Source organism: Halichoeres trimaculatus, unplaced genomic scaffold (genome assembly GCF_033239565.1).
Source record: "Halichoeres trimaculatus isolate MK-OKI-2021-1 unplaced genomic scaffold, fHalTri1.1 fHalTri1_scaffold_6, whole genome shotgun sequence".
NCBI lineage: Eukaryota > Metazoa > Chordata > Actinopteri > Labriformes > Labridae > Halichoeres > Halichoeres trimaculatus.
In genome coordinates, this window is record NW_027437184.1 from 235,080 (window position 1) to 363,128 (window position 128,049).

A 128,049-nucleotide genomic window follows, 5' to 3' on the forward strand; every position below is an offset into this window, starting at 1 on the left:
TAGAATGCAAATGTCTCTGAAATATATTTCCCTCTGAAGTTTCTCCCTGAGCCGAGCAGGCAACCAGGCAGTTTGTTCCTGTGGTCACAGACTCAAGGACAAAACAAAGACTCAACATCTGCGTAGGACAACCAACTGAGTGTTTGCTGTTTATATACATAAAGATAAATACATCCACACACAGACGCAGTATTCATTTCCATCAGAGTTCAGCTCAGTTTGTCTCTGTACAGCTCGCATCTTGTGTCGTTTCCTTTGACTAAAACCAGGACAGGTCCCAGATCACCGACCCGTACTGTCCCACTTTCTGTTCCCCTTCTGCTGGAGTCCCAGACCAAACCAATCTGACCCAGAAGGTGGAGCTAGAAACTCTGCAGTCTGCTGATTGGCTGAAAGAATGGTCACTTCCTGTGTGACGGCTCACAGTCTTCTCTGAAACAAAGCTTGGTTGATCTTTGTAACAAAGAGACACATGATGATCACAGAGAAGATGAACCGCTGGATGTCTTCATCTCTGCTCTCTGGTTACTGTGTCACATTTTTCTTCTTCATTGGATTTATTAGTAGGGTACACTTAGTCGCCCTGCGATGGCGTCACGCTATTACGTAGCTGAGGTGGCTATCAACATCCAGCTTACACGCCGCCCACCAAGAAGGACATGGTCGGCTGTGGAAACACAAACAGGATCAGGTTTTACTGATCCAACCTGGACCGAATTGATCTGATCCAAACCGAAGCGCTTGGTGGAAACAGGACTTAAGAAAGACAGGAATTAAAAATACTTGTAGCACTGAAGAAAAAAAACATGGTTGACCCAACAGCTCCTCAGAAATGAGGCCAAAAGACTCCTCTAGTGTCTGGCTCTAATGGAGGTAACACAGTCGCCCTCCTTACAGTTTAACAGCTTGGACATGGATCAAACTTTGAAATACGATGACATATTGGAAATCCTTTAGTTGGTTCCTGCTGTTACCATTAGCTAACTGCTAGCTGATTTATGTCCCTACATTCGTTTAAAGGTCTACCATTGTAAACTGACCCTAACCCTACACTGGAGGATCTGCCCCTAAACAGCAGGTCATGTTACTTCATATCTATAGTTTGGTCTTTTATCAAACAAAGGGACAAACGTTCAGTTCAAATGGTTTTCCAGTTGTTATATCGGCAGCTGTTATCAAAAAGAAACTGACTAGCATCATGATTCCTCTGAGTGTTTGTGTTTCTGTCACTGAAATAATTCATTACCCTGTTAATGAGTGAGTTCAATTAATGTTGTGATCAGTCTCTCCCTTATTTGAGTGACTAAAAAAAAATGAAACATTTTCTTTGTGCTTGTCATTGGCGTCGGTGAGGTTCTGCTGTTAAAGGGACAGTGTGTTGCTCTGTAAGTCCTCACAGAAACACACAGGCCTGAATGTGACAGATCCCATTATACCCACAGACCCCTTCAGGAGTTACCTGAACACAGTATGACCAACACATTATCACCAACACAGTATGACCAACACAGTATGACCAACACAGTATGACCAACACAGTACCACCAACACAGTATGACTAACACAGTATCAACAACACAGTATGACCAACACAGTATGACCAACACAGTATGACCAACACAGTATGATCAACACAGTATGACCAACACAGTATGACCAACACAGTATGACCAACACAGTATGATCAACACAGTATGACCAACACAGTATGACCAACACAGTAACAGTAACATCTTGGAGCTAGTTCATGTGTTTTATGTTGCTGTATGTATATTTATGCTGCAGATTCCCATTTTGTCTTTCCATATGTGTCTGTAACAACATATTTCTGATGTTAACGTAAATCTGTCTCTGCACATCAAGTCGATCATAGGAACAGGTTTGATTTGATTTTCTAGCACCTTCATGTGTTCAGGGTGACGTGGCTCAGCCTGAAAGGCTCAAACATCCAGTGTCTCAGTGTTTCCAGATTGTCACACACACGTTTCCCACAGCGGCCAACATAACCCTCCTCTCCCGTCTCCAGAGTACAGTTTACCTGTGACGTTAGGAGCATGCATAACGAGTCGTTTCAGCCCAGGTAACGGACAGACCCCTCTTTAAGGCGCCGTGCCATATGCTGGCTACGGGTTTTCCTGATGGTTCATTAAAAACACCTGGCTCCTGATTAACTGGACCTGCTGTTTCACTGGAAACACCTGTTAGTTTCTTCTTATCTCTAAAGATTTAACGTTTAAAGCCGAGGAGAGCTGAGAGTCGTTGAGTTAAATTCACAAAAGAAGGAAAAATCACATTTTATTCCTTGGTTTTTAAATCCAAAGTTGTTCCTAAGCTATAGTTTCAGACAGAAGAGGAGATTTTTAGGCTCCTGTTGATGTAGTGTTCACATCTAACTGAGACATTTCTAACTGACAGCTGCTGAGTCTGGATCTGTGTCGTAGCTAAAGCAGACCGTCCTTCAGCAGGAGGAGGCCTGAATGTTCCCCATCAAACTCAGAAAATAAACCAGTCCCTCCCAGTTCATCCTGACTGACAGGAAGTGTTTGATGAAGTTCACCTCCTGTCTGACGCCGTGGCTGATGTTTCTTCATCTTCGTCCCTGTCAGACCTGATTGCTCTCCCTTTAATCCATCAGGCTCTGAAACCCCCGAGCTTAATCAGATCAACCCCAGTGCTTCACTTTCCTGTGACACACTGATCCATTCAAGGGTTCAAGGTCAAAATCACCTGTGACCATCTGATGCTGCGTGGAGACAGGAGACAGTGGACGGCTCAGCTCAGGCCTCGACGTCATGCACAGGAAGTGTATCCAGCAAAGATTGAATGAGTTTTAATAAATGTAAAAATGTGACAGAGATATTTTCAGGCTGCAGATGAACAAACAGGAAGGTCAGAGTGACTCAGTGTTCCTGATGTTTATGACGGCGTGCTCCGCCCCCTGGCCCAGACCTAACGGTCTGTATACAAAGACAATAACTGGTCATCAAACCCTGCATAACGGCCACATTCAGCTGGAGCTGGGACGCTGTGACGGACTGCAGACGCCGTGGCTGGCGTGGGCCAGCTGCCACTGATGGGGAGGGAGGAGCCACTCAGCAGGAACCGTCTGAGCCGCGGCATCAACGCAGCAGCAGCGGATGGTTAAATGTCCGAGCATCCAGTGACCAAATGGGCTTGAGGAGGAGCCAGGAGACGCCTGGCTGATGGAGCGGTGAACGAGCCGTCCCACACAGCCTCATGGTTTAATCAGAGAGCACACAAACATGAGGCCAGCGCTGCGGGCCGCGCAGAGAGCATCCAGACTCTCATCGTTCGTCTCAGACCAGACTCAGCTCGTCACAGTGAACACGGCGCCCAGAAACTCTGCAGAGCGGCGAGCAGCAGCATCAGGCTGTGACAGACTCAGCATTTCCATCAGAAAATCAAACTTTCTGAACGTGGGATCACAGCTTTCGACTAGTGGACGATACCAGGAATTTTGGTATCGATCCTATACCAAGTACATACAGAGCCAGTATCGCAATACCGATACTTTTTACATGAAGTGTAATGATCTTTGAATAATTTTGTGATTTTGCCTTGAGTTGGTTGTTTATGATTATTATGATGGTAAAACACAGCACAAAGATTTTAGGCAATAAAAATGTTATTTTTTTAACCAACTTCAACAATAGAATAAAATTTTGACAGTATAAAAGTAATAAAATAATTATTCTACCGCCACAATTGTTTAGGAAAAAACAATCACAAGAGCAAAATAACAAAAAGTTTCTTCCCATCTCCCCCAGAGAAGCAGCAGACGGAGGAAAGTAAAGTAAATTACTGGTCGACATAAGAGAAACTGCAGTATCAATCTCATCAGGCTAGTATTGATCGGATACCAATACTCAAAGCATAGAGACATGTTTAACCTTCACCACAGGGAGGAGCTCACAACCAGTTCACACAGACTGAAACAAACTGCTCTACCTTCATAGTCCAGTATTTTAAAACCTGAACCAAGTTCTTGGTCTGGAAGAGAAACGAGGTCACGTTTTTAACTGGACCTGAAATATTTATCATCACAGCTTCGTAAACCTTTGATTTCTGGCACTACATCTTTTCTATTTCCTAAACTAAACGTATCGCTGTGTTTCACCGTGGAGTCATGGACAGAAAATGTGTGGAAACAAAAAAAAATCTGAATAAATACAGAAATAAATCTGAGGATTTCAAGACTTAAAAACACACACAGAGAAAATCTGCTTCATAACTGACAAAGTGAATGAGGTGGTTTTCACGTCCCTCCAAATCAAATGAATGAATGAATGAATGAATGAAGACGTTAAGATGAGGAATGCTCTGTTAATACCAAACAGCTTCTGTCATAATAACGTAGAAAAATAACGAGCAGTGTGTGTGTCGTTATGTCACAGGGAAATCTATTTCAGTCCAGCTGAAAGGAAAGGGTTAGAGAAAGGTTTAAGAAGAGTAAACAGACATTCATCCTGTTCCAGCTTTAACCTGTTTTTATGAGCCTGGCATGATGACTGTCAGAGCTAACTGAGCTAACACTGATGTCTTATTACTGCACATAAACGCTAACACAGCTCAGGTGGAGACTCTGCCTCCATTAAACTGTCAGTGATGTTTTCTCAGTGATTGGACTGACTCAGTTTGTTACAGGACGTCAGCAGCTTTTCATCATAAACATGTCAGGGAGGAAGCTCCGCCATAACGGACGACTCGTTACATGAAACGAGGAGCCCGGCGTGTTTGACGGGCCTGTCCGAGTCGACACAATTTACACAAGACCCCGCGGAGGAGAGAGTGTGTGACGCTCTCTGAATAAGACAGAAGCTCTTAAAACAGACGATAAATTCACAGTGTGTCCACTCTGAGTGTCTGTGTGTGGCTGTGTCACAGAGTCCACTTTCATTATCAGCTGTTTACAGTAGCAGCTGAGGTCATGTTAGCAAATAGCCACGCTGTGCCTGAAAGCAAATCAGTTTAACCCCAGCACAGCGCCCTGAGAGTCACAGCAGGCGTGGAAACAGCAGCAGATCAATGTTAATATGAAACGTGGAGTTATGGAGCTCACTTCACATGAAATATATCATCATTACATGGACCATATGGAGCTTAAACAAATTAAAACAACCACTCAGAGCTTTTTCTTCTTTTCACCTCGTCTTTTACGGTTTGTGTTTGAGAGGAAAAAATAAGAAGAAAACCTGAAAAGAGCTTTTGTGTCTTAAAGGTAGGGTCTGCAGGAGTTCTGGTTTCTTATTGGTAAACACAACATCCAAACTAAGCTCCTCCTCCTTGGCTCAGTGCCAGCTGCAGCACACACCCACAGCCTCAGTCTGCGTGACTACATGAACACACTCACTAACCCAGCAACCACCTGTAGCATCACGCTTCAGCGTGGGGGAGACTCAAGAGCCATGCACTTGGCTTAGCATGTTAGCCCAAGCTAATCACGGGTATCCGACACACACCTGGTTAGCAGAAAGCTAACTCACGTCACTTTTTGTCCTGTGCTGCTCTCCAATTTCCTCAAAGAGAGTGAAAGTCGAGCCAAGCTTCACCCTCGTTTAGGAAAAAGTTTGATCTGTTCGGAGTTTTGTTTCACTTTGGTTGTTTTTCTTCCTCCGTGCTACGTCTGCTAGCGTAGCTGCTCTGATTAGCTTCTTCCATTTGCTTTGATCAACATGCAGTCAGTTGTGCACTGGGTGCTCGGTGATTGGCTGATGTAACCACACTTATTCTCCACCCAGAAACATCCTGACACAAACAAAACATCAGCACCCAGGCAGAGGAGGGGGTTGAGGCAGACACTGACACACGTGTGGAGAGACCCAGAGGAGACGACTGAGCAGGATTATTCCTGAAAATGTTGTTTTATTTTGTGAAAACTCTGCAGACTGTACCTTTAAAGTCTGGGCAGCTGCTGCACTGAGTGAGAAAGTTTCTCTGTTTCAGAAATCTCACAGCACTACTGGCAAAACTCCACAGGCTGTTTTTCTTCCTTACTGTTCAGTTCAGTCACAAATCCTCTCCTGTTGAATGAGATGCAGTTTGCAAAAAGCTGTAGGAAGCTGTAATTTCAAACTGACTGATTAACTTTTCAGATATTTTAGCGCACATCGATGAACTCTGTTTCTCAGCTCTCACACTGTCAACATGACTGCTCTGTTCCAGCCTGTGTGTTGGATAAACTGAGTGTTTCTGCATCAGAACTGAAGCTGCTGACAGGACGTGTGTCTTTGTATCAGAGGTGTCAGTGTTTCATCATGTTTGATCACTCTGAGCTCTCTGAGCTTTCTCTGACAGATTAGTGACTGTGTCAATCAGTGAAACAGGAACCTGTGTGATCTGCTCTCCTTCCTGTTTCCTGGATGCTCCTGTTCCTGATCTCCTCAGTGTGAGCGTGTCGCAGCCAGAGGGAGACAAAACTTCACATGTGAGTAAAGAAATCAGTCTGTGTAGCCTCCGTCTTACGCGCTTTTATCACGTCTCCTTTCATAACGAGTGATTTACACATGCAGCGGTCTGAAGTCTCTTCCTGTTTCATCTCAGTGATGTAACTCTGCTCATAACTCACGTCCAGGTGGACTGACAGGGGCTGCTACACGCTAACGTCTGTACTCTGCTCACGCACGTGACCAGTGTCCAGATCTGCCGCTGCGGCGCAGATCAAACGCTCAGTTTTGTTCCTCATGCTTCAGCCGAGCTCCGACAGGCGCCATGCATTATGCAAAACTCCATATGATCCGCTGGATGAAAGGAAAGCAGTACGCTGTGACATGCTAACGCTAAGGCATGCATGGGTGGGTTTTAATAATGGAGCAGCTGTGCTTTAAAGGGACAAACCGCAGACTGTGTTTCTGTGTTACCATCAGCACGCTGCTTTCAGCGGCTTCAGAGGAGCCAGCGTCTAAAGAGACGTCTGTTTGCTGAAGGCTCGCCTGTTACTGCGTCCATGAGCAACCAGGGGGCGCACTGCAGAAAAACTGAGATCTCATCCAGTGTTTTTGTCTTATTTTCAGTAAAAACTGTTTTTATATACTCGATAGGAGCCACATTCACCTGACCAGTCCAGAAAAATGTCTGATTTCAGGTAATTTGGAGACAAAATGAGGTCCACGTTGTTTGTAACAAGTGAAAAAAAAAAAAATGCCAATGGAACAAGAAATTAGCAGGAGAAACACGTGAGGAGCACGCAGGGCGTCTCTGGACTCTCAGAGCCGTGTTGTTCAGAGCTCAAACAGCTGATGTGTGGTTTTCAGTGCGGCCTCCTCCTCCTCACGTCCTCCTGACCACGCAGGCAGATTAACACGTAATTAAGCAACATTTGTGCACGGCGAGGGCGCCCTGTGGGATCCACCTGGCCCTGGCAGCCCGCGGCGAGGCCTTCACAGCGCCGCTCTTCCTCTGCACATGCTACTCACAGGAAGTGGAGGTCACTTTAAACCATGACCTCACTCTCACTGTACTTCTGTAGACTGCACACGAGCGGTGGTTACGTCACCGTGACGTGGTTACGATCAGCGGAGCCAGGCGGGCTTTGGAAGGTTGGAAGCTGTTTCCATTTTTCCACCACGGCGTTGCTTCTCTGGAGTTTATTTTTGGTCCTGGATCAGTCAGAGCGGGTCCATCTGCTGTGCATCATGTCACCATGTGTCACCATGTGTCACCATGAGGCTCCTCGCTGTATCAGGCTCGTCATGACGACACTCAGAGACAGGAAGGAGGAGGAAAGGCTCTGTGGAGCAGCTCCAAACCTGTTTCTCCTCCTCTGAGGCTGAACAGAGCGGGGGATTGACGGCGCCGTATTGACGAACGTGTTCTGCAGCCTCTCAATCATCACCGCTGAAAGGCTGGCATCAAACGATGACGTCTGTCAGCTGTCAGATCCTTTCTCTGCCCGCAGACTGACAGGTTAACTCCTGTTATTGTGATTTCACTGCAGGAGCAAAACAAACACAGATTTCTCTGAGAGTTTCTCTGAGTGGAGAAACCACGCCTCACATTTTAACAAACGCCTCGCGTTCAGGCTGCTTTGCATTTTGGGACTTTCACATATTTTACATTTCCTTTAAAAAACGTGCGTTTCTTACAGAGTGAGTGTTGTTTGAGGAGACCTTGGAGGCTGTTTCAGCCGGAGCCTGAAGAGAATATAAACGACTGAGTTTGTTTCACTTCAGTCAGAGAGTGGAGCTGGTGGAGAGGCTTGTTTACAGGAAACACACGTCTGTGTCTGAGCTACACCTTTTTACAGGGATGGTCTACGACGGTCTGAGTGGGACTCTCATTCAGACCCTGAGACTCAGACTCAGACTGGTCCACGTCAGACTTATAACATTAAACCACCTTATATGTAAAGTTTGTTATGTAACCCCTTTTGATTATTATATTAAATTAAATAATGTGATTAAATGCATCATTTTAAACAGTTAAATGTTAGTGTTATATGTCAGAATTTAACCCCTTCTGTCCAGATGATATTGTTTTAATTTTTTAATTTATTTCTCTTCTCAGATCTAATCTCCCCTCTTCACACAGCTTTAATCCAGTTTCATTACCATGTTTTTTAGGCTGTGGTTGTTTTTAAAGTGCTCTATGAATAAAGCCAAGTTGAGTCCGACCAATGAGGTTTGGGCCCACAGACGCTCACAGACCGTCTATCTGACAGAGCGTTGACGCCCTGTTTCTTAGATCTGATCAAACCTGGAACAGAACATGTGCTGCATGAAGTTATTATCTGAGTAAACTTAGGTTTTACTAAATTAGAGATTAAAAGAAGAGGATTATAACAGATTCATTTATCTGCTAACACAATAAAAACATCAAAAACAGATTTTTACGTCTCTACACATCGACTGTTGGTCTGCTCCCCTCAGTTCCCAGTACAGACTGGTTTCAGGGTTTACTTCCTGCCTTGACGTGCAGGTGGCTCTTCCTGGCAAACACAGTGGAAAGTGTGTGTGTGTGTGTGTCAGTGTGTGTGCAGTGATCCTGAAGGTGTGTGTCAGTGTGGCTGAGCTCGGCAGATGGTGGAGTGATGTCAGAAACCACCTTTCCCAGTCTGTGTGGTTGTTTCCTGTCAGTAAAGGTCAGAGTCAGTGCAGAGATCCTTCCTGTGGATTCTCAGAAACTGTTTGTTTCTTCATGTGACGACGAACCTTAAACTGACGGAGAGGAGACTGGGTGGAGACCTGACGTATGACAGGAAAAAAGAAAGGGACTCTGAAATAATGACGACAGTGTGTGTTTAGCTCTGATGTTGAAGCATGTTTTACAGTATGATGAAACATTCACTTAAATATAAACTCAGCAGAAAATAAATAAAAACAAACTGTCTGTTACACCACAAACAGAGGATGATTTTAGTCAGATCAGGATCTCCATCACTGACTGATCAAACGGAGGAGTCCTGTCATCTGTCACTGACGCTCTGAGTGAACAGACAGAGAGACTTCCTGCTTCACTGCTTCACTGCTTCACTGACATGAATTCATCACATCTGTGCAGTTCAGCTCCCAACTCACACATCAACAACGAGAGACCGTCCTACAGCAGCATCTCCTACAGCAGCATCTCCTACAGCAGCATCTCCTACAGCAGCATCTCTCCTACAGCAGCATTTCCTACAGCAGCATCTTTCCTACAGCAGCATCTCCTACAGCAGCATCTCCTACAGCAGCATCTCCTACAGCAGCATTTCCTACAGCAGCATCTCCTACAACAGCATCTCCTACAGCAGCATTTCCTACAGCAGTATTCCTACAGCAGCATCTCTTACAGCAGCATCTCCTACAGCAGCATCTCCTACAGCAGCATCTTCTACAGCATTTCCTACAGCAGCATTTCCTACAGCAGCATCTCCTACAGCGGCATCTCCTACAGCGGCAATTCCTACAGCAGCATCTCCTACAGCAGCATCTCCTACAGCAGCATCTTCTACAGCATCTCCTACAGCAGCATCTCCTACAGCAGCATTTCCTACAGCAGCATCTCCTACAGCAGCATTTCCTACAGCAGCATCTCCTACAGCAGCATCTCCTACAGCAGCATTTCCTACAGCAGCATCTCCTACAGCAGCATCTCCTACAGCAGCATTTCCTACAGCAGCATCTCCTACAGCATCTCTCCTACAGCAGCATCTCCTACAGCAGCATCTCTTGCAGCAGCATCTCCTACAGCACACAGACACAGAGTCTTCTCTGTCATCTCTCCACACGGCGCAGCACGAGAGCCAAGCTGCAGGAGAGAAATCACAACAAGGAGAAGAAAGGAAGAAAGGAGGAAAAGATGAAGAGAGAGTGTTACAGAAAGATAATCAGAGGAAGGAGGGAGGACGCAGCGTGAGTCAGACTAGGAGACGAGGAAGGAAAGACACAGGAAAGGAAGGACTCCTTTTTTGGCTCCTGTCAGTACACTGTTGCTCTGGCAGATCAACAACATGGGAAAACAGAAACTCCCTGATGGAAAAAACAAAACACAATTAACAAAGAAGAAGAAGAAGAAGAAGAAGAAGAAGAAGAAGAAGAAGAAGAAGAAGAGGAATAAGAATAATAATAATAATAAGAAGGAGAAGTCTGCTGATGATCCATCATCACACACTCAGGCTGAGGGTTGGTAAAGATGCTGTTTTTTGTTTGTTTCATTTTTAACAGAGAACAAACAATAACACACACTGTGTAATCTGCTCCTCCAGCTGAAGTCAGTGTGAGGATGATCTCCTTAACAAGAGAGGAACACACACACACACACACACACACACAGAGGCTGACAGTATCTTTGCTTTAATCAGAATCTTAATTAGTCTGTTAGCAGCGTCCCATTAACATACATTCCTCCTAATTAACTGGGGACACACACACTCACACACACACACACACACACACACACACACAAACACACACACACACACACACACACACACACACACACACACACACACACACAGGCTGAGGAGCTGAAGAGGTTTCTTGTGGTGGTGTTAATGTGAGGGATAAAATCAGCAGCCTGTGAGGAGTGAAGCTGGACCCCGTCAGCGCCGTGCGTCCGTCCTCAGAGACTCGTCTGTGTCCGGCTCAGACGCTCCACAAAGACTTCAACAACCAGAATCAGCACAGACTCAGTGGATTTTGGCTCTTTCTTCAGAATCACATGACCCAGAGTCTCTGTGTCACACTCTGAGTGAACGAGTGAACACATGAACACAGCCTCAGACTCAAACACCCTGACAGACAGAGCGCCACGCTAACGTCAGGTCACCACGCCTCTGTGGACGCTGTGACGGTGAACCCTTTATTATAAAGTTTCTCCTCTTCTGGATTAATTCAGCATCTCAACACGTTCTCCTCTGATCTGAGCCACGGTTAAACACAGACACAGCTAAAGCTACAAAGTCCTGCTGTGCTGAACCTCAATCATGGAAATCAGGTTGTTTTTTAATCATCAACGTTACGTCCATCTTCAAAAAGAGATCTCAGCCAGCACCACACTGATCCAAAAACAATAAATATCCTGCTTCATGCTGTAAGTTAAACCTGACTGTACAGCTCTGATCCAGGAGCTCTGCCTGCTCCAGAGGAAGACAGAGCACACCTCCTCTCTCTGCTTCATCTGCATTTTTAAGAAGCCAAAGCAGGGAGAGCATCAGCAAAGACCCAAAGAGGTACTACTACTACTACTACTACTACTACTACTAACAACAACATCATCAACAACAATAATGATAATAATAATTTATCACTTTTCAAAACAAAGGTACACAGAGCTTCACAGGCAGATAAAACAACAAACTGATTCATGTTCCAGTGAAACCAGGCAGCAAAACAAGATCAGATCAACAGAAGGAAATATAAATCTACGTAATTAGACAATAACATTAAAAAAAATAGTGGAGAATCAAAACTATAGTAAAATCAGAGAGCTCTCTTTAAAGAGGAGACTGACTGGTCAGACTGGACTTCATCAGGCAGACTGTTGGTCAGTGTGTCCTGTGCTGTGTCAACATCAGGTGAAAGGAGGGAAATCCACAGGAAATAATGATAAGGATTCAATCAATAAACACTATTGATAATGTGGTGATAAAGATAATGATAATGATAATAAAGGCTGTGGAACAGAAGTTATATTAAAAGGTTAAAAAGTGTTTCAATGATGCTTCATGGTGCTTTCTTTTTCTGTTGTGTTAGCGTCACAGCTCCAGTAAATGTAGCGTTCACAAACACAGAAACAGGTTTGTACGAGCTCATCGTGGTAAAATGTGTTCAGGTTTGATCGTCTGAAGACAGCAGGTTAAAGACAGGAAGTTAAACTCACATCATAAGAAGATACCAGGCTTTCTCACTCTGCAGCATCTGACATCAGTCACTAACCCTCACATCCATTCTCCTGCTCTGACATCAACAACCTGTCACTTCAGACTTCCTGCAGCATGCAGCGTGCAGCGTGCAGCGTGCAGCGTGCAGCGTGCAGCGTGCAGCCTGCAGCGTGCAGCGTGCAGCGTGCAGCGTGCAGCCTGCAGCGTGCAGCGTGCAGCGTGCAGCGTGCAGCCTGCAGCCTGCAGCCTGCAGTGCGCAGCGTGCAGCGTGCAGTGCGCAGCGTGCAGCCTGCAGAGCGCAGCGTGCAGCGCGCAGCGTGCAGCCTGCAGCGTGCTGACAGTGAGTGACACAGATGGATTCTCAGTAGCTGAACTTCTTTAAAGCCACTGAGAGGCTGGAAAAACAGAAAAACACAGAGTGGACAAAAAGGTTTGAGGAGAAGGAACAGACATGAAGGCTGCACGCCATCACTCTTTCTACACGCCACATGTTAGCCAGCTAGCATGCTACTGTTAGCTTGGTGCTGTTTCCTTCAGTCTGACAGAAACACCAACAAACACACTGACCTGGTTTGGAGTTAACTTCCTGGTTCAGAGATGGTTTATCAGGGCCTTCTCTATCTAACGTTGTTTCCTCAGCTCACCTCAGTGCCTCCTGGAGCTGGGCAGTGAAAGGACCCCAGCATAGTGTCAGACTGTCTCTAATAGTGCCTGAGTGAAATGGTCTCAGCTGTAACTTCATTTTCAGCTCAGAAAGTTTGTAGATGGTTTGAAGACTCCCTGAGTGTGTGTTTAATCACTGTAAATAAACTGGGTGATGGTTCCTGGTTTGAAATAACTTGTTGGTAGCTTTGATTACTCCACTGATACCAGCTGGAGGTGGTGTGGTCCAGTGGGAGGGGCTTAGCTTTTAAATGGAGTCAGTTTGTTTTGCTGTCTGTAAGAGGAGTAAAAACACTTCCTTCTGAACCAAGTGGACTTTATCTCGCTTCCTTTTTCTTTGTTTTGGGAGTTAAACTGAACTTTTTCCAGTCGGCCTTTCGCCCTGTTTCTCTCGCTGTGGATCTGAGTGTGACGGACGTGTTTCTGCGCTCACAGCCTCTTCATCCTGCTGTTTCATGGCGTGGACCTGCTCTGAGTTTACAGGAAGTCTGGCTGCTTCAGACCGGATTAAATCTGAAAACTCTCAGTCACAGTTTTTACAGAAACCCTCACAGGTGAGTCATCGCTCACAGAAACACACACTCATGAAATCTGTGCTTTCCTTTGTCAGACACACACACACACACACACACACACACACACACACACACACACACACACACACACACACACACACACACACACTCTCCACAGGGTGCTGTGGGTGAGGACCAAACTGGGTGCTGTGGGTGATAGCTGAATAGCAGCATTTAGCGTTAGCCTCCTGGTGTCTTTGTTGCGTTGCCAGGCCTGCCTACAGCTCTGTGTCATGACTCACGGCCCATCCACGGCTCCGTCTCCACGCCGCCGTGGCTCGATTTCACGTCTTAGCGCCACGCTGAGCCTGTGTGCAAAGCTGAGAGATGGCGGTGCCACGGGGAGCAGATCCTTTTGATCAGTCGAGCTCACGCTGTGTCAAATATGCATCTCCAGCACGCATCACAGGCTTGAAATGGCTCGGCGTTTGCCAGAAGACGGCTGCCTCCAGAAACTCCTGGCTCTGTCTGTCCCTGGTGTTTGTTTCTGGCGTCTCTCTCATGGAGGTTCGCTCACTTTGGAAGAGGAGGAGACGCTGAACTTTCAACAGCTCCATGTTTCCCCTCCTCAGCTCCTCAACTTTAAAATGAAAACTAATCACAGTTTAATCTGCGTTCAGATCCACATCCTCACCTTTAACACAAAGAGCTCTGTGGTGTTTCATGTTTCCTCCTCTCCTCTAAAAAACACACAGATAGCTCTGCAGAGAGAGGATGTGGGATTAATGGTCAGCTGATTACATATTTTCTTTATGAGGACGTGTCTCCCCCTCCACACGGGGGAGTCAGGCTCTGTGGGTCTGGGTCTAACAAGCTCCAGTGTGGTTTCTGACAGGATAAGGATTTAAGGATGAGGATAAGAGGAGGCATTGTGCAGAAAATGGAACGCTTAGACTGAGATACATGTCAGGAGATCAGCCCACGTCAATTTAGGACGGTTACACAAGAGACCAACCTCACAGACCTACATTCACTCACAGGGAGCAGGGAGCAGGGAGCAGGGAGCAGGGAGCAGGGAGGAGGGAGCAGGGAGCAGGGAGCAGGGAGCAGGGAGGAGGGAGGAGGGAGGAGGGAGCAGGGAGCAGGGAGCAGGGAGCAGGGAGGAGGGAGCAGGGAGCAGGGAGCAGGGAGGAGGGAGCAGAGAGCAGAGAGCAGGGAGCAGGGAGCAGGGAGCAGGGAGCAGGGAGCAGAGAGCAGGGAGCAGAGAGCAGAGAGCAGGGAGCAGGGAGCAGGGAGGAGGGAGCAGGGAGCAGGGAGCAGGGAGCAGAGAGCAGGGAGCAGGGAGGAGGGAGGAGGGAGGAGGGCGCAGAGAGTAGGAAGCAGGGAGCAGGGAGCAGGGAGCAGGGAGCAGAGAGAAGGGAGCAGAGAGCAGAGAGCAGGGAGGAGGGAGGAGGGCGCAGAGAGTAGGAAGCAGGGAGCAGGGAGCAGGGAGCAGGGAGTAGGAAGCAGGGAGCAGGAAACAGGGGGCAGGGAGCAGGGAGCAGGAAGCAGGGAGCAGAGAGCAGGGAGCAGGAAGCAGGGAGCAGGGAGCAGGGAGCAGGGAGCAGGAAGCAGGGAGCAGGGAGTAGGAAGCAGGGAGCAGGAAACAGGAAACAGGGAGCAGGGAGCAGGAAGCAGGGAGCAGAGAGCAGGGAGTAGGAAGCAGGGAGCAGGAAACAGGGAGCAGGGAGCAGGAAGCAGGGAGAAGGGAACAGGGAGCAGGGAGCAGGAAGCAGGGAGCAGGGAGCAGAGAGCAGGGAGCAGGGAGCAGGGAGTAGGAAGCAGGGAGCAGGGAGCAGAGAGCAGGGAGCAGAGAGCAGGGAGCAGAGAGCAGGGAGCAGAGAGCAGGGAGCAGAGAGCAGGGAGCAGGGAGCAGAGAGCAGGGAGCAGGGATCAGGGAGCAGGAAGCAGGGAGTAGGGAGCAGGGAGCAGGAAGCAGGGAGCAGAGAGCAGGGAGCAGGGAGGAGGGAGCAGGGATCAGGGAGCAGGAAGCAGGGAGTAGGGAGCAGGAAGCAGGGAGTAGGGAGCAGGGAGTAGGGAGTAGGGAGCAGGGAGCATGGAGCAGCGAGCAGGGAGCAGGGAGCAGGGAGCAGGGAGCAGGGAGCAGGGAGCAGGGAGCATGGAGCAGCGAGTATGGAGCAGGGAGCAGGGAGCAGGGAGGAGGGAGGAGGGAGCAGGGAGCAGGGAGCAGGGAGGAGGGAGGAGGGAGCAGGGAGCAGGGAGCAGGGAGCAGGAAGCAGGGAGTAGGAAGCAGGGAGCAGGGAGCAGGAAGCAGGGAGCAGGGAGCAGGGAGCAGGGAGCAGGAAGCAGGGAGTAGGGAGCAGGGAGTAGGGAGTAGGGAGCAGGAAGTAGGGAGCAGGGAGGAGGGAGGAGGGAGTAGGAAGCAGGGAGCAGAGAGTAGAGAGCAGGGAGCAGGGAGTAGGGAGTAGGAAGTAGGGAGTAGAGAGTAGAGAGCAGGGAGTAGGGAGTAGGGAGCAGGGAGCAGGGAGCAGGGAGTAGAGAGCAGGGAGTAGGGAGCAGGGAGCAGGGAGCAGGGAGCAGGAAGCAGGGAGCAGGGAGCAGGGAGTAGAGAGCAGGGAGTAGGGAGCAGGGAGCAGGGAGCAGGGAGCAGGGAGCAGGGAGCAGCGAGTAGGGAGTAGGGAGCAGGGAGCAGGGAGCAGGGAGCAGGGAGCAGCGAGTAGGGAGTAGGGAGCAGGGAGCAGGGAGCAGGAAGCAGGGAGCAGGGAGCAGGGAGCAGCGAGTAGGGAGCAGGGAGCAGGGAGCAGGAAGCAGGGAGCAGGGAGCAGGGAGCAGGGAGTAGGGAGCAGGGAGCAGGGAGCAGGGAGCAGGGAGTAGGGAGTAGGGAGTAGGGAGCAGGGAGCAGGGAGCAGGGAGTAGGGAGCAGTGAGTAGGGAGTAGGGAGCAGGGAGTAGGGAGTAGGGAGCAGCGAGTAGGGAGCAGGGAGCAGGGAGCAGGGAGCAGGGAGCAGGGAGCAGGGAGCAGGGAGCAGGAAGTAGAGAGCAGGTTCTGCTCCAGAGACAGAGGAACAGACTGACTGACATAAATTAAACCTGATAATTGAACAGTTAAATGATCTGAGTGTGACACTCAAGCAAATAATCTGTGTTCACTGTAAAGTCTTCAGCAACAGACATGATTTATATTTAAAGTTTAGACAGGGAGGATATTTCTCCTCTTTTTAAATTGTCTGACTTGTTTTTGATGATCTTTGAGTCTGCAGAGTAACTTTGAATGGAGCATGATCAGTCTTTAATAAGTCCAGGATCTTCAGAGTCAGTTAAAAATGATTCATGACTTTATTTGAATCAGGAAAATTTGAGAAAAAAACTGATTCAGGGTGTTTGGTGTTTATCTCATGACTCACACTCTGAGTGTGGTTTTCATCAAAGCTAAGCTATTCATAGATTTCTGTCACGTCCACACCAGCAGGATCCACACCACCCTCCTCTGCAAGTTGGAGCAAAGGAGAGCATTAAAATGCTAAGAAAAAAACCCAAAAACCTTCAGATGTTGATATCACTGAAACATGTTGTCTATTGTCAGTGTTAACCATCAGGCTAATTCATACATTTTAAGCTAAAACGCACATGGTTAGCTAACCTGCTCCTCCTTCTTCTTAAGGTGTTTCTGTTTCCACGGGATGGGCTGCTGTACTGTGAGTATCTCTGCTTCTTCTCTTTTAATAATAACAACAACAACAATAATAATAATAATAATAATATAGTGGAAGTCTACAGTAAACAGTTGACATTATAACAGAACAGAATATAATAAAATTAATTTATTGATCCCAAATTGGGAAATTGTTGTGTTGACAGCTACCGTTAATGGTGTAAGTAGAAAAATACAAAAATCGAAAAAAAATAATAATAATAATAAAAAAATAAATAAAATAAAATAAAATAAAATAAGATGAAATAAAATAAAATGAAATAAGATGAAATAAAATAAAATAATGCACACTAAAAATTTTAAATAATGGAGACAGTGAACCATTTTTTCGTAGATGGACTCTTGATGGACTCTTTTTTTATTTTTATTTTTAATCCATCGTGGAAAGCTCTGGGCTCAGAGTGCGTCTGCTCCATTTCTCCTCCAAGTTTGATCAAATAAATAACGAGAACACAGATAAATGTAGAACTGTATACAATATTTATTGACATTGTATGAATTTCCATAGTTTGTTGATAGTAAAGACAGACACTGACTGCTTCAGGGCGTATCTCTGAAACGGGTCCAGCTCGGGGCTCTGGGGGTTCTGTGGGTTCTGGGGGTTCTGGGGGCTCTGGTGAGGGGCACATCCAGGGTTTGTCAGGGGGTCTGGGGGGTCGGAGGACTGAGGCTGCTTGGAGTGAAGTCAGGGCAGCAGGGCTAAGGCTTCGTCTGTGAGTGTGTGCAAACAAACTGTCACCGCGGTGTGTCTGTAGGCTTTCAGGACGTGGTTTCTGTCCCAGCTCCTCAGAGGAGGCTCTGCTCTCTGATGGGAACGCTTCGACTCTGAAAGCCTGAACTCTCCACGGTCAAAGAGGAACACGGTTTGACTCTGAAAGCCTGAACTCTCCACGGTCAAAGAGGAAAAAGCCGTTTTCAAACCATCCACTGTGTCTAACACCTGATAGGAGGATTATGACAGGGTTTACAGGTTTACATTGCTTTCCCAGAACCCCTACAGGATCATCATCTGTTCAGTATAAATGTGAAAACTCTTTCATGTACAGCAAAGTGTTGGTATTTTTTGTCTTTTCCCCCACAGGAGTTTACGAGTATAAAAATATATGAAACAAAAAGCGCTGTGAAGTACAAACACGTTTTCAGAGTGAAGGATTCATGAAGCAGACCCTTCCTGACGGTTCCCGCTGCGCTTTATTACACACGGCGTTCAGCTGACCAGCATCCAGTACACACTCTCACACACTCACACACACACCGTGTCCCGTCACACACAGCGTGTCCCGTCACACACAGGAGAAGAGTGCAGACGGAGAAAGATCCTCAAACAGGGTACAGGGGGACTGGTCTATGGCTGAGGAGGATCAGGAACCTTCATGACTTTAAAAGATGGATTGATTAGAGGAGTATCACACTGTTTCTGATGATCTGTGACAAACAGGAAGCTGGAAGGATCAAAATTATAAATCTGACAAACTCACTAAGGTACTTCTCCATAAATACAATTCTGACTGTGAACGTCGTCTGTGTGTGTGTGTGTGTGTGTGTGTGTGTTAGAGTGACGTGTGCTGACCTGAGACGGCTGACTGTAGGCCTTTATACCACTGACCCTGTGTGTGTGTGTGTGTGTGTGTGTGTGTGTGTGTGTGTGTGTGTGTGTGTGTGTGTGTGTGTGTGTGTGTGTGTGTGTGTGTGTTAAACGTGTTGTACATTGCGCTGTATTTCGCTGATCATTGGTTCAGGTAAGAGTTGTCCTCTCGCTGACACACCACAGCAGACACATGCTGTATCAGATAAAATCTACATTCATGGATATATGTTACATTTTGGCAAATCCAAAGAAAATGTGCTTTTTTTTTTAAATAGAGCAAAAACCAACCAAAAAGTGAACAAGTGACACTAGAAAATAGATTATTTACACGGTTTCACGTCAGCGTTTCGTTCTCTTAATTTAAACTAATCTGGAAAATGTGCTGATCTGTGACAAGCTCATGGGTGTTATTTACAGAGATAACGCACACATCCTACATTTGAGTAAATCTGTAGTAATGGATAGAAAAACTGACATTTCCAGTCATGGGGTTCCTGTACAAAATAAACACAGTATTTTTAAATAAATAAATAAATAGATATATATGTATATAAAAACAAGATAAATGTGCAGAAACTTCTCAAAATAATCACCAGACATTTAGAAAATAAAAGCATATCACTGACTGTGTGAAACCTTGTTAGAGCCTGAAATGTAACAATGACCTGAAATGAAATAAAAAATGTTGGAAGCCTGAAAAGTCACAGCTGGTCGACAATTTAACAAAATTTTCCGAGCCCCAAATGTAATTACAAAAAAAAAAAAAAAAAAAAAAAAAAATGCGAGCAGCAATAAGAGGGCCCTCACCATGCGTGTCTGCCTGGGCATGTCGTGGTCTTGGCATGTGAAGCAAGATCTGCCTCAGCAAAAAGTCACGTACGACCATGAGGTCTGGCTGTAGGTGTGGCTTTGCTTAACTAAAAGTGTTATTGGAGTAAATATCACTTATCTCCGATAGGTGGCGCTGTTCCTATCACTCTAAAGTATCTGTATATGAGCTCAGAGTGGGACTGTGATCTTGTGTGTTAAATCTGGTAAAGATCACACAATGTGTGTACAAGATACAGCCATGTGTAGCCTGGCTTCCTGGTTCATGGCGTGACATCAGAGTGTGACGCGGCGCCGTGGACACTGATCAGTGACGCTGTATGACGGCCTGTCATTTCTGAGCACAACTGAAAATAATGTGTTTTTAAAAAAGAGTCTTAAAGGTCCCATATTGTGCAAAAATCTCTTTATTAAGTCTTTTAGTGAAATGTGTGGGTCTTTGTCTTTCCTCCCAGCCCACAAAATGTGATATTTAATGACCAAACCTGTTCTTAGTAGAGCTTGTTAATGTAAAATCCTGACCTAAAACCAGCTGTTTGGATTTTGGGGATTTGCCGATGTCAGGGATTCCCTTTTTTGACCAATCAGGAGCAAGTCTGACCTGATTGGTCCACCAGGGCAGAGTTGAAGAGCCATCACTGCTCTGTTTTTGGCTGTAAACAGCCACATAGCTCCATGCTCGAGCTTCCCATCTCAGAAGAAGACAGACTAAGTGTCTAGAGTTCATTTATCAGGAAATGTTCCAGCTACACTCAGTAAAACTGAGCATGTGTGTGCTAGTCACTTCACGGCCGACTGCTTTTCCAACTTTGGACAGTCCAACAGAGGGCTAGCCAATAGACTGGTCCTGAATCCAGGCGCATTACCAACCATCCTCCAACAAACCTGGGACCCTGGAAATGTGAGTATTTTAAATGCTGTGTGCTGTGGAGCAGATGGAAGAGCTTTTCCTCAGTGTCCCCCCTGTCTCTGTGTTAGCTTCAGGATGCTAACTTTAGCTGCAGTTAGCCTGTTGTTTTAGCCTGTAATGTTACGGTAAACCAGCTTCTCTGTTTTCTAAACATTGTGCACTCGGAGCTCGTGGCGCCGCTCTCAGTGACGTGGAAGAGCGGGGCGGTATCAGCGGTGGCTCATTTACATATGAAGGCCACGCCCACTAAATCAGAGCGTTCTGAACAGAGGGGCTATGAGAGCCTGGAAACAATGCTGCTGTGCTTGATTTATTGGCTTTTTGGACCAAAACATGTTCCTACCATTTCATGAAGACATCAATGATCAGATTAAACTGCAGAGAAGGAGCAGGAGATGGCAGCTTTAATCACACAGTAAAACAGGTGACTTCCAGGTGACAGTAGGGGGCGCTGTTGTAACTTTTTCTCAGGTCGTTGTGACAAATCAGGCTCTAACACGTCTTTTTTTTTTTTTTTTTTCAGTGACTTTGAAGACATAAAACTCGTTGTAGGTAAGATATAAACACCTGTCAGGTAAAGTCCTTTGTTTGTCGGGCAGTGTTTGTTAGAAAGTCACTTTGCTCTCCTCGTTAATGTTGTATAAAAATTCTACATATGTCAAAAGATCATCATCCTCTATATATATATAAACTTTTATAAGCTGTAAACACAGACTTCAGTATAAGCGTCTGTGAGGTGAGACGAACACAATAAAAGCACAGATGAAAGAAAGCTGAGTGATAAAAAGTGATAAAAAGTTAGGACTGTACAGAGCATGCAGAGACGTTACTGTGTGAAGCTACATCTGAAGGAAACGATATGAATGTTTGATCACACACGGCTTAACGAACAGAGCAGACGAAGACACAGAGTCCCTTTAGAAACCAGATCTTTGTTCTTTGTAGGTGAACGTGAAAGGAGCACTTGAGATGAAGGAGACAAAGCTCCAGCTACTTGTTCCCGTTTTAGAGTAAAAACTTTGTCTCCCTTTCTGTGTCGGCTGTTAAAGTTTGGTCCCCTGACTTTTCATGGTCTGTGGTTTAGTTTCATTCATACGGACAGTGTGGCGAGTCTGCGCTGAGAGGGAGGCGACAGTCCTGTGTGTCGCAGCCCTAATGGATTTTGCATTTTCACGTCACTGGAACGAACCGTAAAGAATCATCAGAGTCATTTCAGCGAACAGCTCCCAGAAGCACCAGGTATCAGCAGGAGTACAGCCTCTATGGCTTTTAATACGACGTGTGCAAACGTTTTATAAAACCTGCTCCGTGAACATACAGTCACACGCATCGTCAGGTAATCTGAGAGTAAACGTCCAAATCTGGATTCCCTGATCGATCCACTGTGACCAGTCTGAGAACAAAGCCTGTCTGAAACGTTTCGTTAAAGAGTTGGATAATCCAGCGTGGGAGGAAGAGGAGGATGAAGGTGATACTTAAAGAAACTGTATCAAAATGAATCTGCCAAAAACTCAGGTTGCTGATCTTGTGCTTTTTTTCCCACTGGCTCCCTCCTCTCTTTCACTCTGTGTTGGTTTCAGGTCTGATAGAGAGATTTTTCAGCTCAGGGTAACGTCTGTTTTGATCAGGGTTGTACAGATTATCACCAAAGTTTAGACAGAGTTTCCTTAGTCAGATTATTCCAATAAATTTATGATAAATAACTTCTACTTAGATCTATATCTATATATCTATATGTATAACAATACCTTCACCTACATCTACACCTACGTCTATATCTCCTGTATGCCTGACTCCACCGTGTCTGAAGTCTGAGTAAACACTTGACCGTTTAGGAATGATCTGAGTCGCTTTAACACAACGCCGTCCGATAAACAGGGACGTAAAATAGTTTTAAGAAATGACTAATTAAAAAAGCTAATTTTAATCTTTTCACTGATGATTATAAACTGTGCAGACTGAGGCCCTTACATGAATAATATCTGTATGAAATATTCTCTGGACCAATAAACTGACAGAAATAAAAACCTCGTGGACCTGCTGCAGCACTTCCTCTAAACGTCAGTGAAAGTCGTCGGATGGTGATTGATTCATTTCTAACTGATATTTGTTTGGCAAAATAATTTGTACGGTGTACATGAAACATAAAAAATCAAACATCTTAAAGAAACACAAGCCACAAAACACATAAATCTCCATGAACCGCTCAGGAAGAGGCACCGTATATGTTAGTAATCTCTCTTCTGTAAGGTTTGTTCGTGTTAGCCAGCAGGTGGTGATTTCAGAGATATGATGGATCCAGTCCTGGACATGCTCAGTCCACTTTCACCAGATCGCTCCGAGTGAAACGGACACAAACCAGACGTGAGCACCGCGTCGTGCTGTTCGTGCTCGTCCTCTGCGGCGTGCTCTCTAGTTGATGTAGTAAAGCCAGTAGACCACGTTGAAGAAGGAGAAGACGGTGGGGAAGATCATCCTCGACCACCTGTCGATGACGTTCACGTCAGTCAAGTCTGGGATGTTGATCTTCAGCTGCGAGGTGCGCCGCCGTAGCCGGCTCTTCTTCTGGGCCGACATGTGACACTCCAGCGTGTTCCTGCCGAAGTTGTGTCTGGTCAGGCCCGCTTTGCGGTACTGCAGCGTGCTGTCGTAGGTCAGCATGGTGTTTCTGGGGTCGTTGAGACCCAGAGCCAGCTCCGACACGCCCATGTCGTTCTTGATGTCCAGCGTGCCCAGCAGGATGTTCTCATGAGCCTCCATCTGAGGAAAGGACGGAGGAGAGGAAATAAGCGTCAGTGATCACCTGAGTAACCTCCACCACCTCCACCTCCTCCACTGCCTCCACCCTCTCCATCACCTCACAGTACCTTGTTCTTCTGATCGCTCAGTCCCAGCGCTGAATCGTCCACAAAGATCGGTTCCCATATGGAGTCGTGACCATCCAGATCTCGCTGCTTCATCCTGGCGTACAGAGTGTCATCTCGGCCGACTACATTACCCACAAGCCACTGCAAGGACAAAGATTCTGCATGGTAGAGCAACAAGGTGACTGCGGATGTGTAGAGCTGTGTGTGTGTGTGTCACATGGGGTCCCTGGTCTGAAAATCGCTGTAGATCCCTGCTCTATCGCCACCTACAGGCCTGGCATGTGTACTACAGTATTTTCTCTGTGTCTGTAAAAACAGATTTTTTTCACTGCATGTTTTCGTGTTTTCTGGTGAAATGCCTGCAAACATATGAAATCTTTCCTCCTCTACCTGCTGTGCTCCTCTCAAACACACACCTGTCTGACTTCACCTGAGCTGTTTTCACTTTACTCTGAGCTGTGTTACAGCAGCCATCCGGCCTCGCAGCTCGCAGCATTTAGTCCACGTCAGCTGGGAGCAGGAAATCAAAACTCAGCTTTTTCTATCAGAGACAGGAAGCTGCTCAGAGGCCGTCTCTCCCTGATCCAGCTGGCGTGGCGTCCGTTTGGAGCGCAGACAGAGAAAGTTTATCAGGACTCGCTGAAGTTGGAAGCAGAAAACATTGGGTCAACTCTTCATTTGAAGTGGTGACTTTTCTTTTCTTTGCTCCTCAAATAACTTCATGAATAATTAAACTTTCAATGCAGAGTTAAGGAAATCTGAATCTGGAGCAAACTGAACTTCTTCCTCTTTGAAACGTTGGCGTGGGAGAGCTGGGGCGGCGTCTGCAGACTGAGCTGCTCTCAGAGCGTCTGACTAACACCGCCTGTGGAGGTCAGCTCACCTTGTTGGGGTCCATCCTCATCTTCTCGTTGTTGGCTATGGCCGACTTCTCCGCTGCCTTTTTCTGGCGCTGGGGGCCCCGTCCGAAGAAGATGTAGTTGACCAGCGCGTACTCCAGCAGGGCCATGAAGACGAAGACGAAGCAGCCCATCAGGTACATGTCGATGGCTTTGACGTAGGGGATTTTAGGGAGGGTTTCTCTCAGGTGGGTGTTGATGGTGGTCATGGTGAGCACGGTGGTGATACCTGTCGAAAAAAAACCCCCCATAAAATAAACATTTAACAAGCAGGGAGCAGTAAAGACTGCACTGACAAAAACAAAACACGAAACAAAATGGATAAAAACACTTTGAGCAGAACAGTGTGACCACAGAGATGAGGTTTCAGCAGAAAGATAAAAAAGCTTTAAGAGGAAGAAAAAGATCTTCTGATGAAGACAAAGAAGACGTAGACGACATCAAAGGAAAAAAAAAAAAGACTTTAATGATTTGGGGCATAAGACCAAATAAATCAATCAATGGGTAAATAATAATAAAAATAATAATAATAAAAAAATAGATTAAGAGCAGAGATTAAAAAAAAAAAAAAAGGAAAAAGTCAGATTAATTACATTTAAAACAAAGTGCAATTAATCTAACCCCAGGTCCAATTTCAGTTTTGATTTTTGTTTTTTTTTAATGGGGGGTGTTTTTGTCTGTCGCCCAGGGCGCATGCTGAGCTAGGGCCGGCCCTGCTCGTTAGGAGCTGGACTCTGTGTCTGAGCTTCATCAGGTCTGTCAGGACCAGTCAAACCAGAGGCTCCTTCCTTCACAGCTCCAGTCCACACACTGGGACCAACCAGAGCACGGTCACCTGGAGCCTCGTGGGATCTAAAATCCAGAGGTCGGCCTTGGTCCGGTTCGTTAGAGAAGAGGATCTTCTGAGAAGAGTCTGGGAGACTTTAACGTCTGATGCAGCGAGCTTTGGAGGGTTTCTCTGAGCCTGACTGTGCGTGTCAGTGTGGAGAGTTCAGCTTATTATGAGTGACACAGTGACGGTAGCTAACAGTAATTACATTTCATATCCACGCTGGTTTTATTAACGCTCTGAAAGTGGAATCCCATTAACGCAGACGTTAGAAGCTCACGTGTGATTGAGTTATTGTCTCAGCGCCTGCGTGAATCCTCCAGAGCAAACCTATATCTGACTCTAAATGCAGCTCGATTATTAACGGTAACTTCTATTAACAGTCTCTGTAAACACTCAGTGAATGATTAAACAGCTGTCACACAGCCGTCAGGTGACCACTGCTAAAAACAGGATTCAGGAAATTTCCCCGAGCTGCTGCAGCCAAGCTTAACAACCACAGCAGAGGATTTCTGCAGCACGGCGCCATGTGATTCAGCCATGACAGGCCCCGCTCTAATGCCCAAAAGCAGGTCACCAAGTGGCTCCTGGACCCGGTGTGGACTGGAGGGGTGACCAAACATTTCACCAACTCTGCTGACCCCCTCCATTACAGAGCGTGACCTCTTTTCTCTTAGTAAATCCCAAACATGCCTTTCCCCCATCACTAAATGCAGCTCAGTCGTCAATCAGCCAAATTGCCTCGTCCACTAAAGCCAGGGATGGTGGGAGGACGGAGCTGGAGCTGAAATGATAAACACAATGAAGTGGAAACAGGAAAAAAAAACCTCAGAGGCTACGAGAGGTTTATGTAATCGAGGATGACGTGGAGGAAAAACTGTGACTCTCAGTGAAGCGAACGCAGCAACAAAAGGAAGAATCAGAGATGACTGACTCTACCATGAGTGAACAGGAAGTAGATCCTCTTATTTAACCTCTAACACGGCGCAGACGTCGAATCATGAAGATGTAAAGAGGTAAATGTTTCTGGATAAATGAGAAATGGAGACGCAGGCTCTGTCCACGTCGTGTTTGTTGATCTTTAAACTCTCAGGACGTTTTCTGCCTCGGGGACAGGAAGCTGTTAGTCCTTCTTCTTCTTCTTCTTCTTCTTACAGATGTCTTACTCTTTCCTTTCCTGTCTCCTCCGTCCCCCTGCAGGCAGATGTAACTGAGTCTGCGACGGATCACTAACCTCAGATCAGGGATCACTGTTGGGATCACTTTTTGGATCAGCAAAGTAAAGAAGGAATAAATTGTTCCTCTCCTGGCTGAGCCGCGGCCCTGACGCTGCATTTCAAGGAACAACAGATCAAAATGCACCTCCACGCACCTCCCCAGGAGGACTTTACACCACCCTGATTCAACATAAGCCTCCAAAGCCTGACTCGACAGAGCAGAGGAGAGCTGATAATGTTGCTTTTACATTAAATTATATTAAAAACACACAAAACAGTCAGGATCAGCTCAGCTCTGAGGGGATCTGTGTGTCAGAGCTCCAGCTAATGTGTGTGAAGTGTTCCTGCGCCCACTCTGCTGACGTCTCCCTTTTCAGACTCTGCTCTCATTTTTACAGAGCGCCATCATCACAGAGCTCTCTGTCAGAGGTGTTAGTGTGAGGGACCAGCAGCTAAAGAACATCCAGTAACTTCTCATAAACTCCATGTGGACTGTGTACAGGCTAAAGCTAACGCTAACGCTCTGTGCATTCTGCAGAAACTCAACAACTTTTCCAGCTGACGTCTGTAGATAAATGATTCACACGAGAAACAGCTCAAAAACAAAAAACAACAAAGAAAGAAATGGTAAAATGTCTGAAATCAGCAGTAAACAGAAAGAAGAATAAGGACCAGCGTGCTGTGACTGTGACATTGTTTTTCCCGACTCTCTGTCTATTATAGGCAGTCTGTCTTTATCTGTCACAGCATTCAAGTCAATCTGTCAACTTACACAGTCTGAAATGTGTAAAACAGTCCTGATCAAATCCTGATCCTGATCCTGATCCTGCCATTAAATCATTCTGACACATTTTGCCCTTAAAGTGATACTCCAGGATGGAACAAGTTTGGTCCTATCACAAGGTTTAGGGCAGAAATTACCCCTACAGCAGTGTTTTTGTGCAGCAGAAGCCCAGAGCGCTCGCACCAAACACCCCCTCCCTGCTCCTCTGCAGGTTTCCTCTGCACTCAGACGGGGCCAAATTTTACTTGACCAAAAACACAAATAAACAGACTCCCACCAAAAACTCTGATATGGGTCTGCATTCACGCTTTATTTAGAGAATTTTCAGCGCGTTACTTTCACACAAAAACACCGCTAAATAAGGCTCTAGTTCTCATCGTGTCTCTTCGTCCTGGCAGACTACCTGCGTTTGTTTATATCCAGCACGCCACACACGTGGACTGATACACTAAGCGGCGAGCGCCTCATAGCCAGCTGTGGCTCTGCAGCGGAGGTAGCACCGTTTTACGACACGATGAGAACTAGAGCCTTTGCTGTGGAAGCCCATTTCCATCAGTCTGAATAATTAAATGAATAAATAAAATAGTAAATACATTAATTGATTAAATAATTTATTTAAAAGTTGAAATAATGAGACGATAAAGTCATAATTATGCGACGGACAGGAAGAAACTTTACCAAAGACAAAGCAGCAGCTCTAAGTTTGCTCCAGCGTCTGATCAATATGAGAGAGAAATGGATTGTGGGTAGATTGAGACGCTGTGCCATTAAGAAATTAATATTAATGACTTTTTATCTCATAATTTAAACTTTTTTTCTTATAATTATGAATTGGTGTCACATTAGTGAGACTTTATAATCTCATTATTTCTCCTTTTTTTAAATTTCATTTTTATTATTTAACTGACAGGAATGGGCTTTCAGTGTTTGCTGATGTTTATGCAGCATGTTAAAAAAAAAAAAAAAAAAAAAAAAAAAAAAAAGATAGAAAGAATCAAATACTTTTTGGAAAAAGTATGGACCCCCATGCCATAACTTGTTTTAACACTGCTAGTATCAAAAAATAAAATAAAGAACATATATTTATATAGGGATTAAGTCAATATTTGTCCTCTCAGATTTCCTTGTGGCTCTGTCAGTGTCGTCCCTGTTTCAACACCCCCCCCCCCCCCCCCCCCCCCCCCCCCCCCCGTGTCTGTGTTTGTCCTGGGAGCCTCACCTAGAGCCACTCTGGCAGCCGAGGCGTCGTAGTTGATCCAGAAGGAGACCCAGGAGAGGATGGTGATCAGTATGGACGGCATGTACGTCTGCAGGATGAAGTATCCGATGTTTCTCTTCAGCTTGAAGCTCAGCGAGAGGCGAGGGTACGCACCTGCAGGGTGGAGGAAACAAGGAAGGAAAGGCAGAGAGGAAACAAGGAAGGGTTAGATGATCTGGAGGACGTCTAATCGCACGTTTCATCGCTGATTAGTTTCCTGCAGACTGAGTTCTTCATCAAGCAGCTACTCTTCCTCGTCTGTCGTTTGATTGGACGCTTGTAAAACAGTCAGCTGTGACCCTCAGAGGACAGCACTCCTTCAGCTGTTTCCCTTTCAGATCACACAGGTCCATACCTCACCTCTCCTCATGTGGAGGGAGCGTGAAGAGCCTGAGTGCCACCTGCTATCTCCAGAGCTCTGATGGTCGCTCTTATCTCTGCTCCACCCGAACAGACTCAGGTGTATCAGCACACATATTTCTCTCCTCGGGGAATTGGCTGTGGTTTGGTCTGAGCTGTGTTACAGCAGAGAGGAGGAAGAGGAGGAAGAGGAGGAAGATGAGGAAGAGGAGCTGTAATATACAGCTTATTGGACAGTCATGCAGAGACAGATGAGGGGCCGTAGAGGAAGATTAAGTCTTTAATGAAAGCACCAACAACCCAGCAGCCACTTAGCTCTGCCTTTACAGTCAGCTAATGTCAGCCTGAGTCACACAGACAATGCCTGAGCTACTCCTTTATGCAGAGGGAACCACTTGGGCAGAAAATGACAGGAAGGAGGTGCAGCCCTGGATATTTCTTATTCATAAAGACAAGCCTGACATTGCCTATCCTTGGAGTGGAAGATGACACTTGTATTGGATCAGCGCCCGGGTACTTGTGCTGATGTTTGCATCTGAGCGTGACCCCCGGGTCGCTGCTTCAGTATCAGCTCAGACATCACGTTAAGAGGGAATCCCCGGCCTGCAGCCCGGCCTGCAGCCCGGCCTCTGGCTCGGCCTCTGGCTCGGCCCACATCTCTCCATAAAGATAATGAAACCAGACGCCCTGCGGGGGAACACTGGACCTCCTGCCGTGCATGCTGATGGACGCTGCATACACTGATGCACACAAACATTGTGCATCCATCAGGAAGCGTTGTGTTATTAACAGGCGTGTTTAGACCGTGGGACCTTCACGGACAACACGAGTCGTCTCATTGGTCCGTTCTCCTCCTTCCTTTCGCTTTAATGCTCTGCTCTCATTCAGCACACTTCTCAGAAACTGTTTTCAGCAGAACTGCTACCCTGCTCACATTTGCTTTCCTGCTTGCATGACAAATTCATGAATATGAAGATGCAGAAGAGTGTGGATGAATATTTCATTGTATCAGACAGCCGTCTTTTTGTTTATTGCTGTTAAATAAGTCATGGTGTCTTCTGTGTCTCCAGGACGACACTTCATCTGATGGCTGCTCGCTGCATTTGCATAACACTTTGCATAGCTGCAAATTAGCTGATGCTGTTTTCACATCAATACAAGCAAACAGTGAAATGAGTCAATATTTATGGATTGCTTCAGTGCCCACGTCTCAGCACAGTAACACTTATTAAACATAAGAGCCCCATGCAAACCAAACAAAGACAAGTTAGCAGCAAAGAGTGCAAAAGGAAAGATAAAAAAAAGATGCATTGTTAAGGCTTGTGTTATTAAATTGCACATTATTGCTTAAGCAGTGTGTTTTTTTTGTTTGTTTTGCCCTGCACATGTAAAACAACATAAATGTGTGTGTCATTATTGGTCCTTATCCTTTAAACCTGCTGTGCAGACAGACTCATCTGTGCAGCACCGAGGTCCAAGACACCGTTTCAGGAAAAGCAGCTGTTTGATCACAAAACATCCAACTGCACTGAACTGTGTTAAATAGATTCATGTCACAATGTGCCGTACCATACTGTGCCATAGCATACTGTACCGTACCATACTGTGCCGTACCATACTGTACCGTATCATACTATACCGTACCATACTGTACCGTACCAAACTATACCGTACCATACTGTACCGTACCATACTGTACCGTACCATACTGTACCGTACCATACTATACCGTACCATACTGTACTGAACCATACTATACCGTACCATAGTGTACTGCACCATACTGTACTGCACCATACTATACCGTACCATACTGTACCGTACCATACTGTACCGTACCATACTGTACCGTACCATACTATACCGTACCATACTGTACCGTACCATACTGTACCGTACCATACTATACCGTACCATACTGTACCATACCATACTGTACTGCACCATAGTGTACTGCACCATACTGTACCGTACCATACTGTACCATACCATACTGTACTGCACCATAGTGTACTGCACCATACTGTACCGTACCATACTGTACCGTACCATACTGTACTGCACCATACTGTACTGCACCTTACTGTACTGCACCATACTGTGCCTACCATACTTTGCCGTACTATACTGTACTGCACCATACTTTGCTGTAGGATACTGTGCCGCACCATACTGTGCCTACACTACTTTACTGTACTATACTGTACTGTACCATACTTTCCAGTACCATACTGTACTGCACCATACTGTGCCTAACCATATTGTGCTATACCATACTGTGCCGTAGCAGACTGTGCCGTACCATACTGTGCCATACCATACTGTACTGTACTGTACTGTGCTGTACCATACTGTGCGGTAGCATAATGTGCCGTACCATACTATGCTGCACCATACTGTACTCCACCATACTGTTTTGTAGCATACTGTGCCGTACCATATTGTACCGTAGAACACTGTGCTGTACCATACTGTGCAGAACCATACTGTGTCGTACCATACTGTTCAGTACCGTACTGTGCTGTACCATACTGTGCAGTACCATACTGTGCTGTACCGTACTGTGCTGTACCTTATGGTGCCGTACCATACTGTATTGTCTTGTGTTAATGTTACTGTAAATGCTGAGATCCATGTCACGGTACTCTACCTGTGGAGAAGACCACGTTCTTGGAGATGAGCTTGTGATCCACGATGGAGAACTGGGGCAGCTCGATCCTGTCCACGCCCGTCACCGCGTTGTCCCCTCCTCGCCAGTAGAACTCAATGTCGTCCGTGGTGTATCCGTCTGAGGGAGGGCACAGAGAGGAGGAATTAGCGTGGGTCGTTAATGGCCTGTCTTTATGCTCATAATCATGTCCCATCTGGATCTCATACAGTCCAGTTAGTTCATCACGTAGCATGACTGGGTTTGAGTTCATTACTGCTTCACCATCTGCTAACAGCGGCTACGCTAATTGGTCCTTAGATCACTGACGGGAAACACGAGGTTATGCTTTAGGAAACAACGCCAGTTACATCATCTTTACATTTTTATACGCTTTCAGAGGAGCTATAGATTTTCTCTTTAAACTAACTGACCTGGATGACTCATATATCCCACAATCCTTTTCAAAGGGAAAAATGGTTCCTCCAAGAATTAACATGAGCATGTAAACATCTCAGCACCATGACGCTGATGAGAGGGAACAACAGATCCAGCTCAATGTGATGTCCCAAACTGTCAGGATGAATAACTGGTTTAAAGAAAGATGATTATTCATGTTTTCAACAAAATGTTACAAGTGTGGTATAAAAAATCAAAGTACAACGAGTGCTTTGCTGTTTTTCTCCTTCTTATTTATAAAGTTTAACAGTTAAATCTTTTAAAAACACAGACCAGCCTCTGAAGAGCTCTGAGCTGCTGAACCTCAGCATCAACTTTTGATGTTCCCCGTTTTCCTGACAATAACTAAATAATGAAAAACGCCAGCCAACGATAAATTATGAAGTCATGCAGCGCAGCGTATACCATCCACACAGGAGCTGAGGGAATCCCTTATACGTAGGACTACACGTATATGAGTCAACTTTATTTCTGTGTTCGGTGCCATGAGAAATTAAATTATTAAATACAAGGCCAAGAATGATTAAATAAGCAGGCTTTGCTTCCACTTTCTCCACTCAAACCCATTAAAATGTGCAGAGGGACGACACCCAGAGAGCATCAATATTAATCTGAAGCAAAGCCACTTCTGCGCTCACTTTGGCCCAATCAGCGGAGACACGGACGGCAGAGCGGCCAGTGGGCAGGGGATAAATGATTGAGATGCTCTGTAGCTGAAGACAAGCGCTGAAGAAGAAGAAGAAGAAGAGAGGAGCGTCTGCATTCGACCATGAAACTGGGGTCTTGCGTAACCCCCAGCGTGCTGTCTGCTCGGTGCATGTCATGTCTGCTGACTCCAGGCCAGCTGAGCTTCAGTCAGAGAGAGGAAGAGGAGGGACAGCAGACAGCTGGGTGAGAGCGGTGTTTTTAGAAGAGTGGAGATCTGAAACTCACCAACATGATGAAAAAGGCTGTTTCAGACCTTCCTGAACCGGAGCAGACATCCTTAGAGTTCAGTAAAAACATCCCATAAAGCAACATTTACAGGAGACGACTTTCTGATCCGTGAGGAGGAAACTGACGCTTCGTTTTCAGGTGTTTTTCATTTCCCAGTGTTTCATCGTATACTGCAGCATCTTACAGCTTCATATACTAATCAGAGTACTGCTTTCATACCGTACCGCACTGTGTGATGTCACAGTGTACCGTATCCTGCCCATCTGTGTGTTATGTGCTGTATCCTATCAGAAAGTGCTGTATCCCCTTGTTTTCCTGCATCCTATCCTATCGAGGATACCGTGATACCGGGTCACACCATCATCCCCATAGACCGGATGAAGTACGGTTGTGGTCTCTGTGGCGCCCCCTGTCTGTTCCTGATGCAGATTAATGGAGCTGATCGTTGGCGGGGGCCATATTGGATGTGACGCAGGCTGTGAGCTTCCTGTCTAACAACTATAGGGCGTCGTCAGTCACATGAGCTGAGCTGTGTCTCTGATTGGACAAACTCCTAATATCTTCTAAACAGCCCAGTCAGGAAGAAACTGGACTCGATGAGTCTTTATCTGATTGAATAAAGGTGAAAAACTCAGAGACCAGCAGGTTAAATGTCCCAGAAGATCAGCCCAGATAGAAACTGATGGTTTATAATCTGGTGTCACACACGTCGTACTATTATCTTAAAAATGCACATCTTGTTCATGGTCATGGTGGACCGTACTTTGAGAAACTCTGGGATAGGATACTGAACCGTACTGGACTGTACTACATCCTGTTGTACTGGATCATGTGTTCAAGGTTCAAGGTGTCTTGATTGTCCCCGTGGGGCAAAGTGTTTGTCCTGTGTCGTGTTGTATTGCCTCTTTTTGCTCATGTCGTTTTGTTTTTTGGCCTTTGTTCATATCTTGTGGTTCATGTCTGGTTTCCTCAGTGATGGAGAGCACAGCTTGTTTCAAGATATGCTGCTAATCCATGATCCACATGTGTTGTGTTTGTGACCGTTATAATATTTACAACAGATTGATGTTCTCAAACGTATGGAGGAAATGATCAACCCCCGTCCTGATGTTTTAGAGACCAACCAAAGACTGAGGACCCATAACAAGGCCAGGTTTCTCTGTTTGACACCGTCAGCGCTGGATGGTCTGTCAGTGATAAATCTCATTTTGCTGTTAGCATTAGGTCAGGCTAGCCCCGAGCTACAGCGCTAATGTTCTAACAGTTTCTGAGGCTGAGATCCTCAGAGCCACAGGTGACTGTGGTAACTGCTGTGGTTCCCGGTCAAAGCTTTTCTTTAACCCTTTTATAAAACATCATTTCCCTTTTTTCTTTAATATTTAAGCTAACAGCAGTTTCATCTGTGACCACTGATGTGTCTCTGAATGAGAAATGCTGAGTAAACTCTGCACACGTCACCACAGTAACAGGTCTGATCATTGTTAACGTGTTCACACACGGTCACGCTCAGAGCCCAGAGCCCAGACGTGGAGGCTGAGAGAGTCACCGTTAGTCCACTTCAGTGATCTGGCTCCAGGAGCCACAGATCAGGATCGACCTGCCCTCCATCAGCGCCCAAACTAAAACTTCCATCATGCTCTGTCTGCTGCCACAGAAACAGCTGAGCAGTCTTACATCATCACCACGGTGAAGTCACTCTGAGCGTGCACGTGAGGCGGGAACAGCAGGACGTGGATTAAACAACAATCGAGAAAGTGTTCCCTAACTTAACATGCAACATAATCATTGTTGTGGTGGTCGCAGCGCTCGTAACAAGTTCTGATCTGCGGCGGTGGCAGTGGCGGTGGCGGTGGCGGTGGCGGTGGCGGTGGCGGTGGCGGCGGCGGTGGCGAAGGATTTACATGAAGGTTTGCAGAGTTTCCTGAGTGAATGATGCTTCGACTTTTCTCCTGCTGCTTCATCTGCTGCTCCAACATTTGGCCGAGCAGCAACACACACAAGACAAGTGTGTGTGTGTGTGTGTGTGTGTGTGTGTGTGTGTGTGTGTGTGTGTGTGTGTGTGTGTGTGTGTGTGTGTGTGTGTGTGTGTGTGTGTGTGTGTGTGGATGAGCTGAATGAGGATTGAAAGATGGAGCTCCCACGCTCTTTCATTGATTAGTGCACACATTACAGCCCATTATTCCTCCTCCTCCTCCTCCTCCTCTGCTCTCTCCTTCTCTCCTCCTCTCTTCTTACACTTCTCCTCTTGTCATCCTCTCTCCTTCTCATCCCTCTTTCCATGTGATTACACCCCTCTCCTCCTCTCCTCCTCTCCTCTTCTCCTCTTCTCCTCTCTGTTATTTCTCTGTCATAGCTGCTGTTATGAGTCCATCCAGCTTCTACTCCATCTCCTCTGCTCTGCTCCATCCTCTGCTCCATCCTCTGCTCCTCTCTGCTCCATCCTCTGCTCCTCTCTGCTCCATCCTCTGCTCCATCCTCTGCTCCTCTCTGCTCCATCCTCTGCTCCATCCTCTGCTCCATCCTCTGCTCCTCTCTGCTCCTCTCTGCTCCATCCTCTGCTCCATCCTCTGCTCCACCCTCTGCTCCTCTCTGCTCCTCTCTGCTCCATCCTCTGCTCCATCCTCTGCTCCTCTCTGCTCCATCCTCTGCTCCATCCTCTGCTCCACCCTCTGCTCCATCCTCTGCTCCTCTCTGCTCCTCTCTGCTCCATCCTCTGCTCCTCTCTGCTCCTCTCTGCTCCTCTCTGCTCCATCCTCTGCTCCATCCTCTGCTCCATCCTCTTCTCCACCCTCTGCTCCTCTCTGCTCCTCTCTGCTCCATCCTCTGCTCCTCTCTGCTCCACCCTCTGCTCCATCCTCTGCTCCATCCTCTTCTCCACCCTCTGCTCCTCTCTGCTCCTCTCTGCTCCATCCTCTGCTCCATCCTCTGCTCCATCCTCTGCTCCATCCTCTGCTCCATCCTCTTCTCCACCCTCTGCTCCTCTCTGCTCCTCTCTGCTCCATCCTCTGCTCCTCTCTGCTCCATCCTCTGCTCCATCCTCTGCTCCTCTCTGCTCCATCCTCTGCTCCATCCTCTGCTCCATCCTCTGCTCCTCTCTGCTCCTCTCTGCTCCATCCTCTGCTCCATCCTCTGCTCCACCCTCTGCTCCTCTCTGCTCCTCTCTGCTCCATCCTCTGCTCCATCCTCTGCTCCTCTCTGCTCCATCCTCTGCTCCATCCTCTGCTCCACCCTCTGCTCCATCCTCTGCTCCTCTCTGCTCCTCTCTGCTCCATCCTCTGCTCCTCTCTGCTCCTCTCTGCTCCTCTCTGCTCCATCCTCTGCTCCATCCTCTGCTCCATCCTCTTCTCCACCCTCTGCTCCTCTCTGCTCCTCTCTGCTCCATCCTCTGCTCCTCTCTGCTCCACCCTCTGCTCCATCCTCTGCTCCATCCTCTTCTCCACCCTCTGCTCCTCTCTGCTCCTCTCTGCTCCATCCTCTGCTCCTCTCTGCTCCATCCTCTGCTCCATCCTCTGCTCCATCCTCTTCTCCACCCTCTGCTCCTCTCTGCTCCTCTCTGCTCCTCTCTGCTCCACCCTCTGCTCCATCCTCTGCTTAAATAATACTCTGACCTATTTATTGCTCTGAATTATTGAAGTGGACTCTCCAGCTCCTGCGTGCGCTCCTCTCACACTCTGACACCTCCTCTTCTCCTCGGAGAAGGAGGACTTGACACAGATTGTTTCCCGGTGAGGAGCAGCAGATCTGCTCCTGGTGAACGTTCAGTACAGATCGTCACTTCGTCCCTCTTTCATAATCAGTAAAGCCCTAAAGGCGTCCTGAAGGCAGCGAGCGGCTGGAGGAGAGAGGCTGAGATCAGATTAACACGCTCTCTTCTCCCCGTCGCAGTAAAAAGCTGCGTTTGAACCAGACGACGAGCTCCTCCGCTGAGTGCAGTGAGGAGGGAAATCGTGTTAGTCCAGATGAGATGGAGTAAAGGCGGCTCAGGTCAGGGCCACGGAGAATAACTTAATTTGGATACATTTCTTAAGTGATGAGCCCGGCGCTGAACAGCAGCAGAACCTGAGACTCAGGGTCTGGACCTGAGGCTCCGGGTCTGAACCTGAGACTCAGGGTCTGGACCTGAGGCTCCGGGTCGGTCCTGGACCTTTGTCCCCAGAGGATTAAAGCTCATGGTTGTTGACCACCAGGACAGAAACTCCCCAAATCACAGGAGGCGTCAGCAGAGAGGACGACCCTGATCTGATCAGTCCACCTAGATCTCACCATGGATAGATCTAAAGCAAGCAGACAAGACACATACTCTGAGGATAGACGACTAAACGGTCTACAGACAGTCTCTTCCTCAAATGCTGTTTATGAGGAGATGATCTGACGTTTGGGTATCGACCTGATGACTGAAACTGATCCTCAGAGACCTGTGAGCGTTTCTGTCAGGGTCGATGGAGCATAAATCAGATCCTATTTTATCCCAACGCTGACTCCAAACAAACTTCATGGTACGGTAACATGTTTGTTGTGATGTATCGTATCCTGGTGTAGCTTTTATCACCAGCTGTTTCACATTTTCTTATGTTGTGTCTCAGAGAACCATAAAACACAGGGCTCTAATTTCATAGACCAGGCGCAGGCGCACCTGCCCTGCACCGGCCTGTGCCGCACAGACAGGGCGTGACCGGCGCAGTTTGCAAGTTTCCTGCAGTGCCAAGAGAGGCGCAGCCAAGGCGCAGAGGAGCGCAGAGCTGCGCATCCACGCCTCCCGCCACGCAAACGGCAGAGAGGGAGGAGAAAAGCCGTGAGTGGGTTTAACACAGCCGAGCGCTGTTGTCACTGCGCTGTTGCTGGAAAGACCTGATAGCAGAGACGGTCAGAGCAGCTGTCCCTGCAGCAGGAGAATGGACAATGGGGCACATCAGAGGACATGAAGCGCGTCACCGTCTGGGCCAGCTCCCGGGACAGATTTAACCTGTTCCTTTGTCATTAATAGGAGAACAAAATGAAGAGACAGTTACACAGCTGGCTTATCCATTCAGAATACTTTTGATCCACCTGCACTCCTGGTTTGTCATCGCCAAGCAGAGCCTTTGGTGATATACTGTATACTCTCCCAGTGTCTCCACCTCGTCCTCCTGACAATAATGTACTCCATCTTTTTAGATCACGTTAAAAATAAAGACTAAAACAGAGAAATATGGGAAATCACGGGTAAATCCTGAATAACATACATTTATTTTGTTTCTTTTTTCTCCTTTTTCTCTTTGAATGAAATGAAATGAGAGAAGCCAGATATATACTCAGTATCAGATGTTAAGGCTGTTAAGGCTGGTTCAGACGGTTACATTAAATAGTGATTGCTGTGATTGTTTACTGCATTAAAATGTGCCTGACACTCTGGAAACCTGCCTCTGAGGCTTTGTTGACGTGTGGGCACATGTGCCTGTCACCGAATTTCAGCTGCGGAGGGTGCACTCCGCTTTGCGCCGAGGATAGACCAGGTTGGAGCTGGCGAGCTTTCAGCGCACTTTCTGCGCTGTTTCGTCACGAAATGAACACTGCGCGGGGTGCGCCAGGCTTGCGCCCCCTGCGCTGCATCATGAAATTAGAGCCCGTTGAGTAATGAATCTTAAACCATGGTCTGGGTGAATACTCCATTCTGATTGGTCTGATTGTTCTTTAATCATTGCACTGGCTCAAACGCTGGTTGGTAACCATGGCAACAGAAACTCAGTTCATCGCCTGTCTCTGTCTCTCAGAGAGTCAGGCTACAGCTCTCACTCTGATCCCATCCTGTGTGAAATGAACTCAAACTGCTGGAGACTGAGACAGAAATAAATAATATCAGTCGATGTCTTTTAGCGAGCAGTGAGGAAATATCTTCCTGATCCCTGATGGCTCAAGAAAAAAAGTTTTTATTTGTATTGTTTCAGTCTGTGTGTGTGATGATGTGTGTTTTTCACTCACACAGAAGCTTCAGTCATGAATTCAAAAAGCTGGCAGCGTTGGCAGGACGGAGAAGTAAATGAAAAATGTGAGATAGCATCAGAGCAGATAGAGGAAGAATACTGAAGCTATTTAACGTCAGTATCTCCCTGACCAACTCTGACTGCAGGCGTCTCATCCAGATTATGAAGAGCGTCTCCGTTGATTTGTTTAAAAGGCGAATGGAGATAAAACACAGTCGCTTCTGGCAAATTCTGACAACGGAGGACGTTCCTGTTGTTTCCTTCCTCCTCAGAGGCTGCACAGCACACACCTGTGACCATTCTGGTTTCCAGACTGAAGGAGAGAGTCCTGTGGTTTGTTTTAGAGGCCAAAGCTTTTTTTAAGTTATTAATTTATCTGTTGTAAATTAGATCAAAATGCTGCACCACCAGAAACACATCTCTTTGTTTGCAGGAAAGAGTTGAAAATGTCAAACAGAAAGCTTGTTACGGGAGGAGATCCTGGTCGTTGGACTCAAAGTGTGGAGGAGGAAAACGTGTCGGCTCATCAGTCTTTCTGCACGGAGGAAACGGTCACACTTACATGGACAAACACACCATCATACACACATGGGCACCTCAACTCAACCCCCATCACAAACTGCCCCCCCGGCCCGCCCCAGGAGCCGACAGGGCCACTCCTCCTCTTTAATCCGTCTCTGATGAACCTTTGATCCCCCTCAGTCCAATCAGACTCTAACGTACTTCCTGGTGTCCAGTTAGAGAAGCTTTCAGACGTTTGCAGCACACACACCGACTTCTAAAGCAAAGATAAATATATAAACACACACGCCACGCGAGCCCGACCGTAGGAGGCGTTCACAGTCCACAGGATGAGAGCAGTTTCTAAAAACAGACTCTAAGAGCACGGATACATCAGAGGAGAGGGGGGTAGACAGAGGAAGCAGCTCTGTCCGTATGATTTGGACCGCTGGTGCAGAAAATACAACGATTACTTGGTGGAGAAGCTGTAATGAAATGATGGTTTGATTGTGAGCCCACAGCAGCAGCAGCAGCTCTTTGCTCTTTGCTCTTTGCTCACCTCTGAGCGCAGAAACACAGGATGTGAGGACGATTTTCCTGTCATAACCTAACCCTGGATCTCTCAGTCATCTTTCATGCTCCATAAGCTAAGCTAAAGTGGCTAACCAGGGCTAAAGTGTGTGTGTAGTATTCAGTGTTTACGGCTGACTGACTCCATGATTTATTAAAGGGACGTTCAGCTGCTGAGCATGTTCAGGTGATGTTACATGTTTCCTGAGTCCGTCCTCGCTCTGCAGGAAGCAGCGTGAGCGGCGTGAGCAGCGTGAGCGGCGTTACCGTAACAGTGACCCAGAACACCAGGCTTTAACCCTTTTAAATAATGAACTGATGGAGTTTCCTGCTCTGAGGGGACGTCCTGTGTGCCCGGCTCTGCGGGGTCGAGTCCTGGATCAGGTTCATCACAGAGACGAGCTGGGCCACAGCAGCAACACAGCTAACGTTAGAGTTACTGATGATTAAAGCTTTTTCTGGTTAATTCATGATTATCCTTCAGCTCAGCTCAGTTTGTTCAGTTAATGTAAGTAACAGAAATAAACACGCACAGGTGAACAGTTAAGGGTTAATTTTTGAAACAAAGAAACTGAAAACATACATCAGTAAGAATGGAAATGATTTATGGAGAAAAAAAAAGACAAATTTACTAAAAAAGGAGAAAATAAGTTGCAATACTTTTGAAGAAAGTTTCCTCACAACTTCCAGGTCGATGTCGTCCTTACTGCAGACTCAGAGCAAGGAGAGTTTCTCTGGTTCAGACGCGACCTGATGCTGATAAAACCAAATCATTGAGGAAACGCTCAGGATACAACCTGGGAAACTCTGGACCACACTGACGCAGCAACACGCATGTAAAAAATCTCCTTATTGGCTGATTAATGTTTGATAATTAAACACAGGTCAGCAGCTTAACTTCAGTCTGAGATGATCAGAGGAAGGTCAGCACCAAGCAGAGGAAGCTGATCTCAGGGCTTCATATTTAACCTGTCAAAGCTGATTAAACCACAGGATTCACTCTGTGATCAACACCTGATCATCAGAGACTCACCCAGACCAGAGGAGACAAACCAGGAGACGACACGCTGAAGTACGCTGAAGGTTCAGAGAGGAAGAGGAGGGAGAGGCTGGACGCCAGGACTGGGTCAGAGACACAGAAACACAGAGAGCCCAGCCGTGAAAAAAACAAACAACTCAACCAGGGGAGTCATCAAAGAGTCTACGAGATCCAGAACAGTCCAGAACAGCTCACAGACCCCAGACCCCAGACCCACAGGAACCACAGAGACCACCAGGGTCCCTGTTTCAGATCTTTATCTGCAGATCCTCAAACGCTTCCACCACGCTGAAATGTACTAACACACACACACACACACACACACACACACACACACACACAGCAGTAACTGCTCCCCAGCCAGTGTTTTAAACTTCAGGAACAGGCCTGTCACCAAATTAGAGGAGAAGGATGTTCACTGAGGGAGCTGCTGGATCACTGCGCTGGGAGGAGCCTCCTCTTCGCCTCCTCCTCTCTGTCTCCTCCTCTACATCTCCTCCTCTACATCTCCTCCTCTCCATCACCTCCTCTCCATCTCCTCCTCTCCATCTCCTCTTCTTCATCTCCTCCTCTCCATCTCCTCCTCTCCAAACAGGCTGGGCCCTCACACAGGAACATTTGTACTTGCTCTCTACTTCCTCCCCACACGAAGCAGGTTCCTCATTAGCTTAGCTTCCTCATTAGCTTAGCTTCCTCATTAGCTTAGCTTCTTCATTAGCTGAGCTCCCTTATTAGCTTAGCTTCCTCATTAGCTTAGCTTCCTCATTAGCTTAGCCTTCTCATTGGCTTAGCTTCCTCATTAGCTTAGCTTCCTCATCAGCTAAGCTTCCTCATTAGCTTAGCTTCCTCATTAGCTTAGCTTCTTCATTAGCTGAGCTCCCTTATTAGCTTAGCTTCCTCATTAGCTTAGCCTCCTCATTACCTTAGCTTCCTCATTAGCTTAGCTTCTTCATTAGCTGAGCTCCCTTATTAGCTTAGTTTCCTCATTAGCTTAGCTTCCTCATTGGCTTAGCTTCCTCATTAGCTTAGCTTCCTCATCAGCTAAGCTTCCTCATTAGCTTAGCTTCCTCATCAGCTTAGCTTCCTCATTAGCTTAGCTCCTTCATTAGCTGAGCTCCCTTATTAGCTTAGCTTCCTTATTAGCTTAGCCTCCTCATTAGCTTAGCTTCCCTTATTAGCTTAGCCTCCTCATTAGCTTAACTTCCTCATTAGCTTAGCTTCTTCATTAGCTGAGCTCCCTTATTAGCTTAGCTTCCTCATTAGCTTAGCCTCCTCATTAGCTTAGCTTCCTCATTAGCTTATCCTGAGCTCCCTCTGCTTCCTGCCCCTGTTCGCTAACAGAAACTATGGCTGACAATGAGCCGTGATGCTCGCTGCGCTGTGAGCATGGAGGTCAAGCTCCCAACAACAGCCTGCACCTCCTCTGCTCCTCATCTCTCCTGCTCTGTGACCTCCTGTGCAGCAGTGGTTCCTGAATGTGTGAATGAGGCTGATCCCTGAGTTGGTTCTTTGTTGGTGTTTGCAGACGTCAGTTTGTTTCCTGTAGCAGGTGGTTTAAAGCAGGCTGACTGGGGGAAGGTTTTCATGGATGGGCTGTAACACCTGACTTACACTGGGCCAACTGTATCTGTCCAGCTGTGCTCAGCACCAGCTCAGTGTCCCCGAGGCTTTATCACCCACAGGCCTCCTCAGCTGCATCCTCCAAGACCCGGTTGGTTCTGTGGTGGTGCAGAGGGATGTGGACCAGACGTGGGGTCCGGTCTGAGGTTCCAAAACTGAAATCTTATCAAGTTCTTTTGTCTGATTAAACTTGATATTAGTCACATTCAACTCCTCGGTCCAGGAAATGTCTTTTTTCAAGTTTTTTAAAGACCAAAGTCCAACTCTGAGATTTTAAAATGTGAGAGAGCATCAACTTTCTGACTGAGGGATCCATGTCTTCAGCGTTCATTAGCTTCATCGTTACTGTTTTGACTTTTAGATGAACCATGTCTGTGTGATTATGACTCATTCAGATACTTTCACCGTCTGAACGCTTTCTCCAGAGAAACCGTTAAAATATTTTACACATTTAAGAAATGAAAACAACGATGGCCACCACAGAGGAGGTCAGAGAAACACGTTTGGGGATTTCCTGTCGTTTCATCAGTCCATGGTGAGTCGTACTCAGGGTCCACTGTGGGCCCAGTCCAGACCTCTTCACACTGATCCCCCACAGTCTGAATCCACCTCCCTGTCTGTTTGTTCTGGCTCCTTTCTGACTTTCTCTTTCACTTTATTTCCCTGAACCCGTCTCAGACCCAGATGGCCTCAGATTCACGCTGGATAAACTGTGAGTCGAGCTTTGAAGTCAGCAAACTGTTTCCATGGGTGTTACTGAACGTGATGCAGTCTGTCAGTCGTCTGCAGAGCCGTATGTGCTCACACACCGCACCGAGAAGAAACACATCCTGCTGCATCAGCCCGCCCCCTGCTGGACAGGAAGCCTTCACAGCTCCTGTGACCTCACTCCCAGAAACCTTTGCAGGCTGCTGCTGGACAAACGGCCCACATCTATCAGGCTGCAGCACATTTCCTGCAGTGGCCGTGGAGCTGTGTGCATCATTAGCCTTGCATAGCAACAGCTCCAGGACTTGGTCTCAAATTCACAGGGAAGAGAAAAGTGCCAGATAAGGCGATTAGGGAGGCACTGTTCCAGGAAATATCTTAAAAACAACTTTTGCAGGGCAGTATTTTTTTCTTTCCACTGCGAGCCCACTGCTGGTGATATCTGGCCTCTACATAACCTCACTCCAGCCTGATCCTGAGTTCACAGAAACTTCTAAACTGCCTCTTTTGCTCCTTATGCTCCACTTCCTTTGTACACCAGCACCAGCTGCAGTCCTCCCAGCTCGCTCGCACAGCTGAGCGCCACGTCCTGGAGCCATCTGTGTGTGACAACAGCATTTGGGAGCATTTCCAGTCATCCTGTCCAGATCAAAACTGAGCCTCTGCAAACTGAACAAGTGAACAAGTGAAGTCTGGAGCTGAGTTTCAGCTGATTGCAGAGGAAAAGTCTCCTCTCCTCCTTCAACAGAGCTTTCATTTTTCTTCATCGTGCCAGGAGCTGCAGCAGCAGGGACTCTGGCTTCAGAGCTACCGTTAGCGTCAGGCTGTCAGGCAGGCTGGGCACAACAACAGAAAAGTTAGAGAGAGAAGAGTTTTACTGAGATTAAACCAGTGATTTTATATAAAACCTAAAAAAAGAAACCACAGGGATTTTCTGAAGCTGATAAAGAAGATGAGCTAAGATCAAATCAAAGAGGGACTGATGCAGACGGTCCCAAAACTTTAAATCTCTGGACTGAAGTTTCAGTTAGACCACAGAGACGTCCTCCTCATCAGTTACTCTGTCATTTCAAACTAACCCTGTCATCAGTCACTGAATCATCCCCTCTGAGCTCTGTCATGAGCTCATCACCGTGGACGCTGCTGTTCATTCATTCATTCATTCATAAGACACATTTCTTTCCCATCAACGCCGCTGCTCCTGCATCAAACACTGCCCTGCTCTGATTGGTTGCTGCTGGAAACAGGAAATGAATCGACTGGACTCTGACCAGTCTGGTCTCACCTGTCTCATTGATCATCTGATCTTGATTCTGATTGGTCAAAACTTCATAAGAACTTATCATGTCTTACATTTCACCCCTGCCTGTTGACACTGTGGCAAAATGTTGATTTCCACTTCAGTGATGATTTCCTGTCCACGCTCTAAGGGATGGTTAGATCGTTTGTCCCAAAACAGTCAGAGACCTCAGAGTCTGCTTTGTTTGTTCATGTGTGAACTCAGCAGTCACACCAGGCTGCGTTTATCAATGGATCCTGTCCTGCAATCCAGGCAGGACCCTGCAGAGTACCTTACCTAAGGCAGGTGAGGATGACATTAGACTCCCTGTCTCGTCTTGGCGTTGTTACGATCTGTTAATGTGTTAAAACTAGCACTGTGACTTTAACGCGTTAGATTAATTAGATTAATTAATTACACCGCACATTAACACGTTATAAAAATCAACACAAGATTAACTCATTGGCTGCCAGACATTTCAGAGCATCTTAATGATCTTTTAAGACTTAAATAATCTTGTTTTCTCTGACCATGTAAACACCAAAGTTACTGAAGAAGAGTGGACTCTCTTCTTTTATGTCTCTCTTCCTGTTTTTGGTCAAAAAATAGAAATTTCAAACTTTTTTGATTGCGTTCATCTCAGGCGCTCCATCCTTTGATCATCTCCATGATCTCCGTCGACTTTCCTCACCATGGCGCCGCTCTTTCTCTCTGAGCTACCGCGACACATCTTCGTGTCAGCGTGAGCTGCCTGAACTTTCCTGACTGTCAGCGTCTCTCTGTGTCTCTGTCATCTCACATTTCTCCTCATATCCATGCTGAGCTCTCGTCCAAAGCGCACACCGCTCTCACCCACAGTAGATTACGAGCAGGATTTTGATTGACAAGCTCCACCAGACCCGCCTCCCTCCGCTAAAAAATATAATTCACCTCTATAGACGCAGTAAACAGTAATCAAATGTCAATGGCAGGGAACACAGACATTTTGATTAATATTGTCCAGTTGAAAAGAAAAAAAGAATTTACAAATCTTCTCTTTTTCGTGTATTCATTCAATTAGTCATGCAGTATAATTTTGTAATGACCTAGAATTCAAATTCTTTATGTGGGGACCTAAAGCAGATAGAAGATTAAAATGTGATTAATTAGATCAATTAATAACAAATCCTGTAAATAATTAGATTATTTTTTAATCTCCTGACAGCACTATTTACCACATAACGGCTGATGACTGTACTTGAAAGTAGTGTCCACAAAAAAAAAAAAAAAAACATCTTCTGAACAAAACAAACAGGATTTTGTTGTTTAAACTTATTTATGAAAATATTCAATTATTTAGTCTTCTACCAAAATCTGTTTGAGTTGAAAATTGTTGCTTCTGATGTTGAATACTGATGTGATTAAAATGCGATTAATTATGATTAATTACAAATGGCATAATTAATTCAATTATTTTTTTTAATCAATTCCCACCTCTAGTAAAAACGTTTTTTGAGATAATGTTTGTTTGGGATTGGTGCCGCCAAAATAAAGTTGATTGGTTGATTGATTGATTGATTGATTGATTGATTGATTGATCAGTGCTGGTGAGTGTATCTCTTTCCTGATGGCTACAAAGAAATCCAAACAGTGACCATGATAACCTCGCAGCTGTTCAGCTCGTCTGTTTTTCCTCTCACTGGAAATGTTTGGCTAAACGTGAGTTACTGTGAATTTCATTTCCTGTGAGCAGGGTGACAGGAACGCGTTGGCACGTAAGCGTCAGAGCTGAGGAAGCTAATGAGGATCTGACTGAAGACTAAATACTAACACGGTGCAGTCAGAAGGACCAGTTTCCATAAAACAGCTCTGGTATTATTCTGATCGGGGTCTTTCTCTCCACAGAGGCTCAGATTAGATCCAGGAATGCTTGTACCTCTACCAAAATAAACAGAGTAGATTTGATGGAAAGTATTATTGTGAAAATATCAGGATTCTGAGAAAATCCTTGTACCCACAGTCAGGGACAAATTGCTCGGAGCGAGTGCTCAGCCGTACGTATTTCCTGACAGCTGACTGAACAAAGCCGCAGCACCAAAGTGTGAGGATACAAACACTTAAGCTGGTGTAGAGATGGATAACACTGAATAGGACAGAGGAGGAGGAGGAATAATTCACAGAGGGAGGGACTCACAGCTCTCGATCTCCAGCGTGCAGTTCTGCTCGTCCAGCGGGTACCTGCGCAGGTCCATCATACAGGCCGCCGTGGTCGTGATCCTGGGAACAAACCACAACATACATCAACAAAACGTTCATCAGATTTCTCTGTTTCTCTCTTTCCTGTTCAATCACAGCTGAATCCAGCAGAAGTTAGCCTGTTAGCTATCCAAAGGTGAAGAACCTTGATTTACGTTCATCTGTATCTATCTTATACATATAAAATGAAAACCCTTAAAACCATTTACGACATCTGGATCCAGAAAACCCTGTTAGCCGTGTGTTTCCTCTTGGTCTTGGTGGAGCTGGGTTCAGGATTAAAGTCGTACATGTCCGTGGATCCAGGTTGCTGATGATGTTGTTGTTTCCCCTCATCCTCCCAAACCACCTCGTCTTACATAACTCTGATCGGTTATTACGCTCATGACAAACTCTCTGAACTCCCAGTCTTTAAAGCTCTGCCCCTCCAGGTAAACCCAGGAGCCCCTCAGGGTTCAGGAGAGGTGGCAGTGGTGGTGGGAAGTCCTTCAGGGATTACAGGGCCAGAGCTAATCCTGATGTCCCAGTTTTAGCATTGTTTGGATAATCCCGTGTCAGGCCCACCTGAGATGCCAGGGACTGCAGGGATCAAGCTTCTTTGGGCAGCGCCGGCAGCCAAAGGCCAGAGAGGACAGAGGTGGAGTTAGTGCTGCGCCTGTTTGTCGTTTTAACCTGAAGTGTACGGAAAGAAAGTTTGACAACCACGTCAAACCATCAAACCTCAAAGACTCACCGCCAGATCTGAAGCGCCAGCGTTTCTGTTTGGAGTTTGGAAAGAATCATCCGCCATGTTTTTTTTTCAGGCTTTTGTTTTACCAAACCTCCAAACAATTTCCTGATTATGTTCAAGGGTCAGTTTATTGTCATTCAAACCCAAGAAACACCCCACAGCAGCGTACAGACTAATGATGTCTTATTTCAAATATCAACCAATTGTAATCCTAAAAAAACACTTCTAATAAATAGAACAAACAATTAAAAATATCCAGAACAAAATAAAAGTAAATATAAGTGTTGATGTTAGACTCAAGGTCCATTTCTCCTCCCTTTACATACCAACGTGTAAACATATGACGACAACAAACTCAAAAACAAAGATGGCGGCTGTGGAGGAGGTGACGATAAATTAACTCTGACATAAAAAGGAGGAGGTGGTGGGTGAGGCTGTTGGTTTCAGTGTGAAACTTCCTCGTTTGTTAATTCTTCTTTGTGTCTCATGAGAGTTACGCATCAACACTGCCCCCTGGTGTACAGCTCTGTTTGGCCTGTTTCTGTGAGCTTTGAGGAAACGCGCAGAAACATGGAGGAAATGATCGCAGAGCACGGACAGAAGGCTCCGTCTGGATCTGGATCTGTGTTTAACATGGAGCATTAACGAGCTGCAGTTCAGTCTCCCTGTCCCGGCTTGGGGGAAAGTGGGCGGAGTCTGTCATAATACACCTACTGACACAGACGTTCTCTGAGGATGATGATGCGACAGATTAACATCAGATAATCCAGCTGTCGTCTCTAAACTTTTTCTGAATTCTCTCTTCAGTAACAACAAACTGGACTTTAACCAACGAAACAACAACTCGAGGTTTTATCACCACCATGAAATAAGGGATCGATCTGAAGTTGTTCCACATCACACCAGGGATGGGAGTGATAAGACTTTGTCAATATCGATTCCCTTATCACTTCCTGTTGTGAATTTTCTTGGTACAAAAAGTATCTTTACATGTTTTCTGTGTCAACAACATTTAATTGAGTTTATCCTGTAAGTGAATAAAATGTAACTGGTCCCTGAGTCTGGATATTTCTGGGCATAATTAAACAGAAACAGGTCAAAATTTCACACAATGTGACGTTGATGTTCTGTGTTGTAATATATTAATAATTCAAGTAGGCCATCTAGTGTCTCAAAGTGGTTATAGCAATGGTTTAAGTTGTTTGGAACCTTTCCGTCAGCCATTAGCCTTTCATTAGCCTGTTAGCTTTTGACATTTGAAATTCTCAGTATTTTTTACAAAGAGTTGATGTGATATGTTTCTGTGATGAAAGTTGAAATTCTATTCTGAAGCTGAAGTTATACTGATGTATGCTAACTGCTAGCATATCAATGCAGTTTCCCATATACGTTAGCATCAAGCTTGTGCTATTTTGTTATTTTGGTAAATAAGGTGATTTATACCGTGTTGAATGTGCTGAATATGAATCTCCTGAGAGAGAGTGATGAACATTTCTTTATGAAGTCAGTTCTTCAGGAAAACTTCAAGCTGAAAATCCTGAATTGATCAGGGAATTGATCAGGGGATTGATAAGAGAATCGTTAAGCACAAAGGCTAACGATATCGATGGATTGAAACATTTCTTATTGATCCTCAACAAGAACCGGTTTTTGATTCCCATCCCTACACCACACAGACTCAGTTAGATCCAAGTGTTTTCTCTGAGACCAGGTCCTCAGACTGGGCCGTCCCTCCCTTGAAGGCAAATCTTTGATCGTTGTTACAGAGTAAAAATATTAATTAAACGACAAACACCACAGAAGAATCTTCAATCTTTACATCAACACAGAAATAAAGTGATTTTATCTCCTAACTTATTTATCCTCAAACTGTCACTGGAGGAGAGGAAACATGTGAGCCTCCTCCTTCAGTCACCTCCTCCTTCAGTCACCTCCTCCTTCAGGCACCTCCTCCTTCAGTCACCTCCTCCTTCAGGCACCTCCTCCTTCAGTCACCTCCTCCTTCAGTCACCTCCTCCTTCAGGCACCTCCTCTACAGAAGTCTCTGCTCCTTTGATTTTAAACTATAAACTCTGGATGTGCGTGTCAGGCTGTTTTCTTTAACCAGTCTTTGTCTGTGGTTGTTATTCTCAGTCTGAGCTGCAGGACGTTAACAACACGCTGATCCCTGGTGTTTGTCTCTGTGTCTAATCAGATTTTGATGTTGTTGTATTTTTGTTTTAAAGCATCAGATTGTCTTAGCTCACCAACAGTTTCCAGTGTTCCTCTGTTTGTTCATGTCCTGCTGTGAACCATGGGTGTGTAACAGTTGATTTACCAGGTGTCCCTCATATAAAGGTTTTTAATCTCAGAGGAGCCTCGTGGTAAAATCAGCTGATATGAATAAAATGAAGCTCTGTGTCTGCGTGTTTGTTAAAGACCGTCGTATAAATAAGGCTGGGTAGAGTTAAAGCACCGGCACCAGTTTACAGAACGATGGGAAACACGTCAGGTGTTGAATTTTACAGCTGTGAAATGATCTTCCTCCTTCATCTCCAGAGAGCTGTAAAGTTTAACGACTGCATCGCTGGGATGATGATATCTGTCAAACACATAAATAAACGTCTCTCAGACTCCTGTAATAAGAGCGTTTTTATAGTCTCCATCCTAACACCAGCTTTAATCCTCTTCATTCACCACAGGTCTCAGAGTTATCATCACTTAACCAGGTTCAGTTTCTTTAGATGACAAATGTAAATCCTCTGATCCTGAAGTTTAATCTGTGACACCTGAAGCTCAGAAAACCAACAGCTGACTCCACAGAGCATGTTGAGAAAAAAGATCAATGAGGCTGAAGATTATTATCTTCATTTCAACGCAGACGGCCTGAAGTGTGTCTGCACGGACAAATACAACAGGCAGAGGTTAGCCCAGCGCTAAGCTAACACTCAGGGCTTCACTATGAGACTCTGACATAAACACGTCACAATCTGTTCATCTGTTCATTCTGACTCTAACAGGTGAACAGACGTCGTTAGCAGGAGCAGATAAACTCAGGTTATAACACTTTGGAGACGAGAACATTTCACTATCAGTCATTATTCCCAGTTTTCTGACATCACCCTGTATCTGTGTGTGTGTGTGTGTGTGTGTGTGTGTGTGTGTGTGTGTGTGTGTGTGTGTGTTTTCACAGTTTCAGAGGTAGATAACACCACTGCAATTAGCAGAAGGTGTGGTGAGTCTTGTCAGAGAGATTTCCCGTGCTCTGGTCGTGAAGCAGGTGAATCAAAGACAGAGAGTATCCAGCTTTAACCAGAGACCTGCAGGAAGTTCAATGAGACAATCATTGATATTAAGATGATCAATGATTAAACTTTGTTTGAGGCAGAAACAACTCCAAGAGGACAAGTCACATTGATGTAGTGGCCATGCTAGGCCAGTAGTTGGCGATGTGGATGTATGAGTGTATATATGCTACTGGGAAATCTGCCCTCATCGTTGTGGATGTTCTTTCTTTTTCTCACGTTGTATTGCAATCCAACCCTACCGCCACCAACTGGACCAGAATGGCTTAACTGGAAGTTGTGGCTGCACGCGCAGCCTTCACCTGAAACTGTGAGTGCGCATGTGGTGACGTCGGCATTTCACCCTGAAACACTCTGCTGTGTGTTTATACGAGGCTGGATGGAGGAGGGTTTGGAAAACTCTCCACTCTGGAGAGCGTTTTCAAAAGTTTCCGTTTTCAGACTAAACTCAGCGCGGCCTCATCTAAACACAACAAAGTGTTATCAGAGTTAACCATTTTTGGCGTTGTGTAAACCTGGCCTCAGTTAGCTAGATGTGATTAGAAGAACACAGAGAATCAGTAAACTTGGATACAAACTGTTTTCCTGACGTCCCTACACAGCGTGATCTGAACACACTCTGATCCACTCACACACCTTTACCTTCAGCTCCACAGACTCTGAAGTCTGGGGAGGAAACTTAGTGTGACGATCTCGATTGAGAGTTGGACTTTCTGACTAACAGGTCTTTTGATTTTCTGACTTACAGGTCTTCTGGTTTTCTGACTAACAGGTTCCTTTGCCTAACTGGCTTCCTGATCTAATAACTAAGGGGCCTCTTGATTTTCCTAACAGGCCAACTGATTTCCTGATGACTAGGTCTTCTGACTACCAGTGCTTCTGGTTTTCTGACTAACAGGTCTTCTAGATTCTGACTAACAGGTCTTCTGGATTCTGACTAACAGGTCTTCTGGTTTCTGACTAACAGGTCTTCTGGTTTCTGACTCACAGGTCTTCTGGTTTTCTGACTAACAGGTCTTCTGGTTTCTGACTCACAGGTCTTCTGGTTTTCTGACTAACAGGTCTTCTGGTTTTTGACTCACAGGTCTTCTGGTTTCTGACTAACAGGTCTTCTGGTTTCGTGCCTTCTGACTAACAAGCCCTCTGACTAGTAGGCATTCTGATTTCCTGACTCACAGACCCGTTTGATTAATGAGCCTTGGGACTAACTGAGCTTCTGATTTTCTGACCAACAGGCCGTCTGACTAATGGGCCGTCTGATGATCTGACTAACTGGCCTTCTGTTTTTACTAAAAAGCCTTGTGACAGTGAGGGGTGAGGGTGTCTCCAGATGATTTCCCATGAGCCTGGCTTTAGACAAAGAGCTTCTCAAACATGAAACTGTGTTTCCCCGACCGTCTGATCCAGTGCTCTGATATTTTTATGTCCGTTCATTTTTAAGCTTGAGTTTTAGATTTTAAACTCCGTCTGATGATGACTCGTGGTGGTGACCTTTATCTCCAATGCAAAGCCATCGTTTCAGCATGCTAAGCTAGCTCTGTCTGAGGCTACAGACAGGATGATCAGGGAGCGTCGGCCTTTGTTTCACGCCCCGGCTCTGCACTGTGTGGGTGTCAGACTGACGGCGTTCAGCCCGTCCAATGGGAGCGCCGGCCTGGATAACGAGGGATAATAAGAGCAGCTGCCATGAGTCCACAGATAAGGTTGTTGTCTGTCAGACTTTGTGGAGGCAGCAGGAGGACCCGGCGGTGAGTAATCGGCTGCCATTCTTCCCCGCGCTGGTCTTTGGCGAGCACTTGACTCCCACTGAGGGAGTCGCCACGGAGCAGCGCGGCATGGTGGGTAATCGTGGAGGCACACCTGACAACAGAGATAACTTTGTGGCAGAGCAGAGGCTCGTCTCCAGTCCAGTCCTCCGTTAGAGAGAGGAGAGTCTGTCCTCTGTTTCTTCTTCTCCTCTCTTTCTTTGTCTCTCTGTCCTGAATCAGAGCATCAGCCTCAGCAGCAACAATCTGTCTGCTCTTAATCCCTGTTTTCCCCCAAATCCACAGAAATCCACGCCATCACAGAATCATCAAATTGCATTTTGTAAATCAGCACAAACGCTGCGTGTGATTTCACTGAGCATCATGCTTCGATATAATGACACAGCAAAAAGCGCTTCACAAAAAGCTGCTCTGGTGGCGTTGTTTACGGCGTGCTGACACACTCTGCCTCTAAATCATCTGCGTCTGCGTCTCAGGGAGCGCGCTCGCCACGGGAACCATATGGTGAACAGGTGGGAGCACACCTACGCACTCTGAGACGAGCCGGAGGGTTTGGAGGTCGAGCCAAAGCTGAGCAGAGATCAGAAACGCTCGAGTGTTGTTGGTGAAACAGACTGAACTCTGGGAGGAAGAGTGAGGTTAGCTCCTCAGGCTGCTCCACGACGTCGTCTCGATAAGTCAGATCAGTGTCTTCATCGACCGCCAGCTCAGGGAGGAAAACCCTTAAAGCTCCGCCCTCAGACGGCGAGGCCAGAGATGAGCACACAGGTGGACACGAGCTCAACCGGAGACGACCTCACTGACATTTTATTCACTCTTTGCTGGCGTAACGTGATCTCTCCAACACGTCGTCCCTGTTCGCATCACGTGACCAGCAGTCGACGTCTCTGCCTGGCCCCTGCCCCGCTGACTGCTGGGAGCCCTTTAGGCGACTCGGCCCTGATCTGACCCCACAGGTTTCTCCATCAGGGAGCAGAGTCTTGGAGCACGGCGGGGTAAACATGGAGGGTGATGCAGGTGATGCGACATATGGGGCTCAGCCGGCGGAGGCTGGCAGAGTCCTCAGGCTGTTACCAGGCAACAAGGACGATCCCATGTTCAGCAAGAAACACGTCTGTGCATCACTTCATGGATGGGACAGGCTGGAGGAATGAGGGTAAATGGACGGCACTTACACTCACCACACACACACACACACACACACACACACACACACACACACACACACACACATCCTGGGTGATGGTTTATAACACACATGTATAAACGTGCACAGTCTGCTCTGAAGCCTCTCCAGCAGCTCTCTGCTCTCCGTTCGACACCACGGCTCCTCCTGACACAGAGATCAGGAAGTTTCCAGGAAGTAACCGGTAATTTGCTCCTTGGTTAAACACTCGGATGCTGCAGAGCGCCGTCACCAGCGGCGAATCCATCAGAGAGGAATAAACGCTGACGAAGAGCGAGGACGAGGAGGAAGAAAGGAGTGTGAGTCACAACCTTTCAGGTTAAACCGAACACCTGGACCCAGTCCTGAGGTCTCTGAGGTCTCACAAACCCCTGAAGGACTCTGTTACTGACAGATGTCCCACCTGAACCTTCACCTTCATCATCCTCACCTGTCTCTAGATGAGTTTCCATTACACCTAGATTTGCACAACACCTAAATGTCACAATAAAAACAAACAGTAATGGAAACACTACATTTTCGAAAAACCCCTCAAATTTTGATAAAAAGTTTTTACGCTCTCATGAGGTGTTTATTTCAGACATATTCATACTGGTCTTTGTCGACAAAGTGCAGTGGAAATACTTTTTCAGCACGTTGTCATAGCAACACTCCTCCCTCACCTCCTCGTACGTGTCCTCTACCACACAAACAGACTCCAGCTTCATGTTTTATCAGCTCTGCTCCTATTTCTGTGTTTAGTGTAGGGTTAGGGTTGATTGTGTCTTTGACTGACACTTGTGAAGGCAACTTTGTTCTTCCTGTTTTAAGTTAGCGTGATCACGGCCGACAGTTTGAGCAGAGAATAAAAACACTAACGTTCAAGAATTGTCATCGTCCTGAGTGCAGCGTCTGGACGGACGTCATGTTTTACTTTACTCAAGTTGTGTGCAATTCTGGTCGTAATGGAAACAACGGCAAAGTGAAATTGTTCTTTATCCAAACTTCATAAACATCGCTTTGATTTGGCGAGAAAGTGTAATGGAAACACAGCTACTGTGAGCTTCTTATGCCAAGGCCCCCAAACAGCGCCTGCTTCTGGCCGAAACCAACAGACTTTGTTTCAAAAAATGTAGAAAAATGTCAACTTTAAAAAGTGTTTTTTAATTTTTTTTTTCACTTTTCAGTAATAACTACATTTTTTTTAGAACAGGAAATTATTAAAAATCTAAAGTTGGACTCAAACGAGCAGGTAGTCGCAAAAAGGAGAAGTTGTTTCAGGGCTCTGTCAGCTAAGGTGGACCCTCCTTTCTCACATGGAGCAGGTAGTTGGGTTTTTCCGTTGCTAGGTGCTGGCCAAGTAGCTGCCTGTAGCAGCAGCTCTCTCTTTTTTGTCCGTTTCTTGTGATTTTTTGTTTTTTGGAGTGGATCATTACTTTGTTTGGCTCATTTGTTGGTCATGGACACCAAACTTTTTGTGTCTTCAGTGATATTTTTACTACTTTTTCTCCTGTGTTTGTCTGGAGATCCTACATGTAACCATCGCTGCATACGAACTCAGCTGTTAGCAGCCTGTAGCATGTCAATGCTAACTGGTGCTAGGCCGGATGTTTCCCCACAAGGTGAGGAGAAGGAGGTGAGGACGATGTGCTGGTTCTCAGGTGTGAGCTAAGAAGTGACGACATGGACCTGTCCTTCCATCCATCGTTATTGGGAACGTAAGATCTATCTCCAATAAGATGGACGAGCTAGCTGTGCTAACCCAGCAACAGAGGGAATACCAGAGGGCAGAGTAGCATCATGCTATTCACAGACATGGCTAACAGAGCTAACAGCAGACACCAAGGCCACATGTGAAGAGCTTCACCTGCTGTGAGCAGACAGGATCCAGGAGACAGAGACTGAACAGACTGCTGAAGAAGCTCAGTCCTGGACCCTGTGGAGGTGGAGGCTGGCTGACTGGACAATGATGGACAAGCTGTCAGCATCTGTTTTATTATGGAGCTTTTTACACTTTCTATACACTTTCTTACTTTGGTTTTCTTGATTACTGCTGTGACTCCTGAATTTCCCCTCGGGGATAAATAAAGTATTTTCTATTCTAGTTAGACAGAGCCTCAGAGTTCAGTTCAGTTTTATAGATCGCTTAATAATCAGCGTAAACTGACAGGTCGACACAGATCATGACATCATCACGGCGAAGCTGCAGCTGTCACTGGAGGTGCGGTGAGGAACAATCAGAAACTTGAGAATCTGATGATTACGGCGCTTTATGTGTTTTATGTTCAGGAAAAATAATTTATAAAACAAAAATAAAATATTTCTGGACAGCCCCCACTCTGAAAACCCCTGATCTAAAGAACCGCAGCATCATATCGTCCCAGAGAAACGAACATCCGTCGCCATGGTTTTCTTCACCTCCCATCGTCTCCTCTCTGCGACGCTGTGCCTGAAGTGGATTAAAAAGCAGCTCTGTGCACTCCTCCAACCTGAGCCGGTGGTTACTAAATGGATTGGACTCCTCTCTGCCAGCTCAGGCAGAGCTGCATTAATTAGTATTTAAGGTAATAATAGTATTCAGAGAGCGCTCCCCCTCAGCCAGCTGCTCCCACCTACGACCCATTAGGAAAACACAGGGAGCGCTCTGCACGGTGCAAACCGCTCTGAAGCTGGAGCATTAATCATAGATTCATAAACCCACTGATGTTTACTGTGTGAAGGTAAAATATGCTCCGTCATATGGAGTCCTGCTCTCCTTCTCCCTCAGTAAATGTTGGTTTCTGTGTTTCTGAAGCACCTCTCCAGGAGGTGGAGGAATAAAAGAGTTCAGAGCAAAGCCCAGACCCTCTCTGGATCTGGATGTGGTCTCTCCAGGTCCAGCCTGCCTCAGAAACGCCCCCTCAGTCTGTTATGGTGTAACACTTCCTGGAGGCAGTTTGAGCTGCTGGGTGTTGTCTCCTGCTGGGTGATGGGATGCTCTGGGAAAGACGTGTTCAGGCTCAAAGATCAGCATGATGGAGCTGGAAATAAACAGCACTGAGTGTGTTAACAAATGAAAGCTCATCAGGCTTCATAAAGGGTCTGAGGTGTTTGCTGTTAGCCGCTGTAATGAAGCCTCTGATGATCAGCAGCTGAAGGCAGAGTGTGAATGTACGGCCTCCTTTATCACCAGCAGCTATAGACACGCTGTACCTGATTACATTTCTAATGGAGCCTCTGCTTTCAGCTCTGCAGAGAGTGTTTGTCTGCAGAGAGAGTTTCTGTATTAAAATGTAAACGGCCTGTTCATGTCAACACTGAGATGCAGATTGCTTTTTGACTCTGACGCAGCTGGAGTTCCTCACTGATGGTTTGTGGGGATGTGGATGTGTGCAGAGCATACAGAGCAGGAACAGTTTGCTCCTCTCACAGACAAACAAGGTGGACGACACAACCACTCCTCAGGGGTGAAGCCAAAACATTTTCAGCCCTTCCCCGATGACTGGCACTGGTTCAGGTCATCAAACTGTTTCCTTCACAGGCCGAGGGTCGAACTAGAGAGGAGACTTCAGACCAGATCAGTTACCTGATGTTGGAAAAAGTTGATGGAAATTTTTGATCAATTTCAAAAGAAGAATTCACTATTCACTAGCTTTTTCAGTTGGACCGGCGCGATCAAAACCATGAATTAGCCGGAGAAGCAGGTCTGGTGTTTCCACTGCCAGCTGATCAGAGCAGAGCCGACTGTGGGCGGGGCTTTTCCTTTCTCTGCGTGTCTTCACCAGCTCAGTTTACAATGCGAGTTATTCAGCTGACATCTCCCACTGTAGGAAACAAAGTCATAACCTGTTCAACAGAAACTCAGCTGTCTCTGCGTCAGCCTTCAGTCCCAAATCCCTCTGCAGCTTTTTCCACCGGTCGTACATTTCTCCAATATTCAGTCTCTGTTGGCACCTGTGTCGCTCATCATTCTTCCTTGCTTCAGCCTTTCCCTTGAAACGTTTTCGTTTCCTTCCCTTCCCTGTGGAGGGTAACAGTAACAGCTTCCTGGTTTCTGTCTTCTCTGGCTCCATGACGCTTCGGTAGCTGAGCAGCTAGCTGACGGGAGAGGGGTGGTGGGGAAGGATGAGGTGGGACCATGGGCATGACGGTGTGACGGTGGGACGGTGGATTGGTCAACTAGTATGTGCAGTGGATATACTGAATGGATTGTTTTTCGTTCTTTTTGGTCTTTATATTGTGTAGATTGGACCATTACAGCGCTATAAACGGTGTTATTAAGATGCACAAAGCTTCCAAACCGTAGACCATAGCTTTCACTTATTTACATCCAACTTTTCCAACTCCATCCACTGGTTTAAAGTCTGAGGTGCCTCCTGACTTCAGACACTGATTGCTCTGTATTAATGGTGTTTTCCAATGTTCTTCATGTCGTTTCCTTGTCACGCCTTCACAGAGGAATTTAATTTGTATCCTCGTTATTCCTCCCAAACCACGTCTAAAGGGCTCAGCAATAACACACTTTTCATTTCAGGGACCATTAAAGGTTCATGTCGTCTAATCTAACGCACTGACCTGATGAATTAGACGACCTGCTCCTTTAAATGAGGTTTCCACTGCACACAGGGAGTAGATTTGTGTGCCCCACTGGCCCGCCCAGGATCCCATGACCCGGCTGAGGATTTGTAAGAATCTGGCCGTCCCACTTACATGATATTGAGTGTCAGGGGTGATGGATTTCCTTTTTCTGAGTGTCAGTCTAATCCCACTTCATCCAGAGAGAAATCTGAGCAGACTTTGTGTCTCAGCGTCAGCAGGAGTCTGCACCACTCTGAGGTTTTCCCGTTACTGGACTGGATTATGAGCTGATTCTGCAGGTTATCTGTTTCCCCTCAAACGTCCAGACAGAGAAATGATTTCTACTGTTTTCAGATTTATTTTAGCTTAATCTGACCCCGGCTGCGTCTGCTGCTCTGTAGCTTTTCCCAGAGAGCTGTGGTTCACTCCTGGTGTTTCCAGCTACGAGGACGTCGGCTCTGATCCACGGTGAAGCTCTTTACTGTGATGATGGAGCAGATCTCTCTCTGGATGTAGACACAGAGAGCACCACACCGTAATGAACTCTGGGGTTGATCGAGCTTTCTTAATCTGAGTCTCTCTGAACGCAGCGATCATCCACTCCCTGATCAGTCAGAAAGGCCGTCTCAGCTTTCTGACTGAGAGATAACGTTTCCACCTCACCAGAGGATTTCTGATTCAGTCTCAGAGCAACCAAAACCTGAATAAAAGGTTATTTTCCTTTTCATAGTTCTGTCTCTGAGCCACTTAACCCTCTACAGTACTGAGGCATAATTGGACCCAGTGCTCGAGCAAGGTTCCTGCACAATAACCTGCAAAAGGATCAAACTCCAACCACTGAAAGCTCTCAAGTGTGTTTTCAGAGTCTTCAGTATCCGTCTCCGTCTTCAGAGAAAGACTCAGAGCTTATTGTGTTAGTTACTCTGAGTGTTCAGAGACAAACCGCTTCCTGTTTCATGTTTCTCTGCGCTCATGTTCATTCAGCAGGAGACGTCCTTACCTTCCTCTGTCCTCAGGAGTCTGACGGCTCAGGGATGGACAGGTTATCAGAAACATTAAGCAACTATCTTTCAACTATCGACTTTTTTTTTTAGTTTTCAAGTGTTCAGGATCAGAAGAGCCTGGTGTCCTCACTCTGGGTTCATTCAGACCTCTATCAGCTCCTCCTGGAACCAGAGGGAACCAGACAAAACGTCTCAATACCAACAGAGGCTACGGGGCAGTGTCACAAAGTGAAAACCAGCAAGACCCACTGTATTTATTTATTTTTATACATGAGAAAGCATGAATGATCCTTTTTTATTTATCTATTTATATATCTACTCAGATAGAAATCCCCTGAGCCCTGTTCCCACTAAGAGGTTCAGCTCAGTCCGTCTCGGTACAGCTCAGATTTTGTGGCGTTTCCTTTGACTAAAACCAGGACAGGTCCCAGATCACCGACCCGTACAGTCCCACTTTCTGGTTCCCTTTTGTTGAGATATCTGACCAAACCAATCTGACCCCAGAAGGTGGAGCTAGAAACTCTGCAGTCTGCTGATTGGCTGAAAGGATGGTCACTTCCTGTGTGACAGCAGCTGCTGTATTCCTCCTGGTGGCTCACAGACTTCTCTGAAACAAAGCTTGATTGCCGATCACAGAGAAGACGAGTTGCTGGATGTCTTCACCGTTGCTCTCTGCTTACTGTGTCAGGTTTTTCTTCTTCATTGGATTTATTAGCGCGGTAAACTGTGTCTGGCTGCAATGGCGTCACACTGTTACGTAGCTGACGCAGCTATCAGCATCCAGCTTACACGCCGCCTACTACGAAAGAGCACTCTTGGTTGTGGAATCACAAACAGGATCAGGCTTCACTGATCCAACCTGGACCAAACTGGACTGATCCAAACCGGACCACTTGGTGGAGACGGAGCTTAGATCTCTGAAGACTGACCTGACCAGGAGGTCAGCAGCCAGCACCATGGTTAATAATCCTTAAGGCTAACCTGCCTATGGAGCCATGATGCTCCTCAGAGGATATCAGACTCACTGAGTCTCTGATGGGGCTCAGGTGGAGCTCAGGTGGAGCTCAGGTGGAGCTCAGGTGGAGCTCAGGTGGAGAGCATGTTTTAAAGAAGCATGATGCTAACGTGTGTCAGTGACTTTAGCTCGTTCCAACACACCAAGCAGCCCATCATCTCTGAGCACGAGTAATTGAGACAGACAACATGGATGGAGAGGACCACAGACCTCCTCTCTGCTCCTCTCTCAGCTCCTCACTCAGCTCCTCACTCAGCTCCTCTCTCAGCTCCTCTCTGCTCCTCTCTCCTCCTGCGTCTCCCACAGCGGGGCCAACACGCCGCCCTAACAGCCGTTCAGATGTGATGGTTTCCACTAACTTGTAATGGAGTCTGGCTCAGAGGCCTGTCTGCAGAGTGAACGGACGAGGCGTCGTGGATGGGAGGAGTGCACAGTAACCAGGTTAGCTCTGAGGCTGGAGCCGGGGGCAGGTCAGCCTGTTTTCACACCGCTGGGGGGGCTTTGTTTTTGGAAACATGAACACAGAGGGGACATGTGGTATTTACACATCAAACATGTGAGCGTCCGCTCGGGGAAACATCAGAATATAAGAGCACGCCGCCGCCCTCAGAGCGTCTTCACACAGATCAGATCTCAGGTTTCAGAGCGCCGTTCTCTGCTCTCTGCTCTGAAGGTTTCATCCTCAACAAACTCCATGAATGAAAGCTGTCATTCAGTCAGACACTCAGTCCACACATTGTTCATTTCACACAATAAAAATCAAAAGTTTGAGCAGAGCCTGGCTGAGATGAATGGCCGTGTCAATCAGAGAGGAGGACGCCATTCAGCCTGAATAATAACGACTCGTCCCGCTCTGCTGCGCGTCACAACGTGGATGTTTTCTTCTTTGTTGGTGGGTTTGTTCTCCAGAAGGAGGAAAATGGTGTTTAAGGATGGTGAGAGCTCGTCTTCTCTTCAGGCTGAAGCAGCGTGTTGGTGTTGGCTTGATGGTGGTGTAGGTGAAAAGTGACGGCGTTTAAACCAAGATGGCATTTGCTCTAAGTTTTTAGCGACATGTGCAGCAGCTTCCTTTCCTCCTGAACGGACTCAGAGCAGAAAAACTGCAGCAAAGACTCTGTTTGGCTCAGAAAAGGAAAGACAAGGATCTTTAAGCCTGGTGGTGGCTCTCTGTTGGGCTGTGCAGGGCAGCACCGGATCAACGCCACAGAGTCCCCGCCCTCTCCCATGATCCCTCAGTGAAGCTGGTGCAGAGAAACCATCGTTTTTCAGAGCCTCTGATGGTTAAACAACACCTGATGGTTTCACATGTTGGAGCTGGGAGTAAACACATCAACACTTCAGAGTCTGGAGCTGGTTTGGCCTGAGGGGCCGATGGAGGGCCTGCAGGACCTCTGAGTGGCCCCGACCCGAGCCGCATACATGAACCTCAGAAATATGAAGAATTCATCAGTTCACACAGTGTGCATGAAATAAACCTGGGAGTCAGACTTCTGACTTCACTCCTGCAGTGAGGAGTTCAACCACAGACCATGGAGCCGACGTACGACCCTGATGAAATCCTGCACAGCCCAACAGAGAGACGCTGCACGCTCCACACCGTGTCCTGGATCTGAGCTGCCATTCACAGACCAAAAGTAGTTTCACATCTCAGCATCGGATCCAGCTCAGACTGGATCAGCTTCAGGGTCTGGCTGTGTCACTCATCCTGTTTTTGCTAGATACTGCAGTTATGACCCGTCAGTTCACCGTGTAACCAGAGACTTTCAAAATAAAACCAACTGTGTCAAACCAGGTGGTCTTTATCTACAACAACAAAGGGACGTAATGGGCGGAGTCAGACCAGGAGACAACAGGTTGGAGGTTTAACAGCCCGTCATGAACTCAGAGAGGATCATCAGTGGAGCAGGAACTCCTCAGTCTGTGGGTCCAGATGTCTGTATGTCACCTCATGTCAAACTTTATTTAAAAACACTCAAAAAACCACCCCTGACCAACAGATCAATGAAAAACATGATGAATAGAAAAAGACAGACTAAGACAGTCAGACTAAGACAGTCAGACTGAGACAGTCAGACTGAGACCGTCAGACTGAGACAGTCAGACTGAGACAGTCAGACTGAGACCGTCAGACTGAGACCGTCAGACTAAGACAGACAGACTGAGACAGTCAGACTGAGACCGTCAGACTGAGACCGTCAGACCGAGACAGTCAGACTGAGACCTTCACACTGAGACCGTCAGACTGAGACAGTCAGACTGAGACAGTCAGACTGAGACAGTCAGACTGAGACAGTCAGACTGAGACAGTCAGACTGAGACAGTCAGACCGAGACAGTCAGACTGAGACAGTCAGACTGAGACAGTCAGACTGAAACCGTCAGACTGAGACAGTCAGACTGAGACCGTCAGACTGAGACAGTCAGACTGAGACCGTCAGACTGAGACAGTCAGACCGAGACAGTCAGACTGAGACAGTCAGACCGAGACAGTCAGACTGAGACAGTCAGACTGAGACAGTCAGACTGAGACAGTCAGACCGAGACAGTCAGACTGAGACAGTCAGACCGAGACAGTCAGACTGAGACAGTCAGACTGAGACAGTCAGACTGAGACAGTCAGACCGAGACAGTCAGACTGAGACAGTCAGACTGAGACAGTCAGACTGAAACCGTCAGACTGAGACAGTCAGACTGAGACCGTCAGACTGAGACAGTCAGACTGAGACCGTCAGACTGAGACAGTCAGACTGAGACAGTCAGACTGAGACAGTCAGACTGAGACGTCACACTGAGACAGTCAGACTGAGACAGTCAGACTGAGACAGTCAGACTGAGACCGTCAGACTGAGACAGTCAGACTGAGACAGTCAGACTGAGACCGTCACACTGAGACAGTCAGACTAAGACAGTCAGACTGAGACCGTCAGACTGAGACAGTCAGACTGAGTCGATGAACACGGTCATCATGTGACGGAGCAGAGCTGGACTGGAGACACATCTGGAGTATTTCAGCTGTGACACTTCAACCATCTGTGGTTGAAACTCTGTTTCCAGATGTTTCTGAAAGAACGAGGAGACGCAGACGTTGTGTCTGGAGCAGCTGATGAAATCACGGCACAACGAGCGTAAGTCAGGTCAGAATAAAGAGTTTGACTCTGAAATTATGTTTAAAGTTTCCATCTCTACATTCATCTACAGTTTGCCTTTAGTGAAGGAGAAAACCTGCACTGCAAAAAAACGAAATCTTATCGAGTGTTTTTGTCTTATTTTTAGTAGAAAATGTCTTTTTAGACTTAATACGAGCCTCTTTCCCCTGACGAGATCACTAAAATGTCTTGTTTCAAGTAATTTAAGGACAGAAATGAGGTCAGACTTGTTTGTTACAGGCTCAAAAAATCTGCCAATAGAACAAGAATAAAACTACTGAAAGGAAGATGTCGATCTAGTTTCAAGCAAATTTTCTGGTAAATGTCTCTTGTTCCATTGGCGGATTTTTTGAACCTGTAACAAGCCAGTCAGACCTCATTTCTGTCTTAAATAACTTGAAACCAGACATTTTCCTGGACTGATAAGTTTAACGGGGCTCACATCAAGTGCAATAAGACTATTTTTACTGTAAATAAGACAAAAACACTTGATAAGATTTCTGTTTTTTGCAGTGTGGTTTGGAGCTGCTGCTCTGTAATCCCTGGTTGTGTCGTCCTGATGTCGAACTATGCAGAAACTTTTCAAAGACTCAGTTTTGTTGTTCCTGAAGCTTTAGCTGCTGATGTGAGCTCGTCCTGTAAACGAGGACTCAACCAGGTCACTTCATCAACGCAGTGATTGTGTCTGAGGGGCACGGTGCACCTTCCTCCACAGTTTTTTATCTAATGAGCTAATTACTGAGTCCTCCACGCTAACTGTTGACTCACTGTTTCATCAGAGGTGGAGAGGAGCGAGTCCTGGGCTCTGAGCAGGAGCACGCAGCGCTGATGGAGGGTGGGTGTGTGAGCAGGAAGTTTGTCCTGATCAGGTGGAGGTGGATTATATTTCAGTTAAACAACATGTGAGTAAAATGATGCACGAGGAGCTGATGGCGCCGGCTGTGTCTGACCGCCGCCTGCAGCTGGAGAAACGCCGAGGCTGTGATGGCGTTCAGAGCAGCAGCTCATGGTGTGTAGAGATTAAGATCTCACCTCAGACCGTACAGGACGGTACCGTCGGGGTGCAGGCGGATCATCCTGTTCTTCACGGTGACGCCGTGGACAAACGACTTCTTGTCGTTGAGGAAGTAGGTGTCAGGGACCCAGAGCTGGTCGGCCACGCGGTTATCTAAGGTCAGGTTGAGCGGGATCTCAGAGTACGACAGCCGCTTGTCTCGCCACGCCTGCTGGAAGTACATCGTCAACGTGTAGTCCTGTAAGTGCACAGGGAGCAGAGGAGGACAGAGCAGGAGGAGGAGGAGGAGGAGGAGGAGGAGAAGAGAGGGATAAAAAAAGAAGAAGAGGGTTACACACACAGCAACCACGTTACACACTCTGTTCGACTTCTGCACGCGCTCAGATTGGACCAGGCCAGCTCTGAATATTGGATGAAGCTAAAAAGCAAACGAGGAGCCACAGGCCAAAACCTGAGCAGAGCTAAAGGAAACATCCGCCTTTTTATAGACACATGAAGACAGAGAGTCTTAGAGTCTGGATCAGAGACAGATGGTTCGTCTGAGTGTGTGTGTGTGTGTGTGTGTGTGTGTGTGTGTGTGTGTGTGTGTGTGTGTGTGTGTGTGTGTGTGTGTGTGTGTGTGCCTGTTAATATATGATTTAAAATGTGTGTGTGGTGTGTTCCTGTGTTTGTCAGACAGACGAGGAGCAGAGGAGCAGAGGGAGCAGAGGGAGCGTGTTCCTGACAAATGAAAATAACCTCCATCACCTCCAGGATCTCTTTCAGCGAGCGTCTCCTCCTCGCTCTGTCTCCTCCTCACTCTGTCTCCTCCTCGCTCTGTCTGCTCCTCACTCTGTCTTCTCCTTGCTCTGTCTCCTCCTCCCTCTGTCTCCTCCTCCCTCTGTCTCCTCCACCCTCTGTCTCCTCCTCGCTCTGTCTCCTCCTCGCACTGTCTGCTCCTCGCTCTGTCTCCTCCTCGCTCTGTCTCCTTCTCGCTCTGTCTCCTCCTCGCTCTGTCTCCTCCTCGCTCTGTCTCCTTCTCGCTCTGTCTCCTCCTCACTCTGTCTCCTTCTCGCTCTGTCTCCTCCTCGCTCTGTCTCCTCCTCGCTCTGTCTCCTCCTCGCTCTGTCTCCTCCTCGCTCTGTCTCCTCCTCGCTCTGTCTCCTCCTCACTCTGACTCCTCCACCCTCTGTCTCCTCCTCACTCTGTCTCCTCCTCGCTCTGTCTCCTCCTCGCTCTGTCTCCTCCTCACTCTGACTCCTCCACCCTCTGACTCCTCCACCCTCTGTCTCCTCCTCGCTCTGTCTCCTCCTCGCTCTGTCTCCTCCTCGCTCTGTCTCCGACTCGCTCTGTCTCCTCCTCACTCTGTCTCCTCCTCACTCTGTCTCCTCCTCGCTCTGTCTCCTCCTCGCTCTGTCTCCTCCTCACTCTGTCTCCTCCTCACTCTGTCTGCTCCTCACTCTGTCTCCTCCTCGCTCTGTCTCCTCCTCGCTCTGTCTCCTCCTCGCTCTGTCTCCTCCACCCTCTGTCTCCTCCTCACTCTGTCTCCTCCTCCCTCTGTCTCCTCCTCACTCTGTCTCCTCCTCCCTCTGTCTGCTCAGCAGCTGCTGTGTTTCTGGGATTAAGTCTCGTTTCTGAAACGGCCTCCTCATGTATGGCTCAGATCACAGAGTCACCCAGTTTCTCCTCCTCCTCCTCCTCCAGGAGCAGGACAGGAAACCATCTCCTCACATCTCTTCAAGTCACACACAGACAGCGCTGAGCCGTTGAAGCCACCGTGAACGTCTGACTTATAGAAAGGAGTCAGTGACCCTGAGGACGCCTCCTCCTGATAATCTCTCAAACCACACGGCTTCAGCTGTGAGGTCACATGATGACGACACAAACATTCGTCATGTGAGGACCACAGCGTGATGTCATTACTCAGAACACTATCAGACACACACAGCTGAAACACACACAGCTGAAACACACTCAGTAGGTGAATATTTCACACAGGTTTAGAGCAGTTTGATCACTACCAGTGAAACTCCCTGATGCTGAATCTGGGACAGGACGAGGGGGCGGAGCCAGCAATCAGACGCCGTGCGGCTCAGTGAGGTGTGGCTCCGACCACACCTCACTGTTTGTGAACAGCTGATGCTGGAGAAGTTAGTTTGAAGAAGTTTCTGTCCTGGGGAACTTTAATTTCTCGTCAGGACTGGCTCATCCTCTTCCTGAACATGCATTTTGAAAACGCCTGTGGGCTACAGATCTGACGTCTCGCTGACGTCTCGCTGACGTCTCGCTGACGTCTCCCTGACGTCTCGCTGACGTCTCCCTGACGTCTCGCTGACGTCTCGCTGACGTCTCGCTGGCGTCTCGCTGGCGTCTCGCTGGCGTCTCGCTGACGTCTCGCTGACGTCTCGCTGCTCCTGGGATCTGGACTGAAGGAGTCAGAGGAACAGGAGCAGCTCCCCTCCTCTAACAGGTTTTGTCATGGTGTTGGTGTTGTTTGTGTCCTGTCTGTCTCTGTAACTTGACCTGGAACAGACTCCAGGTGGTCCACGGTCAAACCTGGTGCAGGTCCTGGATGGTCTATTTTAAACAGGTGTAGTAAAAGCTGGAGCTGGTTATTTAGCAAACAGACTCCGGGGCTGATGGGAAAGCCTGATGTGATGTTTCATTTCCACAGATAAGGCAGAGGGTTTCTCATCAGAGGAGGAGGAAGCTGCTGCAGCTCGGCTCCTCTCAGGTGGAGAAATGAAGTCAACAAACACCTGCTGAGCTCTCTGAGAGGCTGGCTCCGTGCTGCTCCGTGCTGCTCCGAGCTGCTCCGAGCTGCTCCACAGGATCACCGGCTGCACGTGCCTCCTTCCCCACGCCTCAGTCCCTGCTCGTGGTTATGTAACGCTCAGCGCTCTCCTACAGGCTGGGCTCTGTGGATGGAGAGATGCTTGTTGCCATGTAGCTCCTCTGAAGCAGCTCCACTGACGCCGTCAGCGCCCGGCATCAAACGGACGATCTGCTCTGAAGCAGACACAGAGGAGAGGCTTCTCCACCTCACAGACACACACACACACACACACACACACACACACACACACACACACACACACACACACAGGATTACAGCTGCGTGGCGTCAGCAGTGACGAGGCTCCTTTGTCTGATGAAACCTAAAACCTGATCTTCTTCCTGAGGAAATCAAAGCTGCTCCATCACCTGTTTCTGATTGGTCGATACTCAAAACATCAGGTATTTACTTTCAGCTGTGATCTCACAGAAAAAGCTCCAGCTGCTGTAAACCCAGACTCTGTGTCAGGATAAAAGATTTACTCAAAATAAACTGAGATCAATAAAGTTTGATTTCACTTCAAAAAAGGGAAGACACAGTCGAATGTGTGAATGAGTTTAAGTCAAAGTTTTAGCTTTATGTTACAGGTCGTTGAGTCAGGTAACGCTATTTCCTCCTCCTCCTCATCATCATCATCATCATCATCATGTCAGGTCATAAACAGAGAGGCTGGAAATCTAAAAACTCTCAGGGATTTGTAAATTAAGGTGTTATTTTCTTTAACTTCTCAAGTTATTGTTTACAGTTAAAACTTCTGAAATAAAAAAGAATAAAAACATCAAATTTGATTTGCTCTTAATGTTATTTACACTTTTCTACTGCAGCAACAGCTATATATAGAAAATATTAAATTGTCTTAGCTCTGACTTAATTTGATTATTATAATTAAATCAACTTTTCATTTAACACAATGGACTTAAAATTTTAAGTTTAAACATGATGCAAAAAAACTGCAAAAGCTCTTAAGTTAAACTTGGAATTGAGTTTGTTGTAAATAAAAACTTAAACTTTATTCACTCGAGTTTTCGCTATACTTTACTTAATTCTTTTTAAGGCAACCAGTTTTCTCAATATTTTTAAGTAAACTCAACGTAAAAAAGTGGACATCACACAAAGACTGCTCCCCCTGGTGGCTGGCTGCAGTATAGGTTTAAAAATCCATCTCCCAGTCATTCCAGATGGGCTGTGGTCAAACTTTAAAAAATTAATCCACCTGGTAGAAATGTTTCTCACGTCTGATTGTTGTGGTGATTTGAAGATATCATTTGGCTGTCTTGTATCCAAGTCCTCTTTTTTCTGAAAAGTTTTGTTTTCATTAGTTATACGAGGTTAAAAATGAGGTTTTACGTAATGTTTAACGATGATTGACAGCTGACATTCTCGTGTATTTTTTTCAGGGATTGTAAAATATGTCTGGAGGTAGAGTCAGGAAGTGATTAGACTCTAAAAAGAAAAACAATAATTATTATTTTTGTCACCCAGCTCCACTCAGATTCTCCCAGAATCCCTCACAGTCTCTACTGCACAGACTCTGGCTGCAAACTGCTTCAATGTCTGCTCCTGGGACGGAGGAATTTAGGCCTAAAAACCGTACAAGGATAACTGACGGAGCCACACTGTCCACTCTATATACAGACTATGATCCAGGCTTACAGCGCACATCTTCCCCTCTTCCTGTTGGCGCTGTCAGCACTCACCCTGCTGAGAGTCTGATCAGAGCGACCACCTCGTTACTGGACGCTCCTTCATTCGCTGATGAAACATTGTTTCTAAAAGCGCTGAAAGAGGAACTTTGGTTCAGGAGATCCCTGGATATTTATCTCTGTTTTATGACGTAAACACAAACCGTCATCATACACAGATTCTCCACTAAAAAACATTTCTGCACCACATCTGAGCAGCTGTCCCAACCGTGTTTGTTTCTAATCTCAGAGATCACAGGAAAGAGACGACGTGTAAAAACTACTGATCGTGTCAGGGTCAGAGAGCAGGAGCCTGATCCTTCATGTCACGCTGAGAAACACTCGTCATGAGTCCCTTTTGTTGGAGCCATCAGCCGCTCTGACATATTCACAATCCTCCACAGCTCTTCATGAAGTCCTCTGCAGAAGAAGAAGGTGTGGAGAAACCTGACGGTGAACAGGAAGTGAGACGGTGGCGTGCAGCGTGGGGTGTTCGCATCAAACTGAGCGACTGTTTCCATCGCCGTCCCTGAGAGAGAGTTACTGCTCAGGCTTTACTCTGTGGTTAGGGCTCCGTGGAGGAGCTGAGGCTAGTTTACAGGGAACATAAAGATCCCCTCCTCCTCCTCCTCCTCCTCCTCCTCCTCCTCCTCTCTGTGCGAGGAGGAGGAGGAGGAGGAGGGGGAGGAGGAGGCTGTAAATCTCCAGAATAACTGCACAGGGCTGTGAGCATGTAAGTGCAGCGGGGCTGTCATAACAGGGATCATAATGAGCATCAGTTCATAAACTACGTCAGGGAGGAGAGATGGGGGTGAGTGAGGAGAGGAGGGAAGGAGACAGGGAAGGATGCAGGAAGAGTGATGTTAATGTAGAGGAGTGTGCTGCGCTGAGGAAACAGAGTTATCATCGTTATGACCCAACGCTCAGGCTGCGGCGTGTGTGAGGAGCCATTAGCTCCACACACACTTCCTGCTGCGCTCATGTTCCCTCAGTCAAAGCAGAACGAGACGCCTCCACCTTCAACGGATCAGTTCATGGATCAACACGAGGAAAACAGCTCCTCTGACAGTAGAGACCAAACATTTAACCATGGTGGGCTCACAGGAAACACACCTGCACCGTACAGACCCACAGCGCCACCACCCGCTCAGCTTCTTCCTGCAGGCTCATCACCCCTAAATTACTGCTCCTTACTTTAATCTGTGAGGAGTTTTCAGACGTGAAAACAGATGTCTTTCTGCTCCCATCAAAGTTTCAACCAACACAGAGTGGAGCTGGACTCTGGACCTTATTGTGTTGTGATTTTCTGCCTTCTGTTTTAATTTCTAATCTTTGTAAAGTTCAGTTTAATCTGATCAATTCTCAGATCAGAGCATCTGAAAGTGTTAGTTCCTCGTTGCTGCAGGCTGACCTGGGTACACTAACAGTCTAATCTTAGATGAACTGGTCTGGACTCTGCGTGTCCGTGTGTCCCTCCCCCCTGAACCCTCAGCGTCAGAACTGCATGATGATCTCACAACACGGACCGAGCTCAGCCCACGCACGCCACACGATGTGCTCCCAGAGGAACTCCTGCAAACTTCACTTTTTTGGTTTTATAACACAAAGGGAACATTTCACAGCCTGAGCCGGTGCGTGGGCGGCTTCCTCAGACAGCGTCAAAGATCCAGACAGTGCTACTGTCACAGGGTGATCCGGGTCAGTCAGGACTCCAGGCCCCAAACCGTCAGAGTCCCAGCGCCACGTCAGACTGTAGATTACACTCTGAGTGTTTCATAATCTGACCACCAGGAGGATTTACAAACACAGATTGTTTTCAGAGGTCTTCAGAGGATGGGAACAGCTGAGTCAACATTTCCTTCTTTACCTTCTTACTCCCTGAAACACAGGCTCAGACCCTGTGCAGGCCACGCCCCTACAGCAGCACTGATGACATCATTAACCTCCATCAACACAGCGGGAACATTACCCCAACAAGTCTGCTACCACCAGAACAAATTCACAAACTCACAGGGTGGTCTGTGTGGTCAGTGCCAACATGTCGATCATCTCAGGCGCAGAGCGTCGACTGCTTCAGACCACCATCGCCAGGTTATTACCAGGAGGAGAGTTACTGAGCCCAGAGACGACAGACGCCATGTGGTCAGAGCAGACCCCGCTGGTTAACCTCCAGGTCATCCAGAAACAGGCAGAGAGGAAGTTTGGGGACTGAAGTTTAGCTGCCAGGTCGACTCCGAAGCCCCGTTTCCACCAAGCAGTTCAGATCCGTTTGTCACATTTCTTGGCGTTTCCTTTGACTAAAACCAGGACAGGTCCTCAGATTACTGACCTGTACCGCCCCACTTTATGGTTCCTTCTGTTGGGGTGTCAGACAGGCTGATGTGACCCCAGCAGGTGGAGCTAGAGACGCTGCAGACTGTTGATTGGTCAGAGAATGGTCACTTCCTGTGTGACAGCACATAACTGTCATGTTTAAATCTCCAGTCCACTTCCTGTGGAGGACTTCCTGTTTGTTTGGAAAATGGCGTCAAACTGCCGTCTGAACGAAACCGTGCCGCATTTTTCTTCTTCGTTGGTTTTGTTAATGTGGCTGTTACTTTGCTGACATAGTTTTTTTTAAGGTTTTATTCTGTGTCTCTGCGATGCCTGCAGGGTCTTTACATTATTTTATTTTTCATTTATTGATTTATTTGACAGAGATCATGAACAAATACATTAATCTCTCAACAGAAAAGATGCTTTGTACCAGATTTAGCAAATGCTAATTTCCATCTGCAGTTCCTGGGCAGGTTCACAACGATCACAAAGCAATCACATGACTGATTATGTTAAAAATTATTAGCTCATTTAAAATTAATATACACCAGTCACATGATTTACAGATTAAAAAAACTGTTTTCTCACTAAGGAGTGTGATCAAACCCTTTATTTTAGCTTCTGTCTGAAACAGAGGCTCCTCTAACCCCCTCCCCTCTGATTGGCCGGCCCTCTGGAGGCCTGTCAGTGGGCGGAGCTTGGTGTTTGAGGCCTCATCATTTCAGTCAATCTCATGCAGATCTCCAAGTCTCTTTGAGCTGTTTGCAGAAAGATTCAGAGATTTCCACAGCAGATAAACGAGGAGAGGTCTGAACATCTGCACAGGTTTAGTACCAACATCCAGCTTTGTTACTTTAAATTACTGTGTCCTAAAATGTGGAGAAAAAACAGACCCCTCTTTAAAAAAACATGTAATAGATGCAAAAACAGGAAAAAAGAAGTTCCACTTTATGGTTGACCGCTGAGGAGCAGAAGTCTTACTTTAGATCTCCACCAGAGGCTCTGCTGACTTAAACATCAGCATGAACAACATGCGACTCCTTCTCTTTCTATAGGTCACATCAAGGAGGATAAACATTGAGCTGAGGATGGGAAGGAAGACAAGACAGCAAGACTGAGAAGATAAAGAAGCGGTTCAGAGGAGAAGGAGAGAAGGAGAGAAGGAGAGAAGGAGAGAAGGAGAGAAGGAGAGGAGGAGAGGAGGAGAGGAGGAGAGAAGGAGAGGAGGAGAGAAGGAGAGAAGGAGAGAAGGAGAGGAGGAGAGGAGGAGAGAAGGAGAGAGGACTCTGAGGTCCAAACTCTGAGCTCTGTTTACGTCTCTTCCCTCTCTCCCTTGGAGCTGGTGTTCCTGTTGGAGAGCTGTGATGGTGTGGTGAGCTGCTGGAGGCGATGATGGGGATGGGTGGGGGGGGTGCACTGGCCTGGCTTTGGGTGGGGGGTGGTGGTGGAGGAGTGAGGGGGTAAATGAAAGGCACTGGAAAGCTCAGTGGAGCAGTGATGCAAATTGCTTCTATTCTCACAGCTCTTCACTTCCAGTCTCTGATTTCAGCACCAGCTCTGACCTCCTCCTGCTCCCTCCTCCTCCTCCTCCTCCTCCTCCTCCTCCTCCCTCCCTTTCATCCCTCTCCTCATGTGCCCATCATGCCTTTTGTTCTTTTCTTTCATCTTATTTTATTTCTTTTTATCTCACATTTTTCACCCCATTCCTCCACATGAGCCTCCTCTCTCCTCCTCCTCTGGGTGGCACCTCCCTGACTCCTCTACAGTCCGTCTGAAAGTATGGATCTGAGCCTCAGAGGAGTTCACAGGATGTGGGTAGATCTGTACATGTAAACAGACACAGCGCTGGGAGAGGTGTAGGGAACTCAGCAGGTGATAAATGAGTCCAGTTAAACCTCATTTCTCAGTTTCCCTCAGAGCACGAGAGCATTTATTCTCCAAAACGCTAAACTCTGAATTCATATCAAATCATCATGGTTTAAACATGTTTTAACCAATGTGCAAGCCTTGACCTTGCTCAGTGATCTTCTTTCACGTTTCCCTCCTTGTTTCTGGGACAGAAACCCTGAAGGAGGCGGACTTCTCCGTCAGGTGTTTCTGTGCTGCACCGACCTTGAAGACTGGCTCTGAATCCTAAAGGAGTCTGCCTCAGAGTAGCTCCCTGCGTCCATCCTTCTCCCCCTCCTCTCTGAGTTTCCTACAGTCAGGAGGAAATGTGATCCCTCCACCACTCAGCCATATGCCCATACCACACTCCATCATCCACCTCCTCCACCTCCTCCAGAAAGCCCTCCAACAACAAGTGGCTTTCAATTTCCTGTGCTGGTGCCGGCAGCGACGGGGCACGGCGAGCCTGGCAGAGGGCTCAGCCTTTTTCCAGAGACGCCTGATGATAAACAGGCCGATCCCGCAGAGCTGAGTGACAAATATAACAGTCTCTGGAGATCTGTGTATGCAGCCCTTTATATTCAGCTCTGTCTCTAACAGCTTGGGCTCTGCATGGAGTAAATCTGCAACAGGGGCTGCTGCAGGGGCTGCTGCAGGGGCTGCTGCGGGGGCTGCTGCAGGGGCTGCTGCGGGGGCCTCATCGGCCCATTTGTTCCAGGATAAATAAGGTGGAGCGTCTGTAGCATGGCAGACAGAGTGACGGCTTCAACAAACTCAACAGATACAACAAGTGGAGGACATGTGATGCTAGATAACCATGAAAGTATGAACCTGTTACTGTGTCAGCTCATCAGAGATACGTCACATTCTTTCTTTACACTGAAATATAAATACAGTCCATCGGTTTATTATCTCTGACTTATGGGAAATAAAATAAAAATCTTATATATCATAAACTGTGCCATATTCTACCTGTCAGATCATGCCCTGTTGAATACTGTATTGTGCCATTAAACACCATGCCGTGTCACATCATGATGTAGTGTAGTGTACCGTACCATAATGTACTGCACTGCTCTGTGTTACTCTGAATCCATCCTTTGTCAGATCAAAATCCATCAAAGACTGATCCAGACAGTCTGTTCCTCACCTGCCATGTCTTATCATTAAGTTATGTATCAACTTAGTCAAACTATCCCATCATATCATGTCAAACAACTTCAGTCTCTACTAAACCGTACTGTTGTGGCTTATAATGTCAGTATATTGTCACACTGAGATTTGACAAACTGTATCTAATCGCACTGCATCTGTTCACAATGTATCTTCTCACATTTAAACTCATCAAACTGTATCTAATAACACTGCATTACGTTACACTGCATCTAGTCACACTGCATCTAGTCAGACTGAAACTAGTCATACTGCATCTAGCCACACTGCATCTAGTCAGACTGAAACTAGTCACACTGCAAATAGTCACACTCCATCTAGTCAGACTGAAACTAGTCACACTGCAAATAGTCACACTGCATCTAGTCAGACTGAAACTAGTCACACTGCATCTAGTCACACTGCATCTAGTCAGACTGAAACTAGTCACACTGCAAATAGTCACACTGCATCTAGTCAGACTGAAACTAGTCACACTGCATCTAGTCACACTGCATCTAGTCACACTGCATCTAGTCAGACTGAAACTAGTCACACTGCATCTAGTCACACTGAAACTAGTCACACTGCATCTAGTCACACTGAAACTAGTCACACTGCATCTAGTCACACTGCATCTAGTCACACTGAAACTAGTCACACTGCATCTAGTCACACTGCATCTAGTCAGACTGAAACTAGTCACACTGCAAATAGTCACACTGCATCTAGTCACACTGAAACTAGTCATACTGTATCTAGTCACACTGCATCTAGTCAGACTGAAACTAGTCACACTGCATCTAGTCACACTGCATCTAGTCACACTGCATCTAGTCAGACTGAAACTAGTCACACTGCATCTAGTCACACTGAAACTAGTCACACTGCATCTAGTCACACTGAAACTAGTCACACTGCATCTAGTCACACTGCATCTAGTCACACTGAAACTAGTCACACTGCATCTAGTCACACTGCATCTAGTCAGACTGAAACTAGTCACACTGCAAATAGTCACACTGCATCTAGTCACACTGAAACTAGTCATACTGTATCTAGTCACACTGCATCTAGTCAGACTGAAACTAGTCAGACTGAAACTAGTCACACTGCATCTAGTCACACTGCATCTAGTCACACTGCATCTAGTCAGACTGAAACTAGTCACACTGAAACTAGTCACACTGCATCTAGTCACACTTTATCTGAGGCACTGCATGTTGTCATACTGCATGTTGTCATACTGCATGTTGTCAAACTATGTTATCACACTGTGTATTGACCAACCGCGTCTTGTCATGCTGGTCATACTTCATATTGTTACACTGTATCTTGTCAGACTGTAACTGGTCACACTATTCTAAGTCACACTGCATTAAGTTACACTGCATTTAGTTACACTGCATCTTATCAGACTGCTTTTAGTCAGACTGTGAATGGTTGCACTGCATTCAGTTACACTGCAAATAGTAACACTTCCTCTAGTCAGACTGTGACAAGTCACACTGCATCTTGTTACAATACACATAGTCACACTGCATCCTGTCATACTGTATCCTGTCACACTGCATCTAGTCACACTCTATTCAGTTACACTGCATCTAGTCACAATGCATCTTGTCAAGCTGTTTCTTGTCTGATTGTATCTAGTCACACTGCATTAGGTATCAATTAGGTATCTCACACTGTAGTGGGTAGCACTGTATCTGGTAACACTGTATCTAGTTATCATTGATCTAGTCACAATGCATTTAGTCACACTGTATCCTGTCACACTGCTTCTAGTCACACTGCATCTAGTCAGACTGTAAATAGTTACACTGCATTAAGTTACACTGTATCTATTCGGACTGTAATGAGTCACACTGCATCTTGTAACACTGCATCTAGTCACACTGCATCTAGTCACATTGCATCTAGTCACACTGCATCTAAACACACTGCATCCTGTCATACTGTATCCTTTCACACTGCATCTAGTTACACTGCATTAAGTTGCAATGCATTTAGTTACAATGCATCTAGTCACACTGTATCTTGTCTCACTGGATCTAGTCACACTGCATCCTGTCATACTGTATCCTCTCACACTGCATCTTGTTACACTGCATATAGCCACACTGCCTCTTGTCAGGCTGTATCTTGTCTGACTGTATCTAGTCTCACTGCATCTAGTTACACTGCATTAAGTATCACTGCATCTCCTCACACTGTAACACTACCTGGTACTACCTGTACCTGGTAACACTATATCTAGTCACAATTCATCTAGTCACACTGCATCCAGATACATTGCTTCTAGTTACACTCCATTTAGTTACACTGCAGCTCCTCACACTGTATCTAGTCACACTGTATCTTGTCAAACAGCATGTTGTCACACTGTGTATTGTCCAAATGTGTCTTGAAACGCTATAATGTATGATGTTAATTTTTTCTTCAATTGCATTGTCCTGTACCTGCTGTGACTGTCATGCTGTATGTTTATTGTCTGAACGGCAGTGAGTGTGCCCCGGTCTGTTGTGAAGGTCTTTGGATTGAACCACTTTAAAACATTATTTATCCCAAAGCTTTTAGGCCCAGTTCATGTTTGTCTTCATTCTCTTTAGTTTATGGCGTGTAGGAAACTGGATGATGGATTTTATTAAAGCCAGAAAGACTCTGTTTATATGTACTCTGTTTAACCTTCATTTCCATCACACGGCTCCTCCTCCTCCTCCTCTCTGTCTCTGGGTATATATATATATATAAATATATATATGTCCTTTTTCATGTTGGATCATCATTTACTGCTGCCTGGACAAAGCTTTCCAGAGACTCGCTGCTGAAGGTGAATCACATTTAGAGAGACCTTTTTATTCCAGCTCTCCCAAAGCGGAGGTTCACAGCTCTGCCAGTTGGCAGCCGCACAGCTGAACTGACTGCACACAATTTATTAGAGTCGATTGGAGCATCTGCAGGCCCTTTGTGTCCCTGGAGAGGAGCAGAGTGGCAATTCAAGGGGGTGCGTGAGTGTGAGTGGGGCCTGTGAGGAGCAGGAGACTGTGAGGAGCAGGAGACGTGGCAGAGCAGGACCCAGATTAACAGGGAGCTGTTGGATCCTCCTGGACAGGGGCGGCAGATGAAACTGTCACTGATGTCATTTACTGAAGACGTTTGGTTGGCTGGATCAGGAGCGAGGAAAAGGGATTTCCTGTCATTTGCTTCTTGAGCTGGAGGGGAAGTGAACAGGTGTCACGTCAGAAGATGTTTTCCTGCATCTTCTTTCACATTTTGACGAATGTTTAGGCTTTGATACCTCTTTACACTCCTACATTTCCACACACACAGATTGATCCACTGGAGGAGGCCCACGCCTCATGCATTATGGAGGTCTTTGGAGAAGGAGAGATGAGCCCATTGCTATTCAGAGACAGTAGCAAGAAGCTCTCACAGCATCCACACAGTGTCAACAGTCAGATAATGCAATATGTGGAGGAGAAGGGATCGATGGCTCATATGGAGCCTGCATAAACACCCAAAGCTGGTTACCAACCTGTAGCTGCACTGCAAATCAACTTTACACGTGTGTGTGTGTGTGTGTGTGTGTATCTACACACAGGGGTGTGTGGCTCCACGTTTGATGGCCCCGCGTCGATTATCTCCTTGAGCAAGGACACCCACAAAGAAGCAATATCTGCTCACAGCTGGACTGACCTACAAGAGACACAGCTGTGTGTGTGTGTGTGTGTGTGTGTGTGTGTGTGTGTGTGTGTGTGTGTGAGCAGGCTGACCTTCCTATCAAACAGTGGACCTTGGCTTTGTCACACACTCACCAGCAGAGGAGGAGCAGAGGAGGAGCTGGAGCTAACCGTGGGTTGCTGACACCACTGATTGGATTTGTGAAGTTTGTGATAGAGGTCACAGAGGTCAAAGAGGTCAAAAGGGTCAAAGAGGTCAAAGAGGTCACAGTCCTCTTATTTGAGCCCTAGAGGAGAGCTGTTGCATCAACAGTTTTCAGGTAAGATGTGGACTCAGTGGCGCCACCCACTGGTTCCTCTGTACATGAAGCTGAGATGGTTCTGACGTGGCTCTGAGTTCCTGATCCAGCCTCATCCTGTCGTGGGTTGGACCAGTGGTTCCTAGGTTGGGGTCCAGAAACACGGGCAGGAAGGTCGTGAAATGATTTCAGAAACAGTTTCATATTTCTGTCGTTGTTGTTGTTTATGGAGGTTGGGTTCAGTTTGGGCTGCACAGAGGTCCAGGTGTTGGTGCTGCTGCCTCACAGAGCAAAGGTCTCTGGTTTGAATCCCAGTTCAGGCAGATTGGGCCTTTCTGTGTGGAGTTAGCATGTTCTCCCCCTGCATGTGTGTGTTCTCCCCGGGTTCACCAGCTTCACACACACACACACAGACCAACAACACGCCGTGCAGGTGTCAGTGTGTGTGAGACTGTCTCTGTGTGTCAGTCCTGAGATCCACTGGGGACCAGTTCATATGTTAAACCTTTGACATCATGAGATGTGAAACCTGGTTTCCACATTTCTCTGATGGTGAAGCAGCTAAACCCAGATGACGGGGGAATCAGCAGCGACAGATTATCTTAAAAAAACAATATTTGAACAGAGGTCATCTATGCATCTTTATCATGTCTTTTATCTTCTATCTCTTTTATTTCTATCTTACTTTGGTTTTACTGTCTTGTTGGTTTTCATTGTTTTATCTCCTGTGTGTTATTTTATCATTATTATTATTATTATTTTATTATTTTATTATTTTATTAACACTCTTTACATTGTTTTTTTTACACATGCTGACCTGTTTTCTGCTCTCAAACCCATTTTATTGCCGTTTCTTCTTCTCTCTGATGGATGTTTTTAGCTTTGATTTGCTCCTCTCGTCTCATTTTCTGTTGCATGGCTCTTGTATAGTCTGGGTTTTTATGAAGCTACAGTACAGTTTCTGAGACTGTCTCAGCTGAACTCAGACTTTTATTCTATTAGTGTTAAAGTTTGTGTTCCTTGTTTTTATGTCCTGACTGTTAAAAAACTTTGCAAACTTCTGTTTTTAAAAGTGATATAAAAAAAAAGATATTATTTTGATCTGATTTTCTATTGCGTGAACTAAATTATGTATCTCGGGGAATTTTCGTTCATTTTTGTCTGTTTTGTTTTTGATTCAAAGACTGAATTCTTTTTTTTTTTTTTTTTTTCCAAAACTGAAATCAGTCAGTCTGTGGCTCAGCTGTTGCAGGGTAACCTTGCAGAGCAGACGGACCTGCCTGATTCAGTTTCTGAACTCCTGCAGGTCCATCTTGCCAGGCTCCAATGACCAATGAATTCACTCGGCTAAATTCTGACCGGCCAATCAGGGAAGAGAGGCGGGAGCTGTGGGAACAGACGTGACGTCAGCAGATGTTCGTACTTCTCAGCGTTCCTGTGATTCTTAAGTTAAATTTATAAAAACGGGAGCAGTCGTCTAACGCCTTTTTCACAGCTGTTTCTCTTGTTCCTGTTGTTGTTCATCTATTGTTCCTTAGAAGCATCGGCTCACATAAGCTACGTCATACCGTGGCTTGATGTGGATTGGTCCGTGGTGAGTGTGTCAATCAGAACGGTCGTCCAATCACCAGCTGCTGATTTTTTTTAAAGTCCTGCCTCTGAAAACAAATCTGAAGAGCTGCTTCCCAGATGGACTAGTGAAATATTTCCGTGGTGGATATATGAAACTGTTCGTCTGGGGTGTCAGGTCAGTTGCAGGGGGCCTGGGCTGAAAAGTTTCAGGACCTCTGGATTATTCCAGTCTGTGAAACGCACACAGCTGGGCAGAGTCACAGCCCATTATCAGGCTAAAGCTTTGGCTTTAGCTCCAGCATCTGACCAAACTACAGAAACCACTGAAACTACAGAAACCATAGAAACCACAGAAAACAAAGGAAACTACAGAAACTACAGAAACTACAGAAACTAACGAGCACAGTGGACTCTGAGGAAAGACGTAGAGCTGCTCAGTTTGGGGTCAAACAGACAAAAGCAAAACAGACCTTTCCTTAGGTAACTTATTAGAGCAGACGCCTGTGTGTGTGTGTGTGTGTGTGTGTGTGTGTGTGTGTGTGTGTGTGTGTGTGTGTGTGTGTGTGTGTGTGTGTGTGTGTGTGTGTGTGTGTGTGTGTGTGTGTGTGTGTGTGTGTGTGTGTGTGTGTGTTTGAAGCTCTGAAAAAGTATCTTAAACAGACACAGAAATGTTGTGTCCAACGAGCAGCACCAAATGCTCCACCCGCCGCTGTGAGCATGAAGTTGCGTTAATACCCAGAATGCCGTGGGATGAAAGTGCACCGAACACAACAGCAGCACAAACATGTTGGTCCACATTAATCCTCACTGAGTTATTTGTTTTCCAGAGGAGATGTTCTCCTCGTCTCACCCCGGCTGACCTGTTTAACTGCAGATCAAGTCTGTACGCTCTTTTTTTTTTTCCTTTTTCCATTTCTACTGAAAAATGAAATTACAAATCGAGGTGTTTTTTTTTTTCACTTCTGGGGATCAAAGCTACTGAACGTCAACAGAAGTTTCTCTGTGTGACCTTTACTTGAAGTTTGGTATTGATTTAAGGAGGAGCTGACAGGCGGCAGTAACCAGCAGAGAAATAACTGGTTCACTAAAAACTGTAACACAGAAAGTGAAGTGATGAAGATTCTGGTTTTAACTCTAATTTTGCAGAATCAAAGTCTCAAAGAGCAGACTGTGGAGTCAGATTACAACCAGATGAGGAGGCTGACGAGGAGGCTGACGAGGAGGCTGATGAGGAGGCGATCTGTGCGTGCCGGCTCCATGAATAGAAGATGTTGGAGCATTTTGAGACGCTTACACGCCTCACTACCCTCTCCTCCAGGTTTCCTCCTCTTCATCCCTATCCTTGAATCCACTCCCACGGCTGACGCTGAATAATTAAAAAAGCAGGAACATTTTAAGGCTCCGTGTTCAGCGTCAGTGCTGACGTAAAAACCAGCACAACAAAGCGCCTGTTTTCAGCTTCATTATCCCAAATGTACCACTTCCCAGAATCAGGCCTACAAAGGAAGCATTAACCTACGACCCTGAGCACACAGGGCTGTGAGAGCAGTGATTCAGGCTCTGATTCCTGCCTCAAAGAAACCGGCTCTAAAATCTCTGATTCTGTGTGATTTAAAGACGTGAAGACGCCGCTGAGAGGCTCTCCAACCCGCTGCGGGTCAGCGGCTTCATTACCCCTCAGGAGGCTTTCCCATTATCAGCTCTGAGCGCCACGTTCAGCTGCTGTGAAAACCAATCCACACCCCGACGCCGCTCCTCTTCGCCCATTATCAGCTCCTTGTTTTCTGACACGCTGCGAGAAAAACAGAATCTACTGTAGCGTCCTGGTCCATCGACAAGCGGCGAGTCTGCACGCTCCACGCTGCCAGACACACACCAACCACAGTGACCCTGAAGACCAATTACACGGCTGTGATGACGGGAGAGCAGCAGGCGCTTGTGGGTAAATCTATTCAGCTTGTGAGGAAACACACAAATCAATAGAAATCTCAAAAACACATTTATCCTGCAGGAATCAGAGACACAGCTCAGAAAGTCTGTTTCTAACTCCTGTCTTTATCAAACGCGCTCAGAGTTACAGGAAGTCATGATTTACTGCTCCCTGCTCCACGCTAGCTCCTGAATCTGCTTCTGATCGCTCGTCTTCTCCATCAGTCTGGACGAAGCAGGCGCTGTCTGTGATGGATGTTTACCTGCTGCTGCTGCTGTGTGTATAAAACAGTGATTAGATCCAGACGCTCCGCAGCCGGCCACAGATGATTATTAGTCCCTGAGCGCAGGTAACGTTGATCAAATCAGTGTTCAATCACTGCTTAATGCTGGTACAGGTGTCTGAGAGAGGAAACACACAGATGTGTCAGTGACAACATCTGTGTTGGTTAATCAGACAAATGAAACGCTGAGCAGGAGCGAGGAGGAGCGAGGAGGAGCGAGGAGGAGAGAGGAGGAGTGAGGAGGAAGGCAGAGTCAGCTCAGGAGGTAACAACACGTTAGCTCCTTTAAAACGCAGAAAGACTGGAGTTATAACTCTGCTTCAGTCAGATAGTTCAGACGTTTGTTACGACTTCAAACTGAAACCCGACTGTATCTGTGTGGTCTCTGAGCTCACAGGGTGTCTGCAGGTGGAGGAGCCTCCCACTCCCACTCCATGGGAGATCACGCTGAGTGTGTAAGAGTGAACATGTTACCTTGATTAACCATCTAAAAATAGATCCCACGCCGTGATGAGCGTTAGCGCTAATACTCAGGCTCAGCAGGAGGGGGCGACGACGTGTCAGAGCGAGGACTCAGAGCAGATCCAAGCTGCTTCTGTGTTTTACTTATTGTAGTTTGAAGGAAAGTTGACTCCACGTTCTCCTCCTGCTCCACCTCCTGCTTCACTCTCTCTGACCGTCATTAAGCTCCGCCCACAGCACAGAGAAACTAACATTTCCAGCTCATTGATGGAGAAATGTGGGAACAACGACAGGAGGTTTGGATCAAACTGCTCAGCACAGACCGGTGTAACCAGGCGTCCAATCACAGACCAGTGTTTGGTAAACTTTATAAACTCCTCCCCCTGAGGGGCTGTTCTGACCGAGCAGTTAACCCCCACCCCATGAACAGAGGCTGTGATCTCAGCGGGTTGATTTCAACCTGCGGCCAAACTCCCTCCACTCCCTCTGTTCACTGACCGAGCTTTAAATGAGATAAACACCAAGAAATAATCAAAGAAAACACAAAATCCTTTATAATGACTTTAACTTCCAGTTAAAGAAGAGCGTCAAATATTCCAAGAAGTCAAAGAAAGAGTCAAAGGAAAAGTTAAAACACCAATTTTTGTTTTTTTACAGCACAGACGTGTTGACTCCAAACAAGCACCTTCACAGGCTTCAGCATCGAGCTTTCATCAGGAAGTCAGACAGCTGCAAGAAAAGTCACTTTGAGACAGGTTCCCCCAAAAGTTCAAATCAAGGCATTAGAGCCAACATTATTGTCAGTGGGCCCATTAGCCAGAAGGCCAGTTAGTCAGACATCAGAAGAACAATAAGGGTGTTTTCACACCTGATAGTGCGCACCCTGGTGCGGCTGGGAATGTTAAATGAATACTTTGTTGCCATTTTGCAGTTAGTGCGGTTCCTTTCACCTCTGCTTTTTGTCACTCGGGACCAAACGCCGCAGTATTTTGAGAGCGTCATGTTTCCATGACGACAACGGCTAGAGCACGTGCAGCGTACTTTCAGTTGGAAGCTGGAAGCGCCGAGAGAACGGTTTGCTTCAATCAGAGATGATGGAGAGTCAAATAGGCCTACGCCGAGTTTTTATAGTGCTTAAAATTCATTTCTATATTGTTTGTGTGTATAACCATCTGCAAACGGTAGTGTTTGAAAATGAAGCGCAGCTACAGCTTGAAAAAAGCATACAGATTCCAGTGGAGACGCTGATACTTTTTTTTTTTTATCCCCGAGGGGAAATTCATAAATAATGATTCTTACCATGTACCATGAGATCCTCATCAGGCGCAGATACAGACGACCGACAAGGTAATTAATGCCTGTTACATGGTAGGCCATATAAAACAATGTGTTTTGAGGAGTCAGGGGAGAGCTCTGCTTTTTAGATGAGTATATACGGGTAGGTAAGGATGTTGGAGTGTGCAGCTGTCCTGCATCACAAACAAAACTCCACGGGAGCCCTCTAATGTCAAACTCGCCGAGTTCGCCTGACAGTTGCATCGCACCAGAGTGCGGCCAGAGCCGAACCGAGACCACCTCCTCTGGCCGCACCAGTTTGGTGCGCACCAGAGTCCGATTTTAGTTTCACACCAACCCAAACGGGACCAAATATAGGTCGATCTAAATTTGGGTCGACCTAACACTGTAGGTGTGAAAACACCCTAAGTGAGAAGACCAGTTAGTCAGAAATCAACAGGATGATTGGTCAAAAGGCCTATTCTTCAGGAGGACCATAAGTCAGAAGGCCTGGTAGTCAGAAATCAGAAGGTCTGTCAGTCCGCAGGCCCATTAGCCAGAAGACCTGGTAGTCAGAAAAACAAAAGGCACATTAGTCAGAAAAGTAGTTTTAAGGTTAGAATATCAGCTTTCTCAAACAAATTTTCTAACTGATGGGCCTTTTGATTTTCTGACTAACAAACTTTCTGAGTGTAGGGTAGATCTCTGTGGCTTGTTGAAGAAGTAAAACATCCAACAGATGGCGCTATTTGAAGCCCTGCGGCATTCTGCGTAAGCTCATCTACACTGAGTACATGCTCTACATCTGTTTACATATCTATGAACTGTACCAAAAATACACATTAGCTTCAAACGAGCTAGCTAACGAGCTAGCTAACAGTGGTGTAATTTTGCGTCTGCATCTTTTTGTTCAGGTCTTCTTGTTTCTGTATTATCAGGGAGCAAAATCGTACAACTTGTAAAGCGATGCGTTGTGTGAGGATTTGTAATCTCAAAAAAAAAAAAAAGAATGAACCCATGAATTTAGCCCAGTTTCAGTTTTTATGATGAGTCTGAGCTGAAAGGCAGAAAGCGTGTCTGCTCATGCTCTGAAAACTGTGCTGTTGCATGTTTACCCTGCTGCTGGTGGAGCACAGTTCATGTGGACTTTAGAAAATGTGATTAGTGGGGTTTTCACCACCAGGATCAAACCAAACTGTAAGCAACGGCACACAAACAAATAGAGCAGTGGGGCCAGTGAACTGAGAGATGCTTCCAGAAATGGTAGGCCGGCCGATTAACCCACTTCGATTTGTAACTCTGTGTAATCCCCCTGCAGCAGGGCCCAAGCCCTGTGTCATTAACACACAGGCAGGGAAAACACGAACGTGGCAAAAAAAAGACCAGGGAGCAGCAGAGGGAGGAGGAGGAGGAGGAGGAGGAGGAGGAGGAGGGGAATCAGAGGGATGAGTGACTGCAGCAGGGGAATAACAGCAGCTTGATGTGGGACAGGTGTGGAAATCAGTGCCCTGCAATAAGCCACTGGCAGCGTATCAATATGCTGTCAATTCCCCACGCTCTGCCCACTGACAGAAAACAGGACGCTGCTGATTCACAGAGACACAGCTGCAGGAAACGAGCTGCAGAGACCGAGCTGCAGAGACCGAGCTGCAGAGACCGAGCTGCAGAGACTGAGCTGCAGAGACCGAGCTGCAGAGACCGAGCTGCAGGAAACGAGCTGCAGAGACTGAGCTGCAGAGACGGAGCTGCAGAGACCGAGCTGCAGAGACTGAGCTGCAGAGACCGAGCTGCAGAGACTGAGCTGCAGAGACTGAGCTGCAGAGACTGAGCTGCAGAGACTGAGCTGCAGAGACAGAGCTGCAGAGACCGAGCTGCAGAGACTGAGCTGCAGAGACTGAGCTGCAGAGACTGAGCTGCAGAGACTGAGCTGCAGAGACTGAGCTGCAGAGACCGAGCTGCAGAGACCGAGCTGACGCCGGTGCTCTGTGACGCATGTGTGTTTGTTCTGTGTTGATCTGCGTCATGCTGTTCATTAATGTGTCATGTTGCAGATTATTCTTAAGAACACAAAGAGGAGTTAAATCAGGAGGTGGAGCAGGCAGAGGACCCTGATTTTTCTTAAAAACACAAAGAGGAGTTAAATCAGGAGGTGGAGCAGGCAGAGGACCCTGATCAAACACACCGGGAATCACTCCACGACAACAAAGCGTGGCTGCAGGCTCTGAGTGAGGACGACCAGCGTCAGAGAGGAGGCTCTCACAGCCACGTCACAACTCAGTCCTCAGTTATATAAAGTTTTCCCAAATGTTGTCTTTTTTTAGAGCTTCTTTAAAACTGCTTTCACATAAAACAGCCTGTTTGATGAATCCAGACCAGAGGCACAGAGTGGTTCAGCCTCCTCTGACGGCTAACTGAAAGAAAGAAGGAGCACAAAGCAGAGTGCTTTCTGCACTGATGGAAACAAGTTCAGTCACTGCTTTCACTACTTTTTCAGTGGTCATCCACAGTGGGGACCCCTGTGATCAGTGACGCCTGATGAACCGACAGACAGGAAACTATCCTAACGTGCCACAAACAGCATGAGGAATGACACTTACAGAGGCAGACGTTACACCTGTCTGTGGTGGTTAAGAGGGAGTTTAGACAGAAGGCATCAGGGATCTGGTGAGGACGCCTCCCATACACCTCCCCAACACCTCCCCAACGCCTCCTTGGGGAGGAGTTTTGGGCACGTCCAGCTGGGAGGAGACCCCTGGTAGACCCAGGACACCATGGACTGGCCTAGGAACACATCAGTATCCTCCTGGAGAAAACAGCTGCAGACAGGGGCCACTGGTCTCTGTGGATGGATGGATGGATGGATGAATCATGGATGGATGGATGGATGGATGAATGGATGGATGGATGGATGGATGGATGGATGGATGGATGGATGGATGGATGGATTAATGGATGGATGGATGGATGGATGGATGGATTAATGGATGGATGGATGGATGGATGAATGGATGGATGGATAGATGGATGGATGGATGGATGGATGGATGGATGGATGGATGGATGGATGATGGATGGATGGATTAATGGATGGATGGATGGATGGATGGATGAATGATGGATTGATGATGGATTGATAATGGATGGATGGATGGATGGATGGATGGATGGATGGATGGTTTGATGGATGGATGGATGGATGGATGGATGGATGAATGGATGGATGGATGGATGGATGAATGGATGGATGATGGATTGATAATGGATGGATGGATGGATGGATGGATGGACTAATGATGGATGGATGGATGGATGATGGATTGATAATGGATGGATGGATGGATGGATGGATGGATGATGGATGGACGGATGGATGGATGGATGGATGGATGGATGGATGGATGGATGAATGGAAGGATGGATGGATGGATGGATGGATGGATGGATGGATGGATGGAAGGATGGATGATGGATGAATGATGGATGGATGATGGATGGATGATGGATGGATGAATGGTTGGATTGATGGATGGATGAATGGATGGATGGAAGGATGGATGGATGAATGATGGATGAATGATGGATGAATGATGGATGGATGATGGATGGATGATGGATGGATGGATGGATGGATGAATGGATGGATGGATGGATGGATGGATGGATGGATGATGGATGGATGGATGGATGGATGGATGAATGGTTGGATGGAAGGATGGATGGATGGATGGATGGATGGATGGATGAATGGATGGATGGAAGGATGGATGGATGGATGAATGATGGATGGATGATGGATGGATGAATGGTTGGATTGATGGATGGATGAATGTATGGATGGAAGGATGGATGGATGGATGAATGATGGATGAATGATGGATGGATGATGGATGGATGATGGATGGATGGATGGATGGATGATGGATGGATGATGGAAGGATGGATGGATGGGCTCCCTGACTAACTAGCCTCCTGGTTTTCTGACTGATGGGCTTTCTGACCTCTACGATGAAAAACACGCCGTATCTTGGCTCCATCACATCATCAGATCTGACAGGTTATATTCAGACGTGTCGGCTCATGTCGGCTTCACGCCGTCACGTCTTGGCTGGAGCTCTCTGAATCACAACGCTTCCACTTCCACTTTCTCCTTATGCCAGAGCAAAGATGCATCAGTTTGCAGGAAGCAGACCAAGCGTGACAGGAAGTCGTGAACTGAATCCACGTTAAAAGATCTGATGATTTTTAAAATCAAACAAAGTGTGTCAGCATCAGATCATGTTTATATAGCTTAAACAAACAGACCTAAGACCTGGGTGTGACAGGAATGACAGGAAAAGTCTGAGCATCAGCAGGCTCAAAGTTTGGGTCTCTGCAGAAACGTTGGAACAATCCACCCACAACATGTAGAGAGACGTCTGCATCCAGAGCAGAAATAACAACAATGCTCCAGACGCCGTTTACCCAGACATCTTTGTACACACAGCTTATGAGATTTTGACTGCACAAAAACCTGTAGTAATCTCGTCACGATGACAGCTGCTCTGTCTACATCCCCGCCCTTCATCTGCCTCGTGCTCATCCTCGTTTCCCCGTCTCTGGAAGCCTCCGTCTCTGACATGCTCAGCTCCTCACCTGCTGCTCTTCTCCTGCTGCTCTGGTCCCAGTCTGATGTAGTCAGCCACACCTGTGACACTGATATTACCCCTGTTTCTACCTGAGGGTTAGCTCACAGCTATCGTACACTCACTCTTCTTCGTATGTCGTCCATATATGGATGACTTTGCTCTGAGTTTCCACATGCAGTGGTGTTCCTCTCTCAGGTAAAGATGACACATGTTGTTGAAATGGTGCAGGAAGGAGAACTGTCCGCCCCAAAGACCAGTTACTGTAACCTCCTAAAGCATCAACCTTGTACTTCTGACTGCTGAAACATCATCATCATCATCTGAGCAGCAGACAGATGGTTTCCTGACAACACAGCCGGCTGCTGCTGGCTAAAGAGGAGGAAAGATCTGAATCAAACCAAGCTGATGGATCAGACGTGGATCTGGTGGAAGTTTGATGTATGCTAGCAATGCTAACATCAGGAACCTGGACTACAACACGAGGTTAAGGTATCCAGGATCTCTGGATTGACTTAACCAGAAATCCACGGTACTACGAAGCTGGATACCAACTCAGTGAGTGAAGCCAGTCTTGATCAGTGAGCACTCACATACGAGGGGCGGAGTTTACAGTGTCTGACCAATCAGCAACAAGGAGAAACAGGAGAGACCCGCCTTCACCCTGGAGGAGCAGACAGTTATTACAGGATGTCACCAAAAGTATTTCATCCATCCCTAAAATCAAGCTCCTCCAATGATCTGCTCATTTTCTGAGAGCTGATTGGTCAGGAGGAGGAGCTTTTATACTTGCTGGTCTCTGATCCAGATCTCAGCCTGCTCTGAGGCAGGTTGGCCGCTCAGCGTGGTTACCATGGTGATTTATCCGTCATAGGACAGAGAAACCAGGGTGAATCCTGATGGTTGGTCTTGAAGGCAGCTGTTGATGGGGGTAAGACCAGTTTCATAAGAGTTTTAAGGTTAAAGAAGTGAAACCCACGTTTTTTTTTTACAGCGAACTAACTGGTTTAATCAGGAGTCATTCAGTGATTCAGTTGGCTATCTTCTCACAGGGTCAGCCTCTCACAGACAGCAGGACGCGTCTACCACAGCCGTCAGGGTCTTTCTCTGTTTGTGGGACTCTGTGTCTCACCAAACCAGAGGGACAGTTGGGGGAAAACGGAAAATGGATCAAATCAACACTGCTGAAAATGTGGAGAGTTGAAAAAGTGTTACTGACATGCAGTTTTAACCCAGCGAGGCTCTTTCTGCCGCGTGTTGCTGTGATAATAACTCTGTGAAATGAGTCTGACTCACTGTCTGAAACTCCACGTGCTGCGTTGGAGCACAGCCTCTCTTATTTATTTCAGGAGTGAGTGTCGTGGAGCGCTCACAACGAAATGTCAGGTCCCGTGGCCGAGTGCACAGAAAGAGCAACGGCTGTTGGTACGTGAGCTGATCAGGATTCAGCGATGGAGACGAGCAAAGGAGACGAGCGAAGGAGACAAGTGAAGGAGACGAGCACTGATCTAATGTGTGATCTTCTTCCTGTACAGTGTGAGGCCGGCTGTAAAACGCTTAAAGATATTTATCCACCTTCCTCTCTGGGCGTCTCTGTCTTCTTAAAGAACAAGATATAAAAAAACAGTTTATTTCCTGTTTTCTCCACGAAGCATCACCAACACTCTCATCATCACTCCCGTGGATTATTCACCTCCTCTGATGAGCAAACACCGAGCTCCTGCTCACTCTGTCAGTCCTGTTTTTAGCACGCAGCGCTCCTGCTCCATGCATGTCCCGTCCCTGCGCTGAAGTGGCGAATGAATGTAATCTAAATGGATTATGGGAGTCTTCAGGGAGGCCCGTGTATCTAAACCTCCGTCATGAATAATGCAGGCTTGTTTCAGCACTCCTCTAACGTTTTATCCACTGCTCCCCCTGTGACTCTCCTCTACATGGGCGTGCTGTCGTTCCTGTATCTGAGAGTAATCTCCACGTGCAGCTGTGTGCTCCTCCTTCGTCCTGTGTGATGGAAAGGTTGGTGAGTGCTGCTGTACGTGGAGGAGGCAGGGCTACGTGAAAGAAATATCACATTACAGCAAAACAAAGCTGCAGAGCTGAAAGCCAAAAATATAAAGACCTAGAAATCCAAAAAATAATCTCCCTCTAAAAATACTTTGTTATAATCCAGCGTTGCGTGTCTATAGGTTTAAACTCTGATGTTTGACTGTCAGGTCAGCTGGGATCAAAGTTAGTCTTTGGGACCGTGATGAGTTCAAAGGTCACATCTCATCCCTCCACAGTCTGGGCTGGGGTCACTGGGAACTATGGGAGCTCTGTTACTGTCCCATGATGACCTACATCCAGCGCTGCTCGCTGCACGGCAGAAAATCCAGACCAGCTGAATGAGCGCTGCAGCGAGGAGTTTCAGCCCGTTATGAAACAGACCAACAGTCACTGTGGTTCATTCACTGACTTCTTACCGACTGGTTCCTAACGGCAGAGCTGTTCTCCTGAACTGATTAACACCAGCTCCTTCACTCAGCAGCCACTCAATCAGCTGCTCGTTAACACCAATATCCAATCAGCCAATCACACGGCAGCAACTCAGTGCAGGTATGCAGGTAGACACGGTGAAGACAGCTTGATGAAGATCAGACTGAGCGTCAGGTTAGAGGAAGTAGGATGATTTAACCTGAGTGAAACAAGCTCTGGGTGTTTTGTATTATTATAGATTAAAAATTAGTATTCATCTGTTTGTTTTACACTCAGCACACATTTAGAGTTATTATATACCATCAAAAACCTTATATAACATGTTTTTAACTCCAGATTTTTGGACTCATTGATTTACTTTAAAGGTCCCATATTCTGCAAAAATCCCTTTATTATGTCTTTTAGTGAAATGTGTGGGTCTTTGTCTTTCCTCCCAGCCCACAAAATGTGATATTTAATGACCAAACCTGTTCTTAGTAGAGCTTGTTAATGTAAAATCCTGACCTAAAACCAGCTGTTTGGATTTTGGGGGTTTACCGACGTCAGGGATTCCCTTTTTTGACCAATCAGGAGCAAGTCTGACCTGATTGGTACCCCCGAACCCCCTCCCCGCCCACTCCATCACTGCTCTGTTTTTGTCTGTAAACAGCCACATAGCTCCATGCTCAAGCGTCCCATCTCAGAAGAAGACAGACTAAGTGTCTAGAGTTCATTTATCAGGAAATGTTCCAGCTACACTCAGTAAAACTGAGCATGTGTGTGCTAGTCACTTCACGGCCGACTGCTTTTCCAACTTTGGACAGTCCAACAGAGGGCTAGCCAATAGACTGGTCCTGAATCCAGGCGCATTACCAACCATCCTCCAACAAACCTGGGACCCTGGAAATGTGAGTATTTTAAATGCTGTGTGCTGTGGAGCAGATGGAAGAGCTTTTCCTCAGTGTCCCCCCTGTCTCTGTGTTAGCTTCAGGATGCTAACTTTAGCTGCAGTTAGCCTGTTGTTTTAGCCTGTAATGTTACGGTAAACCAGCTTCTCTGTTTTCTAAACATTGTGCACTCGGAGCTCGTGGCGCCGCTCTCAGTGACGTGGAAGAGCGGGGCGGTATCAGCTGTGGCTCATTTACATATGAAGGCCACGCCCACTAAATCAGAGCGTTCTGAACAGAGGGGCTATGAGAGCCTGGAAACAATGCTGCTGTGCTTGATTTATTGGCTTTTTGGACCAAAACATGTTACTACCATTTCATGAAGACATCAATGATCCAGATTAAACTGAGGAAAGGAGCAGGACATGGGAGCTTTAATAGAGAATATTTCATAATAATAAAATTATACAAATTTTAAAGACATATTTTTCCCCAACTCTACAAATTTCTGTCCTGAATTTCTCCATCTCCCCAAAGAGGAACAGATCCTGAAGATTTGGGGTGATGAGAGACAGTTCAGCTGCTGTAAATAAATAAATAAATAAAAAGTGACACATTGAGTGTGAAAATTAAGCAGGCTGACCTTCTTTTTTTTTTTTTTTTTCTTTAATTTAATAAGTAATGACCGATGCAGGGAGCAGGTTTGGCTCAGCTGGTGGAGCAGGCGCCCCATGTATCAGAGCAGTTACCTCTTATCAACACACACGTCACTGAGTCGATTCCCAGTCCCAGGATCATTTTGCCCCCTCGCTGCCTCGACCAATCAAACGCTCTGAAGTAGAAGAAAGAAACACGCCCACAGGACACAATCAGCTCAGAAATGAGTGGCATCACTTCATCAACAGAGGGCACCAAATCAACCCAAACAGGAAGTTCCTCGTGGAAAGGAAGAGCTACTTTCAGATATATCAACAAACACGAAAACATGAAAATACTGAATCGAACCGTGACCCCACAGAGCTCATCCTGCAGTTTATGACCCACCTGGACTGTCCTGGTCCACTTTGATCCGGCGTTAGCATGAAGCTAATGTAAAACCAAACACTGTGACTCAGACAGCCAGCACCACCTGCCCCATCACACTCTGACAGAGACGACTTCCTGCTGAACAGAGCGCCGCGCTGAGCTGATAACGAGACGTTTATGTCCTTTAGGACTTCATGAGCGGGAAAAGAAGACTTAAATTAGAGAAATCATGGGTTTAGTTTCAGCAGGTGGCCAGGAGGAGGATCCAACATGAACGCTGATGGTGCTGAGCGTCGTCTGGATGTGACAGTTTGGAAACACGCTCACAGTCAGCTCCGTCAGGCTGTTTCTCCTCAGGTGAGGAAATAAAGAAATCTGAACAGAGACGTCTGCTGCAGAAACACTAACGGTTCATTAAGGAGATTCATTAAGAAGAGGTTTTTAACGACACCGCCTCACAACAAAGATGGCACACCTGAAGCAGCAAAGACGAACCAATGACACCAGAGTCTGACAGCATCTCAGACCCTCCAGTCCTCCATCAGACTCTCTGAGCCGGGTCAGGTTTACTCTGGCTGTTATGTAACCTGAACAGCAACTTTTCCTGGTAGCTACACAGAAATACCTGTTTGTAAAAACACGGCTGGTGGCTGGTGGAGGATTAGGCTGATGACTGTGTGTAGGAACAAAAAAACATGGAGGGTGTGTTTGATTGACCCTTTAAAAACACATCATGATAAAGATTCACCTGCGTTCAGCATCAGGAGCAGCGCTTGGCTCCATCCAGGAGACTCATCTGTGTTTGGATGTTAAAACACTCAGAGGTAACGCTGCTTCCTGTTTACCCTGACACACACACACACACACACACACACACCTAAACACAGAATACACACATCCATTTCCATCACTGCTAAAACTATAGCATCAATAAAAACAAAGTACGACGGTCAGGAAAGGTTTAAGTAGGGACTGGTTGATTCCACTTTGATACCAGGAGGCCGGGACACTGAAGGACTCTTAAAGGACTCCTAAAGGACTCTTAAAGGACTCTTAAAGGACTCTTAAAGGACTACAGGAAGTCCTCTTTGAAAGGTCTCATCCTGAGTGTAAGGAAAAACTGTTTCAGTCAGGTTAAGGCCCGAGCAGCTCATCTTTGGTGTGTATCATCTGATCCAAAGCGATGGCCCCTCTCTGCTCACTACACCAACTCTCCGTCCATTATTTAACACTTCCTCTCCGTGGTTTCATCCTGGGACTCAGGCCAATCCCCGTCTGCTCATTAGCTCCTGATGAGTTTTAAAGATAGACTTCAGACGGCTTAAATAGCTCGACTGTGGCTCCGTGAATTCACACCTTTTAATTGAGCCTCACACATTACTCCTTTTATTTATTCCCCGTCACAATGTGCTGCAGTCTGTGAAACTTCACACGCTGCCTCTTCACCCTCATGAGTGACGGGTAGGGCTCCACAGCTCAGACTCCACGGCTCAGGCTCCACGGTGCAGGCTCCACGGCTCAGGCTCCACAGTGCAGGCTCCACGGCTCAGACTCCACGGCTCAGGCTCCACGGCACAGGCTCCACGGTGCAGGCTCCACGGTGCAGGCTCCACAGCTCAGGCTCCACGGCACAGGCTCCACGGTGCAGGGCCAGGAGCAGGGCCAGGAGCAGGCTCCAGGGCCCAGGCTCCACAGCGCAGGCTCCACGGCACAGGCTCCACGGTGCAGGCTCCACGGTGCAGGCTCCACGGCCCAGGTTTGAAGATGATCTGAGAGCTTGACAGAGCCTGCAGTGATCCTGTCTGCTGTAGTTTTCTGTGTGATGCAGCTGAGAAAGTGTGTTTGGAGTGACTGGAGGAATCAGCGATGTCACATCAGTGTGTGTTCCTTAATTTAAAGGATAATTACACTGTTTGAGTCATCTTTGGATAAGTATCATTAACACCACAATGGGCTGATTAGAGCCGTGTTTTCCTGCCGTTACACACTCTGACATTATGTAAATGTCATTTTCTGAGCACAGAAATCTCCTGACGTGACGTTAACTTCTCATTTGGCTGCTCATCAACCCTCAGTCCTGCCCACATCAGCAGAGAGGGAAGACGTAGACACACACACACACACACACACACACACACACACACACACACACACACACACACACACACAGACTTTAATATCATTTCAGAGCTCTCAGGTCTGGATGAGATACAACCCAATACCACATAAGTGCTCCTCCTCCCTCCTTCTCTCCTTTATGATGGTCTGCCCAGCAGTAATCTCCGGCCTTTCTGCCAGCATCCATTATACAGCCTGACGTCTGCTTAATAGATGCTGCAGTTTTCACTGGAATCCTCTGCACTGACGGGAGACGTCCCATCAGAGATATGCTATCTTATTCTTGGAAGAGGAAATAACTGGGCACTAAAACGAGGAGCAGGAGGAGGAGGAGGAGGAGGAGCAGGGGGAGGAGGAGGAGGAGGGGACTCCCTCTTCAACAATCAATAAGCTCCCCTTGACCTTTCTGAGCATCAATAATGGTATTTCTGCCTTTTGGAGGAGGATAAAAACTGGAGTTCATCCTTCATGGGAGCTTTTCTCCCCCTGTGAAAACTGTTGGCTCAGGATTGGAGAGCTGAGCTCAGAGGAAAGCAAATGTTGGGTCTGAAATGGCATCAGAGAAGGAGCAAAGAGGAGCGTTTCTGCAGACCAGGAGGAGTGAACCAAACCTCCTCATGCTCAGACTGATCCGGTCTTTCCTGGACCAGAGTCTGGGTTAAGTCCTGCAGAGCCCCTCCCCTTGGGCTCTGACATGTGATCAGCGTGTCTGCGTCTGCGTCCACCTCTGAGTGACGCAGGAACACGACCTTCCCTCCAACGCTGAGCCCTGCTCCTGGCCCTGGTCCTGCTCCTGGTCCTGCTCCTGGCCCTGCTCCTGGCCCTGCTCCTGGCCCTGCTCCTGCTCCTGCTCCTGCTCCTGCTCCTGCCCCTGCTCCTGCCCCTGCTCCTGCTCCTGCTCCTGGCCCTGCTCCTGGCCCTGCTCCTGCTCCTGCTCCTGGCCCTGCACGGGGAGCGTGTTAATGTCACAGCCCTCACCCCTCCGTCTCTCTGCCCGTCACAGCCAGCGAGGTGAAAAATTTGACCCTTAGGTGTTGAACAATCGTATCTTCTGCCTCTTCACCTCTGAAGGCTCGGGGACGCCGCGCTGACACCCAGAGAACAAGTGACCTTTCATGGGGATGTAATGAACACCAGCCTCCTCATGGCGGGTCTGGCTCGGGGCCTAAGTGCCATGTAATGTAGTTTTATGCATGATATATGACTCAGTGACGCCAGCTCCTGGTTATCCTCACAGAACCCTGACGGTCGAAACGCTGCGTTTCTCCTCACAGCCTCCCTGATCCAGGAGGAGCCATCACTGTGTTTCTCCCTGATCCAGGAGGAGCCATCGCTGCGTTTCTCCTCACAGCCTCCCTGATCCAGGAGGAGCCATCGCTGCGTTTCTCCTCACAGCCTCCCTGATGCAGGAGGAGCCATCGCTGCGTTTCTCCTCACAGCCTCCCTGATCCAGGAGGAGCCATCGCTGTGTTTCTCCCTGATCCAGGAGGAGCCATCGCTGCGTTTCTCCCTGATGCAGGAGGAGCCATCGCTGCGTTTCTCCTAACAGCCTCCCTGATGCAGGAGGAGCCATCGCTGTGTTTCTCCCTGATCCAGGAGGAGCCATCGCTGCGTTTCTCCCTGATGCAGGAGGAGCCATCGCTGCGTTTCTCCTCACAGCCTCCCTGATCCAGGAGGAGCCATCGCTGTGTTTCTCCCTGATCCAGGAGGAGCCATCGCTGCGTTTCTCCCTGATCCAGGAGGAGCCATCGCTGCGTTTCTCCCTGATCCAGGAGGAGCAGCTCTGTATCCAGGCCTGGTAGATGCTCCGGTCCAGGTCTCTGGGTTTGGACAACAGGAGTGCTTACGTGATGAAACTGGAGAGGACTCGGCGTCCTCTGGGCCGCTCGGGCTGGGAGGCGTGCAGACTAAGTTTGGTGACTCATCTGGAGCGTGCTGGGGGCCCGTGTGGTCTCTAAATGGGTCTGTGCTTTGTGACATGGCTAACAAAGTGCTAAAACAGATGGTTTAAGACAACCCTCTCTGCAGGTCTTTATTTTAATGGCCCCTCTGGTAAAATCAAATAATACACCGAGCTGCCGTGGGTCCGTGTCTCTGCTTTTAACGCTGGCCCTCCACAGGGAGCCGCGGTGGGCGAACAGAGGAATATTCTGTTAATACACGCCGAGGCACGGACGGCGCTCGCTGCCATAATGGCTAATGGGACGGCGTGGATACGTCTCTCTCTGTGACATCTCTCCATTATCCTCCACCCGCTCCGGATCCTTCCTTTAAAAGAAAAGACCCAGGGTGGTTCCCGTTCCCGTGTAAGTGGCAGACAGAGCGCCAGATGGGGCAGAGGAAATGGAAAAGAGCGCCGACACCAGCTGCTGTCCTGGAAAGTGCTTACACTTAGGAGAAGGGGAGCAGATCAAAGATGGAGGAAACCATTACGCACACATGTGGCCTCTGATTTTCACCGGGCTGCAGTGGGTCAGGTGGTAATGACCGCCCCCCTTCACATCACAGACCGCTCAGAGGTTTTTCAGAGACCGCTCAGAGGTTTTTCGGAGGGCGCTCAGAGGGCGGGGCCTGACAAAGCCTGGGATGATCAAAGAAGCTGTGTGTGTTGGAGAGGAGAGTGGGGTTCTCTTTGTTTAGCCAGCGTGTGTGTGTGTGTGTGTGTGTGTGTGTGTGTGTGTGTGTGTGTGTGTGTGTGTGTGTGTGTGTGTGTGTGTGTGTGTGTGTGTGTGGACACACACTCTGGCCTGATGTTCTTTGCGAACAGGGGAAATGAGGATGGGATCCAGTCACGGTCGTTTTGGTGTTTGGAGCCACAGATCAGAGCAGGAAACAAAGCGAAGCGACCTTCAGAGCGTCCTGCTGCCTCAGCTCTCTGATATTTACCAACACTGAGTCAATACTTCCTACAAACTCTCACAGTTTGGGAACTTTGGCTCTGAGCTCCACTGATACGAAGGTACAGGTGATCCAGACGCCGTCTCATGGCGTGGAGCAGAGTAACAGCAGAGCTGAATGTGTCAGGTTAGAGTTGCTGCAACCACTGAATTGGAGCAACGTGTGACCAGAGCTCTCAGGCTCTGTGAGCCCATAGTAAGGCTAGTTAAATTAAATCTACTTAGTTGCATTTTTGGTGTTTTACTAACAATGAGCTCACAGTAAAACTGTCTCACTGAGCGCTCTACAGTCGGGGCGGTGGTGGTTCCTCACAGTGGTTTCCACTTCCCAAAGAATGAGAAAAAGGAGAAGGCCTGCCCTGAGATGGACCAGAACATGCATGCTCCAGTTTTACTAATATCTGAACAGGAAGCAGGAGAGATTTCAATCATTCCCGTGGTGATGGTCGGGCTTATTATGAAATGACGTTGAAAGGCTACAGGAAGCAGGGGAAACGGGTCTGTCTGCCTGTCCTGGTTTAGATCCTGGGTCCAGTTATTTTCTGATCATTTGTCAGGAAAATCTCCAACATGGCTGACTGCACTGGGGGCAAAATTCATAACAGATGCTGTAGTATACGACAGAGGTAGGCAACCTTTCCCATGCCTCGTGCCACTTCCAAATCCACTCATGCCCAAAGTGCCAAAACTTATTTCTTCCGTAAAATCATTGACAGTCGATAAGAAAGTCTCCTCGAATGGTTTTCCATGTTTATCTGTGAAGTGAGAAATAGTAAAAATCTCCTTTTATTGCCTGGTTTTTCACAGGACATAAAGTTTTTAATGTGTTGCTTTGTTTTCATACTTTGCTAACACTGTTTTGCCGCGATATAAATGTGATTGCGAGCTAGCAGACTGACGTCCCAGGAGATTTGCTGTGACGCACTTGGAAGATACGTTCACACAATTGTAGCATCAATAATTTAGATTTATTATTCAAAGTGATTTGTTAAAATTTTACAAGAGAACATTTATAGTGTGCTCAAGTTCTTGTTAAGTATTAAACAGAATATAACATCATATTTTTTATTTACTTTATTTTTTCATTTCGTCCTCTGTCTCATTACAGTTATTCTCTAAGTGCCAACATAAGTAGCCGACTCTGGCACCGTGCCCCCGGTTTCCTACCCCTGGTATACGGTAACAACAGTGACTGCAAAAAAGAGAAAATGATGAATAGACAGAGGAAAGGGATATGAAGCCAGAGACGACCCAGAGCTGACCAGGTTAGTTTAACCTGATGGTCACTGACGCTGATGTCACCTCAGCACGCTCACAGGGTCACCATGGTTTGTTTTTCAGCAGCTATCATGAGCTGAAACTATGATACCAGGACAGCCATGGTCACAGGTCAGTGAGATTTTACATTTCTGTTTCTGAAGCTAGAAAAAGTCACAGCAGGGGCGTAGCTACAATTAGGCAAACACAGGCAGCTGCCTGGGGCCCCAAGATCCCCAGGGGCCCCCAAAGCATCTCTTAAAAACTGATTTATGAAGTTCTCTTCAACTGAAAGCATTTCTTTTTTCTAAATCTTACTTCACATGCTTCAAAATCCATCAAAGTCTTAATCTGTAATGATGGTTTTGGGTCCTCCCCCTCCCTTTTATTCAATGGGCTATTCCATGTTACAACACATCTGAACATTTGATTCAGGAAGAAAGTGGTAAAAACACTTTTTACCATTTTTTTCTTATTTTCAACCAAGTGTGAAATAAAACCAATGTTGCTCTGAGATCTGAGATAAACATATCAGACTTTTAGGATTTTAAGGACTTTATCTAGCCCAGGAAACAGGATCATTTTCTCTAAATCAAACTTTTGGAGTTGGTGATAAACATTATTGTATAAATCTCTTTTTTGGAAACATAACTCACTGGACAGGGGGTCAAATAAAAATACATTCACTTTAAAATAATAGGACCAAAAAGTATGCTAACTGTAAATATCACCTCTTTCAGTAGATTTTTGTCCAGTTTGATGTTGTGCTTGATATTTACATATTTTTTCTTTACTAAATTATTTTTTTCCAATATTTACCTATTGTAATGTTTTTCACTTCATCCTTTCTTGTTTGTTCCTGTTACTCTGTAAATTCCCCACTGTGGGACAAATAAGCTTCAATGGACCATAAAAGATTTCAGATCCAGGACAAAGTGGACTAAATGATGGATTCACTTTTTTCTAAATCAAACTAAAGTACAGAACTTGAGGAAATGCATTTAGTTGTGTTAAGTTAGCATGAACAAGATTAGCACTGTCTCAGTGGACCCAGGGAAGACCAGTCTAGCTCTGAGGAAGATCAAATCTATCATCTACCCTGGTTGGGTTTGGGTTTTAACTCTGTACGGTGCTAGCTTAACAGTCAGATCATTCTGAGTGTAGTTTTTGTTCACTTCCTCACAAACACAAACACAAACACAAACACAAACACAAACACAAACACAAAGGTAAAAGAAAACAGGGCTCTGCAGCTTTCAGGCTCCTGCTTTCACTCATGGCTCCCGGCTGCTGTGGAGGCCTCTGCAGACCTCCACCCTGCGTTTGTTTGCCTCTTCCTCCATCCAGCTCATGTATGAGCGTTTCCACACGCAGGTCCTCTGTGTATTTACATGCAAATAGGGAGCATCTATTTTCTCCTCCGCTCCCTGCACATGGAGCAGAGGCTCCAGGAGCCACGAAGACAACAGCACGAGGAACAGCCTGTGGCTGCTGCTGCCAAAAATACTCCAGCATGTAATCATTCCCCGACACCACAACATGACTCACATCACGGTTAAGCAACAACAGCAGCACATGTGTGTGGAGAGAGCGTGTGCAGAAACAGCCCACTCCCACAGCGGAGGTCAAACACAGGAAGAGAAACATCAGCATCTCTCTCATCCTTCCATAAATATCAGCTCTGCTCACCCTGTCCACGGCAGTAAGAGCGCCAACACTCACCTTCCTCATGATGAAATACAGCTGGAGTTTCTGCTCCACACTGAGCTGCAGTTCTCCTTTCTCATCACTAGGAGGTGCACTTGTATGAAGCAAAACTTGATCTGCACTTCTCACATCCTCAGCTCTCAACTTCTTCCCCTCAGAGTCACTGACAGAGCACAGACGAACCAGCCTCAACAACAACGATCAGGCTCCAAACGCAGGGACACGGATCAGAGAGAGAGGATCCTGAGCCCAGCTGGTCCCAAGATCAGGTCCAAGCATCAAAGATCTGATCCCTGAACTCTTTCTGACTCTGAGGAGTGATTCTGTGGAGTTAGAGATGTGTGTGTGTGAAATAAAGAGTCATAAAACCCACATATGTCAGTGTCAGTCTCTGCCAGGATGAGTGTGTTCGTGTGTCAGACTCAGAGATGATCTTTACATCAGATCCACTCAGAGACAGGGGAACCACATCAGGGGGGTTCCCCAGGAGTGAGGGGTCCTCCCCCTGTCACCATCACACACAGCATCAGTTACCAGCTCATCATCATGCTCTTCATCATCATCATCATCATCATGCTCACTGAGAGGAAAAACAACCAGATCCTACTTACCATGTTGACTTCTGACACCATATCTATGCTGGCTATGTCTATGTTCATCCCCACCCCGACAGGACGGCCTGGGAGGGACACACCAAAACAAAGAGTGACTCAGTGACACACATGGAGGCAGAGGCTGAAATGTGCGTGAGGGGAACAGAGATTTGAGAATTCAGCAGTTGTCAGCCGGATGATAGTTTACAGTGTTCATTTCGGTGGATTAGATCCGCTGAGCGCTGAAAGTGCTGGTAATTCCTCTAAAAGTTGCTGACATTTAATCATGAAGCCTCTGACATGAACATGCTCCCCTGGCAGGGAACACCTGGACCGGAACATGCTGGGAAAGGCTCTTATGTGCGTCAGGCTGCAGCAGAAATGACTTTATCTGAATGTATTCGCAGTAAAATAAAAAGAGGTCGAGCTGATCGTCTCGGAGCAGACAGCAGCCTCTCTACGCTCGGCTCTCTGAGCTGTTTCAGCACATTTTGCCTCGGCTGTTTCAGCCAGAGACTGTTTTCTCACTTTCAGAGCCAAACTCATCCACTTCCCTCTGGTTTAACACTGAAGCCCGCTCTGAACCACCACCCCGGCTGACAAGGCTCAAACTGGAGCAGAGAGTGACACAAACAGCTTCATTTACCTCCGAAATCTGGCCTGAGTCGGATATCATAGCCCTTCAGCAGCCTGTCCACCGTCTCCTTCACCACAGACATGTTGCTGGGGTCGTTGGGACCGGTGCTGAGACACAAACAGAGGAGCAGGAGCACAGCAGGTTAGAGCCACACTCCTTCCCGGAGCCCAAAGTGAGCACCAAGTATTTTCCACGCCGTCTCTGAGACACTTCACAGTGCAGCTTCCTCCTTTCCTTTCCTTATCCACTTACCTCTGCGCGCTCACCGCGGACAGGAGGACGGGGAGCAGCCCCACGCAGAAACACCTCAGCCCTCTTCTCCTGGACACCGCCATACTTCTGCCAGAGGTTTTTTCTTCTTCTTTTACTGAAGAGAAACGAGCTCCAACTTATTCTCGCCAGTGCAGTAATTCCAATGCCGGGCGCATGCGTAGTAGCGACCACAACATGAAGAAGCGGCGCTGCTGCTGCTGCTGCTGGTGGAGGTGGTGGTGGCGGAGGTAGTACCCAGTCACGGAGGGATTTAAAGGAGGACTGAGAGTCCAAGTTGCTCCGGGCACGCCGGGGTGTCCCTGCTCCTCTTCCACACCCTGCGTGGAGTGGGTTAGACACGGTTAGTGGGCAGTGGGTGGTTCAAATCCACGGAGCGGAGAGGGAGAATGTGGGTGGGGTTATTATTTCTACTCCTCTCGGCTTCAACCATGAGATAACTTAGTTTGGAGTCCCTGAGCAAGGCACTTAACCTGGTTGGTCTACCGAGGGGCTTCAGCTGAGCAGTCTGCGCATGTGTGGATCACCGTCAGAGTTTAACACTAACTGTGCTCCGGGTTACTGGCATGTTTCAAACAATTATTAGGATTAAATAGAAACTAAAAATCTCAATGAATGATATCAGAAAATCTGGTTCCTGTTGAAGATCAGTGCGTAATCAGTGCGTAATCAGTGCGTAATCAGTGCGTAAAGCGTTGATTTTAAAATCCTGCGAGTGATCTGTGGAATATTTAAAGTTTTGACTCTTTTCTACTTTAATTTTATGAATATTAAATAAAGATAAAGTCCAGTAAACGGGGGGAAAGTAAACTTAGTGGTGGACTCTGTCCATGGTGCTGGAGTCCCCTGATCCAGTCTCGTCCTGGTCTCTGACGCTGTCCATGGTGCTGAATCCCCTCCTCCTCCTCCTCCTCCTCCTCCTCTCCTCCTCTCGTCCTCTCACTTTCACTCCTCCTGAGGAGAAACAAACGGGGCTTCCTTGCTCTAAACGCTGCTTCAACACTTAAACACGCATCGATCTCCTCACATCCGGGCCTCTCCACGGCGGGCAGCGCGTCGGTGCTCGGAGAGGCGCTGTCAGTGCACAGCCCCGGGGTTTCTGCACTGGAGCCTGCAGCCTGTGCAGCTCTCGCAGACATGCACGCCTGTGGCTCCACGCACTGGTGAGCAGGATGTGCGCCACTCACCGTGCAAACTCGGCCACGGAGCGTCACGGACACGGTGGGATCAGAGGCGGATGCTGGAGCAGGCAGCTCCGTGTGGGAGTCCTGCAGCGGCTCCCCCGGAGGAGTGATCCGAGCAGGAAGATGCTCAGTGCTCTGAAGTGTTAGAGCCCAAAGTGGAAACTGTGACTGTCCAAACCCAGAACTACAAATATTTCACAGGAGGAGGAAGAGTCAGCGTTAGGGAGGCTTCACAGATGATTTTATTTCTGCTTTTTTCCTCAGACATTTCCTTTTCCTCGGAGACATTTTCACTTGTTAAGACTATTATTGTTTTATCAACAAACATCAGGGTGACAGGAAGTTTCAGCTTCAAACTTTAATTTTTGTGTTTTGTTAATTTAAACCCACACATCCTGAAAGCCCTATGGAAAAATGAAATTAAAAAAAAAAAAAAAAAAAAAAAAAAAAAAAAAAAATTTAAAAAAGTATAAAACAGGGATGGGGAAATGTTTTATATCCTCGTATTGATGTCCGTTAATATAACTCAGTTTTAACTCAGTTATTGTGCATAAAAAGAGAAATGAATCATTCAGACTGAAACATTTTCAGTGTGTGTATCAGGCTGAAAACACAAAGAATTCTGCTGTAGAGACAGTGGGGAAAATAAGTATTGAACACGTCAACTTTTTCCTCATCACATTTATTTCTGAAGCTGCAATTCAAACTAAATTTCTCCCAGACATTGGTATTAACTCCAATAATCCACACATGAAAAGAAATCACAACGTTCAGGTCCATAAATAATGATTATGGTGAATTAAGTACGATAACACAGGAAAAAAGTATTGAACACACCATGGAAAGGCTGAATACTTTGGACAGGAAATGCTCCATACCACCTGAAATCTGTCAGTAATTATTACTTGAACTTCCAATTAGTGCAAACCAACATCAGCTGGGCTAGAGCAAATTGATGGTCCTATAAAAAAGGTGTTTTTTCACCAAGCAGTTAAATAGCACACACCTCATGATGGGTAAAGGCAAAGAGCTCTCTGAAGACATTCACAACCTGATTGTTGCTCAGCATCAGAATGGAACTGGTTACAGACTTATATCAAAGCACCTGAATATTCCAGTCAGCACCGTTGGGGCCATTATTCACAAGTGGAAGAAGCACCACCTTACCATCAACAGGCCACGCACAGGAGCTCCTTGAAGATTTCTGACCAGGGAGTCAGAAAGATAGTCAGAAGAGGACTCAACCAGCCAAGGACCACCCTGAAAGTGCTCCAGAAAGACTTGGAGGCAGCAGGTACAATTGTTACAGAGAAAACAATAGGCAATGCACTCCACCACCATGGCCTCTATGGACACTCAGCCCGCAAGACTCCATTCCTCAAGAAAAGGCATGTTGAAGCTGGTTTAAAGTTTGCTAAACAGCATCTTGACAAGCCTGTAGAATACTGGGAGAATGTTGTCTGGTCAGATGAGACCAAAACTGAACTTTTGGGCTGTCATACTACAGACCATGTTTGGAGGAGAAATGGCTCTGCACATCAGCCAAAAAACACTACACCAACAGTGAAGTTTGGAGGTGAAGCATCATGGCATGGGGTTGTTTCTCATCTCATGGTGTTGGCAAACTTCATATAACTGACGGAGCAATGAATGGAGCCATGTATGGAGAAATCATATATATATATAGCAGTCATAAGGAGGTGTAGGAACACTGCACTGCTCTGTAATCCCCACAGCAGAGCATGAACAGTTTTCCCTGAAGGGACTGATCTGTGTTCATATTTCTGCTTTTGTCTTTTCTGTGTTTCTTTGTGCCGTGCAGCACCTTCTTGTCCTTTCTGTTTCAATGATGGGCTCAGTCAACAAATCACAACACAAATATATATATATATGAGAAGCTAAATATAAAAACTTGCCCAGTCTGTTTCAATCTCCCACATTCATAAAGACGTAACTTCAATTTACAATAACTGTCATTAAAACTTTAGGCATAGTTTCCAGAGTTCACTGTTACACCGCCAACATGACTCAGCACTTTGACTGTCCTATCCACACACACTGACAGCAGGACTCCTCAGACTGAGGCACTGACTCGTTCAGACTCAGAGATTTACTTTCAGAGATGAATGAAGGATTTTTAGAAATAGACTGGTTTTAGCAGGTAATTCACAGTGTTTCCCTATTATTATTTCTGTTATTATTTTATTTATTTGTCTGAGAAATGCACTTCCTGTTCAGCAAACTTCAAGGAGAATTCGAGAAATGAACCAAAGTGACTGAGAGAAGCTGTAGAGAGGGTGTTGAAGGAGGCTCCTGGGCTCATGGAGCCAGCCTCAAGTGGACACTTGAGGAACTGCGCTCTCCAGCCTTTCCTCATTGGATCATTGTTTCAGACTGAGAATTACTGCGTGATGTATTTATTCATGTTACTGTGGGAAATCAGAGCACTCGTACGGATGACTTGTCCCCTGTCAAGCCTTTAATACTCAAATGTCAACAGCGCTTAATGTCAGCGCTCTCTTCTAACAGGAAGTGACTCATCTACACCGCAGGTTTGTAAACTCTGATTGTGATAAATCTCTTTTTGAGCTTCCTGAGTGTTTTACTGGCTGTGATTAGGTCGTCTCCCCGTGAGATAAAGGTTTATGATGACACTTACACAGATACACACAGATACACACAGATACACACACAGATACACACAGATACACACAGATACACACAGATACACACACAGATACACACACAGATATACACAGATACACACAGATACACACACAGATACACACAGATACACACAGTTACACACACAGATACACACAGATACACACACAGATGCACACAGATACACACACAGATACACACAGAAACACACGGATACACGTTGTGTTTTGTGGTCTCAGACTCTCAGACGGAGAAAACCTGATTAATGTTGCAGTAGATAATTCATTTTTTAAACACATGCACTTTAACTCTCTCTGTGATCAACTTCTCTGGGTTTATGAAAAGTGTGATCTGGTAACTGGTGCAGCTTCGTGGCGACCCACTGACCGGAACAACCAGATCCAGAAACCCGTGCCGGAGGATCAGCACCATGGACAGCTCTCAAACAATCGGCCCTGCTCTCCTAATGGGCCTGCCAGCGTCTATTACATCAGTTACGTAATCAGCTCCTCTCAGAGAAAACAGTTTCCATCAGATCCTCAACCCAGAGCTGCCGTCTTTGTCTGCACAGTCCTAAATAACACATCAGTCCTCCCCCGTCACAAACAGGTCTGCAACACAAGGGCACGAGCAAAATCAATCAACTTTTACATTTCCTGATCTCTTTCAGCGTGCCTTTCATACCCCATTAATATTTATCAGAGGGCGAGCAGATGGTGCGTCCATAAAACGCTCCACCAATCACAGCGTAGAGAGTGTAAATCAGGAGGAAACTCGTGCTGTAACCCTTCAAAGTCAGAGGGTGGATGTTGGTCCCTCAGAAACTGGAGCTGATGAAACAAACAAACATGTCGACCTGCTCTCAATGCTTCACTCTCTGAGCTCTTTAACTTTCCCAAAGTGCTGCAGCGCTCCTCTTTTCTCTGTGTCTTTCTGCATCTTTGCACTGACATGAATATAATGACTGCTTTTTCAGCCCCTCAGTGAAACGCCAGGCATTATTTCCTGAGCAGGGCTGAGCTCGTCCTGTGCTTAAAAAAAACTCCTAAAGGACTTCCCCAGTGTCTGCGAAAAGACATTTGTGTCATTTCGTGTCAGCAAACAGAGGCTTGTTTGCTGGATTCTTGGTCAGATGATGGAAAATGTGCGTGTGGGAAAGACAGAGTGGACTCTGAGCCGAGTCCCTGAGTCCACAGAAAACACACCTCAGTCCATCATCATCCTCCCCCACAAAGACTCAAACACAGGCAGACAATCAGTGTTTACACATCACTACAGCTGCAGCTCCCTGTTTTAAAGGTCCCATATTATGTAAAAATCTCTTTATTAAGTCTTTTAGTGAAATGTGTGGGTCTTTGTCTTCCCTCCCAGCCCACAAAATGTGATATTTAATGACAAACCTGTTCTTAGTAGAGCTTGTTAATGTAAAATCCTGACCTAAAACCAGCTGTTTGGATTTTGGGGATTTGCTGACGTCAGCGATTCCCTTTTTTGACCAATCAGGAGCAAGTCTGACCTGATTGGTCCACCGGAGCAGATACCCCCGAACCCCCTCCCCACCCACTCCTCTCCCTGGGAGGTGAATGCCAAAGTTGAAGAACCATCACTGCTCTGTTTTTGTCTGTAAACAGCCACATAGCTCCATGCTCAAGCTTCCCATCTCAGAAGAAGACAGACTAAGTATCTAGAGTTCATTTATCAGGAAATGTTCCAGCTACACTCAGTAAAACTGAGCATGTGTGTGCTAGTCACTTCACGGCCGACTGCTTTTCCAACTTTGGACAGTCCAACAGAGGGCTAGCCAATAGACTGGTCCTGAATCCAGGCGCATTACCAACCATCCTCCAACAAACCTGGGACCCTGGAAATGTGAGTATTTTAAATGCTGTGTGCTGTGGAGCAGATGGAAGAGCTTTTCCTCAGTGTCCCCCCTGTCTCTGTGTTAGCTTCAGGATGCTAACTTTAGCTGCAGTTAGCCTGTTGTTTTAGCCTGTAATGTTACAGTAAAGGAGCTTCTCTGTTTTCTAAACATTGTGCACTCGGAGCTCGTGGCGCCGCTCTCAGTGACGTGGAAGAGCGGGGCGGTATCAGCGGTGGCTCATTTACATATGAAGGCCACCCCACTAAATCAGAGCGTTCTGAACAGAGGGGCTATGAGAGCCTGGAAACAATGCTGCTGTGCTTGATTTATTGGCTTTTTGGACCAAAACATGTTACTACCATTTCATGAAGACATCAATGATCCAGATTAAACTGCAGGACACACACACACACACACACACACACACACACACACACACACACACACACACACACACACACACACACACACACACACACACACACACACACACACACACACACACACACACACCAGCTTCCTCTTCTTTTTAAATCACTGGGAACTTCACGATGTAAAATTCTCAAAACAAAATGAAAAATAAACTTTTTTCTCTGACTCTCAGAGGTTTGAGGGTTTAAAAACATGAGGAAAGTCTTTAATTTTCTGTCAGTAAATATTCATAAAAAGGTGATTTTAGCAGAAAAACAGAGTGTGTTGGGGTGTGTAGTCAGCCATGTTGAGTGATGTGTTTTCAGTCCCAGCACCATGTGTCCCATTCAGCATCGTTTCCTCCATTAAATCTTTTTTTAAGCTTTCCTAAAACTCTGCCAAATAACTGCAAACTGTGAAAGCCAGTGTGATCAGCTGACATTATTTCACGCTCCTCTGGCTCCGCCCAGGTTTGGCGGTGATGAGGACAGGGTGTGAATGACTCTGCAGGGCTTCATAAACCTCTCCAGCCTGTGGTCTTTCTGCAGAGTTTACACCTGGTCTGATCTCAGCAGGTAACGCCGCCCATGGATCCTCGATCTGTCATCAGTCCAGCACCACTGAGACCAGGAGGCACGGCGCCAAAGCACAGAGGCATCATCTCACCCTCTCACTGCATGAACTGGGTTTCTCTCATCTTAATGTATGAATCTGAGTTAGCTCTGTTAGTGTACAGCAGCAGATTACACTCAGAGGGGATTTAAGTTTGGTCTTCAGATCTGAAGTTAGCTGAAACAGTGGACCCACAGGACATTTACAGACCTATCAAACTATCAGACTCAGAGTCAGTCAGAGGAGGACTCTCTGCTCTCTGTAATTAACACCTCTCTGTATCTCTCTGTTATATCTGCTGCAGTTAAAACATGGACCTGTCTGATCAGAGCTCCTTCACTCAGCAGGAGAAACCCAAAGACACTGACACTACGTCCCTCTGACTGTCAGGAGGTGAGGGTTTAGGCCGACCACAGAGAAAATGATTCAATCAGAAAGTGATAGAATGAAAAGAAGTAAAGGCTGTGATTTTTACTGAGTGATTTCAGGAGAGGAACTTAGAAAGGTGCAGTCATGGAGGAAACACTCACAAACATTTGGAAAATCTGACACAGACACTGACCGACAGATCGAACTAGAAAGTCAGTTTGGGAGTTAACTCCTAACTAAGCTCTGTTACCCTCTGAGTATGACAAACCTTTGTTTGACTCCTGAAGATATCCTCGTCTAAAAACAAACAAACTAAGATCCTCAGTAGGGATGTCTTTGGATCAGAGCCCATCTGGACATTTTTAAACTGAGTGTTTTGCCTTTAGCTGATCTCAGAGCACCAGTGTGTTGATCTGACTTCATAAACTTGATGAGGAAATGCTAAAATAAGGATTAATAGAGTGATGTAGAAAGCCAGCCTCTCTTTAACTTTATACCAGAGCACAGCCCAGCAGTAACATCTCCCGTACAGCACCACATGGTGACTCTCCAGAGATGGAAGTTTTAAAAAGTCTGATACGTAACGTTTCAAAACTGTTTGGATTGAATATCAGCCGTGATGAAACGACTCAAACTAAAAAGTGAAAACAGCCCAACAGCCAGGTGTAGGAAGACTGTGTCACGAGGCGTCAGCGGTGAAGCTGTGTTCAACACCTCAAACTGGATCCAACATTCAAAACTAATAATGGAAAACCACGAGGGCAGCAGAGTCTCAGTCCATGGGTCAGTCTCAAAGTGATAACTTCATGCCTCCTCTCTCCTCTCTCCTCCACAGCACAGGAAGTACTTTCCCAGTCGCCATTTTGAAGACTGTCCCAAAGCAGTAATTGCGCTCTGAGGAGAGAGGAGAGAGGATGGAGGAGACTGATCAGAGGAGCGATGATCGAGGAGACACCAGAGCTGGATTTGCTGAAGTCTTTTCACTGACAGACACGCCCCCATATGGAATATCACTCTCTGATTGGACGCTGCAGCGGCTCAGACTTCACATGAAACTTCACAAACACACAGCGGAGTTTAATGAGAGAAAAGACGAGCTGAGGACAGGCACAGAGGATCGTTCAGAAACTTGACATGGACCAGGAAGTGTTGGCATAACTTCCTGATCACCAAACTCCAACTGCTCCGGTTGGTCTGAGGGTGGAGCTCCATCACTCTGTGCTCTCCATCTGTGCAAAGAGCTGTGTGTGTGTGTGTGTGTGTGTGTGTGTGTGTGTGTGTGTGTGTGTGTGTGTGTGTGTGTGTGTGTGGAGTAAAAACTGAAGGGATTAATCTTCTCTAACAGTTTACCAACAGTGGAAAGCTGCTAATCTGAAACATCACTTTCTGAGCTTCAGGAGAGGATAAACATCTCTAACCTCTGACAAACAAACAGACGATCACAGGAAATAAATAAAAACATGCAAACTGTTTCAGAGTTTGGTGACAAACTACAAAGTCTGAAGTGTTTCAGCTTCAACTAAAGTCAGTTTCATGTTTTTAAAGTTAGCTGCTCTGAAAAATATCTGCTTCTGTAGCTCAGTTTGAACAAACAAGAGGAAGAAGAGGAAGAAGAATGGGGAGTTAGCCAATCCAAAGGTCTGGATAAGCTCCCCCTACTGGCAAAAACAGGAAGTGCCCAACAACTGCAAAACTCAGGCAAAGCCAGTAGATCACTGAGATCACTCTTTCTGTTTGCACAACAACGATTATCAGACATTTGAACAGGAAACCATGGTAACCACAACTCTAAACTGTTTTCCTTCAAAAACTATGCATCAACTTTTTCCTCACATGTTAATCTAAACTCAAAATCATTAGTTTTTAAACATGTTTTTTATCTTTTTAAACTAAATTATTAATTTCACATCTATAGCAGTTGCTCATATTTTTCTTCCTTTAAAGCTAAAAAGCTAAAGCTAAGTCAAAGGGACCTGAGAACGACCTCCCTGCCTCAGTTAAACCCACTCCCCTCCACAGTCTCCCCATCCCCGTGACCCAGCTGCTCTGAGGCCTCCTCTGACTGATCCACTCTTTCAGGAAGTTTCTGCTGAGTTACAGCATGAAGCTCAGGAACACACTGATGATCAATCCTGGTTTTCATGGAGACCTGTCACAACTTCTGCTCAGTAAAATCTGTCTGCAGCAGCTGCTGGCACCAGCAGGAGGAGGAGGAAGGAGGTCCCAGCGCTCTCCTCTCCTCTCCTCTCCTCTCCTCTCCTCTCCTCTCCTCTCCTCTCCTCTCCTCTCCTCTCCTCTCCTCTCCTCCTTTCCTTTCCTCTCCTTTCCTTTCCTTTCCTTCCCTTTCCTTTCCTTTCCTTTCCTTTCCTTTCTCTTCCTTTCCTTTCCTTTCCTCTCCTTTCCTTTCCTTTCCTCTCCTTTCCTTTCCTTTCCTTTCCTCTCCTCTCCTCTCCTCTCCCTTCCTCTCCTCTCCTCCTTTCCTTTCCTTTCCTTTCCTTTCCTTTCCTTTCCTCTCCTCTCCTCTCCTCTCCTCTCCTCTCCTCTCCTCCTTTCCTTTCCTTTCCTTTCCTCCTTTCCTTTCCTTTCCTTTCCTCTCCTCTCCTCTCCTCTCCTCTCCCTTCCTCTCCTCTCCTCCTTTCCTTTCCTTTCCTTTCCTTTCCTCTCCTTTCCTTTCCTTTCCTCTCCTTTCCTTTCCTTTCCTTTCCTCTCCTCTCCTCTCCTCTCCTCTCCTCTCCTCTCCTCTCCTCTCCTCTCCTCCTTTCCTTTCCTTTCCTTTCCTTTCCTTTCCTTTCCTTTCCTCTCCTCTCCTCTCCTCTCCTCTCCTCCTTTCCTTTCCTTTCCTTTCCTCCTTTCCTTTCCTCTCCTTTCCTCTCTTCTCCTCTCCTCTCCTCTCCTCTCCTCTCCTCTCCTCTCCTCTCCTCTCCTCTCCTCTCCTCTCCTCCTTTCCTTTCCTTTCCTTTCCTCCTTTCCTCTCCTCTCCTCTCCTCTCCTCTCCTCTCCTCTCCTCTCCTCTCCTCTCCTCAGGGGCATGTTGGGAAATATTCTAAGTTGATTTCACAGATGTTGAAACCCTCACTCATCCAGGTTCAGGAGAATCTTCCTGTTAATAAAATCATTTTATCCTAAATTCTCTTTAATGAAATGTTGATGCAGGAAGCAGCATCAGTTCCCACCTGGGAGCTCAAGGTGGATGAATCTGTCAGAGCTCACCTTTAAAGCACCTGGAGGGACAGGGTCACACTTTCTATCAGCTCCAACATGTTCATGAACAATCAGACTCTGGGATGGAGAGGTGAATAAAAATCTCAAACGATTAAAAATTGAATTTGCCTGTGAAGCTAAATTCACAATTAATTAAAACATCATCATCGTCCAAAAGTTTGACTCATCTGAAAACTGCAGCTTCACAACGGGGTGAAGGGTTTGCTTTGATACAGGAAGTAAGGAGGATCAGGCACTAAAGACATCTGACACTACACACACACACATCCAACACACACACACACACGCATCCAACACACACACACACACACACACACACACACACACACACACACACACACACACACACACACACACACACACACACACACACACACACACATCCAACACACACACAGATTCAGCCGTAGAGTCACTCAAATCATGGTCAGTTTGACTCTTCTGTTATGTCTCTAAAAACTCAACGCTCACTGTGAAGAGTTGTTGTAAAAACTGACACAGTTACGAACAGGAAGTGGTGCCTTCACAGACATCACGTTAACAAACCCAGCTCTGTGTCTGACAGACCTCTGGGATGGAGCTACAGGGATCAGGGTGGCATCATCAGTCTCTGCTGACCTTCACCTTATGACCCCCTGAAGGTCTTGGTTCATGCTAACGGTCTGGGTCTGTGTTGTTTTGGGCAGAGGGACTGTGAGCTTCAGACGCTCACAAACTTTCTGCGCTCGGATGGAAAAAATAAATCAGTCATGTTTCAAGTCCAGCAGGTTTTCCAGATGTTTTTTTCTTTGTACCAAACACTGAGCCACCTGTCACCAAAGCAGCTTTTTAAGGGGTACCTGCTGTTTCACACCACCTGAGCCTGTAATCCAGTGCCGTGCTCACAGTTTTTGAAGGACAGGAGAAAAGAAAAAAGACAGACGTAGCACGTTCTCACTACTGAAGAGGGCACCAAGGTCTGCATGTTTTCCAGCAGTGGCCCCTAAAGAGGGCGCTCTGACACACAGTGTCTCCACAGAGGAAAAACTTTAGTGAGTGTTTGACTCAGGGGGGGCTTTAGCGAATGATTTGGGCCAAAGGAGCACGTTTGATTCCTATGAAGCACGTTGACGTGTGTTTGGCTCCCAGAGGAAACTGGAGCCCACAGTTTGACTCTAAGGAGCCTTTAGCTCATGTTTGGCTCCTCTAAGAGCATCTTACTGTGTTTCTGTGGTCGCTTTCTGTGGTTGAAGATGCAGCTTACCGTCTCCTCACAAACAAACAAGAGTGTGACCACATGTCCCCTCTCCCAGCTCCACTGCTGGGGCTCCTGGTCGCTTCAGATATTAAAGGTTTTTTTATTTTGTTTGTTTTTAAAGCTCTTCATGGCCTAACCCCCCAGTATCTGACCCAGGTCCTCCATCACCATGTTCCTGCCAGGACGCTGAGATTGTCCAGTCAGATGTTACTGGGAACACGCAAAACCAGGTGCAAAACCAGCAGTGACCTCTGTAACAACCTGTCCTGGTGGATCAGGATCACCTGAGGTTTTTTAATCTTCTCTACAGACTCTGCTCCCTGAATCAAAGGTTGGGTGGACATCTGGCAAAATCTTTGTCAAATATTTATTTATTTTATTCTACTTTTATTTTATTTTATTTTTTTATTTCATTTTATTCTACTTTGTTTTATTTTATTGTATTTTATTTTATTTTATTTTATTTCATTTCATTTTATTTTATTATACTTTATTTTATTTTATATTTGCACTGTATTCATGTATCTCAGTGTTGTATCTTGTTATTTGTTCTGGTTTTAATCTGTACAGTGCTTTGGTCACTTTCGTGGTTTTAAATGTACTTTCACAGGGCGTGGAGAAAAAAACCCAAAATCCATATGTCGTGATTTTTTGTTTGACAATATCAACATCGGGATTCTTTGTCAAAAAAAAAGTGTTTTTTTTTTCTTTTTTTTTTTTTATATTTAAATCCTTCATTTCAGTCATTGTTTATAAACTGGATTGGACAAAAAAGGTACCACTTTTCTCCAGCAGGAGGTGGTAAAAAGCAAGCTAAAAATAGTAAAAATTGTCAATATCCAGGAATAGCTATTGAAATAAGCGCAAAAACCAGCGTAGAATCGAACTGTGAGAGCAGCATATGGTCCCAGCTCTGAGCTTTAAGAACAAAGTTTGAGTTGAGTGAATCAAACATCAGGAGCTCTCAGTCTCTGGACCGGGGTGGCTCTCAGGGTCTGATGGAGGGACGTGTAACTGATCCGACAGACCAGTGTCTTCTCCTTTTCATTAGGCCGTGACTGACTTCTGCTTTTTCCAAACGAGCTGGGAACACCGCGGCCTTTCACCACGGCCCAGAAATGCCCATAGACAGATTCTGGCAGAAGGTCAGTCATCCAGACCCTGGCAGGTCCTGGGAGCCGCAGCCGGCCCGGATCTCCACCTGTCAGGCAGAATGTCACGCCAGACCCCGACCTCTGAAGTGTAGATAAGCTGGACAAACGGAGCCCATCAGCCAACGCTCACGCCTCATTACCTCCCGTCCACCAGCGGAGGCGCCACCTGCTACCTCTTCAAGGTCACCGTGTCCTTCCTCCGCCTGTCCAACCCGCCCACCCAAAGCAGGGGTAGCTGGCTGATGACTCGCCCATCTCCTCACGTTGGGTCTTCACCACGCTCCGACAGACGCTGGTCACCGGTGCCAGAGCTGACAGGAGTCCAGGGTGTGTGTCAGCTTTAGCCACAGTTGGAGCCGGTGGAAAGATGGAGAGGGGGGAGGACGGGGGAGGACGGGGGGAGGACGGGGGGAGGATTACTGGAGCAGCTCTGCCAAAATCACCTCTTTGGTGTGTTGGCGTGAGAAGTGATTTAGGCAGTGACACAAGATGATAACGCGGCGTTTGGAGCCGGTGTCACCGTGTCACCGTGCCACCTGCAGATTAAAAAGGCCCAGAGCCGCGGGGCCGTGATGAGGCCCGGTTCTGACGCCGTCTGAAGTGGGTCGAAGGTTTCAGCAGGTCTTAAATAAACCCACAGACAGGAGCGCGGTCATATCCTCGTTTATTTTCTGTAAGTGATGATTTTTTATTTCCTGAGCGTTGGACCCAGAGCAGTCAGAGTCAGACTCACCTTCAGGAGTTTAACAACAGAGTAAAAAATCACCTCACTGGGATTTCTCCTTTAAACCAACCAGCTCCTCAATCCTTGATACATTTCTGATTTAATGACAAAGTGGCGTCTGTCCGTCTGCAGCTCTTTGAATCCACATTAAAAACACATCACATGTAGTTTGTTTAAACTCACTTAACTTTTTTTCTGAGTGCCTCTAACTTGATTTTTCTCTCCTACACTTAAAACTCAAAAAGCAACCCAGCTGTGAATTATTGAGGGATTTTAATAATGGAATAAAAAAAATCTACTTTGAAAAGTTTCTCCTCTGAATCTCCAGTCAGACGTTTGAGCTGCTTATCAGACGGACTGCGATCGATCCTGATGTTTCTGTTTGACCTAAAAACAAACCAGACCATCAGGACCAGAGAGGCTGGTCCCTGAGCTGGATCAGCCTGAGCTGGATCAGCCTGATGTCCCACACCAGGAGACGGGTCAGGGTCTGACAGGCTCAGCAAACCCCTCAGAGACCCTCAGTCTGAAGTCATCCAGACGCCGTGTGTGTGGCTCCACTTTTTACCATCGTACAGTTTCAAAGCCATAATATCCAGCCACAGGCGCCGCCATCGTGCAGCCAAGCAAACAAGTCAATCATGGTTAAAGGTCAAACCCTGTTTTTAACCTTAAATAACTAATGAAAACGAAACTTTTCAGAATAAAGACGACTGGAACACAACACAGCCCAATATTATCTTCATATTTCCACAGCTTACCTACGAGAGAAACATTTCTACCAGGTGTTTTTATTTCTTAAAGTTTGACCACAGCCCACCTGCAATGACTGGGGACAGAGGTTTAGAAGCAGTACAGAGGCATTGAAGAAGTTATTCCTTTAAAATAAATAAAAATAAAAAAAGTTAGCAGGGAGAAGAATGGGACGCAGTAAAGAACTCTGCAGAACCAATCTCTGCTTCAGATGGAGAAAGTGTTCCTTGTTGGACCGTTGGTGTTTTCCTGAGAATGATGATCTGTGTTTTGATCAGAGGAAGAGGTGTGACGCGTCCCCGGCTCCAAAGGCCAGATTGCTTCTGTGCATGTCTTGGCATCACTGCGGCGACATGTCAGCGTCCGTCGAGGGCGTTTGGCTTCACGTGTCACGATGCACAGAGATGGAGACAGACGCTGCCTCAGGTCAGACTTTATTTCTCCTCTGAACAAAGACGCTCCGTTTCCTAACAGCGGTGTAAAGATCTACATAAATATTTTTACATTTGTTTAGTCAAGCAGCATATACAGACCATTCTTTATCAGTGGTCTGACTTTTTGTGTAAAACATTCTTCTGCTTTTTACCCTTTCCCTCCAAAGAGCAGGCTCTGAATGTAAATAGGGTCCATGTGGATCTGAACCACCTGACCTCTGACATCCAGAGTCAGAATCAGGATCAAGCTTTTCTTGCCAAGAACATTTGCACAAACAGGAATCTGGCTTGATGTGTTGGTGCAACAATTAACAAGAAAATAACCTAAAGAGAAAATAATACAGAGTTACTAACTGTAAACTGTAAAATAAAATATATGGTGAACAGAAAAGATAAAAAATATAAAAAAAAAAAATTGTAAGGAAAAACAAAATAAATTAATAAAAATAAATAAGAATGGAAAGTAATAAAAAGTATTCAAAAAATTGAAATAATAATAATAAAAATTATTATTATTTATAAGTATAATAGTAATAATAATATTTATAATAATAATAATAATAATAATAATAATAATAATAATAATAATAATAATAATAATAATAATCATTATTATTATTATTATTATTATTATTATTATTATTATTATTATTATCTTCATTATTATAATTATTATTTTTTTAATTATTGTTATTATAAATAATAATATTTATAATTATTTTTTAATTGTTATTATTATTAATGTTATACATGTGTGACGGGGATCTAGACCCTGTTTGACTAAATGAGGGGAAACTGCACAGAAGCTTTAAGGTGAATCATCCCTTTATTGACTGACTTCAGTGAATAAACTGCGTTTTTCTCACACACACACACACACACACACACACACACACACACACACACACACACACACACACACACACACACACACACACACACACACACACACACACACACACACACACAAACACACACACACACAGTGTACAGGGTGCAGGCTTGGCAGAGGACCACCTCTGCAGCTCACTGACTCCAGCTTGACATCGATCCTCTCTCCATAACTCAGAGTGGTTACCATGGAGACTGAACACTAACTTTCTATTCTTACACCTGCTGAAGGAGGAACATCATATGCAGAGTGATGGTTCAGGGTGTCAGGACAAATTTAGCTTCCACTATTTGTGTTTTTCATGATGAAACGAGCTGGAGAGAAACGTTTAAGTCAAAGGATCCACGTCTCTGTGTGAGTGTGTGTGAGTGTGTGTGTGTGAGTGTGTGTGAGTGTGTGTGTGTGAGTGTGTGTGTGAGTGTGTGTGAGTTTGAGCTGAGAGTTTCAGCCTGAGGACATTTAGCTGAGAGGTGGTCATGGCGGTGGAGGTGGGCAGCGTCAGTAATTGATTTAGTAATTAGAAAGCGTGTTTTGTTGTTGGGCTGCAGAGCCTCCTGGATGTTTGGATGGAGGAGTGTTTTCATTTGATGGACGTGTTGGGAATGGACTTTCCTGGTCCCTCTGACCCCTCAAAGCGCCATCCTTTTCTTGTGGGAGAAATTCACATATTTCACAGATTCATACCGGTCCCACTGCCTTCAAGACGGCGTTAAAGACTCACCTTTACTACACAGATTTCAGCGTAAACATACTGAGCTCCAACCTCCTGACCGTGCTTTCTCCATGCTCTGTTTTTTTTTTCCTATGTTTGTATTTTATTTTTCTTTCACTATTTTCATTCATATATATTTGTTTTTAACTTGAACTTCATCTTTTTTCATTTCAAAGCATCTGAGTTTTTGAAATCTCTCTTTAAATAAAATGTATTATTATTATTATGGTTATGTGATGAGGTCATGTGATGAATCCTCTGGCTCTGATTGGACTTTAATTAGCTGTAGTCTTAACCTGACTGGAGCAGAAAACCACCCTGAGCTGCTGAGCCTAAGTTCCTGAGCCTCGACTCTAAAGTTTCTCCTTGTTTGACTTGAAGCTGTGGGAAAAGTTTTGTCTGTTAAACTTTTTCCTCCTGGCTCTGAGTTTCCAGGTCAGAGGAGGGAGTGAGGAAGTTCAGCTGTGCAGCCTCAGCTCCGGTAGAAATGTTTGGTTTTTGGAGTTTGATTCGACAAACTTTAGCTTCATTTATTCCTCAGTGTACTGTACATGAACACAGCCTTTATTTGCATACATTTACATTTCCTTACAGCTGCAGACCCCCGGGCGGTGAAGTTTGTTACATTTCTTTCGCTCTCGCTGCTGGCTGCAGGCTGTTGGCAGCTGTCCACAGCAGTTCACTGACGCTGTCGGCTGCAGCCAGCCAAAGGTCAGCCCAGGCAGCGAGGACAGCTCTTCTCTCCAAACCAACATGTATTTTTTCCTGCTATGATCTATGATATGGTTCGTCTCCATGGAAACTGCAGGGGATGTTTCTCCCCTGACGTTAAATAAACTGGAGGTGGTGCCGCGCGTAATGTTTAAGGAGGAGAGGAGAGGACTATAGATTGTGTAGAGGGAGGTTTGGCTGGGGGGGCGGTCGATGGAGAGATCAGGAGGAGACACGGCGAGCTGAGGAGTTACAGGTTAGAAAGTTTAACAGGACTCAGACTGAAGAGAAACACAGATTCATCTCCTGAACTTCATTTGTTTTTAGTTTAACATCTCCTCAGTGTTTACACAGGACGAGCTGATTATTATTTATGATTTGGGATCAATACAGTAAATCTATTCTGTTCTTTCATATTCTGATTCATCTGGAAACAAATGTTATTTTAAGATGAAACAAGTCTAAATGATAAAACTTAAAAGACTTTAAAGAATAACAAAGACTGCAAATGCAGCAAGACGATTACTCTGGATCAATTTCTTAAAACAAGTATTTCATGTTGTTAAAGTCTCTGTGAGGAGTTTCTGAGTGATCCTGATAAAGTTTCTCTTCTAGAAATATTCCTGATCCTGATCTAAACTGAAAATGAGATTATCAGCACCATTATAGATTATTCTCTATTTTCTATTCTTCTCAGCTCCCTGATCAGTCTCCATGACAACACCACGCCGCCTGATGAAGTTTAGTAGAGAGAAGAGAGGTCTGAGCTACAACACAGGCTGCAGGCTAAAAATGTGCTAAAGGCTAAAACACAGGCTAAAAGCTTAAAATGTGCTTAAAGCTACAACACATGCCAAAGGCTAAAAATTTGCTACAGGCTAAAACACAGGCTTAAGGCTAAAAATGTGCTAAAGGTTAAAACGCATGCTAAAGGCTTAGAATGTGCTACAGGCTAAAACACAGGCTAAAGGATAAAATGCATAAAGGCTCAAACACAAGCTAGGGGCTAAAAATGTGCTAAAAGCCAAAAATGTGCTAAAGGCTAAGACACAGGCCAAAGGCTCAAAATGTGCTAAAGGCTAAAACACAAGCTAAAGGCTAAAAATGCCCTACAGGCTAAAACACTGGCTAAGGAGTTAACCTGATTCTTTATTGCTAGTGCTAATGCTAGCTTTTCCATGAAGTTCACACTGTCCCTTTAGGATTTGACCATTTTCAGCAGCAAAACACATCTTCATCCATCAATCTGAAGCGCTGTAGTGAGGAGTAAAAACATGAGACTGACTCTGAGGGCCCAACAGAGGAGGAGCTCAAAGCCCAGCTCATGACTCAGTGCTACCAACATGGCCGCTGCTGACGACTGGCTTCATTTCACTGTATGAGGAACAGAGGGATGACATCACAGAGACTACTGGATCCATATATCTCACAGTCCATGGATAAAACATCTGTATCAGTCAGTCTGGGTCCTCCTCTCCATCTGCTGAGTCCTGATGGTTGAGTCCAAGTCAAGCTGTGAGTCCTTAGGAGAAGGACTTAAGTCAGACCAGAGTCTGAGTCCAGTACTTTAAAACTTTAACCAGAAGTGGGACTGTAAATGAACAGGCCGTACAGCAGGTACGACACATCACGTCCTGATTAAAGCTGAGCTCTATTTACTAATGAAGACAGGACCATGAGCATCATCTACTACAGCCTCTGAAGAAGTCACCAGTTAAACTAAAACACCAGCTGACGTGTTGTTAACACCACGGTTTGATTGTTCTGGCTGCTCTGAGCAGCTGGGTCCTGTTGGTGTGACCCTGCTCGCAGCAGCACAAACTGGATCCTGTGGCAGACTTCCTGTACAGGAGCTGGACTCACTGCTGTCAGCTGTTTACTGCGCTCAACGACCAGGACTACCTCAAACAACCCCTCTAAACAAAGCCAGAGTTTCCCTTTAAGGCTGCAGCCCTCACCCCACACTGAGAGCGCAGTCAGAAACAACGAGCAGAGATTTCTCACCTTTCTATTCCTGTGAGCACATTTACTTCCAAATATTCTACAAATACACACACACACACAGAGTTTCTCCTACTGTAAGTGGTTACCATAGATACCACATGGTGAGGCTCATGAAGTACAGTGGGTCCATCTCACGTGGGAGATCTGGAGTATTTATAGAAGCGCCGTGGTGCGGCCAGAAACCAGTTTAGACAAAGCACTTTTTAGGCTAATAACGAGCGCTGAAGAGCCGCGGCGTGTGAGAGGAGCTGTGAGCTTCTGAGGCACTGACTTTCAATTGTCATTATGTGTGTGTGTGTGTGTGTGTGTGTGTGTGTGAGTGTGTGTGTGTGTGTGTGTGTGTGTGTGTGTGTGTGTGTGTGTGTGTGTGTGTGTGAGCGTGGTGATTCAGATAAAAATAAAGTGGAGGCTGAAAGTGTCCGTGTTGCTGAGAACATGTGCAGTATGAACCGTTCAGACAGAGCTCTGCGTCTTCACGCCTGTTTCTGCAGACCTGGTCTCGTCCTCATGGCGTCCTCATGACGTCCTCATGGTGGCGTCCTCATGGCGTCCTCATGACGTCCTCATGGCGTCCTCATGGCGTCCTCATGACGTCCTCATGACATCCTCATGGCGTCCTCACAGTGAGCTCTGATGTGTGTCAGTGTCAGTCTGAGCTCCACAGGAGGAAAATAATGCTCGACTCCTCCTGAGCGAGCAGCTCCTCCTGAGCGAGCAGCTCCTCCATGGCGAGCAGCTCCTCCTGAGCGAGCTCCTCCGCCGTCAGAAAGCTCCTCTTCCTCTAAAGGTCAGAGAGTTTCTGAAAAGTTTGCGCTGTAATAATCTGCTGGCTCGGCAGCGGCTGCATGTTTCTGCCAATCCAACCCAGAGTACGTATCATGACATGTTTAATTAAATCCTATTTTGTGGAATAATGAACTAATTAACAAACTCCCACTGACGCCGCTTCTTCCCGTCATCAAAACACTCTGGATTGTGAAGTGTGTCCCCTTATCTCCTCAGAGTAATTGCACTTCTGAAATTGACATAATTGAATTGCTACCCACCCTGGCGTACAGGGCTGCATTGTTCTCCAGGAACCAGCGCTCATAGCTGCGATCCGTCACCATCACTGCGCCTGTTTCATCTCAGTCCAGACCAGAGTCCCACCAACGGCTCAGAGCTCTGAGGAAAAACTGTCTGAGAAACGTAGCAGCCGAGCATGGCTCAGGGAGAGGAGTGGGTATGGATAAGATATTACTGATACCACTGGATTCCACTGATCGATCTGATTCTTTATCCATTCCTTTATCAACTTCTTTCATGAATTTTCAGCCTTCCCATGTCTGCTTTACAGCTTTCCTGTGCCAACAGCATTTTCTTGAGATTATAAGGAAACTAAATGAAATTGATCACTGGGTCTGGAAATCTCTGGATGTAAATGAAAATTAATAAAAGTCTTTGCACATGGTCACTGGATCTTAGATCTCTTGATATAAATGAATAATTAAAATTAATCTTTTCATACAGTTTTTATTAATCTCTCTGTTATTATCTTGAAAAATCTGCTGCTAACTGGGGCTGGGAAAAAAAAAACGACCCCCTTATTATCTGGATTTTTTTTTTGTTTAACCATCTTAAAACTTTTTTTTTTTCTTTCCTTTTCCCCCAAATTTAAATCCTTTACTTGAGTCTTTGTTTGTAAGCTTGGTTGGAAAAAAAAAAAGTTTTCTCCAGCAGAGGGCGAAATGTTTTTCTTCGTCTATCCAGTAACATGATGATTAACTCCTAAAACTGACTCCCAGGTGATAAGGTGCATTATTTGGGGAAATATGGCTCCTGATATAATCATCGTGATAATTTAGCGTCTTCATATGGTCTGGTGTTAGAAAAGCAAACAAAAAATCACTAAAAATCATAAAAAAGAAAAAAAAAATTAAAAAACTGCTGTTTAAATCTTATTCTTGCACATTACAAAAATATGCTATTAAATTAAAGTATCATTTCACATTTTAAGATTTTATTTGAATAGATCAAATTTCTTTTTAAGATTTTTGCAAATTTTTGAATTAAATTTTGAAATCATAATTTAAAACATTTTAATTCGGGGGAATTTTTTAAACATCCGTTTTTGCAAGAATTTTAAATTTTTTTAATTCTAATGAAATTTTGAAAATTTGCAACATTTTAAAAAAAAATATGGTCTTCATATGGTCTGCTGTTGAAAAAAAACAAAAACAAAAATCACAAAAAACAAAAGAAAATTAAAAAACAAATCAAAATTGTCACGCATTATAAAAATATGTTATGAAATTAAAGTATCATTTCACATGTTAGGATTTTTTTTTTTTATATATTAAATCTCTTTTTAAGACCTTGCAAATTTTATAAATTTTTGTAAATATTTAAATCAAATTTTGTAATCTCATTATTTTAAACAATTTAATTTGGAGGAATTTTTGAAATATTCTTTTTGTAAGTATTTAAATTGTTTTCAATACTAATAAAAATTTGAAAATTTGCAATTTTAAAAAAAAAAATATGGTCTTCATATGGCCTGGTGTTGAAAAAAAAAAAGAAAGAAAGAAAATTAAAAAACTGCAGTTTAAATCAAATTGCCACGCATTATAAAGTATGTTGTTTAATTTAAGTATCATTTCACATGTTAAGTTTTTTGAAATATTTATAATATATTTATAATATAATATTTATATTATATTTATAATATTTTAAATCTCTTTTTGCAAGTATTTAAATTTTTTAAAATTCTAATAAAATTTTGAAGTTTTTGCATGTTTTTCAAATAATAATAAAAATAAAAACTAAGACATCATTACCTGACAGTATATCTCTTTTCAGCTCATGAAGCCTTTCACAGGGTTCATTTTGTTTACTTCCTGCATGTTTTTCCTAAATCCAACAGCTGATGTCTCCTGATGTCTCCTGCACGCTCCCAGAAACTCAGCACACGTTAAAAAATGATGCAGTTTCTTAAATGTGTGTTCCTGCAGCAGAAATAAACACGTTCTGACTCTGAACATCAGCCTGTCTGTGATCCCGTCCTGATCAGGAATCATCTCCTGACATGAGATTAAACATTATCACAGAGGAGGTGTAACCTCAGAGGAGGTGTACACAGAGGAGGTGTAACCTCAGAGGAGGTGTAACCTGAGGGGAATGGAGTGAAGAACTTGGAGCGATAATCAATCACACCTGTGTAAGGATCACCTGAGCAGGGCCTCCTCTTGGTGGGTGTGTTTTCAGATTAAAATCTGTTTCAAATCTGGATCTGTGTTTATGTTCCTCTAAATTTAGCCGCTCTCACCATCTGCTTCTCTGCAGCTCAAACTGTGGATGTTGGCTCGGTGACTGACGGAGCGCGCTCGGTATCCAGGGGAGACCGCTCAGAGAGGAAGACAGGCTTTACTTTCCTGATGAGTCCGTCGTTCTGTCCGATAAACATCTCAGTCTGTCCAGCTCCATGCAGCCTGCAGCTCTTCATCCAAAGGAAAACCTTATCGTGAGTGGAAACAGGTGCAGGCTGCTGGACTGTGAGTGCACATATAGAGTCTGGATTTAAGCCGGTGCAGTAATCTTTAATCTACACCACGCTCACGGCTGCAGACGCTGATCGGTGTGGATGGCGGGCTGTACTGTACGTGCTAATATTGTGTGAAGAGCGGCAGATTTCATTAGAGGTCACATGCCTAAAAAGCAGAGATTAATAACTGCTGAGTGGGTGTGTCCGGTGTATGACACTTAAAGCTAGCAGCTACAGAGGTGGATTAGGAGTAATGGCTCTGCTCTGTGCCGTGTTAGCGTGCGTGCTAGCTCATGTCTTTGTGTGCAGCGTCCACGTGGGTCCCTGGGACGCCACAGGCCGCGGCGTAGCATGTCAAGCCCAGGCGCAGAGTGACTGTGGCTCTACACGGGGCTCGCTCCTGCCAGCAGAGAATCAGGTCAGGACTGGGTACATGAGCTGACCCCACGAGTTAATGAGACCAGAACCAGGGTCTGGGGACTTTGTCCAAGCAGGGGGTCAACAAGGGGAAACAGACTCCTGAGTATTTAATAGTTAGTCTCTCTTTTTTAATTCATAACTTCAATAATAATGTATATATTACAACAAAACACACAGGTCAGCACAGGAAATGCATTAAGATATCCAAAACAACTCAATATATGAGAGAGATCAATCCATCGTCAATAGGTCCAAATTTTCCTGTGTTGATCTGGTTTGACAGAAAGACAGAAACAAACGATGTTTCTCAAACTGACCTGATTAATCAGTCCATCATCCTCCTCTCAGCTGCTTCCAGATGGTTTCAGACCTGAACTCAGGGTTTATTCATTCATTAATTGTGTTATTCAAGCTTTGTTTTACCCAGGAAAAGTAAGATCTCTTTTACTGTGGAGTCCTCGCCAAGACAGCAGAACAAGAAAGTTTCACACAGAGAGCAAAGACAGAGACGATAAAAATAAATCAACAAGTTCATAAATATCAGCGTTCAACAGTAAAACCAGCTCCGGCTCATCAGGTGATCCTTTATCCTGGTTTTAAGATAGACCGAGCTCACATGGTCAACCAGTTTCTGATGGCCTCATTGCTCAGACCACAAGAAAGGAGAAAAAACACTAAAAGCTCTTTGACCGAAGACAGAGGGAGTCTGAGGAAACACACACAGAGTCTGACCATTTGACCAAAGATTACAGCCAGTAAGTTACGCCCAGCAACCACCTGACCTAAAGTTACGACCAGCGACCACCTGACCAAAAGTTACGCCCAGCAACCACCTGACAGAAAGTCACGACCAGCTACCACCTGACCGGAAGTTACGCCCAGCAACCACCTGACCGAAAGTTACGCCCAGCAACCACCTGACCTAAAGTTACGGCTAGCGACCACCTGACAGAAAGTTACGGCTAGCGACCACCTGACCGAAAGTTACGCCCAGCAACCACCTGACAGAAAGTTACACCCAGCAACCACCTGACCGAAAGTTACGCCCAGCGACCACCTGACCGAAAGTTACGCCCAGCAACCACCTGACAGAAAGTTACGCCCAGCAACCACCTGACAGAAAGTTACAGCCAGTGACCACCTGACCGAAAGTTACAGCCAGCAACCACCTGACAGAAAGTTACAGCCAGCGACCACCTGACCGAAAGTTACAGCCAGCGACCACCTGACAGAAAGTTACAGCCAGCAACCACCTGACAGAAAGTTACAGCCAGCGACCACCTGACCTAAAGTTACGCCCAGCAACCACCTGACCTAAAGTTACGACCAGCGACCACCTGACCGAAAGTTACGCCCAGCAACCACCTGACAGAAAGTTACGACCAGCAACCACCTGACCGAAAGTTACGACCAGCGACCACCTGACCTAAAGTTACGACCAGCGACCACCTGACCGAAAGTTACGAACAGCGACCACCTGACCTAAAGTTACGACCAGCAACAACCTGACAGAAAGTTACGACCAGCAACAACCTGACCTAAAGTTACGCCCAGCAACCACCTGACAGAAAGTTACGCCCAGCAACCACCTGACCTAAAGTTACGCCCAGCAACCACCTGACCTAAAGTTACAGCCAGCAACCACCTGACAGAAAGTTACAGCCAGCAACCACCTGACAGAAAGTTACAGCCAGCAACCACCTGACAGAAAGTTACAGCCAGCAACCACCTGACAGAAAGTTACAGCCAGCAACCACCTGACAGAAAGTTACAGCCAGCAACCACCTGACAGAAAGTTACAGCCAGCAACCACCTGAGGAGTCAGGAAAGAGCAGAGAGAAATTAAAATTAGCCAAACTGTGCACTGAAATACCAGACTTAGTTTGACTGAGATAAAAAAGAAAGTTCTTTGTGTTTTGAATGCTCCAAATGAAAAGGTAAATAACTTTTGTTAAACCCAACAGTTAATCAGAGGTTGAACACTGAGCTGCTTCCATCCTGGTCTAAAACGTGGCTGAGGAGCTGAAACTCAGAGTTTGGCTCGGGGAGGTTTGAGGCAGCAGCAGCTCCTCTGTTGAAGGTAGAAATCTGATTTTTTTGTGAATCCAAACATTCTTTGGGAAGTTTGGATAAAAGTTTCTCTCAGCTACTTTCTTTCAGCGCTGCCTCCCTCGTCCATACTGCTCCATGTTACACTCCTACAACTGCTACTACTGCTGTTTCCTTCATCCTGCTGCAGCTTCTGGATGGTGGGCTGCAGAGGATGCTGAAAAAAAATCAAAGATGTTTGGTTTGATCCTCAGTCCTCCCGGTGTAGATGGATGCTCATGTCCCAGAGCGACACAGCGAGCAGCAGAAGGAGGCTGTTTCTCCATCCTGCTCCTGCAGAAACCATCACTGCAGCCTGGAGACGCAGTTTGAGGGAACCTGAGGAGCATCCTCTCCTCTGAGCCGGGGTGGAGATAAAAACAGGTTTTCCTGAGCAGAGAGGTTTCATCAGACCTGGGACAGTACCGTCTAATCTCCTTGGAGGGACTCAGTCTGGGTTAAGTTGACCTGAAACTGATCCATTGTTGGTAGCATATGATTTTAATCATATTTCAGATCATTATGTAACTTGTGTTTGGAGCACAAAGAGACGGGAGTTGAAGGATTACGTTGCGTAATCAGTCCCCACATTTTAATGCTGTCAGAAGAATATCCTATATTTTTCCTGCCTCAGACTGAATTATTGATGACATGACTATGATACCACTTATAATGAAAAAGTAATGCCGTGCCAAAATAACAGACTGCATCTCAGTGATCAGTGGGGAAGCAACGCGCTGACGTCAAACATCACACATGGTGGATGCTTTGATTTGTTTCTGGGTTGGAGATGATGTTCCTCCTCTGGGGTCAGGTCAGGCTGGAGTTTCTGGATCTCTCTAAGTTATGATCAGCTGTGGAGGAACAAGT

At 46.2% G+C, this 128,049-nt stretch overlaps 1 protein-coding gene across 1 annotated transcript; it reads right to left on the bottom strand.

Annotated features, from left to right (window-relative positions):
* Positions 1–18,815: 18,815 nt before the first annotated feature.
* On the bottom strand, positions 18,816–102,894 carry gabrb2b (gamma-aminobutyric acid type A receptor subunit beta2b). Its single transcript, XM_074672069.1, has 10 exons — positions 102,190–102,894; positions 101,947–102,044; positions 101,319–101,386; positions 64,401–64,621; positions 46,641–46,723; positions 31,399–31,536; positions 28,350–28,502; positions 24,285–24,529; positions 23,402–23,542; positions 18,816–23,294 (listed from the first exon to the last, which is right to left on the bottom strand). Exons 1-10 carry the CDS (start codon positions 102,270–102,272, stop codon positions 22,947–22,949), a joined length of 1,578 nt encoding a protein of 525 aa, XP_074528170.1. The 5' UTR covers positions 102,273–102,894; the 3' UTR covers positions 18,816–22,946.
* Positions 102,895–128,049: the final 25,155 nt, after the last annotated feature.

What these genes read in the sequence shown, in the direction of transcription:
- gabrb2b (XM_074672069.1), bottom strand. Translation starts at nt 102,272, where the DNA reads ATGGCGGTGTCCAGGAGAAGAGGGCTGAGGTGTTTCTGCGTGGGGCTG. An exon ending in GGCTGCCAGAGTGGCTCTAG is followed by an intron (nt 24,530 to 28,349) that starts GTGAGGCTCCCA and finishes TTTTTTCGACAG; the next exon opens with GTATCACCACCGTGCTCACC. An exon ending in TGAGCGATCAGAAGAACAAG is followed by an intron (nt 23,295 to 23,401) that starts GTACTGTGAGGT and finishes TCCTTTCCTCAG; the next exon opens with ATGGAGGCTCATGAGAACAT.